The sequence below is a fragment of the Aulonocara stuartgranti genome (genome assembly GCF_965226115.1).
Source record: "Aulonocara stuartgranti genome assembly, chromosome: 15".
In the NCBI taxonomy this organism is placed as follows: Eukaryota; Metazoa; Chordata; class Actinopteri; order Cichliformes; family Cichlidae; genus Aulonocara; species Aulonocara stuartgranti.
This window is the reverse complement of record NC_138951.1, coordinates 17,613,669-17,741,151: the sequence shown is the minus strand read 5'-3', so window position 1 is coordinate 17,741,151 and position 127,483 is coordinate 17,613,669. Positions and strand designations below refer to the sequence as shown.

Genomic DNA, 127,483 nt, shown 5'->3' with positions numbered 1-127,483 from the left:
CTCTGAGGCCTCATTTGAACATAACCTGCACAAGAGGCCTCCAAAAGTCTTATCAGCTCCTCAGCCAGAACCCGGGGCATCCATAACGTGTTAATTCCATTCTTCCAAGAACATGTGGGTACAGGAGCCTCTCAGTCATGACCAATTATTGTCTGCATGCGGATGATGCAGGCCAGATCTCCTTGGACTATGTACAACTCCAAACCTGGAGCCTGTTGAAGTCATCAAACCTGGTCCTTCTGTCTGTCCATGTAGCTCATCCTACTTAGTATATTTTTATTTTATGGCATATTGATTGAAAATAAAAGTTTGTTAAATTTATGTAGATATGATTCACACCCAATAATATGTAGAAAAAATAAACCAAAAAAATCAACACGACTTTGTGAAAGCGTTTAATTATTAATAAAATTGCGTTATTCAATGTTAAGAGTAGAACGAAAATCTTTTGGGGCCCATATTTTGAGTCACAATAGTCCAGTTTGTTGTTGTAAAAACTTTCCACTAACCTTTATTTCAAAGGTAAAAGCTCTCCTTTGGTCTATCCATAGCGTAGTTTATCAGTCAGGGTCAAGCAGGGATTTGGGCTGGGGCCTTTGGGAATGCACTTAGCAAAGGTGGCTGCTGCGTCGATGTTAGTGGGCTCAGGGTGTGGGTCAAGATGACCAGTATCCGTCCACCAAGCAGTCTGGACAATCAACCACTGCCGGCCTTGTTCAGGAGAGGCTCCTAAATCCTCCCACACAAGCCTGGATTTCAAAATAGCCCCATGTGTCAAAAGGGCACTCGATAACGCGGCACAGAAATGTGAACTCTGTGTAACAGAGGTGTGTGGGAAGTTGATGAAATGGCGAGGATGGAAAGAGTGACAGAACTGGAGTTTTCACATTGAGACACATTAAACTTTTTCTTGAGACTTAAATGTCAGATTTAAGCAGTGGGCTTTTAGACCCCACGAATTTGTTGTTTTGGTTTATCACTATCATTGTGTTTCTAGCTGCAGCAGGTAGTTGTTTCATGAAGCAAGTTCAGATAGCAAAATAAGGCTGAGGGAGAAAGGCAGAATGAATATTGATTTCATACCTGCAGGATTTATAAACATGCTATTACATCTTGGAAAAGCTTTAACACCACTTAATGTTAAAATTGTAAAATAAAAAAAGTATTGATTATTTCTTATGAAAACATGAAATAATGCTAAATTATAAGCCAAAATAGTTACATCATCAATTCATCTACATTAAAGCAAGCATTCCAAACTGATCACAATTCAGTTTAATTCTCACTGGATTTGGATGGTAAATTTAATAAGGGATTTTGAGACTGTATTTCAGAAAACCTGTGAGTGTGACTGGGAAAAAGTATTTGTATAAAGTACAAATACTTGGTTACTGTACTTAAGCAGAATTATCAGGTATCTTTTTGACAACGTTATACTTTTAAGCCTTACATTTTTACAGAAATATTTGTACTTTCTACTCCATACATTTTCAAAACATTTGGGTTAAGACATATGAGAGAAGTTATTCTTTCAAGCTATTGTGGGCCTTCAAGCATCAAACCAATTTGAGCCTGAACAGTACACGAAACATGAAAGGCAATCCTAATGGTGTATCAATCACCAGGGTTATTGCATACAAAGAGATGAAAGAGATAAAATCCATACAATTTATGCATAATTTATAACCCAACAGTCAGGGATTAAAGTGGGCATCGTTTTTTATGCACAAATGTCCATAAGCTGTAGTTGTGGTATTTCAGCATCCAGCCAGCTCTACAGAAGAGGAGCAAACATAAAGGGGAGCAACACTTTTTAAGTCAAGTCATTTAAAATGCAATGTTTCTATCAGCTCAACAAATATCAGCAAACACTGTGTGCAGTTTGTCCCACAATGTGTTGCTAGCTAAAACTCCAGCTGCTGTATTTCACAAGGAGAGAAGTGAATGTGAGATAACTTCACTCAGAGATGGAGAAAGATGTAAAAAAAAAAAAAAAAAAAAAAGACAGTACTGCTCAGTGGTATTTAATAAACTGAAAATTTAAAGTTTAGATGTAAGCCCTCTTTTGTTAAATCATATCTTGGATCTGAGGTGTGTATTGACTGACTTTGTGTTCCATGCAAATACTCTGCAGTTTAGTGCAGCATAAACAGGTTAGTCTGCTGTACTGTGAGGGATTTAAAGCAAAGAACAGTTTGTTGGACTGGTGCAAAGTGGCTGTGGTGCTTGTGGTCAGGGTTAGGTTACATTAAGTGTAATAGAGATGGATTTGAAATTAAATTGATGACGCTTAGATTTATTCACAGAATTCCACCTACATACCAACTGTATACTGTCTTGTATAAAGACAGTGTGAACAGTAGACCGTCAGTGTAGAGGGTGGAAATTATCCAGGACAACTCTTACAACTGCTTGCAGTTGGGTAAATCCACTGTATCTGTACTTCTATTAAAGAATGTCTGTATTCTTTCCAGACTTTTTGCACTGGCAGTATTAATTTAATCCATTAATGTGAAAACAAACTGTAACAAATTGCCTTGACTGACAGTGTATTGGCAGTCACTCTGACCATAGCTGATCCCATGAGCACTAACCTAGTAGGTTGCATAAAGAAATCCCCTCTGCAAGAACTGATTCCATTGTAATGGCAAGCTTCATCAATCAGGCTCTTATATTTTTAGAAGAAGCTCTCATTGTCGTGTTGCTTTGTTGCCCGTGTGCCCCAGGATGTGTTTCCCTGTACAAGATCAAGATTCCTTCTATGTCATCGTTCTACCAGAGAATAAGCATCTCACCCACAACAATGCTCTCAGTTGTTGGGGCTCCTGATACTTGTTTTTCTTCCGTGAATACAAACAGACCTGAAATGGCAGTTGGATGAAACATACAGATTTAGTTGAACTCAGCTGGAAGTTATCTGATAGATGAGTTAGGATTCCTTTCCATTCATATATCCTTGGAATCTCCCAAGGCCGACCCCAGCACAAAATAATTACTTTAATCACATGAACTTCTGTATCTTAACATACAGCATATTTTAGTGTTTTATTTAATTTTTCTGCACATTACACATAAATTCTCAATGTTTTATTATCACCTTATTACAAATGTTTTTTTCTGACATAAAATTTCAACTTTTCGTGACTAAAGTTTTTGCCTTTTTCTGTTGAATGTTACATTCTTTGCAAGTCAATGCAGAAGTGCCTTAACCCTGCATTTTTTCCAGGGACCAGCAGGGGGCGACACCTGTGGTAGCAAAAAGAAGTGCTCGTTCATTAGAAGCCATTGGAAAAATGATCCTTTTCCTTCTTTGGGCTATGACCTCAGTAAATATTTGCTGAGTTGTTTGTCTCTGTTTTAAGTCTTTTTTTCTTTTTTTTTAGAAAGAAAACAATGTATGTTCTACAAATTCTGGCTCCAGTTGGAGTCAAATAGGAGGAATAAAACAGGAAATGCTTTAGAGTGGAGCCACTCTCAGATTAACCAATCGTAACAATATGAATATCTCGTGTCCCTCAGTGTCTTAGTCACGCCCACCTCTACTCATTATGGCCATTCAAAACCTTAAGATTCTGACAAAACAACAAAATGCTCAGCTTGTGGCTCCAAGACAGGACTTGTCTAGCTAGTGGATGACGTCATCATTCTTTCATCTTTTATATACAGTCTATATTATATAAAGGCTGTGGTCTAACATTGGATGACTCACTCTGGTCCTATCACATGCCACATCCTGGATTGCAAATATCCCTTTTTTTGTACATTTTACCCCTATTGTAAAATTACCGTTAAATAAAAACAGACTTTTAATTTTCACATTTTTATGAACAATAACCTTTCTAACATTCTCACATAGCAGCGGAGATCTAGGGAAGGTTTATGTTAATACTTTTAATATTTCATTCCTAATGAGATGTTGTATGTCCTCACAGAAGTATAAAAAAAGCAAATCTTTGTACTGGAGGTTCTGTGGTTGCTCAGACTATTGAAGCTTTATACTATGGGACAGCTGCTGTGGCTCCTGTGTTCCCCCGCTGAGAGGGAGCCTATTTTAACAAGCCAGACCTATTGTCTTTTCCTAAGAATGACCAGAGAATGTGGCAACTCCATGGGTCACATAGTCTTTATTTGAGTGTTGATGATTGGGGTGAGGGGCAGGACGTGGCTATGTCTCTGTCATTCTCATCACCATGGGTGCACATGCCATCAGAGCTAATTACCTGCCTGGAAGGATCAATTAGAACGCCCTCTAATGCCCCCTAACAGCAATGCCCCCAACCTCAGCTTTGCAGTAGCGCAGGAAGGCTGTGAGTGGGAAGTGGGGAGAGGCTGATGGTGATAACAACAATGCTTAGTAGTAAACTGTGTAGTGACACAGCTCCCTACCATCAACACACTATCGCAGCAGAAAGCCTGCACATATCCCCTGTTGCAAAAACACCTTTAACCCTTTTGTTCATTCCCGTCAACTGGATATACAAAAGTTACATACAATCCTATTCTTGTTACGGAAATTTGGAAAACAGACCTAAATAAAGTGCTTATGTTCTTCATTTTCATGCATGTTTTATTTCTGGACTAGTTCTCCAGTGTGTCTGACAGATGGCTGCATTTAGATCTAAATACAAATAAACGCTCAATGAACTTTTCCATCATCCAAAACCAATTGTATTACCTCAAACCTTCTGTCTTTCTGATGTCAGTGAAGGACACTGATAGGGTTACTAAGGTGAAATACTGCTCCTAGATCAGAGGATAAATAGATTTGAATGAGGCCACATGAGGCCAAATGTTCCACTTTAGAGAATTAGGCCTTTGGTGCAGTGACAACATGCTACCACCTAATTTCATCCAAAATCACAATGTGACTTTATATTTGTCTCCCAGAAAGAAAAAGTGTTTAATCTCATATACCGTGTATCTCATACAAAGATGTGAAACATGTATGCTTAGGTTCACTTGGACCATCTCCAATCAAGCACAATTTTATTTTCTAATGAATTCTTTATAAATCAGTAAACTTTTGTGCGAAGTGTTGTTTTTATGTCTGTGCTTCAGCAAAAAAACGAACCCTTTAAATTTTGGTATAGATCGCGATCACGTTCTAGAAAACTCTAAGAAGGGGCATCACTTAAAAAGCAGCATCATCCTTGGTGGAGGATTTGCCAAGTGTCTAAATGCCCTTCTAGTTCTCACCTTCATGTGGTAATTACTAATTAATCACCTCCAATCTGTCCAAAACATCACTCCGAGGCTTTTAACTTACTCTCATAAATTCTCTCATATCACATCAGTTTTAAAGTGCCTGCACTGGCTTCCGGTCAGCTTTAGGTATCAATTTAAAATTGTGTTTTTTACTTTTAATGGCTCTCATTTATATTCTTGATCTACCCCACCACTTTTCTTCAAGCTGGATCCTTAGTCCGTAGACCTTTTTGTTATTCTACGTATCTGTCTAAAAACTAAGTGGGACTGTACATTCCAAACCTTAGCGCCAAAATTGTGAAACACTGTAAAACTCTTTTTGGAACTTTGTGGTATTTTTGAAAAACTAGCTTAAAACTCATCTATTCAGACATTTGGATAATGTTTTTGTGTTATTGTACTCATGCTTACGTGTTCTTACGTGTTGATTAAAAAACAAAAAAAAGCTCTGTAAAGCACTTTGTGACTGACTTCTTGTTTTAAAAAGCACTGTACTGTAGCTCTAAGACTTTCATAGTATTGAGATATTGAATCCAGTTAATTTTTGGTTTCTTCTTCTTGAGGAGCACATAGGTTTGTGAATTACATTGGTTATGCCTTACTCTTTAAACAAACATCAGGTTAGTATTTAGTGGCAAAGTTGATGGCTTGGTAACTGGTGAGCATTACAGCAGCAGCATCATATCAATTGTATGCTGCTGGTTGATCTGTTGACTCTAGTCTTCTAATGTGTTTAAGTACAAAGGAAAGCCCACTGATCTGAATTATTTACCTTTCAGGTGGTTTAATAAATGTTCAGTTGCTTTTCACCCGAATTAGTCCGTAACCATTATTTCATTTTGGGGTAACACTGAAATTACAGTGATGAATACCCATGTAAATAATTGTGCAAAGTGGATTATTAGGCACTTTTCAGGAATATCCAACACATAATTATGGACAGTGAAGAAAGGCCATGCTAATAAGATTTAAAACATCAATCAGTCCATCCATTTTCTTAATCAGTTGTCAGTCACATGGGGGCATATCCTGACTGGCACAGGGTGAGCGGTAGGGTACACCGTGAACAGCTTGCCAGTCTGTCACAGGATTTAAAGCAAATTACATAATCATATAAGCAAATAATACATTAAGTCTGGAATCTGTTTTTAACGACTTAATTGCACAGCTAATAAGAAGGTCACATAACTGCAATAAACTGGTAAATACGTTAGAAAGGAAATCTTTTCAAGCAGGAAAGGAAGCAATGACTGAGCCACATTTCTTCTCAGGTATTTGCAAAACAAAAAGAAAACCAAGTGAAATTCAATCACGTAATATAACAAGAGTGACCTTGAGGAAAAACTTTGCTCCTGTTCTCAGTGTTGTATGATAATCTAATGACCGAATGAATCGCTCACACATAATGAAAAATCCTTCGGTTGATCGATTAAAATCAAATTGAGTTGACCCTCAGGAGGTCAGGAGACCCAAATGTTGCTGTCCTCTATTTGGTTTGACAGCAGCTGTTGTTCCTGGGGGAGGAAGGGAGGACTTCATCTCCCCTTGTGGCTCACTCGAGGGTGACGGTTTGGAAACATCCACTTTGACCCTTGATGTCGGGGCTCGGGGAGTAGACTGTCATTGCCCACCCCCATCCGTCTTCTTAGAGGCTCGTCTCTGGCTGTTTGACCTTTCAGATGAACTCCGGACACTGTCCATGTCAGTCATGTCTTGGCTGAGAACAGAGCCAGGATCAGGCAAGATCCTGGCTCTGTTCCACTTTTTAGCAGCCTTTAGCCTAAACTGGATGCTTCATTAAAAAAAAAAATGTAGTCAAATTTTGGTAAGATAGAGTATAGTATGATTTTTTTTTCTCCTTCAAACATGCCTTAAAGCAGCAGTCCCCAACCTTTTTTGCGCCACGGACCGGTTTATGCCCGACATTATTTTCACGGACCGGCCTTAAGGTGTCACGGATAAATACAACAAAATAAAACTAGTATCGGTACCGAAAAAAAGAAGATTTATTCATAACACACCTGAAAAGACCCAGGAAAACAGAGTTAACGATAAAAACGATAACAAAAATAACGCTGAAAACCAATAAAAACCCTGAAAACCATACATTTCACACCTGAGCCTCAACTCTCGCGGCCCGGTACCAAACGACTCACGGACCGGTACCGGTCCGAGGCCCGGGGGTTGGGGACCGCTGCCTTAAAGTATAGGGACACAGTATATAATATAGGTCCATAACCTGCATACTCTATCTACCTACAAACTACATATAACATCTTAAAGGTTTCTTTTATTTCAGGACAAACACTATCATTTGAAATGTGGGACAAAACTTTCTAAATATCTTGATTTTTTTTACTGAACAAAGGCAACAGCTACCAGAGCACCATATATTTCAGACCCATAGTGACCTCCGAAGTCTAACCAAAGTACAGCAGTTGCAGAGGAAGATGCATTTTGATGCCTTATTTGTAGAGCTTTCTTTAGCACATTTAAGCTTGCAGTTCAGCTGTTTTGCAAAAGTCAGTTTTTACCCTATGTCCTTTGCAATGCTTGAGAAATATGTTTAAGAATTAGAAATACTGACCATTTCAAAGACTTATTGAATCATTTGAGGTCATGGAAATTTTAAATTAAGCTTAATGAAGATGGATTATTCTCAGTGGTGTCTACTCACCTGCAATCTAATTTCACATTTTAATTTGTATTATTGATCATAGCACGTGTCACATGTTTCAGCCAATTTAACAGACACCCTGTTTTATTCTTTACTGTGATCCATTTTCAAACAAAGAAAATTGGGTGAAAATGTGGCACAAAATACTCGCACAGCCATTATAATGCAAAGCATGTTTATTTTACAGTTACTGCTGTCTAATAAAAAGGCCTGGAAAGAGAGTATGTGCTTATAATCATTTCAGTATAAAAAAAATGAAGCGATACTGATATTTACATGTGGGAGGTTCAGCAAAAACTTCCAACAGGTGATGGGTAATGTCCACCATCTAGAGGCAACTCTGGGAACTGCACCACACCAATAATAGGGTTTTATGCTTTAAACTACAGTGACCATAATCGTGCAGTCAGTAATGCTGGGTTGTTGTTGTTTTGTTTTTTTTAAAGAGTTGGGATTTCAATGTTTGCAAATCCTTTTGCCTCCCAACATAGCTTTCATTTGAGCCAATTCATCTTTTTATTTTTTTGCCCATATTGGGACATTAAAGTCTGCAGAAACAGAACAGATTTGTACAGTGAGAACTGTTTGTGTGTACAGCAAAAAGCAAAACAGCACATCTTTCAAACACCAGAAGAAACAGACTTTGATTTGTAAAAGAATTTAAGTTTTTAGTTTTTCCCCTCTATACTGTACAACAGAGTTTAATTACAAACAACTAGAATCAAAATGTGATCCTGGACTCATTCCTGGTCTCAACATAATAACACTTCATGAATCTCTCTGACAGTCTTTGTCAGCAGGTTCTTGGCGGGAGTGAACGAAGCCACAATGTCTTCAATCTGTTGAATCCTAGCAATACACAAAAATGTAAAAATTTAATGTTATACTTGAAGATAATATATTATTCCTTTGACACGGTTACCTTCAATAGTAATATGCTCCGTAAAACAACGTAATTTCTGTCAGTATTCATTAAATAAACAATAGGTTTTTTAAATCTAAATTTCTTGATTTATATTAAAATTTTACTTACGTTGTGCTTCCAATTAAGTTTTTAAAGCTCTCTACTTGCAGGACACAGAAGTGGTTGATGAGAGAGATGCCAAAGACTACCTCAAATTTGGAAAATTTCTTCAGAGTGCTGAAGACAATGCGCACTCTGGAAGAATAATTGAATGTTATACACCTCAGTATTGCAAAATGCAAAACTGCATGCAGATGTGAATGATTTTTTTGGATCAAAAAGTGGAATATTTGTTATTTCTGTGAAGCACTGTAGTTCTTACTTGGTGTCCATGCAGCTGATGTCGAGTATATCCAGCCGTAGCCCTCCCCACAGTTTCAGGAGACGCAGTTCCTCTCCCAGAAGACGACAGCGACTCACCACCAGGCTGACATCATGGAGCAGCTGGGAACAACAGCAGGCAAAATACGTTACCACAGACTGTATAAACAATAAACATACATCTTCTGGGTCTCATCACTTAAGCTAAAACAGAGTAATTTAAACTGGCATTTGTTTTAATGGCCACCAGGGGGCGATCACTGCAGATGCAACAAAAGTATGCGAGAAACAGCCCACAGGCCTGATCTAATTAAACACAGGCACTTTTCTCTAGTGCTTTATCACACGCATTCACATTGGGAGCAACTCGGGGTTAAGTATCTGACCTATTTTACATGAGCCTGTTTCTGTCCTTTGTATGCATCTGGTGTTTATTTACACTTACCTTTGGTACTTGTCTTCTTGTTGGGTATTTCTTTACCCAGCAACTTTCACCTTCAATGTACTCGGAGACCAATTTGTGAACAAGGCGTGCATGGCACTGCGACTTCTCATCTGGTAGGAAACATAATTGCTTTCAGTACATATTCTTCATAGTAAGTGCAATTAAAGGTAGCCAAAGGCCATTAATTTAGCATGGCAGGTAGGATGAAAAGAATAACCATCTAATAACCATCCATCACAGAATGCTTCTTGTACTTATTTTCTTACCATCGAGTTCCAGTTTAAAAGTGATGTGTGTTATTTTCTGCTCAGTGTCGGCATCATTACCTTCAAAAGCAGAAAAACAAAGTTATTAGAGTGTGCCTTAAAAAAAAAAAAAACCCAAACCAACAGAATTAAGCAAAATCTAAATTTTAATATTGTTCAAGGTTTGCGCAAACACTACTGACTGAGGTGCAACCATGAGTACAAGATATTCACAACTGTTAGAAACTGCTTTAAACTGTATGAGAAAACATGAAAAAAAGAAATACCATTGGCCTTTTCAAACACCAGCTGCAGATGCATGGTCTCATGGAGGAAAGTGAAGACTCTGCAGTTGTCCCTCATTTCTCTGAGCTTCCATTCATTCATCCTGATGTAAACAATGTACAAAACCAGTTTTGCGTTATCATATTTGTTTACAGGACTGGTCTAAAGCTGTAAAAAATGTTCCTGGTACTGACATATTCAGAAGGCCCATATGAATCTCCAGGTTCCTCGTTTCAGCTCGAAGCCTTTTGACTTTACTTGAATTCTGCTTCTTCTGCATCTCTAGTTCAGATATTTGTCTTTAGCAGGAACAAAGAAAACAAAGAAGAAATAAACGAGACCGCTCAAAACTGGTAATTCTCAACATTCACTGCATAATTCAACGAAGAAGAAGAAAAAAGGATAGTTAATTTTAACCGACCTCTCATTATCAGCCGTCGTCTCAGTGACTCTCTTCATTTCTGTTAAACAAAATGAACCAGTAAAAGCACTTAGGACTTATTCAATTAAACTGACGTAAAATAAAAAACAAATAGATGAAACTGTATTAAGTTACCTTCCTGCAGCGACTTCAGACTTGGTTTGTCTTCAAACCCTTTTTCTTCAACTGCAGCAAATTCTAAATGAAGGAGAATATGTTAGGCTAGAGCAACACATCCAACCTACTTGTGCCCCCAGAGAAAGGTTTGCTAACAGGTCATCATCTTCCATCAAAACTACTGACAACTTTGGAAATGTGCCAGCAACAAAAGCAATCACATAGAGATTTGCGGTGCAGCACCATCTTTGCGATCAATTTCATCTAGCAACAGCCAAACGATAGAGAAATACATATGTTAGTGACTGAAACATTAGTTAATATCTACAAAACGAGCAAACTCTGTGGTATATCACAAACAGGAAAGTCATGTTTTCAAAGTAGCTATACCTGTTTCTAATTCACAAATACAGTCATCCAGAGTTTTTATCATCTCATCTGCTTCCTGAATTCTTCCTCTTAACTTCTGCTGCTCCTCCTGGAAACAAAACCAAAACAAAAAACAAACCCCAAAACAAAACAATGTCAATTTCATTTTGCATTCAAAGAAGTCCCCAATTTTGCATTTTAGTGTTTTTTTCTAAATGTGTGGAAGTTCTTACCAGATTCGCCTGCAAAAGATTTGAGTACAGAACCTCCTTCAGTTCATGTGACTGAACTTTGCTTGTTTTTCTGAAGAAGTTATTTCTCTCCTTTAGTTTAGCACCGAAAGATTTCAGCTGTTGATTCAAACAAACGCCGCATTGGGTGAATTGTGGGAACAGATGCCAAATTCATGTCACACACAAGCGCACAGCAAAGGCCAATAGCTAAATAAAGTTAAATAAAATGCATTGCAATTAAAAAAATATACACTGTAAATTACTTAATGTTCATCCTGCCCAAATAAATGTAAACATATCACATAAAAAAAAACAACTTTGACTAATACCTCTTTATCTGAAGCATATCTCATGTCCTCCCACAAAGATCTATTGACAGTATTAAGAGGTTTGTTTAGATCCTGCATTCGCACCTTCAGCCTAGAAAGAACAAAACAGACATGTTTTTAAACGTCAATTGTAACGTATGAGATTAAACATAAAAAGAATTGTACAATTTCTAATGAGTTATAATTGTGTTTGTAAGCTACACCCAGTTTTTCCTTGTGATTTTGTCAGTTTACAGCGATACAGCGCAATTCATCTAAACCAGTGGTCCCCAACCCCCGGGCCACGGACCGGTACCAGTCCGTGAGTCGTTTAGTACCGGGCTGTGAGTGTTGAGACTCAGGTGTGAATTTTATGGTTTTCAGGGTTTTTAACGTTAATTTTTAAATTGTTTTTATGGTTACACTCAGTTTCTCTGGGTCTTACCCCGTGTGTTATGAATAAATTTTCTTTTTTTGGTACCGGTACTGGTTTTATTTTGTTGTATTTATCCAGGACACCTTAAAGGCCGGTCCGTGAAAATATTGTCAAACATGGTGCAAAAAAGGTTGGGGACCGCTGATCTAAACCACAAGTTTAGATGAATAAATGTATTTAACTACTTAATGTTTTCAGCATATTTCTGTAGGTTTAATCATGTGTACAGTATATGTTATAAAACTTGAAGTGCACATACCCTTCAACCTTTTCGTTGAGGTTAAAGACATCCGTCTCATAAACCATCTGTTTAGGACGACTGATATGTTGGTCTTTCAGTAAATCCATTGGTGAGGCCTCTGTGTCTGACAAAAACTGAAAAAACAACAAAAAGAAGTCACTATAACATAATATTTTTTTTGTGTATATATAATGGGGAAGTAATTTTTAACACAGAAGATTGACCTACTCTGCCAGGAAGGACACTCTCCCGAGGATTATGGATGACAAAGTCAATGCCGAAGAGTTTAAAGAACTCCAAGACCGTTATGGTGCCATCTTTGAGTTTCTGTAATCAAGGCATCGAATGCAGTCAAATATGAGGCAAGTGCACATTTTCAGATTTCAAATAAATCAATTTTTAAAAATAAAACTTCTTACCATCTGCACATCAACAGCACTGTCTTCAAGCTGAGATTCAAACAAGCTGTGTTTAAAAGCTAAAAAACAAAACCAAAAGAAAACAAAGATATTTAATAATAATAGTGTAAAAGGAAACATTATTTCAATCAGGAATACAAGATCTTAATGATGCCCATCAACGTCAAAGATAAGAACTTACTTGACTCAGATGCAGTTTCACATTTGATGCTGGCTGTGTGATTGCTGGAGGAATCTATTGTCTGTGTAGTCGTACGAGCTGTAGTAATATTACTGTCACACTCTATGACCTCTGACTGCAATGCACAAGAAGAAACAAAACACATGGGATAAAAGAAACCATATTAAAGGTAAATTACGTAAAACAGAGAAAGCTGACCTACCACTTCAACAGTCACACAGGATGTTTTCATTCTCTTTTGATCCTCCACATTAGTTTTATCTTCTGGCAGAAGTCTCTTTTGTCCATGAACAGGGCTAATGACATCTTCTTCAAACACAGTGTTCTCTAAAGGCTCGACCATGTTGAACTCTTGACTTTTCTGAGGACTCCTAGTGTCCAGTGCTTCTGACATATCTTCATAACTACCCAGCTCTTCATCATAAATATCACTAACATCATCATCAAAGTTGTTCAGCTCCTTGGCAACGTTGACGGTGATCGTCTTTGTATGGTCTCCTGAAGATTTCACTCTCTTTGACTCATCAGGTTTGCATTTTTGGGGCAGTTTCGGCTTAAAGCCTCCCAGTGAGATTCTTGACATAAGCTGTTTGGTCTTTGAGCTGAAAGGAGTTGTAGTAATAGCATCACTGGGATGCTCTGCTTCTATAAAACACTGAGCTCGTGCATTGTCTTCAGTGTTTACCAATTCCATTTCAGCTTCTGGTTCTGCCATAGTGACAGGTAACGTTTTATCTTTTGAGTTTTTCCCCAGGTCTTGTTCCAAATGATGCAAAGGTGCAGTGCAGTTATCAGTTACGACTGCACTGGGAGCTGCACTTATCATGTGACTCAAACGCCTTACTTTTGACTGAATATCAGCTAAACTGATTCGTCTAGACTTTCGTGAGCACAATGCATCCACATCCTTTCCAGGAACCTTGGGTGAACTTTCCATATCCTGTGATATCAGACAAGCTGTAGTTCTTGGTTCAGGTTCTTCTGTGTTCTCCCTTTCATTTGAGTTAAGAGAATCTGGCACATTCATAATTTCCTGGTCATCAGGATTGGATAACCCCAAATCACCACTCCTCTGTGATGCAATCCCAGTTTGCCGCAAATGGTCTGAATTGGGATCTTGTGTGGAGGACAGGCGCTGAAGGGGGTCATCTGTGCACGTCTGACCCAAAATGCATCCTGTTTGAGCTTCAGTCATATCCATGCTCAAATTGATTTCTGTACAGTCCATCATGGTTGTACTTACTGGCTTCTTTATGAAAGATGAAACCAAACCTGGAGCTTCACTTTCAGTATTCATAGCAGGTTTCTGTGTTTTAAGCTGTATCAGTATGTCCCTTGGGTCAGTAGCTTTTTGAGGGGATGGTATATCATTGTCCTGTGATTTAATATCAGTCCATGGGTCACTTGTGTTTGACAAGTTTTTAAATTCTTGATATAAATCATGTGCTGATGAAGATATGTTTCCACGCAGACCACAGGCTTCACTATTTGATTTCTCTACTTTAAAAGAAAAACCCTGGATTTCCTGGATGGGCAGAACCTTTTGCAATGGTAGAACCAGGTATGGTGCAGAAACACTTGGAATACTTTCAGTGAGGCACTCTGTCATATCCATTGCTCCATCATTTGCATTGAACCTCCCCGTTTTTTCTTCGGAGGTAGGTGGAAAATCCACATTTTGATGTAACTTCTTGTCAAAATCAGTGGCAATCTTTACAGTGTGACTTCGTGTCATATCCATCGCTGCATCATCTGTACTGAACCTCACAGTTTTTTCTACATTGAGAGGTAAACTGTGATCTGACAGCAACTTTACATCGGTGGCAATGTTCACCGTGTGACTTTGTGTCACCTCCATGGCAGCATCATCTGTACCAAACCTCACAGTTTTTTCTCCAAGAGGAGGTAAAAGGTCTGAATTGTGATCTGACTGCAGGTTAAGGTTGGTGGCAATGTTCACCGTGTGACTTCGTGTCACATCCATGGCAGCATCATCTATACCGAACCTCACAGTTTTTTCTCCAAGAGGAGGTAAAAGGTCTGAATTGTGATCTGACTGCAGGTTTAGGTTGGTGGCAATGTTCACCGTGTGACTTCGTGTCACCTCCATGGCAGCATCATCTGTACCAAACCTCACAGTTTTTTCTCCAAGAGGAGGTAAAAGGTCTGAATTGTGATCTGACTGCAGGTTTAGGTTGGTGGCAATGTTCACCGTGTGACTTCGTGTCACATCCATGGCAGCATCATCTGTACCGAACCTCACAGTTTTTTCTCCAAGAGGAGGTAAAAGGTCTGAATTGTGATCTGACTGCAGGTTTAGGTTGGTGGCAATGTTCACCGTGTGACTTCGTGTCACCTCCATGGCAGCATCATCTGTACCAAACCTCACAGTTTTTTCTCCAAGAGGAGGTAAAAGGTCTGAATTGTGATCTGACTGCAGGTTTAGGTTGGTGGCAATGTTCACCGTGTGACTTCGTGTCACCTCCATGGCAGCATCATGTATACTGAACCTCACTGTCTTTTCTCCATTAGCAGGTAAGAGGCCTGTGTCTTGGTGAGACTGCAGTTCTAAATCACTGACAATGTTCATTGTGAGACTTTGTGTAACTTCCATAAGGGCATCATTAACAGGAACCACTGTCTTCTCTTTGCAGTCATTGTCCACATCAAGCTTAACCTGAGAAAGACAGTATAGCAGAGCACATGTGTTCATGAAGATATGTTTCCACACAGACCAGAGGCCTCACTATTTGATTGACTTTTTATGACATCTCAGGTTTGTAGTAAAATTAAAATGTCTTACTGAAACCATATAAACTTGATAAAAATAAAACAAATGCCTTTAATGTAAAGCAAATATTGACCAAAATGACCCTGTCTCTTTAAATTTATTTGATCCTTTGTTAAAACAAAGGCATTATTTGGTGCAGATACCTGAATAAAACTAACCACAAAAAGATCAAGACATGTTTATGCTCACCTGCTGTCTTTGCACCTTTGTGTTTCCAGAAGTCTTCAGGAAGTTTTCTTTACCTTAAGGTGGACATGGTAAAACTGAGTGAGAAACAGCTACCTGACCATAACTTCAATATATAATAATTATTAAAACTTAACTGAGGCACTCTGTACATTTTCTATGTAAAAAAAACAAAACAAACAAAAAAGCCCAATAACTTTGCCGTTTTCATACCTTTACAGCTTGATAATCCAGTTGCTTTACTGTTCTGCCAGTCAGCTTTTCTGACATTACCACTTTGGGCGTGTATGCTTTGCGTGGGAAAATGATCCTGAAGACGGGCATCTGTAGCTGTGCCTGCATCCCCTTCCAAAATGTAGCCAGTTTGAGCTTCAGTCATGTCCATGCTTATGTCTGCTTTGGGACATACTGCATTTCCATTAGAATTCATTTTAGTAATCATAGGATTAATGCTGGAGGAAGCTGTAAGGTTTTTTGACCCTGGATCCAAACTATGTGCTGACAAAGATGTGTTCCTAGGCAGATCACATATTTGACGGTCTTGTTTCTTCTCAGAATTTACTGAATTGGATGCTGAATTACTGGCAGTGTTGGTAGTGAGGCCATAATTCTTATCCATAATACCGTCATCTGGAGTGAATCTTAAAGTTTTCTCTTTAGCAGGTAAAAAGTCAAAATTTTGGTCAGACTGTACTTGCAACTGGTGGATATTTACAGTGTGACTTCGTGTCACATCCATACAGGCATCATCTGCAGAAAATCTCACTGTTTTCTCGCTGTAGTTGTTCTCAATGTCAGGTTTGTTCTGTGGATGGGAAAGGAAATACTTTGAGTATACAGCAAAATATCAACCTTGATTTGGCAATATGTTCTATCTTCCAGACCAGCTAGAACAAGTATTGCGTTGAAAAATAAAAGGGGAAAATATTTAATCTCACCTGATTTTTTAGTGCCTTTGAAGATGAAGCTTCAATGCCTAAATGTGGAAATGGGTAATAAATAAATAGATTAGCTAAAGAAACCAGAACACTGCAAAACTAGTGAAATCATTAATTAACTGGTTGAAAATAAATAAATAAATAAATAAATAAATAAATAAAGGAGAATCTGTTTTGGAAAATAAATTTCAGGAAATTAAATACAAAAGCATTCACATGACCTGAAACGAAGATTTAAAGTTTCTGTCATTTCCTTTTTTTTATTCTTAAGCTCTGGTAGAGTAACTTTGTATGGATTACAGTTCAGTTTTGCTTTCCCCCCCTCTCTTACAATAGGTCTTGGTTCAGCAATTAAATTCATCTACTGTCTGAAATTGTGTTTAAGCTCCTCCTCACTTTAGATTACCCTTTTCCCCCCTCTCAGAAACAACAGGGTTCGAACAGCACCTTACCTTTATGGTTAGATGATTTGAGTGCTTCACTTATCCGCTGTCCTGAAGTACCATCTGCTTTCTTGAGACAGTGGGTGTACATGTCTTGTGGTGGAAAAAGAAACTGAAAAGGATCGTCCTGCACACCTTCCAAAACGTGGCCAGTTTGAGCTTCTGTCATATCCATGCTTAGTTCAGGACAGATGATAACGGCTTTAAAAGGCTCTCTAACATTTTGAGTGGTATTTAGTGGCAAGTTTTCTTTATCAATATCTGCTGATTTTTCCTCTGGAACCAAGGGACCACAGGCGATGTTTACTGTGTGACACCCAGTCATGTCCATAAACTCGTCATCTGCAGCAAACACTACTGTCTTCTCTCTGCATTCGTTTTTCGCATCAGAGCTCACCTGAAGAACAGAACACAAACAATTACTACATGCCAACCAAAACTTTACTTTGAAATAACAATTATTAGCATTCAAAGACAACATTTTAAATCTATACTATGTTACGAGCAACTAAAGACAAAACCTCCCATGCATGACTTGCTTATATGTTCTATTTCATCTAAAAGCAAAGTTTAAAAAAAAGAAATGCCAAACTTACCTTATGTCTTTGATGAGGAGCAGGTACGAGAGGATTTATCAAGGACACTTTATCTGATAATTAAAAGTGAAATGAAATTAAGGCCATTTGAAATTCCATTCAATTAGCATTAAAACTGATGAAGCATAAAATTCATACAATGCATACAGGGATAATTTCCTTGCTCTAGTATTAGACTTTCATAAAGTTGTGAGCCTAGACGACAAGATATTTATGAAAAATGGTCTACATTAAAGGAACCGTGGCAGAACACAAATTTGTCGTCTCTGCTTGGCATCCCATATTTTCTTCTTATCACTTATAAATGCTGAAGAGTTGTCCTTTAATTTGAGTGACAGACATAAATGTGATACCTTTTGGGTTGGTTAATCCTGATGCTTTACTGCTCTGCTGCCGTTTCATCTGTGAGTGGGTGTACATGTCTTGAGTAGGAAAAAGACACTGGAAAGGATTATCGTCATCATCACAGACTCCCAGGATGCGACCTGTCTGGGCTTCAGTCATATCCATGCTCACATCATCTTCTGGACAGAGTGCACTCCTGTAGGAGGATTCTCCAGTTTTCCTGGTGTTATGTGGTGTCTTCTCCATCACAGCAGAAACGGACACTGGAACTTGATTTTCTTTATCCAAATTAGGCCTTTGTGTTTTAATCTGGACCAGGGAGCCTTTTGTTTCTTCAGAGGATGCTTCAGCAGGAAGAGTCATCGTTATGTTTACAGCATTAGTGCTCTGGCCACTTGGTTTAGACAGACTTGCAAGGAAGTTTTCAAATCCAGGATCCAAACATGACAATGATGTGCTTACATCGACATTTCTGCCTGTGGATAGTGGTGGGACTGTGGCTTTATCATTTATCAAGCGATTTTCTCCAAGAACTGGGAAAATGTCATACTTGTGAAGGGGTATATCTTCAGGTATGTCTGCAGCAATATTTATAGTGTGGCTTTGGGTCATGTCCATGGCTGCATCTTCTGTGGAAAACATCATTGTTTTTTCCCCAAAGTCATCTCCAGTGGCCTAATAAAGGTAAACAACCTTTGGTCAGTTAATGGGAACAACAAATGTTAAGTTAAAATACTTCTGCTATTATTAAGCATTATAATAATGTAATAAATGCAAATATCGACTTCAAATTTACCTTATCCTTTTGTTGGGAAACATGTAGAGGAGCATTCAAAAGAGTTTCCATACCTACATTTGGAGACCTGAATTTAGTAACAGCAATCTCTATAACTATCTAACAGATAATGTGGACAGTACATTGAAAACAATGATCCTACCAATTATTTCACTCCCATCTTCAGTGACTCCCTCTTGCACCCTTGTACAAAAAAATCCAAAGCATTTATGTGAGAGATTTATTTGACTCTTTGTGATAAGACTTGAAATTCACATGACAGGCTGGACCTTAATAGCTCATTTCACCTTACCTATTTTGTGTGGTTGTTGCTCCTGCTGTAGAATAACATACAATATAATTATAAAAATTACAAAAAGTTTTAAAAATTACATTCTTATACATAATACTACATTACATACTTGCTGTTATTATTTCTTGCAAAGGGCTTCGGACAGGGGAGGCATTTTTGACATCCCTATAAAGAGAGAAGCGCTGATTAGGTCAACTTGTGGTTAGGTACTTTTTGTAAAAGGAGCATTTCTTCGTGTCTCACTTAGAAAACAGAAGGACGTCATTAGCAGGGGCAAAACTGACTCGTCTTGAATTCCTCTTTTCCACTGGTTTGACACGTTCCACCTAAGAGGAAAAAGGCTAAATTATATCACCACTTTTTAATTTTTAAACCTTAAGGGTGTCTACTGCCACAGGCAGTTGGAAATCTTATATCAGACTCTCTGTTTACCACATTTTCTTGCTGATCTTGGTCAGGGAACCTGGCTGATTTCCGTGGTGCTTTTAAAATCTGAAAATTACAAGGTGCAAACAGTTTAGTTCATTTGTACAGAAATAAATAAAATCACACCTCTGATTAAGATACTTACCGAGGAAAGGCGGCGCCTTGAAAATCCACTGCCTTCACTGTGACACAAAGCATGAACAATAAAACTATTACATAAATATCACAATACATTTGTTAACATAAGGTGTAAAGTAGGAATGCCTCGATATCAATGTCCTTTTTATTTAATACAGTAATTTCGCACTCACTTATTTTTTGGAGGATCCAGAGGCTCCATCGTCAACTGTACGAATATAAAATAATGCTTTATATAGAAATCATTATTTCTGCAGTGTCTTCCTGAAACCCAAAATGTTGCTTAAGAAGCATTTTTAATTTGTCCTGGGTATTTGGGATTAGCAGACATGATAAGTGTAAAAATGAAGCATTATCTTTGGACACAAAAACAATTGTTTCTAAAGTAGTGGCAATGGTTTTATTTGACAATATTTACAATAAATTCACCACTGTTTAACAAAGTTTAAAAGACTTTATTAAGCAGAATGAAATGCTGGGGTAAGACCTTATGAGCTGTACATGAACAAATGCCAACAAACAGTTATTGCTGCTAAGGTGGTTCTGGAAGCTCCTGAATCTCGGTGTGTAGTTGCACAGAGTCCTGTGCAAACTTTCTTTTTCACATGACCGTAAGTTACAACCTTGATTTTAAAAAAAATTTTAAACTTAAAGTTACTACGCCACACCTGTCAGGTGTGCAAAAGTAACGCCACTGTTCTCCAGCAGCCATGAAATGGGAAACCACCACTACACTGTCATTCAATTTACCAAGACCTTATGAACAAATGCAGCTCGATAAATACTGCTAACGTAACTTATTTGAAATAATAAACAAAGCTAGGCAGCGTTCTGCATTTCCCCTTGTAAAAATCATATTTTAAATAGACAAACCGATAACCACTAACTCTGACGTTACTATTAGCTTCCCATTCACGTAATCAAACAAGAAAACAACCGAACACCAAAGAAGCATTACGGCGCTTACCTTGCTATTGTTGATTGTGATGTTGCGGCGTTCTAAGACAAATACGTTTTTTATTATTACTTCTTAACTAACTTGAAACCATTTTCAAGTCGTTTATCTTCAACCACATTGCATACGATACGTAACAATTTTGAAGCTAATGTGAACAAGTCTCGATGCTAACGTCTTGAGTTTTGAATTTAGCCGCCTTCACGCGTGCGCACTGAGGTCCGTCTGTAGCTTAATTTTTATTTAGATAACTGGAGTGTAGTTAACAACAGCCTGTCAATTAAAATGTTAAAACTGATAACTCAGTTTAATTAAAAAAAATCTTTTGAGGAACACAATTACTGAAAATTTATTTTATTTACACAGGAAATAACGTTAAAACCGGAAATGGTCGCAGAGGGCGGGACGTTTTTAAAAATTGTCAACTGGTATTTGTCTGTTGAGAATTCAGCTTGCATACTTAGTGTCCTTAAAGGTAAGCATTGATATTGTGCTAATTACCTAGATCACATTCAGTAAGCGACTATTATTTAAGTACTGCTTTTTTGATTTGTTGAGTATTGAAGAAACTACGACCGATATCTATTTTTCCATAGAGGTCGGTCGTTTTAACAGAGTTTTATGTGTCAAGCTCCCCTAGAGGGATCTCAGTGAGGCTGCGGTGAAGAAATAAATAAACTTAAATAAAACGCATCGATTTTTGAATTATCTGGTCAGTTTGTCAGACTTCTGATTTAAGTAGTTTAACATGACTGATATCCAGATAGTTTAGAGTTTTATATAGTCTTTGCTGTCTCCATCAGGGATTGGGGAACTCCAGGCCTCAAGGACCGGTGTCCTGCAGGTTTTGGATGTGTCCTTGATCCAATACATCTGATTCAAATAGCTAAATTACCTCCTCAATATGACTTGAAGTTTTCCAGAGGCCTGGTAATGAAGTAATCATTTGATTCAGTTTGGTACGGAAGCTGCTCTGCCAGCAGCCGTAAATCACTACAGAGGGTGGTGAAGGCAGCAGAGCAGATCACTGGCATGAGGCTTCCTGCCATTCAGGACATTTATCTCCAGCGATGCCTCCGTAAAGCACACAGCATCATCAAGGACCACAGCCACCCAGCACATCAGCTGTTCTCCTTGTAACCATCTGGCAGACGTTACAGGAGCCTGTCTGCTCGGACTACAAGACTTAAAAACAGTTTTTTACCACCAAGCCATACGACACCTCAACCACAACACTTAAACACACACAACACAGCACTCAGAAGCTACCCTGCAGCTTCACAAGTACTCTGTTAATCTGCACTGGTCACTCCACTTTATTGTTATTGATATTTATATTTAAAAGTGCAACACTGTAATTTTCTGCTGCTCATTCCTCCCGTCATATTTCTTTTCAAGATTTTCTTATTTAATCACTAGTGTACATATATTTATAGATGCATATATATTAAGATAAGATAAGATAAGATAACCTTTATTAGTCCCACACGTGGGAAATTTTTTTTTCTCTTTTACCATGTCTCTCTAATATTTTGCTCCTTACTATTTTTCTATTTTATTTTATTTTATTATATTTTCTCCCACTGTATCATGCTGCTGAGTGACTGCTGCTCATAAAACACATTTCATTGCAATGTTGATCCTGTGCTAACTTGCATATGACAAATAAAACTGAAACTGATTCAGGTGTGTTGACCCAGGGTGATATCAAAAACCTGCAGGACACTGGTCCTTGAGACCTGGAGTTCCCCACTCCTGGTCTACATTCATTGAAAGTTTATTGTTACATACCTCAGTCGCAAGATTTTAGAGTAGCCTGAATGCGAAACAAACCCAACAACAACCTCTTACAGCAGTTAATTTTATTTTACTGTTATACAACATCTTAGTGAAAAAAAGAAATGAAAACACCCAGGATACAAATACGGTCTTACTGTCTTGTGTTGTTTTTCCCATGCAGGTGCCTTTTATTATTGCTGACATTATACTTTTTAGGAACAGTCATGTCTTCAAAAATTCCAAGAGGTGAGGTGAATTTGAACTTTTCTAGTTATTTCAATGGATTACTTTAATTTTGTTAACAACTGTCATTCTTCCAGGTATACACCCATCTACAGAAACAAAGAAAAACAGTCATAAACAAGAATCCAAAGACACAGCAACTGCACCCACAACAAGCACTGCTGCCCAGAGACCAGATGGTGTCCTTAAACCACATAAAGAAAATGCACCAAGGTAACAAATTATGACCAGGTAGAATGGTCACAGTTGTATGAGAACAATAAAGGTTACCAAGTGCATGCATCTCAATGTTTCCCTAGTGATGTTAGGAGTCAACTGTGGTAACAAAACTGTGCCTGATAATTTCCTGGCTTACCTATTCAGCATCATGTAGTGTAAAGACTATCAAACGTTTGCTAGTAAGCCTAAATGTGTATATTCTCTTAGTACATGCCAGACTTTAGATCTGCTGAATTCTAATTTTGTTTCACTTTTTTGTCTTTTAGGAAAAATGTTGCTCCTAAAGTTCAGAAGGCGTGAGTCTTTCATAATCATTAACATGGGTATTGTTTAAGCCTGTTGGTTTTTGCTTTTTTTCCTAACAACTTTGATGCACATTTTCATAGAGTCTTCACTAGATATGGACAACAAGCAGAGCTCAAAGAGCAAAATCAATGTTTGATTGCTGCCAATGAGGAGCTGGCGAAAAACCTCACAGACACACAGGTATAGAAAGTAATCGCTACCACACATGACTGCCCACTGATGTTTGTGGGCTTTTGGTTTATGCACAGCTCTCTTAAGGTTCCACCATACCATTCAAATCAGGTTGAAGTTGAACTTTTGACTGCTTTGAACAATCTTTTCTTTTTTAGCCATTCTGTTGTAGATGCTGTAGATACTGCTATGCTTTGGATTGTTGTCCTGTTGTATGAACCAGTTTATGCTTCTTTTTTTTCTTTTCTTCAAAATTGTGCTGTCATGAGCTTTATCGTTTAAAATATGATTATTTCAGGCCTACAGAATCTAAGGTGTAGCCCTTGTTTTGATTAGGTTTTGTTTTTGGCACTTAACTGAGCACTAAAACTGGTGCTCGGTTAAGTGCATTTATTAGCAGCACCTGGCTGCTACTTACTCTCTTAATTCCTATTCTTTTCTTTATGCATCTGTCCTCTTTAACATTATCTGGTACAAGTTTATAGGAGAAAATGCAAAAGGGCTACTTCATGGATGGATCTGACACAAAAGACACCAAAAACCCAAGCGGAATAAATGCCATGTTTGGTATCAGCCACAGCTGAACAGCCCTTCTGTGTTATCTTTTTACCATATTCTATTTAATTCTGAATTCATTTTCCTATTACAGCAAAGAGTAGCTAAGCTGGAGCTGCAGTGCTGTGACCTTCAAAAAGAGAATGCAGAGGTTCAGAAAAACCTGAAAGACTGCCATGCTCTTCTGATTACTGCCAAAATAGACCCAGGTAGAAAAAATACAAAAATATATTTATCAGTTTCAGTTTCTTCAGTGGTTTCTGTAAGAGACTTAACAGAAATACATCTTTCATTCTTAGTATTGGGCGAAAGAGTTGGAGACACTGCACGGCAGAATGAAAGTCAGAGGAAAGAGGTTATGGTATGTTTATTTGATTTCACTTTACATTATGATATGTTTACACTTGGGTTTTATTCGTTAAACATTTAAGCAAACTTTAAATCATATTCACGCAAATAACCGCAAGCTGGAATATAAAGGAACACCAGAAGCATGCACTTATTAGTTTGTTTCATGCAAAAATAAATGTGCAAATAAAGAACAAATATTATAAATGCACCCAATATACATGTATTGTAGACACCCACAGGATTTATATAATCATTTACAGAAACACCAGGTTAAAATATTTACTCCTTGTATTTCAGAGCATCTCTGCAGACCTGCTGAATGAAATAAAGGCCTTTGGTGATATTGCGTCACAGCAACGTGCTCGACTAGAGGTGAGTAAAACTCTGCTCAGTGAAAGTAACAGGTCACTAAAAGTTACGTTTTATTTATTATTTTTAATTATTTTTACAACCTTTAGGAAATCCAGGAAACGATGAGAGGCCTCAAGGAGGCACGAGAACAAATGGTTCAAGAAAGGGAGAACTTTTCCTCTGAAGCAGCTGAACTGGAAAGAGCTCTCAAAGAAGCGGAAGCTCTTCTACTCTGAACATTTTCATTGATTTCTTAATTTAAATTGTGTCCATTTTAAAGAGTAAACGTGTATATATATTTGCAGATATGTATTTCTATGGCAGTGTGAGTGAAACTGAATAAAGAACCATTTCCACACGTTCCACATTCCTTCTTATGTCAGTGTACAAAATTTAATGTCACCCAATTTGTGTTTTTGTTTTGTTTTTTAAGAGGGACTGGCACTTGTATAGAGGCAGTGTGTCTCTTATTCACCCGTTCACACATCAGAAGCAGCAGTTCAAGGCACTCACCTGCTACCAAGTGCAACCTGAGGTACATCCTTTGCCAGGAGATATGGCCAGTTAGTAGTCATGGCTATTATAGTCTTTAGTACTTGACTAGAGCTATAAAACTATTAACAGTTTAAAATGGCTAAAAGAAGGACAAAAGTTTATTATATTCTATTGATTTTTCTCAAACTATCAAAGTTCATTGCTTCCAAGACAAATTAAGACCTTTAACAGTAAAGCCATTTTCTAACATGTATTTACAATATCAACAAACCTAACTGGGACTCTGTGTGTTATTAACTATTAGAGTGTTTTACAGCAGTTTACACTTAACGGTACGGGTCTTCAGTCTCAGTGTGTCTGTTTCTTCAGCTCAGCCAGGTCGAGTAGGGGTTTGTAAAGCTGCTTAGACTGGTTTTATCAGTGATGTTACTGACGCTGCTTGACTTCTCATCAGAGGCTGGAGGTAACATGCGGGAGGTTTTGTAGTAGTAGACGAACAGGAAAAAACCTGGCAAGCAGAGAGACATGGTCAGTAGTGTATAGAGAAAAGGCAATTTGCATGAAGAATATGAAATATTTTTGTTCTTTCAAATAAATATGCACAGTTTTTAATATTAAAAACTGAATTTAATCAATAAAAACATCAAGTGTTATCCTGTGAGTGTTATTATGCAACACGGTTGACTTAGAATGATTGAAAGGTGCTTGCTGGTTGTCAGTACCTTGGAAAGAATTGAGGATGGTGAAAAGGTAGAGCGCGGGGACCTGGAAGACACCATAGGCAAAGAAAGCAAAGCCCCATGTAATGCCCAGCATGAAACACAGGCCCATGATGCTTAAGATGTTTATGCTACTTTGCTCCCCTTTTGCTTTGGCTCCTTTGACATTCCTGAGACAACAGAGCCAGGACATCATGATGATGAAGGTGGTAAAAGTGAAGAGGAAGACCAAAGCATAGTAGCCTATGTTGATGATTAAGTGGACACTGTTGTCTGTTATCCAACACCTTAGAAGGAAAAGACAAGTCAGCTTTTCTGAAATTTAATATGAAATGTAATGGAATAGTAATGGTACGTGATAGTGTAGCAGGCTCACATCATCACTCTATCTGCAGCGTTTCCAGTGTTTTGGTAGCTGATGACTTGTTCACCATATTTCCCAATGCAGAGCAGGACAATCCCAATAACTGAAGGCAGTACTGGAAAAATAAATGGGGAAAAAAATCAGGTGAAACAGCAAGAAGGAAAGAGTGAAACTTTCAAGAAGTCTATAGATGTTCAATTTTTAATTATAACATAAACTTACTCCAGCTGGTAATGGCGATTTTCAGTATGTAGCGATGGATTGCGATTTTCCCTCCTGTATACAGGCTCAGACACAGGTGGAAGGCCTGCGCAGCAAACCAGGTGAAAGTGGCCAGCATAAAATAGTGCATTAGAGCCGCCATGATCTTACAGCCCACACTGTTGTTCAGGTTCGCCACATAGTTATTGACCAGGAAAGTGAGGTTAAGCAGGAACAAGGCACACACAAGGTTGATGAGGATCTTTGTGGCATTAGTGGCCTTGATCCGCCTGTATGGGGAGATGATTAACAGAGAGGAAACAAAGCGTGAAATAATAATGCCCTGTGGGTCTAAATAATTAGCAATCAAGGTATTTGTTGATTTTGGTAATTATTTCATTTTTAATTAATATAAATTGGGAAAAACTGACAAATTCAATATTCTCACATGTGGAGATTCGCTGAATTTAACAGTTTGTAAAAGACTAAAGCCTGCTTAGTCTTTTACAAACTGTTAAATTCAGTCAAAGAAATGTGAAGGGCAAGTTGCTTCTGAGAGAAACTTGGTTTTGAATATCAGCAACCACAAAAGGTCAAATTTCCATATTGCAAATACAGTAAAATAAACATGGTTATAGACAGTAAAAGTAGGAGAGATGTTACATACAAATAACTGTTTTAAAGGGAAATTATGATAAAAGTGATATAGCCTCAAACAAAAAGTATAGACGATCATTTCAAGTTACAGTTGAACTTCCCTTTTTAAGCCATTTTAATACAAAGTCCCAAGTTTTCAGAAGCTCAAATTTTAGATTGAAAATTGACTGACAATCAGTTTCACTGCCCAATAAAACCCGTTCCCTTGTTATTTCATGACAAGTAAAGCACACATAATACCTGAAGTTGATTCAAACCCTTGGACTTTATAGCTTTTAAATGTTAACATTTTGTATAGGAGGGCCAAAGAGATGTTAGCATAAGAGAGACGTGCCATTTTTTAGCTGAAAAAACACAATAGACCTATGTGGGAGATAGCAAAAAAAGTTAGGAGTTTGCAAATCTAAAATCTGGTGCTTTCTTAAATAGATGCAATACTCTGCCCAGCTCAGGAACATCAAAAGACCGCAGAGGAACACTTCACAAAATCTAACCAAGTAAAGACCACTCTTGAGAAGGTGCGTGGATCACTGTCAAGATCTACAATCCAGAGACATCTTCATGAATGGAAATGGAGACAAGAATCTACACAGCACAACAAGATGCAAACCACTGGTTACATTCAAGAACAAGAAGGCCTGGTCAGCTTTTCCAGAAAGATCCCCAAGAACCTGGTGTGGTGGGATGTGGTTAGCTGCACGAGCAGGGTTCAGGGGACAGTGCCAGGGGAGATTGGCCAACACAGCTGATTTTTATCATCTGTTTAACCTCTTGCAGTAGCTGCTGGGGCCTGGGGAGAAGCAGCATGGACTGAGAACGGACTGCGGAGCAGAGCTGGGCTGAGCAGGAGAGAGCTCCAGAGCAGAACTGAGCGGTCAGCTCTGGACAGTGTGTAAATAAACGTCACCTAAAAGTGCAACTGAGAACTCTGTGTATGCATGTGTGTTGCGCCATGGTCAGCTAAACAGTGTTATATCTGGAATTTACTGGGGAAAAAAAAATCTTCGGCCACACGAAACCAATATTAACTTGTATCAGAATGACGCAAAATGTCACATATTAGTCATGGTGGAGGGGATGCTATGCAACTGGCAAAAAACGCAGGTGGTGCCCGTGTAGGCTAGCCGATGTGTGTCATACATCTACAGAGATGCAGGTAACATGCACCTGCTTTTCTTTAAACAATGCTCATTCATAGAGGGTTGTGTGCTGAGGACTTAGAAATACCCCAGGAAACATGGCAGGTAAGGAAAGTATTATATTTGCATAAGATGTACACTGATACATACTGCTGATATTTCCATTACATAACATCAGGCCCCTGTTGATGAATCTCATTTCCCTGTGGTAAACATTATAACACCTCATCACAGTGTTCCACTGTCCTGGAAAGCAGCCTTATTTACATGAAGCTTCATCACACCAGCTGCCAGAAAAGCACGTCTTTCTAAACAAGATTTTAAAAAAAATTCTGTACAGTGTTTGAGGCTATTGCATCAATAACAATTTTGCTCTATTTTATTCATAAAGATCCCAATCATGTTTTGTTTTTTTCAGGAATATATCACCTAGTTATAGTGAGAGCTGTGAATTAATCTGGTAAAGACTTAGTTGCTTACCCTTAAACAGCAAGACTTTGCTCTTATACCCCTTTGTGCAATAAACATTACATATTAAGGTCCAAATTATTTAAAACCTAAACAATATTTCTATTCACAATTAAGGATTTTGACCTCTGATGATGAATTTTACAGTTTCTCTTTACTGAGTCTCTCTCTTTACAGAGATTTTTAGAGTGATTTTATATCTTCTTCCTGGGATAAGTATTAGAGACCTATACAGCGCAGTACTTATTATATCAGCTAATTTTCAATAGATTTTCTCTGTAAAGCTTATTCTGTTCTTCTGTTGTCATCTGTATTAATGCACACTTTTTCTTTTCTGACTATTATATAGTTAAAATGCTTCAATATTGGGAAAAAAAAGCCCAACTTACTACCTTGAAAGGAAGTGCATGAAGAGGACTATGGCGAGGAAGAACATGGAGAGTCCACAGCCAACTTGGGTGATGATTGTGAGGTTTTTAAAATCAGAATCTGAAATGGTTTCATTAAGAGGAGTCTGCAAAAAGCACAGCAAAGCACATCTCATATGAAAACAGTGCCTCGAACAGAAAGTACAGCCCCAGTAATAGTAGCTAATTAGATAAATGGGCAAAAAATTAAGTCCACAAACTGTGGAAAATGTCTGAATAATATTCCTCAACATAAAATTGTGACCAATTTGATTATCGCCTAAAGAGTCAAATTCAAAATGAGCTCGTATTTCAAAACAGTTTAAAGATTTCTTATGTTTTCTGTGATACATTGTTAATAAAATGTGGGTTTACTAATGATTTATAAATCACGTCATTCTGGTTTTATTTACGGTTTACACAGCATCCCATTTTTTGGAAGTGGGGTTGTACATCATTACAGAAGAAGAAAAACATACCATCAAGATAGCGAAGAATGTCAAATGTGAACACTGACACGTAATGCCATGTTTAGTTACATTTGTCACACAGCCATCACTCGTCCAGTTTGGTTGACTTCCTAAGAGAAATAAAACAAGGAACACAATGACGGCCTAACCATCCATAAGTTCAGTTTGCTCAAGTGTCAGAATTTATCTGCTTGTGTCATTTGTACTGCTGATGAGAAATGGTTTCAAGACTGGTTTAAAATAAAACTTCAACTTCTGTTTCCTGATAAATAATTCCACACATTGAAAGCACCATAAAACTCACACCAAAAACTTTTAGCATGCATCTGTGAGGAAACACACTTTCAAAACCATAAAAGTAATGTGATCAGTTTATGTCCATTTTCTGATTTTTACTTGATACCATGATACAGCTGAATCTTTAAATTGGCCATCAGATACGTGGCCTTTGCAGTGGAAACCATGACCCTGTTGTTGATTTTTACTTTGTTAGTTATTCATGCTATGATGTGGCACTCACCAGAAACTGGGTTTCTGTTTTCATTATCTCTCGCAGTGTTTTCCATGTTAAAACATTTGCATGAGCTTTTTTTTTTTTTAAAGTTCACCACAGCATGTATTATTGTGAATGCAGGCTAAACTGGTCCGATACTGATTCCAGTAAAACCAAAGAAATGTTGAGTTTATTTAGTCATGACAAGTCATGGCAATGTGGTTAGTTTTGTGTTTTTATAACCATCTAACACCAAATCCAGTCTCAGAGAAGTTTGGAAAAAAGAAGACACAACCTCCAGTCTATTAAGTTGTGTTTCTGTACTTAAAGTGTTCTTCTTCTTCTTTCCCAACCTTATTTTGATGTCCCTAAACATGTTTTTTATTAGTTCGGTCTCATCCGGTACTGATTTTTGTTCATTGTCATTCAATTAATATTTTCCACATTTAAAAACTAAAGGTTGGAGTTGTTTCATATTTTTCCATACGATTAATTAATAATACATTGTTAATTAGCATTAAATGCTAACTTGATTAGCTTTAGGATATAAAAACTACTCGGTTAGGGATAGAAAAAAAATCATGCCCTTTTATTCTTGTTTATGCAAATATCTAGTCCCATGGCAGGCATCTAGTGCATTTAAGCATAGAGAGATGACCTGAAACCGAGCATGAGAATGTGGAAGAAAGGTCATTTAAGTGACTTTGAATGTGGCATTGTTGTTGATGTCACGTAGGCCGGTCAGAGTATATATGCAGAAGATCGGCTCTGACAATAAATTCACTTTACTCAAATGGACTCCATAGTCACCAAATCCCAGTCCCATAGGGCACCTTTGGGATGTGGTGAGATGAGATGTGAGATTCACATCATGGATGAACAGCCAAAAAATCGGTAGCAATTGTGTGAAGCCAGTGCGAACCAAAATCTCAGGAGAATGTGTCGAGCGACTCGTGGAATCTATGCCATGAAGAAATAAGACTGCTCAAAGCCAGTATTATCAAGACAAAGCGTAACTAATGACATGGCTGATGAGTGTATGCTTCCTACTGAAATACGAGAGTTACAAAATTGTGTTGATTGTCCTGAAAATATGTGTCTACCAATACAAGCAAATACAGTGTTTTTCTGTACATATTTTGGACTTTTACAGAGAGTGGGCTCAGAATTCACTGGCGTCATCATTGAGCTGATCACTTAAGACCGTAACACTTCTCTCTTAAATAATGTAGAGAAGAAACTTTTTGCTCAGCTTTTCTCAGCAATACATAAATAATATGTAACACACAAAACTGTAAATGCCTTATGTCAATGTGCAAATGAAGCAGAGAAGCTACCTTGACCATTCCATGAATGACAAGACGGTATCCCTCTCTGCAAACAAATCAACAGAAAATTAATGAATTTATGCTCTTAAAATGGAAAACAAAATAGAGAAAAAGACCCAAAAGACCCAAACTTTTCACTTACATATGTCATATTCGTAAAAACAATGTTTATTTTGTCTGTGAGGTTGGCGATAGCAGCTCCCATTTCAATGGCTAAAACTTCATTCCCTAAAACAGTACTGTTCTTCTCATCCTGAAAAATCAACTTATGGTCAATCCATCACTGAACATGAAATTTTACATTTGAATTAGCCTGTAGCCCCTTACCTTAGCCATATTAATAAATCGGAAAAGAGCTGCAAATGGGATACTGACGTTTTGAGCGATAGCTTTATCAAAAGCTTCTTTTGGCAGCATAACGGCTCTTGAAAATGTTTTCAAAGTTTCTGTGTTGTCTATAATCTGCAGGAAAGAACACAGAAAGAGTCAGGCTCAGTGCATATTTACCTGGATCTTACTCAAAATACCACAAAAATCTGCAATGTGATGCCCAAGTAAGCGGTAACTTGAACATACTGTAATAACTACATAATAATCTTAACTGTTGTTTTTAGTTGCTGTAACTGTTTCAATTGCACAAAAAAATCTATAATAAAAAGGAAGTCGTAGGATTGTACATGCAATTATGGACAAAGGCCCCTTCCAGTTTGTAGGTGTCATGATTTCTAGGTAAATCTTAAATCGAAGCAATGACATTTTGGGAACCCGCTACTGCTGGGATTTTAGTGGAGGAAATGCTAGGACAGAACAATAGAACGTGTAAAAGTCAAAATAAATTTAATTCCACCTACATTTATGCTGTCATTTGGAGACTGATAAGCAAATAATACTTCTTCTACTTCGTCTTTATGTGTTTCTTTCACCAAAACTCCTTTGACTCCTTCTCCTACAGATATTTCAGCTGAAGATCCATTTATGTTGGCGGCCAAGTTGCTCATGTCATTCATTAGTTTACTGCAGACAGATGTGAGAACATTTCTATATTATACTATAAATGTAAGATGCTGTACGTAAAACCAGTTTTTAAAAAAACATGTTTTACAGTGGGGGGGGGGGGGTTAAATGTCAAAAACCAAATTAAACTTTTCAGCATTTTCCTTCTGGGGAAAATAATGTAGGAGTTTTTCAAAGCTGCTAGAATGTCTTACACGTAAGTTGTTTTTTGGCAGCAATGTGTGACGCACAGTTTAATTGTATTAGTGAGATATGGAGATCACTTTCAACTCTTCAGTTCAATAGTAAGGTTTACTGATCCTGAGCCCAGTAGGTAGTAGTGCCTAAATCTAAGTAGCAAGTGAAAGCAAAACTAGACAGTGAGTGGAAAATGAGAAAAACCGAGTGGAAAACTCAGATTTAGATCTTCTAGATATAGATCTTCTTAAATAACTCAATAGAAAATAAATGACGAATACATGCAGTATATCATTTGGTAAGTGAGTGTGTCTTACGCGGCATTTGCAGGAATAATTTCTCCTCCCTTTTCAGAAAGTGTTGTATTAAGTACTTTTTTCTCCTCAGGCTTTTTCACTGGATTGTTACAGTTTATACAGTTGGTGGTTGTTGAGTTTATGTCGATTATGTATTCATTCTGGAGATTTGGAGCTGGAAGGTGGAGAATTTAGGTTTAAACTTAAGAACTCAACATTTAACAAAATATAAAGAAAGGTGTTATTTTACTCTCAGCATTTTACTTATATGAATTTTATTTAATCAAATTATGGCGTAATGCAAAGACTCTGTTAGGCAAGATTTGTCCGATTCATTGTGCACTCATCAGGAAAAATGACTATTATGAAAGTGTGATACTTGCCTGCACTTATCTAAACTTACCCATGGTACTGCATTCTTCTTTACCATAGGCAGAGTTTTTACACACCGTGTTTGTATTGATACATCTGATGTGACATAACTCTTCAGCATTATTTTGTCAGATTTTACCACCACAATCAGAGAAAGAAAGGCAGGAGAAAAAAAATTAACATTGCATTCTAATCCTTATTTTCAAGGTTTCAACTTTTAAATGTTTCCTATTAGCTCTGCATTTTATCTTTTCATTGATATGAATTTACCTGTGTCTGTGGTATTGAAGCTACAGTTTTCACCTTGATCTGGATGACAAAAATGTTTGGTTAATTAGATATTTTTTTATTTTATCATTTATCATATTTTATCATTTTTTAATCTTTTTTATTTTAATTTGCTAACAATGCTGAAAAAACAAGAAGTTCAAAAATATAAAATACTGAAGAGTTGTTTTACCTGTAAAGTTCAATTGTGTGTCGTTGCAGAATGTCCCATACAGAACGTACATATGCACACGTTGATCTATATGCCATTTTGAAATGTGAAGTTTCAAAATGTTGCTATTGTTTTTAATTTTTGGCCAAGTGTCCTGAATTTTTCTGGTATAATTTTCTGGTATTAAAAAACAACATACAGATACATTTTTATTTGCTAAAATGCTGATTAGAAAGTCAAATATTGGCAACTAAAACAATATGAAACTAAGCTGGACTCACCCAATTCAATTCCGTTTGTCTCTACAAATACTATGCAATTCACTTTTGCTGTAAAGGCAAAGAACAGTGTGTGTTTTTAATACATTTAAATCTTTTACATGCCTTAACAACTATAAATCAATATCTAGAAAAAAAAACATTTTCAGAATTTTATTGGATTGACATTTTAACAAGGTCTAAATAAAGTGCATTTACAGGGATGAGGCATCTCACACAGGACAAAACATCCATGTAAATGTGTTGCACTTCATGTTTATCTAAACTTGGAGTTTGTCCCAACATGCTTAAGTAACCTGTTCAAGTTACCTGATTATAACACATCAAAAGGCTCCTTTAAATGAATTAATCTCCATAAAGTCTTGTCGAACCAGGTCTCATATTAAAATGTCAAACCGAAATGTTCGTTATATGTTGCATTTCCAATCAAAGTTCCCAGAAATCTCAATCCCAGTCCAATTAATTTCAACAGGTCAAATCTTTGGCTTTTGTTTAACTTCCTCTTTGTTGGACGGTGATTGCAAAAACAGAGAATCTCATTTCATCGCAACTTGTGAAAAATGAGAAGCAGTTGTAACTGAAACGTGTATTTGACTTACTCTTGGTCTTCCATGGACTCATGTGTTCTGGGGGCCTCTGGATGTCTGGAGTTTTGATCTCCTCCATACCCGCTTCACACCCTGGAGGACGGGGCTGTGGCCCCCCCACACTCCCTAGCAGATCATTACATGGAGAAACCTTTGGAATGCAAGCATGCTGATCCACACAGGTATGCACACATGGGTATTCACAGACGCGGACTAAAGCTTTCTTGGCTGCTGCCTCAAAGCACACTGTGCGCTGTCTATCTTGCATGCTGCACAATATCGTTTATTATTTAGTAAATATTGATATCTATGACTAGCTAGTTTATTGTGATGGTGCTTTGTTTTCTCTATTATTATGTTGCTCTTTGTTGTTTGCTGTCTCCTCTGTTTGTTTTTTTTGTTTGTTTGTTTTTTTTTTTCTCCATACAGGTGACCCAGGAGTTCTTTTTTTTTTCTCTCTCTTCCCCCCCCTTCTCACCGTCTCTTCTCCCCTTTGGTTTTCTTTCTTTCTCTCCCCCTCTTTCTCTCATTCATTCCCCCTGTCCTATTTATTTAAAAAAAAAAAAAAAAAAAAAAAGACAAAGGATGAACTGAAGCTCTGCCATCACGTAATGTCGCATACTGCTGTTTCTGATGTCATTTAAAAAACAAAACAAAAAAAACAAAAAAAAAAAATTTCAACAGGTCAAATCTTTGGCTTTTGTTTAACTTCCTCTTTGTTGGACGGTGATTGCAAAAACAGAGAATCTCATTTCATCGCAACTTGTGAAAAATGAGAAGCAGTTGTAACTGAAACGTGTATTTGACTTACTCTGTCCCCAGTAGTTTGTTGCATTGATATTGCCATAGAAACTATCGACAACAACAAAACTTTTTTTCTGCTTGAAACAGTTTCTGATATCCATGAAATTATTTTTATTGGAATTTCCATTTCTTGAACGGTCATGTCCAGAATTGGATGACCCTGAAATAAAAATTGACAAATATTTTTATCGATTTAGTTAACACTGACATTATAGCTACCATAGTTGAACTTGTGATATTCAAAATTTTTGGTCATCTTGTTTCAAAAGTATAATTCATTTAAAGAAAAATGAATTGTGATACACTAGCACTTGCTGAACGTTTAGCTAAGATAACAAATGTCCTGTAAAGATTCAGCAGAATTCATGTACTCACCTGGACCCTGCAAAATGCTCATTAACAAAACCAAAGCAGTCCAACTGAGCCGAGTCATGTTTGGATGGGATGTGATGTGAGTCAGGATGTGTGACTCATTCAGTCCTGCAGTTAACATATACCAAGTATTGTTCAAAAGCCATTTTTAAAAAGGAACTTTCAGCCAAAGATGCCCCAAGCATTTCATTTTTTACCTTTCTCTGGCTGAAGTCAAATCATTAGTCAGCAGAGCACCTGGAGAGGAACTGAACCTCTGGCAATGTGCACTTGTTGTCAAACTTTGGGTAGATACCCACTGCACAAATTTTGTCTTGCAAATTCAGTTTCTGAATATGTCATCAGACTTGAGTGTGCTATGCAAAGCAGGCATAGGAACTGTGATGTCCTTTGATGAGGATCCAGGTCTAATTTTGTGAGCTGCACACTGGCTGTTATCATGTTGTGCATACAGCATCATTTTTCCATTGAAGACGTGTTAAAAGCGTAACCTTTCAGGAGGATTTGTTTCCTAAAACTCTCATAAGTGATCATTTCTCATCATTTCAAGCAGATGAAATATGTTCATATTATTTAACAGCTCAGATGCTATCTGTGTTGCCAAGTTTAATGGAAGCATAAATAATGTTATTCACAAAAAACTACAATGAGCTAAATTAAAACTCGGAGTAAAGACCCGACTATGGCCTTTAACAACAAAGTGGAGGTTATCAGTTTCAGTGTCAATCTATATTTTTGGAAACAAGTCTGCGTCACAAACAACCTCCCACGTTTTCAAAGGTGTGACATTAAAATCAGTATCACAGTGGGTGGAAAATGAAAGATTTGACCTGTTTTGCTCAGTAAACCACATTTATTGACACAACTATATGAATATTGCAATATGTAGTCCAAATTCTTTGGGCTAAATATTTGGCCTCTGGACACCACCACAGAGAACATTTAGGATGTGATCAAAGCCCTGATTTTTGCCCGTAATTATAAAGGTCTGACAAAAGTATTTCATTAACTGTTAATGAATTACAGCCATTTTTATATATTTCCTCTTATTTTCAGTGCGGCTCAAAAGTAATAAGTGGTTTTATGGCCACGCGAGCTCAGTTTCCTTGTCATTTCATTACAAATGAAGCAGTTAAAATATCTGGAGCTAATTTTTAACTATTAAACTTTTTTTTTAAAGACCATCATTAGGCTGAAAAACCACAACAAACCTATCAGAGAGAAAGTCAAAATTTCAGGATTATAATTACTCTAACTATGACGATAAACTATAATCTATAATCTATAAACTATAATCTATAATCTATAGCTAACTATAATCTGCAGACACCTTCATGAATGTACATACTGTGATTTTACAGTGAGGTACAAATCACTGATTAGAAAGCATCTGTCTAGTTTTGAAAAGAAAACGAAGATTAACTCGCCCTAGGATGATAAGAAAAGTATACAGCAGGAAAGTAATAGTCCATGATCCAAAATATACTGCACCTGTATATGTATACATGTATGTATGTATTGCATCATCTTCATTTGTGGTGCATATAAATTTTGCCGTAATGTTACGGTACGGGCATAATGATGATGATGTGACTGCTGACAGAAACAGCTGGATGAATTGTGACGGCTATCTCATAATGACCAAGGGAAAATGTGCTCAGATTTGTAGCATTTTATTGGCCGTGCCATTTAAAAATCAGAAGATCAACTATATTCTTTAACAAAGTGTGGAGATCGTTTGCTGTGGCACCTCAAATTGGGGTTGGCTGCAACTTGTCTTGAAATGTAACAGCTTCCTAATGTGACATCATTAATCAACTACCCATCAGTTATAAAGTCACAGTGTATATAAGATTTCACTCTGTAGACTTCCATGATGAAACTGTGATGGAGGTATAGATCGGGGGAGGGTAGAAAACCACTTCAACAGCATCAGTGGAAGATAGAAGAAATCTGTGCTGTTAATAAGATAAGATAAGATAAGATAAGATAAGATAAGATAAGATAAGATAAGATAAAACTTTATTAATCCCTCGGGTGGGTTCCTCTCGAAAATTCGGTTTCCAAAAGCACAGCACCAACAAAAGTTACAGAGTTACAGAATATTATATATACTGTATATATACACACACACACATATATATATATATATAAATACAGAGACATATATAAATAAAATATATGAAGGGGATAAATAGAATAAATAGGAATAAAAAATAAAAATACAAGTGAATTGCACATTTCAAGTATTGAGGTCTATTGCACCATTGACTATTAACAAAAAGTATTGCACAAAAGGTATTGCACAGTGAGGTGAAGAGGCACTACAGCTTAGTTGTTCCCCCCTCCTTTGTCCTCCTGTCTCCCCTCCCTCTCCCCTCCAGAGAGGAGTTAAACAGTTTGATGGCGTGTGGGACAAAGGAGTTTTTAAGTCTGTTAGTTCTTGTCTTGGGGAGAAGCAACCTGTCACTGAACAGACTCTTCTGGTTGTTAATGGCCGTGTACAGAGGATGCCCAGCATTGTTCATAATGTCCAGCAGCTTTTTTAGTGTCCTTTTCTCTGCCACTGTCACCAGAGTGTCCAGCTTCATGCCGACCACAGAGCTAGCCTTCCTGATCAGTTTCTCCAGCCTGGATGAGTCCTTCTTTGCTGTGCTGCTCCCCCAGCACACCACAGCATAGAAAAGTACTCCAGCAACCACTGACTGGTAAAACATCCTCAGGAGCTTCCTGCAGATGTTAAAAGACCTCAGCCTCCTGAGGAAGTACAGTCGGCTTTGGGCTTTTTTATACAGGTGCTCTGTGTTGCATGACCAGTCCAGTTCATTGTCCACCCACAGCCCGAGGTACTTGTACTTGTTGACCACCTCCACCTCCTCCCCCTCTATCTGAACCGGCAGTGGATGGAGCAATAACGACCCTCAGTGATGTGACTAAGAGCCCAACACTCATGTTATACAGCCTTAGAAGTTAGAAGATGACTCTTGTAAGGCACACATCTGCCAAACAGTATTTAAAGCATCCTGAGAATGAAAGAATTTCTTGGAAAAACATTGTTGGAATTTTGTTGGCTTTCCAAAAAAGGCAGACATTTCATATTTGCACAAATAACCTGAAGGTATTCCATTGAATTTAATTTTGAAACTCTCTTTCTCAACATTTGAAGTTACTGCTGTTATTGTAGTCAGTGTGACTGGGAATTTGACTGTCTGGCAATTCCCACATGCATGCCAGTTATTTCCATTTCTGCTTTCTTCTAAAAAAGGGGCCCATAGGGGCTGCTTGCTGATAAGCTCTTGCTGCTGATGTATTTATAGTACTATCTTATATACACAAAATCATTTACATTTTGTATTTTGTTTTTTCTTGGTAACAATATTTGCATGCTGTTGTGGTTAAGTGGAGTGGTTGAGCTGGAATTAGTTTGCATTTTCTTTGCTTACCAGTTGCCTGTGCTGTCTGAAATAAACATGTTAACTTTTAGATTTATGAGTTTATGTTTCAGTTCCCACGCTCACTAAAAGCCTCAGGGTCTCAGTATTAGTCTGGATGATGAAAACCTCACATTATCTGTGCACTGTCTCCAGTCAGGTTAGTGTAACCTGGTATTAACAGTCCACGGAGTGACTTTTTCCAGTCAAGAAATAGTGTGGCACGCAACTCTTCGTATACCAACAGTGACACATAAACAAATAACAGGCAAAGTATGTACCTGTTGAGCACATAAGCTCTTGGAAGCACACCGAACACTTCCTGTCCAGCACAAAACAGCACACATGTAGTCAATGTTTAGCCAAATCCCCCTCTATGCCACACACAGAGGAGCGTTTATCAGCAGCTACAAAGCAACGCTTTTTCTTGCATTAATAGATAAACATCAAAATGACTGAAAAGAGCAAATATAAGCTAGAAGACTCTTGCAAACACTCACATGGACAGATATGAAAATGTTATTACACTAAATAAAAGACATATTATTCCATGCATGCACAGTAGAATGCGGATGAGCGACGAAGGGAAGATGTATTCTTCTGGTTCCATAGTGTAGCGGTTATCATGTCTGCTTTACACGCAGAAGGTCCTGGGTTCAACCCCCAGTGGAACCACTTACTTTATAGCAGCTGGACAGTGTAGTGGTAAGATACACGCCTGTTCAATTCCCACCATGCTAAAAACGAGCCCTGGAGAGGCGCAGCCTGCCTGCAGTTCAGGACAGAAGCATTTCGCTATATGTTGTACTGTGTAAGTGACAAATAAAAATTTGTATTTGTAACCGCCTCTCTATCAATAATGAGGACCAATAATAAAATGAATACCATGTTTTAATCAGTAAAACTTGACACTAGTATTTGAGCCTATAAGCTTATCAGCAAAGGTGTTTACTCTTATCACAAAGCAAATGAGCCAAAGGCCATTTTCTCTTTAGTCTTTTATAACCACAGGACTCGTCCCCTGTTGGCAATTTTTTTTTTTAAAAAAGCAGTTTTAAGTAAATTTGGATTGATTTTACCTGAAAGCAAGGGCAATTTTTTTTTAATGTGGTCCATGTTTGAGTTCTAAAACTGGCAAGCTTTATTAGCAAACTGCATCCATAGACTGCATGAGTGCATCACACAGGCATACATCTGTTACTGCCAAGTCACATATAAATTCACAAAAACTATAATCACACTCCTTAGACTGGTTGCACACTTTAGTCAGCCTCTAGTAGATGGTGGCAGAAAGTCTAACACTGAATCGAACTGAGCATCAGATTGGGAAACAAAGGTGATTTAAGTGACTTCAAACATGGCATGGCTGTTGGTCCCAGACAGGCTGGTCAGATTATTCCAGAAACTGTTGATCTGCTAGGATTTCTAACAGAGCTCAGTTCAGTTCATTTTTATTTCAAACATATACGTTCACCAACATTTCATAATATAATTCCATGCAGTTGTAGTTGAAAAGTTGTAGGCAGAAGTATATACTTATTTAGCCCTACCCTCTTAGATTTACGTCTTAATCATTTCCTCATAATCTAAATTTGAACAACAAAAACGTATACAATGCCTTCAACTTAGCACATAACGTCACAAAAATATTTTCTCATATACAATTAAAACTATATTTAGATTTACTGATTTGCAGAAGAAAATAAAAATCACTTTGATTTGATAGGAAGGCAGCAGTAACTGAATTAACCACTGGTTGCAGCAGAAGAGCATCTTTGAACATACAACACATCACACCAAAAACAGACAGGCTACAGCAGCCGGTCGTGTAGTGTGTGGGGAACATTTTCTTGGCACACTAAAGGGCCCTTAGTACCAATCAAGCATTCTTTAAACACCACAGCCGACCTTGGGTATTGTTGCTAACCATGTCCGTCTCTTTGTGACCACACTGTAACCATCTTCTAATGACTGCATCCAGCATATTGCAAGGTTTCAGTATTCTCACAATGGTTTCTTGAACATGACTGAGGGTTCACTGTACTCAGATGGCCTCCATAACCACCAGATTTCATTCCAATAGAGCACCTTTAGGATGCAGTGGAACGGGAGAGTCACATCATGGAAAATGATCAGCTGCCAAAAAAGTATTTGCCAAAAGGTGATTGTAGGAATTTAAACTGTTGTTAATGTTGTGACTTTTCCCCCTGTAATCTGTCAAAAAGGGAGAAGGTGCAACAGCCTCATAAATCCAGTTCACTACAGTGCATTTACCAACATAAGCAAAGCTATTAGACATTACAAAAACAAAAGAAATAGAAACATCGGCGTTAGCAAGGATTTGTCCAGTGAGTGTAGTGTCCTAGGTTTTCCTCATGAGGGCAGTATAGGGGTTATTTGAAACAAAGTAAACGAAGAAGTGCATGGCGGAAGGAGTTACAGTAGTCACCCTGATGCGGAGAGCAATAATAAACGGCACTGACACGAGTGAGTAGCAAAAACGCACTGCAGGAGATAAAACGGGGAGGTTTAGTTTCTGTCTGGATTCTTGCGCTTCTCTAATTAATGCATGCATTGATGTTTGTAACCCGCTGGCTCCACAGACAAACTGCTCTGTCTAGGACACTTAATGACAACCAACCCGAAGTGCATTCCTTTTCTCTGTGAACTGTAACACACCAGACACTTGTGTGCTAATTTCACACTCATTAAAAGACATTCACTCTTATATACTTCGCAAATAATCAAGGTTTTCTAGCTACCATCGCATTCCAGTTTGCCAGACTATCCATTGTCCCAGTGTAAAATGCCCAAAGTCAAGCGATGAAACAAAGCTGATGTGTCCCGAATGACAGATGGGACCCCGAAAGTGTTTTTACTCGTAACTTGTGTGGTTTGTTCAGTAACAAGTAAAAGTAAAACAAGCAAAGAAAATTGAATTCGACTATTTTCGAATGGAGGCTGGCTCGATTATGAAAACTGGATAATTAAACTGTTTTTTTCGCTTGAAAGACAATTATTGATGTTTAAATTGTGTTTGATGTTGAGCTTTGTGATATTAGTTCTTAAATTGTGAATGCACTGTCGAATAATCTCATCATTTTTTTCTTAAGGTTTAGGATATGTCTGCAGGCTGTGTAAGATGGGTGCTAAGCCATGCAGTGAGAACGGTGTGTGGTGGGAGTCCCTTGTATACGCCACCAGCCTTAAGATTTACAATATGCAGCAAAAGATGTAATATCATCGCTGCCTCTTGGAGACAGTCTGCTTTCTCCACTGAAGTACACAATACAGAACAAACTCCAGCCACGCCAAAGAAGAAAAAGCAAGATCCCCGAGCAAATGCCTCGATCAGCAGCATCGGCCGTAAGATCCCTGAGCGTCAGATACAGGTGATAAGTGCAGCTGGTGAGAACCTGGGCGTCATGCACCGTGCAGATGTCATCAGAATGATGGATGAGGAGGGTCTCAAGTTAGTGCTACTCAGTGAGCACAAAGACCCACCAGTCTACCAGTTGATGAGCGGCAAACAGATCCACGAGGAGCAACTAAAAATGCGGGAGAAGAAGAAAGCGAAAGCAGGTAGATGGTTACCAGATGCTTTTCTCATTCCTCTCTATCCTACTGCCTTCAACCCAGACATTATGTTGAAGGATATCTCAGTTCCTAAAATGTATATGAAGGACAGAGGACAGGGGAGGTAAGGCAGAGGAGCTATAATTGAGGATGCTCAGGTGTATCCTTTGCAGAAGTGTTTTCACCTTGAACATATTAACGAGGCATGGCACACAGCCAGTTCTCTCTACTTGCATTCCTTCTTTGTCCTCGCTGGGGAAATAAGGCTCCAGGAGAGGATGTGAGGAAAGGAACTGGGGATGTACAAACTGAGAAATGAGAAAAGAGGCATTACCTAGGTCAGTTTAAGGACGGTTCAAGAAATAAAGAGTTACATTACACCAAAGTCATGCTCTTTGCTTGAAATTGTCATAGACTTTAGAAAAGCACTTTTGGGGTGACAGGTTGACAAGCAGCTGTAAGTCCAAAAATAGTTGTTTTTTTGCTCCAGTTCCTGTGCAGGTGAAGGAGCTCAGCTTTTCAGGTGGCATAGCGTCTCATGACCTCACCACAAAGCTGAAGCAGGTGGAGAGCTGGCTGGAAAAGAAACACCATGTGAAGATCACTCTGCGGGCAGTGCGTCGTGAATCTGCAGTTAACCTGGTGAGGAAGAACGCCTATAAACCTGAGCGAATTCCTTGATTATTCTTTTATTCAGTAAGGGTCTGAGTTGTGACTAATATAACATAACAAATGTATATACATATATGGTTGCAGTGGTTAATCCACCACTATGTCAATTTTCAAATTCATTATTTCACAAAAAAGCAGAGAAATGGGCAAAGCACGCTATTATTTTGATTAAGATGCCAAATTACAATTATTCAATTGTATTGATGAACAAAAAAATTAGTTTTAGAGATTAATTGTTTTGCTTGATTAATTTCTGGCTTCTCAGAGAAGTCCCCTGTGTCGTTTCAAATACAGTAAGGAGCTTATTTAGCAATAAGCTAATGTATTTTTTTTAAATCCCTGTTATTGGTTCAGAAATATTTAGATGTAGGTCTTGCTTAATTACTTAAACAAAACTTTGCACAGCAATTTAGGGCTGTTTATAGCAAAAAAAATTAAAGTAAAATATGAGTAAGTAAAATCCTCAGTAAAAACTCAGTATTGCTCATATTTCAGTAAAAATTACTTTCGCATTTAGGTTTTTTTTTTTCTTCCTTAAAAGCTTTTTATGCAGAAACATCTTTGTGTTTTCTTTCCACAGGATGCCACTCTGGAGCAAATCGTGGAACAAATGGAAGTAATGGTGGGATTTGTCTCAAGGCCAAAAGTGATACGTGATGGCCAAGCAGCCGTGTGCATCCTCCGACCGCCTTCAGCAAAGGAACTGTCACAAAAAGGAAAGAACAAGGCTGCAGAAGCACAGCCTGCCAACTCCACTTCAGAGGCCGCTCAGAGTGAAACGTCTCCTGTTGGCAGCACGGACACAACACAAGGGTCCACACAGCACTGATGTGACAGAAATAAAACTTTTTCACAAAAGCAAGTTGGAGTCTGTGCCTAGTGCCACAACTTGTTTCGTCAATCAGACTTTGTAGTTTAAAAGTTTATAACCCAGGGCATGGAGGTCCCACGGGATACAAGACCAGGCTGTCATGTAACCTTTGGCCAAGTAGACACAAACACAAACGCAAAATTGCTTAACAGAGCCACAAAATGACTGTACAGAAAACTGCAAACAACAAAATAACAGTGAAACATAATGAGATACAAACGCACAAAATGTAGACATACACAAAATATTTCATGTAGGCAGCCACCAAAAGGCAAAATGACTAGAAGCACATGTAAAATAAACACAAAAGTGACAAAAAAGACATCAAAAAGAGACACAAAACGATTCAAAACAGATAAAACATAGCTTTAAACACAAGGTAACAACAAGGTAAACACAAGACTTAAAATAGGAGAAAATGTGTATGAATTAAACAATAAAAATGAAAGACCTAATACAGCAAGAAACACTTGCAATAAAAGCAAGATTAAGCAATATGAACAGAGGGCGAAACAAACATAGACAGATAAAAGCAGTGAGAAATGCAGAAATGCAACAGTAAAAGACAATTATACATCTTATTTGTTGGCCTCCATGTGAGGGGGAAGGCTGTTTTCTAATTATGAATAAATGGATTAAGGGCATTTTTGAGAGGCTGAAACGTGCAGGTTTTGACTTAAAGTTATGTGTACACTGCAGCGTTCCAGATACGGGATGAATCTGCATCTGGATTCATTTATAAGATCTTCTTGAGCAAATCAACATGTCTTCAATGTTTTCTTATTGTGAAGCTATGACGGGAACTTGAAATTACTTTTTGTAAATGTCTGAGTTTAAAAGTCATTTTAAATTCGCAAAAACTCACTAAAACCATCAACACGACGTGAAGAAATGACTTCATGTCCAAAATCTATATTGAAGTGAGATCAGCTGAAATCAAACTGAGGTCCAGTTGTACCTGTTTCTACCACACGGTAGTGCAGTAAGTCAACGTTGCTTTTGTTTAACCAAGAAATGGTTATTTTATGTTTGAGAGATGGCAGCGTGCAGACAGTGTTTGTTGTCAGACGAGAATAGTGTTAAAAAATGGGATTATATATATATATATATATATATATATATATATATATATATACATACATACATATGTGTATATATATATATATATATATACACATATGTATGTATGTATATATATATATATATATATATATATAAAACAAAGACCTCCATCATGGCTGCTCCCTGTCAGACATCCTACAAGTCTTCAGTAAAGTCATGAAGAACATAATCCTTTTAAAAGGGAGAAAAAAATATGTGGAAATCGTTGACACAGTGTACATCAGGTTGGTCTCTCAGGATGTAGTGTACAAGTTTTCTAAGATGTTCACAGCTCAGATAGGAACATACTACATGGTAATACCAGACTTATAAACTGATGAATCTGTCATAGAGTAAAAGGTGTACATTTTATTTATGACGTTTTTAATCAAGATAGAACATATTCTTATCAAAAGCTGCTTTAACAAAGAGGAGCACACCAAACCAGCACCAGTGTCTATCTCTCTCAGCTTTATTCAAGATTGTTTTTGGTAAAAAATAAAAGTAAATTTGGCATACAGATACATTCACTCGTCACGGATAAATGTGTTTGCTTGACTGAAATGTCAGTGCAACACTTTCATCAACACTTATCTCTAACCGCAGAGATACTGCCATGGAACTTTTCTCTAACTAGAATCATACATTTCCTATACATTAAAAAAAAAACTGAAATCGTGAAATCAAAAGAGAGAACTTAAAAGCCTCCTTAAGGCCCCAAAAAATAAAATCTTTCCTAGATTGTGTTAGAAAAAAACAAACAAACAAAAAGCAGCTCAACTAGCATGCAAGAGCAACATTTGTCAATAAGCCTCAAGAACTTTGTAGGAGGAGAAAGGTTTAACAAAGTGATAGTCCAGGTTGCCGCAGTGGGGGCACTGCTGGACGTTGCTGTACTCGGAGAAATACTGCATCCCGACTCGAACGTCCACCACCGGTTTCCCGCAGTGCTTACAGTTGAGACGGGCCTGAGGACATACAGGACACAGGTCAGCAAACAAGAGGCTGGAAAGAGGCAAGATATCAGCATGGAGGTTCACTCGTGACTCCCTGGGATCTAAGTGTGACAAAATCATGTTAATTCAAGGGTCCAAGCAGCTTTAAATGGGTCTTTAGATGCAAAAAGTGACGGTGAAACTAGATAACAGACTGGATGCACTTTTACTACTATAATACAATCACTATTTTTAGACTAGCGTAGGTTATCTAGCTATTAGGCTCTTCTTCCATGGAACCAGCTTCCAGTGGATTCAGGAGACAAACACCTTTTTGATAAAGCTTATAGTTAGGACAGGCTCAAACCGGCTGCTAGGGGACTTTCCATGATGCAATGAGCATTTCTCTTCCCCATGTGTTTACATGCCACTATTTCATGACATTAACGTCAGTCTACTCTCTCCTGTAGTTTGTGTTTTGTATTTTGTCATTCACGGTCTCTCTACGCTCCTGTTTTTCACCTTTTTATTTCGCCTCATGCTCCAATAGTTTGCAGCGGATGGCTGTAGCTCCCTGATCTTGGTTCTGCGGCAGGGTTCTTTCTGTTAAAAAGGGAGTTTTTCGTTTCCTATGTTGCCAAGTTCTTGGTTGTAGGAGATCGTCCAACTTTTGGGGTTTAAAATTGCCTTAACATTTCTAGAGCCTTGGGATAGCTGTTGCTATGAATTGGTAACAAATTAAGTAACAAATTAAGCGCTACAATTAGCAAACAAATGCTGTGGTTTTTTTGCTATTTGGTAGATACTTTGTAGATGCAGGTAATGCAATAAAAATATTATACGCCATATTCCAAATTATGCAAACATCCAGTTTGTCGTTTTCAGTTAAACTTGTGGATGGTATTGTGTCTCAGGGCTCTTTGGATCACTGATATGAATCTCAGACAGCTTTCATAATTAGGTTGCCAGGCAAGCTCAATTAAAGGAAAACTAGCTAAAAAAGATGTTCCAAATTATTAAGCATACCACAGGTTCCATGCAACATGGGAAAAAAGGATTTCTCTGCTGCAGAAAAGTGTCAAATAGTAGAATGCCTTGGACAAGGTATGAATACATTCAATACGACACAAAAACTTAAGCGATTATTGTACTGTGAAAAACTTTGTGGCTGATTCACAGCACAGACGGGTTAATGAGGAAGGTTTCTGCCAGAGAAATTCATCAGATTAAGAGAGCAGCTGTTAAAATGCCATCTCCCACAAGCAGAAATACATCAAGATTCATTTTCAAACAGTCTTCCAAACTAATGGATGTCGTGCAACCCTGGGTTAAGGTTAGGAATCATGGGGAGAGAGCTGGTAGCCCCCTTTAGGATGCCCAAAGGTGTGAAAATGACCTCTGCAAAATACTGGTATGTAGAGTTTCTTCCTATCTTCATGCATGACAATGCACCATCTCATCCTGCAACGAATACCTCTGTGGCACTGGCTGCTCTGGGCATAAAAGGAGAGAAATTCATGCTGTGGCCCCCATCCTCCCCTGACCTCAACCCTATTGAGAACCTCTGGACCATCCTCAAGCAAAAGATCTATGAGGGTGGGAGGTAGTTCACATCAAAACAGCAGCTGTGGGAGGCTATTCTGACATCTTGCAAAGAAATTCAAGCAGGAACTCTCCAAAAACTCACAAGTTCAATGGATGCAGGACTTGTGAAGGTTATATCAAAAAAGGACTTTTGTTTTTGATAGAAATAGCTTTTGGTTTTTAGTAAATGTGACCTCCTAATACTGCAAATTCAACAAATGACCATTTTCAGTTCTTTACAACCAATAAAATTTTTTGAAACTCTATTGTGCATAATAGTTTAGAACAGTGTTTTTTAAGGTTTGTTTTATTTCTGCAAAAACATGGTTATCATTGGGAGGTATGTTCAATAAAATTTGAATTTGCAAAGCCAAAAACAATCCATTTCCACTAAAAAGCAGGTAAGCGGAGCTTCTATTGAGATTATTTAACCCCAGAAAGGAAGATTTAATAATCCAATTTCAAGTCAGACAAACAAAACGTGGAGTCAGTAGTTCAGAAAATGAGTTATACGTTGTCTGACTTTTTAAATTGGTATTGAATCATTTAACTTTTGTCAGATCGGTGCTAACAGTTATTTTGGTGTCCATGAGCAAATGTTGGCATCTGCAAGTAACATGGTCACAGCTTTGTAGGAGCTGCAGCTGTTTAATCTCTAGATTTGGTTTAGAGCTTTTTTAATTAACTTTTTGGCTCAAAGTGGCAGAGGAGAAAGCTGTAAACACAACACTGAATTGCTATCACCTCATAAATTGATAACTTTAGCAAACACCTGCTTACACACCCAGCAGAGATAAAGCATCATGTCACTGTACCTATTTGTTGTCAGAAATTACTAATACGGGGAAGGTCTTTGGTTTTTGCTCTTATCGCTTTTGTCTGTCATATTACTCTTCTTCTTCTTTTCTATTTATTTCAGTAGCATGCTCTTCTATGCCCCTCAGTGTTTCTACCTGGCAACACGGTGAAGCAGCCAGTATGTCATAGGTATACATGGTGCCCAGCTGGTGCCAGCTCCCATCCCAGCGTGACTTGCACTTGATGCAGACAATCTTGTGGACGCCCTCTAGACAGTCCACACAGATGGCGTAGAGGTGCATCAGCCGGCCTGTTGAAAGAACCAAAAGGAATAATTAATCATACATAAAAAAATAAAATAAAACAATAAGCCTCCTCAAAAGTCCACTGTCACATCCCTGCAGTATATACAGACCTTTACGTTGCTTCATGAATATTATTCTTTTTCTTGCTCTGGTGTTTTTCCACTCCACTGCATTATACAGAGTCATTTTATTACCGCCGCCAAGGAGGCTTTTTTTTTTTTTGCAGCATTTGTGATATGATGATAGCTCAAAAAGTTTTCAATTAATTAAAAAAAAAAACCTTTGGACTGGTGTAGAGTGGGGTCATGTTAACAATACATTCAAATTTTACTTCCATCCACTGAGGTCTTCAGGGTTAACTTAATGATTTATTGGTGAAAATTTGTCAAAAAATCAGAAGTGTATTGTCAACATATAAAAAAGTACCATAAAAAGAGTTCTAATATAATGTTACATTTGACCTCTGACCTCTTCTTCAAGGTCAGTGGATTGTTCTGAAGGCCAAAGGAATAATAATGCTGCACAAAGCTATTTAAAACAATTTTTTACTTTTATTGTTTGTACTGACGATATAAAGGCATATACTGTAGGGGATGATATATGGGGATTCTAATTATTGTGTTATTTTGGACTTCATAAAATGTCTTGTATCTATACAAGACTATACTTGTAATGGCAAACATTTAGAAAATCATACTGGCATAGATTTTAAATATCACATTATAGTTTTCATCCAAATGTCATGTCACATTTGACCTCTGACCTGACTTTTATGTTTGACATCTTCCTTCCTCTTAAAATGACCCCAAAAATTGTTGCATCTTAAAGTCAGTAAGATAGAAACATAATGTAGAAATATAATATTATATATTGAGCTCAAGTTATTCGCTTAACATTTACAAATCAATATCCATTACCTACTCCTACATAATGTTTGCGTACTCAAAGTAAACACCTGTCACTCTGCCCTTATGTCATTTTTACTGCACTATTCCCTTAAAGGTAAATACAGCCCAGAGAGTGAGCTGTCTTAGCGGAGGCTTGAACTCTCTGAGTGCTTCTTCTTCATGTTTTTGCCACACAGTTCAAGCCTGAGTTATGATTATGTTTTCTGGGGGGTTCTTACTTACTTCTTCTGTTTTTAGCTCAAATATAGAAAAGTATCATGGCTAGTATAATTTAACTGAACTCTTTTTTTTTTCACATCTGTTGGACAGAAATTAAGCTACTCCTTCACCAACATTTAAATTCTGCCTGACAAAAAGCAGCAAAAATGGAATAAATAAGCCTTTCATACTGATGCATATCAAGGACATACATATCAAAGCTTGGAGGCCAGCACATCAAAGAAGCTTCACGCTGATTTACATTCATGTAGGACTGTGCAGAAGCCAGCAGAAAACCTTTCATGTGTATTCACACAGTGAATATTGGGCTTACTGATGGATCAATTTCTCTTTATATAAGGAAAACACAGTTTGAAAACACTTTAAAGGAGCAGGAATGTATAATTGAGCATCATGATGCACTAATAATTTATTTATAACCACTGAGAATATACATTTTTCATGATTAGCGGCAGTCCTGTTGTCGTACTCTGCGGTAGTCTTAACAAGGCGGTGACCCTGAGCTCTCAGTGCGCTGCCAATTAGGAAAACATGCAAATACACAAAAACAAATGAAGAACTTATTCTCATGAGTTTGAAAACGTAGTACACAACAAGATGATTCACAGATCAGTTTCATTTCCTTTAAAGGTTTAAAGATCTTTTTTTACTCTAAATAGTCTGATTGCGTGATGTATTACGACTTTATTACATTTGTTTGCTCACTTTTGAGTTTGACTGCCCAAGTCAGAAGCTTAATCACAATAAGGTCTGTGTAAACTTAAAGGTTTCATTCAATTTGCACCACTAAATAAAAATCTGATAGAAAATGGGTGAGGTTAGAAGCCTCTGTTATACATTTTTCCCTATTCTCCCTGCCCCATGTACAATACACAGGCTGTATATCCTCACCAAATCTGATGTCATTCCCCCCTTTCTCAACTCTCCTGGCGCTATACATTAAAGGCAAAATAAGCTGATGAAACAAATCTTGCGAGGTCCTCTACTTCCGCTATTTTAATCTTCTGTCTATCTTCTAGCCAGGCATTGTAAATACACTTGATTAATTGATGGTTAGCAACCGTGACGACCACTGAAAAAGCAGAAGTTCTGACAGATTGCTGTTCAAAATCAGACCGCTCAATGCTGAGCGAAATTTCAGAAAACTCAAATAATACATCTCAGACTCTTACATGCATGAATATTTACCTCCACAAATTAAGCACAGGCCTCATTCCATGCAGTTAAAACCATGTCTGACCTTGAAGGTGGCACGGCACATCGTACTCAATCTCATCATGGCGTGAAGGGCTGAGGAACAGCGTCCCATCCACCAAAGGAAACTGCTCAAATACAGGCAGCGCCCGGTGGCACAGTGCACAGTTGACCACGTTTCTCTGGCTCGCACTGAGAGCTGACAGGATGAACCTACAGGGTGGCGACACAGTAAGAAGAACCATCATCAAATCACTTGCACTGAAAGTTCAGGCAGTTCTTCTATGTAGGATATCAGCAGAAATGATTGTGGCACTGCATCTCATGACCTAAATCAACAATCATTTCTTTGTTTTAATCAGTGCATGCAGTCAAAATTCTGCTAAAAACAGTGATAAGCCACTCTGTTTACAGGAGGTACAGAATTATAATAGAGGAAGCATGTATGAGGAAAGAAAACCATATCATAGACCCATTTTAAGAAGCTTTTTTTTCTGAATATGAACGATGAACTGTGCAAAAGTCTCTGGCCACCGCTCGTTTCTTTATATTTTGTTAGGAAGATTGGAAATACACACAGTGATTTAGTGAAAGATGTGCAAACATAAATATGTATTTCAACAGTTTGTACAATTCTATCAAGCTGTCGCCAATCAGACACTTTCAGGATGATGGATCCAGATGGTAGATCAAAATCTGATACAACTATTCAGCATTTATATTTCCATCGCTTTTAACAAGATCCTCACCACCACTTGGTTTTTCCAGATGGCTGTAGACACAGTGTTTCACCTTCGTCCTGACGTCTTCAGTGCATACAAATTCAAATTTGTATTCATCACTCTTGTGAAGTACCTCAGCCTTCTCTGTGTTTTCCTTCCCTAAGAATGGCTTCTTGACAGCCACCATTCCTTTGAGATCATTTCAGATATCCACGTTTTTAGGCCTGTCACTTCTTTTTTTGACCTCATCTTGTCCATTTTCCTCAATATTTTTAGGCACACACTTCACACCATGCTGTGATATGCCAGGTTTTCAGCTAATAGCTGTTTGTTGTACAAAAGTAATACTTTATGCCTATCAAGCTGCGCTATCTTAGAATTTTTTTATAGATTCAAATAAATAAATTGGAACAAATCATGCATTTTTGTGACAGTCTGCTAGTAACAAAGATATAATTTAAAAATTTTGTGTTTCTTAAATCGTCTATTGTGTGTAGACACAACTGGGTCACTGGGCTAGATGCCTATTTTAACTTTGAACAAGTCATAGTTCAGTATTAAGCTTAATGAACAAACAAACAAAAGCCTTTCTCTGAAAAAGATTAGGTCTTATCTAAGGATAAGAGGTGGTTTAAGACTTTTGCACAGTACTGCATGTAAATGTATACATGAATGAGTGCTGTGCAAATGCTGTAATTATATTGCAACTTTAACCGCTGTGTGGTTATATGATGTTATAACTGCAAAATGCTGCAGTTACAATATATTAAAACCACATGTGCCACAAGCAGCTGTGAATGTGACGACCTGCTCTGTGTGCAGCCTGCTCGTTCTTTACCTGTACTAAGCACATGAATATAGGACCTGGCCTGTCTGACAGTGAATCACGTGCATTGCATGGGCACATCTGGTAGGTTTAAAAGTTCTGAGTTTTATTTAGCATTTTGATTAAAAAATATGTTTAAAGTTTCAAGATTTGCATGCAAAATAAACATTTCAGATTGATCACTTTCACCATGTGTTCACTGTGTCGCAAGTTTAGTGTTCAAGAAATGTTGCAAGAAATAGATTTGTTATATTATTTCCCAAAAGCCCTACCTGCGCAGCTCCTCTCCCTGGCCTGCCTGGGCATCATCTTCCATGCGGACGTGGTAGGTGTTGAGCTTGTGGCGCGGGATGTGGGTGAGGAGTTCCGAGAGGTCCAGCCTCCTCAGGAACTGCACCGGGTGAGGGTGGCTACCATCACCCACACTGCCAGAGGTGAGCCGGTGATGAAGCGGGAGGGTAAAGGATAGCTGTAGCGGCAGGACAGACCCTGCATCTAAGTGAGGAGCACCAGCTGCACCGCCAGAGGCTCCCAGGGAGCAGCCTCCGCTCCGACCGAGAGATCCCCCAACCAACAGGTGTTTCCTCTGTGCGTCCATGTGGACGGCTGATTTGAAGAACTCTCCCAGCTGACGGGAACCCCGCATACCTGTTCCCCCACCTCCCGATCCGAGAGCAGCAGTGGGGGAGAAGGTGAAGCCAGTAGGAGGAGACTGTCCCGGGGAGTCACATGGAGATTTCTGAGGAGGCCCAAAAGGTAAAGGCCCTCCTATTGCATATCCCCCTCCTCCTGCTGCTCCACCTCTCTCTGTGGAGTTCTGTCGATCAACTGATTGTCTACGAGGCATCTCCTGACTAGAGGCCCTATTAGCTAGTTTGGCTCCTCCTACAGCCCCTCCAAGTGGTTTGCTTTTCTTGGGCTCTTCAAAAAACCCATCCCCGGACCCTGAAGCCCCTCCGCTGGCTCCAGTCCTGCCTGAGCTCCTTTCCGACGATTTCTTCTTACGCTCATCCTGCATGCGTTTCACCTGGTACCAGTCGGTGTCCTTCTTCAGGTGACCCTGGCCACAGCGGCAGGAGCAGAACCTGAAGGCTAGGTCGTAGCCTTTCTTGGTCCACATGTTTTGTCGGCATTGCTTCTCATTCCAGGACCGCGCACGGCCGATGCAGTTGAACTGGACAAGGATGGAGCTCTCCCACTCGTAGAAACACTGTAGATGCATCCAGTTGCCATAAGGGCAGAGCTCGCTGTTGCAAACAACCCTCTGGCAGTCGTCCTTCTCCAGATCAATGGCACGGCTCAGGCTGCAGCCGAGAGGGGTTGCACACTGGGCCTCTGAATGAACAGAGAGAAGAGAGGAGGGAAAAGAATTTATTTATAACTCAAATTCATAAAAAGTTTAAAAGCTGTGTACAATGTAGATGAAACCAGACCGCAATGATTTGTAAATCTCATAAACCCATATCTTATTCACAACAAAGCATACAAAACATATTGAAGGTTTAAATTGAGACAACAAAAGGTGGGGAAAGTACCAAAGAGAAACCCCTGGAGGAACACAACAGGACAGTAACAAGACTGGGTATAAAAAGAGCATCTTTGAGAGTTTCTCAGAAGTAAAAGATGGACAGATGTTCACCACTCTGCAAATAAGTGTGTCTACTGTGTCTGGAACAATTTCAGAATGTTCCTCAACATAAAACTGTGACAAGTGTGAACATCTCATAATGTACAGTACTGAGTATTTTCAAAAGATACAGAGAATTTGTAGAAATCTGTGTGTGGAAGAGACGAGGCTGAAAATCAATATTTGATGACCGTAATCTTTGCTAAAAACAACCATGTTTCTGCATTGGCTCAGGAACTACCCCAGAAATCATTATTCAGGGATACAGTTCATCATGCCATCCACAAATGCAGGTTTAACCTCTATTTTGCAAAGAAAGAAGCCAAATGTGAACATCTTTTTTTGCTCATTTTGAGGGTCACCGTACCGGATCATCTTCCTCCAGCTCCCCTTTTCTCAAGCATCTTCTTCTATCACACCAACCTTCTGCATGTCCTCCTTCGCTACATCAATTAATCCTCCTATTTTTCTCCTACCTGGCAGCTCCACATTCAACATCCTTTGTCCAGTATGCTCACTATCCCTCTTCTGCAAACCATCTCAGGCTCGCCTCTCAAGCCAATCTTCAAATGTTATTTTGAAGATTGATATATGACGACATTGATCTACGCCTATCAGATATTTGACAACAAATGTAACCTAGCCAATCAAAATTAGGGTGACTTTGCTCTTTTCAGTCTACAGCCTATTTTATTTCTTTAACTCTTCTAATAAACCTCAAGTACTGCAAACAATAAATCTGTTAATGTAAAATACATAAAATAAAACTAAAATATGAAGATTGGAAATAGCTAAAGTTAAAGATAAATGAATAAAAGTATTAATAAACATTCTGATTTGCTATTTACTGAATTAATATATGTGTAGGCATTATTTATATTATAGAATGTGACATAGTATTTTTGCTCTTTTAATTTCCTCCTTATTTACCTTCACTTTGACTCTCCAGCTTATTCGGTTTTCCATTTAATTTTTCAAATAATTCAATTGTTTTAGTTTGGCACCTTTTGTCCTCCAGAGAAAATTCTAATTACAAGTTAACCATTAAACTACAGCATTGTTTAATCCAGTGGTAACTTTTACTATTCATTTACTGCACAAGAGCCTAAGAAGAAGTCTTCAAATTAAGTAAACAAAACAACAGCAAACCCTAGAAGCTAATTTTACTTTCATAAACTGCACTTATGACGCTTTCAGCTTCTTAAAAGCTTTTTCGGTGTCTCGAATTTTTAGAAACTGAAGAGAGTTGTGGGGTTTTCTTTCGCACAAACTGAATACACCACTTTGGGATTTTTATTATTATTTTTTATTTTATTTTAATCAACCATTATGTGCAGCTGAAATACTAAAGGCAACAATTTATTCATGTCTTCAGCACAAATGCATTTTGGGTGACATTTTCCCTCCGATTCTCCATCCTAAGCTTCATCGCAAACAGACACAACATGGGGTGAAAATGTTAAACGGGTGCTTTCGGTGTCCTTGCTGCCTCTTCTGCATCTATTTATGAAATTCAAGTAGGCCATCCTGTGAGCAGCTCTATTCACAGGATGCCAATTCTCAAATCTGGATGTGAATCAAACAAAATGTGGCCACACGGTCTCTATGAGAGGAGTAGCTCATGATAATACACTGTGTGTGTGTGTGTGCGTGTGTGTGTGTGTGGGGGGGGTAGTTTCCTCCTTCCTTTTCCGGTACAATTGCAGGGCTTTCTTCTTCTTCTTCTTCTTCTTCACTTTCTAACTCACCACACAGCAGAAAACAATCCACTTTTAGCACCGTGTATCACTCTGGTGTCTACAAGTGTGTTCAGGCTTCAGCATCCGCAGAACAAGAGCTTTGCAGAGATTTTGTAACTTCCAGTTAAAGGCATCTTTCATACCATAAACCTAGTCCTAGACTATAAACTTATTTCAGTGAAGGTCTTCAATGAATTTTCTTTTTTAGTGCAGGAACAGGCTTAATCCACATCTGGGGAAACCTGCTGCAAAAGATAGATGACAGCAAAAAGGTAATTTTTTGTTAAAAGGCCCAAACCCCCTCTTGGAACCGCCTACCTTCTGGTTTTGCAAACATGCACTTTACACTCTGAACTAAAAAAAATAAATAAGTGTAATTACTAACTACCTGTACAGTATATACGTTAAGTTTCTCTGATGAGTTACACGGTAAAAATCCCGATTTGTGCTTTGCTTTCCCTTTTAAAAAAGTTAAAGCAGGGCTTTACTTAGTCTTATAACACCATAAGAACAATCTGTTGTCACTGGATGTGTAATGCTGCACTAGCAATACCTGACAGTTAAGATGAGGTTTGCTGTGAAGTGGTTTCCAGTCTCAAGCTTTGTTTAATCTGTACAGTTTGTATGAATGCACGCACCTCCAGCAGCTCCACGTCCGTGTGGACTGCATTTGAACTTGAGTGCGCACACAAGCGGTGAGCTGTCAGTATTACCCTGGAGGAGGAAGGCCACAACCGAAAAACTGTTGTGGACAAGGTGCCCGTCAGGAAAAGACAGCTGAGGCCTGCGAGAGAGCCCGCGATCACTGACGTGCACGTGCAGACAAAGAAATAAAAGAAGGGTCGCGCTGTGTCGTTAACACCTCTTATGGCCACTTTTGACGGCGCTGCGCGTCACATTCACGGGCGATAATCCCTTATATTCCTAGAGGAGTTCCGAGGAGCCGAACTCCATTCATAAATTTCACGATTTCGTATCTCTCCCATCATCCACCTCTGAAGCCAATAACAAACTACGACCACAATCGACTTAAGAAACACCAACAGCCGCTGTCAAGTTCGCCTTAAATCCGACACATTAAGTAACACCTACTACTTCAGCAATATTTCAACTGCTTTGCCGCCTGCTCGGCATTCGTCCTGTGCCCACACAAACCCCGAATGACCTTTAAAAAATAATAGAAAATCAGTTTCCCAACCACGATTTAAGCGCAGTTGAGCAATAGCTACTCCAACAGCTACAATTATGCAAGGCCTGAAATCGTGCTCGACAAATGTGGCCCATGTTTGCCACTATTCACGGAACCGTAATGCCGCACATTTTAAACGAAGTTTGGGCTTGAGCTGCAAGGAACAAGTGGATGGGGGGGGATCGAGACATTTGCACCGTTGCAGTGAACGTATGTCACAGTCGTGCAGACAGACAGACAGGGCTTCCCCCCTGGCAGGAAGGCAGCATCACCAAACTTCACTACATCTGCGTCCGTTTCCTCTCTTACCACTTGAGCGCTCGCTCCTGGGTGCAGCCGCCGCGGCCGCGCCTCCTGTTACGGCCGCACAGGCTCCATTTTCCTGCTCATCTCCGCTACTGTTCGTGCGTTTGCTTTTCTTTCCCTTGCTGCTCTTCTGGTTGGGCATTTTACAGGATTCGAGTGTCAAGTGTTATTTTCGACCTCTATCAACGGCTCCTGTCAGCGCTGTCTGACATTTCTGTGGACTCCATTTCAGCAGTGGACCCTTGCAGTGCTTTGTTTTTAATGCGGGCTTTTCTCTTTGTGGTGATGCTTTTGGGCCTCTTCTTGCACGGCGGGTTGAATTTAGTGCAGCAGGTCTAAGAAATAAGCTGGTATAACCTTTAGGAGCGAAGGCGTGTCCGTCTCTTGTTTTGATTCCTGCTCTGCTGTTCTCTTCCACCCCCTGACGTCACGGGACCCCGCCCCCTAGTGTTGACCGTCAGCGATTTAGGCTGCGTTTGCGTCCCGTGGGAAAGCTCGGAATTTGCTGCCTCTAAAGGCATGTTTCGGTTTTTAGTCAGGTATCAGATTTATTCCCCATACATAGAAAGTTCACAGAAAGGTCTTAGCAAAACAAAGCCTTAAAAGTTACTTCAACTTCACACCATATGATATTATTATATAATATCTTTCTCTATACTTATTTTACTGTACTGTATTTATTTTTAATTAAAATTTTTTTTAATTTCATTAAGCTATAGTTTTATGTCACATTATATACTATTGCCTTATGTACTCTACCACTTTCTCAAGCCATTTGTTATATACTTGTTATTGTTAATTTAATTTTTTCCCTAATTGTCCTATCATAGCTTACTTAGCCATTATTTATTTTTAAAAACTAAATAAAGAATCTTTTTTTCATATCTTTCTTAAAGGCAAAAGCCTGAATCTGACCATTTCATGGTTATGGTGAATTTCACCAAAATAAGTAAAATAAATAAATAGTTTAAATGTACCATACAGCCCACCTTTCCAGTGTGAAGCCACATGCACAGAAAATAACCCTAAAAACTACAAATTAGCTGCTGTTTCTCAGAATTTGAATGAATTGGTGGGCCAGATTTACATTTGCAAAGAACTATGCTTTAGTTTGACACATGTGGCCGAGTAGTTTAAAAATTAATCAGATTCTTGACTGACTGTGATAGCATTAGTAAATTAATTATGTTATTTCTAAGCTAGGAGAATACGGTAATTTGTTACTTGTCAGTACCTTTGTTATACCTCATTATAAAAGTACTTTTATTTGTCTACAGTGCTGTTATGACAGTGTTCCAGCGTCATCACCCATCCTCAAAATTTCCCCACTTAATGCTTCATTTAAAAAAAATAATTATGCCAATTCGAGATTACAGTTATGGGAAAGTTCATTCTCCAAGTTGCTATTGAAGTGTTCACAACAATAGTAACTATCAGTGCTATCAATAGCATTGTAAATGTATACTTATCTCCATAGATAAGCATAAATGGTGATCATTAAAACACACACACGTTACACAGCCTCTGGTTAACTATTTACATGAAGCGGCAGCCTCAGTTGGCACTAAAGTGAACGATAGAAGAGGATGGGAAGTAATCAGCACCACATACATGTGGGGAAGTATCACTGCCTCATTCAGGATACCTGAATGTGCAGCTTCACAGCAAAACAGTATTCAAGGGTGCAGTAAATGTGTAACTCGCTGAATCTGTATGCCAATATAAGTAATTAAATCAGATAATTTACAACAGGGATGAATGAAAAGATTGATTGAAATGAAGTGAGAATATGTTATCAGCAGGAACCAGACTCCATTCATAAATCAGACAATTTACAGACCTTGCTTGTAGGGTACTGCTCAAAGCTGGTAAAACCTGACTAAAGATGATTTATGAAACAGCAGCCATCATGCTATAATTCAGCTTACAGTCAACACCCCAAGCAACAAATATTTTCATAATGATGCTAATAAGTTTGCCATTACCACAGTATTCTCACACCACACCATAGTGGCCCATAAACCATTACACAATCTTTTATTACAGTGCTTAGATGAGTATCTTCCTCAGTTTAACATCTAGAGTCATAAAACACACAAGGAAACAAACAACAAAGAAGTTTCAAGGCTTCGCATGTAAAGATTTTATTCCTTGGAATGTATTCCACAGTAACACAAACCTCTTGTAGGAATGTGTTATTGCCAATAGAAAACACAGTAATGACACACTTGAACACATCACACAGGCGTCCCACTTGTTCACAGAAATGGCTCGAGGTATTGGCTCGGCAGTGATCATTACGTTCTCCCTCCTGCCAAACGTTCGCTTGTAATTTGCATTTGTGCTTCGAAAGTCACCCGAAAGTCACGCCTGAGCATCAGCAGGATGGCAAGCAGCACGTTTCTGTGATCAGGTTACAGTTTAGTTTCATTCATAATCGAGCTGGATCCATTTGTGCCATTGATACTGAGAAAGAGAGAAATACACATTTCAAGTCAAGCTTAAACAAATACACCTGAATGTAAAATATTTAGCAAGTCTGACACAACAGCAGTGAACGTGACATGGGTCAAAAAAACTAGCAGACCAGGTGTCGTTTCACAAGGCTGATAACCAGCTTCGCATCACGAGAAGCAGAAAAATGTGACTGATAACATGATGGAGGCCTAATTTTAAAACAGAAAAAAAAGGATATGACTTTATTAAAGAGGTGTCAGCTACACGATGTTACACATTCAAACAGCTTCAAGATTTTCCAAATGTATGGAGGTCCAAAGTGCTCAAAACGATATTAATTTACATTAAATGACTTAACTAAGATAAATTGTGTTTAAACTTTGTAAACTAAATTTTAGTTTACAAAGGAATTTATCTGTAAAGATTTGCAAATGTAATTTTTCATGGCTGTGTCTTGTCTGTCCATCGACACCACCAGGAAAGAGTGATGCAGTTGTAAAACAAGAACATTGTGAATAATATTTTCCCAAATTTTCAGTCAGAATAAACTCTCTTATTAGTAGAAAGAAGCGGGCTAGCTTACAACCGGATGTGTCTTGCCTTTGCTCCAAATCAAAATGAATAGGAATTACCATTTGATTAATACTCCATGCTGATTTCAAACATCTGTTTTTTGTTTTAAATCAACCATATCAATAGTTATTCAGGAAATTACTTAACTCACAATTTTCTTTTTCTATTAATTTGAACTGCTTTGGGCCTCCATAGTGGGCCAGGAATGGCTGTTGATGATATTTCAGAAAAACTGATAACAAAAATGGCTAAAACAGAATAAATCACCTATAACTGCTGAATTTTGATATAAGAGTGGTCATGCCTGGTCTGCTAAGTTTTGTTTGACCTACAGTACAAAACAGTGCTAAAATTAAAGAAACTAACAAAACTGCAAATGCACCTTTTGTATCTCTAATTTAAGCCGCAGCACGATAGTTAAACAGATTTTGGTTGCTTTGTTTTGGTCCTGAGTCACCTTTAGCATTTGGCACCAATCACCCTGTAATTATACATTAATAAAAACTGCACAAAAAATACATTCGCCATTGCTCATCAGCTATTTCTATGAAAAGGCAATTTTTGGAGTTTGTTTAGCAGAGAAATTTCACTAATGACTACGTATAAAAAGATGGAATAAAAACGACTTTAGCACATCGCAGTACAAAAAAAAAAGTGGGTTTTTTTGTTGTTTTTTTTTAATGCACTTGAGCTGTCATTTAGTTAGTTTCTATCACGGAGATGTTCTTGAATTTCCAAAAGCCCTGGGCAAATAAGAGGTAGTAGACATGTCTTGTGTAAACAATTACTGGAATGGCCGTTTGGTGGCACAGTTGGAGAGCACACACTACCCTTTGTCTCAGAGCTGGACAAGATTTTAAAGCAGTTACACGCACCAAGTAATGAGGTCGTAACTCCCACTACCAAAGGGAGGATTAGCCTAGTGCAGCTTGGTATCAGTCACAAACAATTAGAGAGAGCAAATGAAAAGTGTACAGTAGTTTGCTAAAGCAGCTAAATCTAGTGAGCATGCTGTCCTGTGGGTCATCTCAGGTTATGATAATAAACTGTAGAGAGGCAAGTGAATGCATTAGCACAAAGTATTATATTCCTGATCTGTGGTCAAAATCACTACTTAATTTGTCACATAGAAAGCAAAAAAAACAAAACAATCCTATGCAGACATGCCAGCTGAGTCTGCCGGTGTACTGTTAGGTCAAATTCGATTGGTTATTGCAGTTCAGTTCAAATACTGAGCCTTGTGAAGGAAAGATCCGCAGCTGCTAGAAGGCTGTCCTATCCCAACACCGGCTTCTCATTCTTGGAGCAGGATGACGTCAACGTTGTCGTGGACGCCCTGCAGAAGCAGCTCCCCCTGGAAATCGATCACCTTCTTCTTCTTGGCGGCCTTCAGGGTGCCCACCAGCGCTTCGAAGATGTTGGCACAACGGTCGTCATTAAACAAGACCCCGAACTTTACGCTACATTTACCGTCAGCGTCTGAAATAAGAGATTTAAACGATCGTTACAGCTTCGGGCAGTCAATTAAAATGACTATAGCGATTTCAATCTCAATTCAATTTCAAAATAAAATGAAACAACCTAATTTTTTACTCCAATTAAAGTACCAAATCATTTCAATTGATCCCCACAATTACAGACATTCATGCCTATTATGTGTATTTGTAAAATAACTAATGGACACACCTGCATTAACTCAGAGTGGTTTGATCCACTGCCGTGTTTATAGAGGCCACCCTCCACAAACGTGGCAGTGCCACCCTGTTTCCAAAAAACCTTGACACACCCCTGCTGCAAATGGCATAACTCTGAGTTTATTTGTTTCCTGCTTTAGAAGTGGTCAGAACCACAAATCAACACTGGATGACTGCATGATTGTTGTTTATTAAAGCTCATGGGATAATATATCAAAGTACTTCAAGGCAAACCATGTCATTCAGCAATATACAATGACAGTTTTGACTTACTTTTACTGCCGAGTCGCTGGATCTCTTGAACCAGCAAATCAATTTCATGGGAGACGTTCATTGTTGCTGCAGGCGAAACAAAATGCAAATAGTTGCATTAGCTTTAAATCTGACGTCACGGTTTTGAGTGCACTAGACATGAAACTAAACAATTAAACCTGTATTGCACAATTCTGACCCAACTTGTCTATTTACTACTGCAGTGCTTTAGATTATTATGGTTGATTTATAACTCTGCTGCCAGGGCGTTTGGCCAGACTACATAAAACTTGGCTGCCTGTCAGCTCCTACATCGATTTTAAAATCTATTTACTTGTTTTTAAAAGCCCCTGATGGTCTTCTTGCTCCAGTATTCATGTCTCACATCCTCAGTGCGTAGGGTGCAGTATGGATGCTACATCCTGTGAGTAGTTCCAAAGTGCACGACAACACAGCTGAGGAGGCAGATTTTTTAACTTTTACACTCTGAGTCACGAAGCAGTCTGCTGTAGAGAAAGAGAGCAGCTGAAGTGTTGAAATCTTTAAACATCTTCAGCCCAGCTTTTGATTGAATATGGTAAACAGACAATTTATTTCTATTTACACTTTCCTCATTTGATCTAATCTGTAGATTTGTTACATTTGATCTACCTTACATTTTTAAATCAATGAGTAGAGCTTATAGATTATTGTGCATTAAAGCACAATGAAGTCTATGCACTGTGATGCATTTTATTTTGTCTAATGTCTTCTATTGTACTTACAGGCCATTTTTTATGTAATTTTAGATCTGTTTTTTTTTCTTTTTACACGTTGAAAGTCTTACCATTACACATTACCGGTACTTAGTTTTTGTCTAATAAACATCCGTGTAGCACTGTAAACAGACATACCTGGTGTCATCTGAACAAAATCTGACTGATTTATTGAGTGATCATCCACCAGTAGAGGAATTTTCTGACTTTGGAAAAACAAGGCTAGATTTAACAGCAAGTGCAGTAATTAAAGTTAAAGAGCTGTATTTCGTCAATAAATATGCGCCAAATTTTCCTTTCTTTTTTTTTTTTACATTTTAGACAAAAGTCTTAACATTTATTCTAATCATGAAATTGGGATTATCAGAAAGGCGTTTTTTCAATTTTGTTCCTTTTGTGAAGGGTGTTTTGGGAGCTGGGGGACTTTCATTAAAAGAAAACAAACTCAAAGTCCAGTAAACCCATAAATAAATGCAATTTAATTATATATATATCAGACACATATAAAGGCACTCGGTATGAGTACAACATATAAAAGGAGGACTGACTGCAGCAATGCAACAAGCTCCAACACGAGCAGGGCGGACTCATCAATGCGGAAGTAAGGGATTAGCGTTCACGGCTAGCCAAACCTGCTAATAAATACTTCTTGCAGTTGATTTATTTCAGAGATGTGCAGACACTCTCAAGTGCTGAATAATATTAGCAGCTCGGCGATGTTTTACGCGACTTCAGGTGCAAAAGAAAAGACTCCTCTGAGTGGCAGATGTGAGCTCGCCGGTATGATTAGCTTCTAACATCCGACAAATCCTCCGCTGAGAGGGGAGCGAGGAGTTATTCAGACCGATGAACGGTTGGAATAAATGATGGAAAACGATGTAACACAAGCGAATATAACACCGACACAAGGATATGAATTTTACCTGATTACTTGGGCTTGTTTTTGCTTGTAATGAGGTGAGGGACGACTTTCTGATGAATCGGCACCGGTGGAAAATGATGCTGCGTTCAGAGTGCGCTCGGAGAACTCCACCCTTTAGAAATGGAACAACAAAGTGGTGTAAAACGAACGGAGTGAATGTGTTTAATATTCAAAAAATAAGAATATTAAACAGAAGCATGAGATCACTAAGTTATCTTAGTAAGAATATGCATGTAAAGATAATGCAGTGTTAGTGTTTATTTATATAGCACATGTGTGAAGCTCTACAATGTCTCCAGGCAATAAAAATAACAGAACAAAAACTTTACAAACACATAAGATAGAAGTTGTCACACCTGTTTTAAGCCTGTTTTTTTAAGTACACACAGCTGTAATTGACCTGTGGGAGCAATTTAAAGATCTGTACCCGATGTCCTGAGATGTCTTTACCTTAGGATCAAAGTATTCTACAACAAAACACAAGACAACAACAACAACAAAAATCCCTTCACAATAGAGCCCAACCAATATTTTGTTTTGGGAGCCAACACTAGTACTTAGGTCGTAAACAAATCCAGTAATGGTTTATATTCTAAATGAGGTAATTATTAACTCTAGTTCAAAAGCTAGTTCCCTTGAGGACACTCCTTGTATGCTGTAAAGTCACGAAATGTATGCTATTCCCCACAAACTGCAGTTTACAATGTGTATAATGTTCCCCCCATAAATCAGAAGTACAGAAGCTCTTGTCCAACAAGCCACAAATTTCAGACATTTCCGCGATTAACTAATAATTACCTACTCGTAGTGGAATGCTGTGAAAATGTGCAACTGTTTTCATTTACTGGCTTAATTTGAGTAGATGTGACAAATTCCCTACAACATATGAAGGCAACACGAGCGCTCATCTGACTTCATCGTGACACGCTGCCGATAGTTTGATGGGCTGTGGCCCATATAAGGTATTGAAGAGGCAGGAGACCGCGTGTTGTCCTACGTTTCGGCCTCTCCAAACTATTTCTTGCGTCTCCAAGAAACACACAGGTGCTCAGCGAACACAAGTCCCATTGCAACACAGAAAGAGCTTGTTAGAATAGTGTGCTGACTCCAAATGCTGTTACTTTTTGTTCTGCACATTGAACTCTATTCTTCTCCACCCCATCCCTATACCTCTTATGCATGCACTGCAAATAACAAAGCAGTGACTCCATCATCATAGTGTTTAGAACAATGGAAAATATTACATATGTGAAGGATTACTAACCGAGCAAAGGCATAAAAACTCAGAGGGCCCCAAAAAGTTGCAGTTATTCAACAAGTTTATTAAAAATATGTATCAAAATGCAGTTTAATTAACATGTTCTTTATTTTATTTTATGTTTAAAGAGCACTATACAGAACTAGTGAGAAGCAGATCTTAAAAAGGGTTTTTTCCCCCCAAGTAGCTGACTGTTGCAAATGTGTCACCAAGACGTCAAGACGGTTCCAACAAGAACCAGAGTGAAATAAATAGAAAACAATTTATTGTTTTGTTACATAGTTCCAAGAAACGACTTTATGTGTGAAAACATTTCAAATGGCCACACAACTAATCATTGGAGTTAAATGTCAGAATATCAGACACAAAAAAACAACAACAATGGGCGACTTATTTGCGGGGGGGGGACATGTACATCTGTATAGCCACTGCAGTATCAAGTCGCGTCTCTATCAATTATAAACCATGATATGAGTGCAGCTTTTATTTTGGAAATTACTCATCCGGGTCCCCGAGCCCAAGCAAGCTCGCGCTAACTCGGACGTCGCGAAGTGTCAAGCTATCTCATGAGAAACCTGAACTGAGACCGGAAGTGTATAGAGTGTGACTTCGCTATAAAAGAAAACTTCTATTCCATTTTTAGAAAATGCTTTGAGTGTTTGACACCAGTGACAGAACTTGACAATTAATTATCTCATTTATGATTCACTAGTTAAATTGAAACATTTAATGGAAAATCTGAACAGATGTCATTACATCAGATTTTTTTCTTGTCTTTCTTTAAAAGGCTCCCACATGATAAGACTTAGGGAAAGACTGCTCAATTTAATTGTTACCGATTGTAAAAGTTAAATTGGGCGTTTTCCTTTATAAATACAAAGATGCCACAAACATGAGGCCTCGGGCTTAATGTGGAGCACAGATTTACACAGAAATATGCCACAACTTCTGTCATCCATTTGTGGTTTTATCCTAAACAAAAATAACTGCACAAAATTGCATGTTTTGTTTTAATCATAAATATTTTTACATTTGTTATCTGATTCTAAATACCTAGGGTCAAATATCTCCAAGTTTTTTGCAATTGTTACACTTACATGTTTCAGATTAATAAACTATTGTTAATGTCGCACAAAGATAACCTGAGTAAAAATAAAATGCAGTTTTAACATAAATATTTCATTTTTTTTCCATTCAAAAAGTAATTGCCCCTTAACTTAATAACTGGTTGTGCCACCCTTGGCAGCAAGAACTGCAATCCAAAGTTCGTCATAACTGGCAATGAGGCTTTCACGCCTCTGTGGAGGAATTTTGATCAACTGTTTTGTGCTTGTGTTATAATTCAGCCACACTGAAGGGTTTTTGAGGATTAATGGCCTTTTTAAGGTCATGCCAAAGAATCCCAATCTCAAGTTTAAGTCTGGGCTTTGAGTAGGGCACACCAAAACCCTCATTTTTTTTAATCCATTCAGAAGCAGACTTGCTCAATTGTTTTGGATCATTATCCTGCTGCATAACCCAAGAACTGAACAAACTGATGGTTGGACAATCTCCTTCAGGATTTTTTGGTAAAGAGCAGAATTCCATCACTTACAGTTTGCAGTGTATATTTACTCCTGTTATATTTGTCTAACAAAATGTGTGTGTTGATGTGAAACATTTAAGTTAAGTGTGACAAGGAAGGAGGCAAATACCTTTTCTCATCAACTGGTTGTAACAGGTTTATAAAGAAATAGAAAATAAAAGGGGACTTCAAAAAAGTTCAATTACAGTGAAAATTGTAAAATCAAAATACAGTTCTTATATTCTTTCAAAGGCCTAAAAATGTTGGTACTTTAATGGCAAAACAATAATTTAACTTAAATCACTATGAAAATATTAAAATAGTTGAACTGCAGGCGAAGTGAATACAAAAGTTGTCAAGTGTATAGTTATATGTAGTTTACTCTTCCAGCACAAAATGATATTTTATAAAAAATAACATAAACAATAATACATGTATACAATCTATAAAACTAGATGCTTCTGAGTGAACGCTATGTTTTTCTTTAATCTGAAGACTCGGACCGGAAGTCTCCTCTTAACTCCGCGTGACTTGACACTGGTGGCAGGAATGGCGGCTATGATCACTGGAGGAAGGAACCAAGAGACCCTGAAACTTTACTTCTGACGGCCCCGCAGAGGAATGTGTTTCTAGTGAAGGGCAGAAACACCCTCCTGTAACGGATTACAGCGAGAAGAAGTGCTGTAACGTGAGATCACGGCGGTAGATGTCCGGGTCGGGGAGGTAGACGCACTTTGCTAGTTAGCCTAACGTTAGTGCCACTGACTTTGATTCAAGGTAGCTGTTAGCCCGCTGCACTACTAGCCAGCTGTTGGCTACTTGGCTTGGCTGGCCCAACAAGTTATTAACTGTGTGAAAGCAACCTTTATTTGAATATTCGAGTTGGGATCGGCTCCTGCTTGGTACACAGTATTAGGGACGTTTACAGAGATTGGGATAAGGCGCGTTGGGAACATCATTACAACAGCTAACCTCAACGTTAGCTCGGCTTAGCTAAGTTGGGATCCTGAAGTCTCGCCCATTTTTTGGATCCTGCCCCAGCCATTGGCTAAGGGCTAATCAACAGCCAACTTGTGTTCTTTTCAGGCTCATTTGGTACTACGATGGAAAGTCTAACGCTGAGTGATGTCGAGCAGAAATATTACTCGGATTTGTTCGTTTACTGTGACACGGACAACACTAAAAAAGTGGCTTCCAACGGGAGAGTTCTTGACCTTTTCCGGGCGGCCCAGCTACCCAGCGAAGTTGTCCTGCAGGTAAGCTAGCGTAACCGTGTTATCATTCAGACTGTGAAGGTGTGCGTGAAACGAAGGGCCATTGGGGGATTTTTGGTAAACTTGGCTGGCAGGCTGACTGTTGGAGCTGTCCTGTCAGCCAGTGTCGTTGTGGTTATTTAGCCCGGGTGCTTAGCAGAGCTGCGCAGCAAGAGAGACACACCTTCTTCTGGCTAATGTTAGCCTTAGCTAAACAGAGTAGGTAGACAACTCACACAATTTATTTCTTTATTGAGTTTTTTTTTCTCTAACTGACATATTATACATGCAATAAAAGCTGGCATGCCCTCTTCAGTTACCTTTCTGTGGGTATGTGTTGAACTGTGTATCTAACGCACTAAATACTTCTCATTGCTCTTGCTGCCCACTCTTTCCTGTCTTCTCCCTCCATCAACATCTGCCTTTTTTGTTCATTACTGGCTAACATGGTGGAAATGCCTGTGCCTGCACGCCTGTGATCCACAGAAGTGGAGACTTTGTTTATTAACCCTCAAATACGGATTGCCTTCTTGGTCAGATTGCAGAGTGTCCCTGCTCTGACAACTGTGAGTCATGAGTAGCCAGTTAAACTGCAGCAGCCCATTCTTGTGACTCCAGATCTCTCAGCATGGCCAATATTTGCAGTTTGTGAGTCAGCATCCTTTTCAAGGTCAAGAGGGGGGGGGGGGGGGGCTGTGTGGTGGGAGAATTAAGGAGCGTTGTAATCCTACCACTTCCAGAATCTACACTGAGCTCTGTGTTGGCCCGTGAGACACATACTGCTACAGTGTCATGTTGTAACAGGCTGAGAAAAGTCACTGCTGCTTTGTATCCAGTCATACTTGGATAAAGTCCCTCATCGGCAAGAAAAGGATCGCTGGTCAGCTGTGGCAGTTTTTTTTTTTTTTGAGTGACTCGCAGCACTTAAGGGCACCCTCTTAAACAGTTATCCTCATGTTATAAAATCTTACCAGTAGTACTAATCCTGAGGTTTCAGTTGTTTCTTTTAACCACTTTATCTTTTGTGTGTAGAAGGCCGTTTCATTGTTTTGTAAAGGACTACAAAACATGATAACCAGACTTTTTACGCATAGAACACACTGGACATCTGCTTGTGAACATGGCAGATGAGACCATTCTTAAGGGAACAGTTCATCGGATAATTTAAACAGACACTAAACGATAGCTGTTGTTTATTCTCCTTTTTATTACTTGGATGCTATGTTTGCTTAGAGGAAAAAGCTGCTCTTTCAGATGAATACAATGTTGTTAACTGTTCTCCCTTGTCCTTGTGTGCGTGGGTTTAGATCACAGAGCTATGTGGAGCCACTCGGCTGGGTCACTTCGGTCGGAGCCAGTTCTACATCGCTCTGAAGCTCATCGCCATCGCCCAGTCAGGGCTGCCTCTGAGGGTGGAGAGCCTCAACTCGGGTGAGTCCATAAATCGAAGTGAGTCATTGTCATTGTTGTGCATTGATTTCTAAACAATACCATTACACAATTGTGGTCTAGGTCCTCTCTGAAGTACTTTTAGACTTTGGTTATATAGAGATATACTGTTGTTCTCAGGCTAGTTAAAATGTTTCAGGTTAGAAATGAGTTTCATGAATTTCAGAGACAGCTGTTCTCTTCATCACCAATCAATTACATTTAATGGCAGAGCTATCATTTGTCAATTAGAGTCTTAAAGGTTTTTTTGATAAGAAAAAGGTATTTATCTCAGAACTGCATGCATGTGGTGCAGTGTATTTTAAGATTTTCATACAAGCATGTTCTCATGTTTTTTTTAAAGCTGTTTCTTTGTATGTTAGCAGGATTATTTAATACTTTTTTATTTTTTATTTTTATTTTTTACCACATTTGAGTCTTGGGCCATTGTATAAGCGAGTAACTTTTGGGATAGATCCAGATATGGTTAATAGAGCTTTTGGAAGGACTCTTTACATTCATAGACACAAATCAGATTCTTCTTCTTATGCCTGATCCCTGCAGGGCTCCCACCCTATTCCTAATGTCCTTTTTTGTCACACCAAAATTCTGCATGTCCTCTTTCACTAAGTCCATGAAAAAACTCCTCTTTGTCTTTTCCTCTTGCTTAGCAGCTCCATAGTTAACATCCTTTGTCGGCTGTATCCACTATCCCTACTCTGCACATGTCCAAACCATCTCAGCCTTACCGCTCTAACTTTGTCCAGACTGCTCAACCTGAGCCGTCCCTCTGATGTACTCATTTCTAATCCTGTCACTCATGAGGAAAAAAGTCTGCCACCTTCATCTCCGTCATAACCGGTCTCACTACCATCCTGTAAACTTTCCAGTTTAACTCTTGGGCCTATCCTTCTGTCACAAATCGCCTCTGACACTCGTCTCTACCCGCTCTGCCCTGACTGCACTCTGTTCTTCACCTCTCTTGTGCGCTGTCTGTCGCTTTAGAGGTTTGACCCCAGGCATTTAAACTCATTCACTCTGTGACTGCCTTTGCTCCTTGCGTCTTCACTATTACGACTGCCTCCCTCTGAAATTAAATGAAAATGGATCAAATTAGAGAATGTATTTATGTAAAGAAAACAAACAATTGCTGTCTGATCCAGAAGAATCCAAAAGGAACTTTTTAGCTTTTGGAGAATCTATTTCATACGCTGGATGTTTGATACATAGGGTGTCTCATAACCCTGTGTTTCTAAAACTGGGAAAATAAACACTGGTACATTAAAAGTAAGCTGTAAAAAGAGAACATTTTAAATGGAAAAATGGCTCATCTTGATTAGTTGATGGGGCAGATGGCATCACATTGCTGATTGGAATAGTATTGGCCATTTATTTGTGTCACCAGATGATTGTAATAGTATGAGCTGTTTCGATGACTTCCCTATTTATCTTAAGTAAACAATGAAGCCATGGTGGGTTTGACTGCAAAATTGCGCTTTTCTATTTGTCCCTGTTGAGTTCTCTCGAGGAAAAAGATAAGGAAAAACGCGGCGCACGATGTCACACTCATCCTCTATGCAACATGATCAGTTTGGCCTGAATATATTGCAAAATCGATTTCATAATTTGACAACAATATGAGGAAGCAAACAAGTCACTTCCTTCTAACAAAAGATTTAGGGATGTTTGAGCTCGGTAAACCTCGCCCTCAACTCTCTCTTTGTAAAGTTGGTGCTTTCTCAGAAGTAGACAGTTAATTACAGGATTTGGAAAAAATGTTTAGTTTACTCAGTGCTTTCAGAAAGCTTGAAGTCACCACAGTTGTTCCAAAATATTAAATAGAAAGTTATTTCTGGAGCGGAGGCTTTTGGGGTAATAATACAGGCGTTCAGAAGCAAAGGCGGTGGTTTGGTTTCTGTGTGCTTACTAAAAGACAGAGCGCTGCACATAATAATCCTGTGGTGAAACAATTCTTTTAACCAGACTTAACTTAGAGATATAAGAGGATATTGTTAGTAGGTTTAAAGGAAATTTCAACCTTTTGTTAAAACTGATTATTTTTCTTAAAAGTAGATTCTCATATTCACAATGCTTGAAGCAGCAAACGACTTGTACTTTTGGTGGAGGAAGAAAAAAATGTATGGCAAAAAAAATCCAGATCACTTTCTTCCCACTAGCTAATCAATTTGTTGCTGAGTCACTGAAACCATAGTGGGGTCATATACAACAGGATTAGCTTATTTGGGTGTCTTGGTCTTGGGTCTGTTTGCTTACCCACTCTCTGAGAAAGCCATAAACACCAGTAGAAAGGGTTAGGGTTAACAATATTAGTACCAGTATCAGTTCAGTATCTGCCAATGAGGCTGCCTAAAAACTACAAACCCTGCTTCATTCAACCATAGTTTTGTGGCACATGTTGAATTTTTGAATCAGTTTTTTTTTTTTTTTTTAAATAACTGTGGAGTTTAGAAAGTCCTGCCTCGCTCGTCTTTACCTCCTTGAGATTGGATTGGTTTGCCTGAGACAGATTTGCATTAGTTTTTTAGCAGAGGTTGACCCAACATAGAAGGGATTAACGTTTGATTTGGTCTGGATCCAGGATTTTTTCAAAGGTGTCTTTAGCATTGTAAGATAGAGCAAACAGAAAAAAATACATTCCCCAAGGGGGAAAAAAAGAAAAACAAAAATGGGCAAGCTACAGTGTGGTAGAAATTTTCAGTCTTAGAGCAGGCATGCTGGCACGGACTGTATTCCTGTGTTTGTTTATCACAGATCTTTGTTTTAAGTCCTCAGCATTAAGAGTTAAGAGACAGCAAACATACACTCGGTGTGGCAGTGTGTTTCATTTTCTATTTGAGGAAACGGCTCTTTCTGAAAGGTATACTGTTGTTCCCATTTTACAGCAGTTACTCTCTTTCCAAACCCTATAAACGTCAGCTGATTGCAGCAGGCACAAGGATTCTGGGAAATCTACGGAGTCAGTAGTCGGTTTTTCTCTCTCGAAAGCCAGAAGCAACTTCTGGACTCTAGTGCACTGAAGTTTTCAGCTGCTGCTGAACAAATATTGAAACTGAATTTAATTTGTGTCTTGACAGTCAAGGATCTACCGTTGCCAAGGTTTGTGGTGGGGAAGAATGAGGCAGAAGCGAGACATGCTGCACTGTACCAAGATCCCGACAGTCAGGGATTGTACCCTGCCCCCGGTACTGCAGTAATACCCAGGCCACCTGGCAGGGGTCACCAGAACAAGAAAGGACATCCCTCATCCACTTCACTTCCTGTCCACGAGGTCATTCAGCCCCTGGCAACTACTATAGAATCACAGGTTGGTAGTAGCAAATGCAAGAATCGATGTTGCAGGGACGATTGTATACAAACTTAATATTTCTTTGAACAACTGAACCCAGTGGTTACTTGGAGATAAGCTGCTGTGTTTCCTGTGTTTTTCCTGTGTATACTTGACAGAGACATTAAAAGGGACACTCAAAGCATCTTGAATTGAAATCTATAGCAGAGCAACAAAGTGGTGGTGGAAATGATAAATTCTTTTCAAAGCCTCCATTTGGGGGAAAAGTCATGAAATTTTTAAGTGATCTTTACCAGATTCGAGTGGTGAATTTCTTTGTCGCTTTTATGTGTCCATGACTCATTGAAATTAAAGTCAATGTTGCTTCAAAGTAACTGCAAATAAGTGTCCAGAGTGGGAAGACTTGCCTCTGGAAGGACTTTGATGTTTGAATACATTCCTTTCTGAAGTTTTCTGCTGCGGACTTAAGTGTGTTGACACGTGTGTCAGTTATTTAGATTTCTTTCGCAAGTTTTAACTTGTATGTGCTGCATAATCATTCACTAGTTCCTTCAGCATCCCTTATCTGTGATGATGCAGATAAGAACTGATTGATGTAGCAGTTATTGGTCTTGGTTTGGATGTGGCGTGTTGAAGATTGACGTCTTGTTGTGTATTAGATGTGATCTAAAGGTTAACGCCCAAAACACTGAACTGTTTTAAAGCAGTAATACTACCACCTTCAAATCATGCTTATTAAAGTTTGCTGATTCCTTATATGTGTACTAAATGTCTTTTTAACTGCTTGTTTATTTCATCGGTTTGTTTTTTTTTCTTTTTTTTAATATGTCACCAGCCTGAACCAACGTCCCCAGTGGTCTCCCCTCACCAGTCTCCCCCAACCTCACCTCATTCCTGGAGGAAGCACAAGCGGCAACACAGTGGAGGAAACGCAGAGCGACAACCTGTGGTGGCAGCAACTGGAGCCGTGTGGACGCAGTTCAGAGAACCACAAACAGGTGACCCACTTCTTAATGATAGTTTCTCAAAAGGAGAACTATTCTGCCTATTTCCAACAACATATTTCTAATCTTAGACTCTGCTTGAGTAGCTTTGCATTTGCATTTATTTCCATTCACAGTTCAAAGCAATCCTTATTATTTATACGGATGCAAATCATCCCTTGACCCATCTTCTGATTGGGTGCCCATCGTAAACAGAAGGTCTGAATGCCAGGCACGTGGGGCTTCTGGACTCATCTTGGAAAATGTTCAAATCTTTTCAGATGTTTTATAGACTAAATAATTATTTAAGATGATGATGAGCAAATTTGTTGATAATGAAAATAAGGACAAAGAGAAAGAAAAGTGGCAACAATTTGAGTTAAAATGGCTTTTTTTCTTTCTTTTTTGCCCTCAATAAAGAAAAAAAAGGTAATGCATGTGACAGGGGTTTCACTTGCAAGCACTCACGAGCAGCAGATGATAACAATAACATCTCTAAGGGCAAACAGAAGTGACAGTGTGGTAAAAGTTGCTTTTAGCTTTGACTCCAGTGATAAATTGTCGTTTGTACCACTTCCTGTTGTTTGCAGCGCCTACATGCTGTTAATGATATTTGCTGACACAGACACTTGCTGCAGTTTGTCATTAGGGGACCAAAGTAATTGTGCCTGCTTTTTTTTTGTTTTTTTCCAGCATAAAAAGTAGTTGAGATATTACAAAGAATGGTATGAAAACAAAACTTCTTAATTAACATTACTTGCAAAAACATACTTTCCTGTCCTTCTCCTTTCAGGTCCAGTGGCTGGCGATGGCATGTGGCTGTCCCACTCACCACCTCTTCCAGGTCAGGAGAGTTGGGTCAGTTTTACAGCGGACACACCGCCTTCCAGCACGCTTCCAGCAATGCATCCATCATCAGTCCAGGTACAGCGCTGTTGGTTCGACTCGCTTCCTATTGCAACAGGCTTCATTATACAAGCAAGCTAGAAAGATGCACATCAGCGTTCCATCTTAAATTACAAGGCGCTAGTTGGATGTTGGATACACTACACTGATTCAGTACTTCAGCAGCAATAATGTGAAGTAATGGGTTGCCGTATGATTTTTGTCAATCTCTCACATCATTGTGGCTGAAACTTGGCCCAATGTTGTTAATATTGCTTCAGTTTGAAGTTCATTTATGGGCGGTTCTCCTAAGGCCCCGCCACAACATTTCAGTCAGGTTGAGATCTCGACTTTGCCTGGGCCAGTGCATCGCCATGATTCTTCTCTTTTTCAGCCATTCTAATGTAGATTTGCTGCTCTGCTTGGGATCATTGTCCTGTTGCGTGACCAAGTTTAGGCTGAGCTTTATCTGTCATTGTTCCAGAAGTCTTGCCGTTTGTTCAGATTTCACAAAACAGCATATAGTCCTGTGAAAATCTTCTTTTTCACAATACAGTGAACACCCACTATTTTAAATAAGGGCTCTGATTACGGAAATGAGTTTTTTCATTTTCACCAGTGAAATCCTTGAACTAAACCAAACAGCTATAAGGTGAATCGTGGCCATATATATAAAAAACAAACAAACAAACATTTGATTTGGGTAAAAAAAACAACCCCTAAAAACATAACTACTCAACACTCTTGTGTTGTGTGCGTATTTGGTAGTGTGTAGCCCACAGTTAGTAACAACAATCACCACTTTTGGAGTTTTTGACATTTTGCACTTACTAAGTGAGCTGAGATAAAATTAAGGTCAATCATTGCCAATATAAAAACACTGAAATGCTCAGAAATATTTTGGATCTATTCTATCTTTACCACCATTAGCCAATCACTATGCAGAGATGGGACGAGAAGACAGCAAAGTGAGGCTATAAATTAAAGGACACATGTACACCCTCACAATACAGACCTAGAGAAGGTGATACAGTTCAATAGAGCATTAATATAGATCAGCAAGTTACAAGATGACCACACAGAGTATTTTAGCTGGAAAATGTGATGCAAATGTCTGCCATCAGAAACTGCAAACATAAAGCACGAGATATCACAGTAACCACAATCGGGCCTTGAATGTCAGCCAGCATCTTGTATCAGTACTTTATCTGCAAACGCTGCTGCTTGACTGAAACATGAGCAGCTTCTGTGACATTTCTCAGGCAAAGGCCTCTGTACCCACTGTCTAATTATAGGTACACATCATGCCCTCTTTTAGTTTCTTCTTGTCGTTCTGAGCTAACAAGCAAAAAGTCAGTTCTACTTTAGGCTGAAAGTTCTGTAACCATTGTTTTGTTTCAGTTTTGAATATTATTCTTTAAAGGTTTGATTTCTTGTAGTGCCAAGTTTGTATGTATGAGTAGGGGGCCAGGGAGACACGCACTGTACATACTAACAGTGAAGAAGCTGGATTTGCATAGGTTAAAGTGTTATTCTTAATACTTAATTATGCTCGTCTTTCTTAAATGTTTCTGTAAATGGGTTCTCGTAGGAAAGCACAACAATACGAACAGTAGCCTCAGCTGCAACGACCAATGAGATCCAGCGACAGTCCAGCACGTACGATGATCCGTGGAAGATCACAGACGAGCAGAGGCAGTATTACATTAACCAGTTTAAAACAATTCAGCCTGACCTCACTGGCTTCATACCTGGTAGGAACAAAAATACACACACGTGCTATCAGGATAAAACATGGGTTATTAATAAACTGTGGTTTCTGCGTGTTTCAGGTTCAGCAGCAAAAGAGTTCTTCACTAAATCAAAGCTACCGATTTTAGAATTGTCACATATTTGGTGAGTCACTGCTCTTCTGCTATTTATGGCCTCTGTGTGTGTTTGTGTATCTAAGGGAAATTAAGGGCACCATAAACACGCGTTCACCACCTGAATGGAGTTGATGGCCACATTTAACAGTTTGACATGCGGATATGCTGTAGGTTAGAGCAGGATGGGCATTGATCTTTGCACCAGTGCTCCTTTGTTCTATTGAAAGATCCCTAATTTCATATTTATAAAACTTAATAGGAAGCTGTAGTAAAAGCTTTATTTACTTTTTAGACAAGTGCAGTGTGTGGCAGTTAATCCTAAAAACACCAAGAAGCTTTTCTTTGCTCTTTATCAGAATGTATCATCACTGATCGGACAGCATGTGCAACCTGGATATGGTTAACTGTTAAACTTCAAGACTAATTTTTACTAAAAAAAAATGCCAAACATCAACAAAGACAAAAGGTTTGACCATATGTAGTTGGTGCAAAGAAAATGTGTTTCACCAGTTCTTTGTTAACTCCAAACCAACCTGGCTTTATTTTGCTGATGAGTAAGACGTTTGTGGCTAATCGAGCTCATCAAAAACAAGTTGTCAGTTCCTGTTTATGGGATTATTTCCAAAGAAGCGTGCAGTGTCAGTTGACACAACTTTGTTTTGACAGGATTCATAATGACTAGTATCACTAGCTCTAAGCAGCAAACGCGGCATGTAAATGGGCAAGTCGGATCAGATTCAATGTCTGCTGTAATGCCGTATATGATATGATATTCTTACTGTCTAATGTGTGTTTAAAGGGAGCTGTCAGACTTTGATAAAGATGGAGCGCTGACCCTGGATGAATTCTGCGCTGCCTTTCACTTAGTTGTGGCCAGGAAGAATGGCTACGACCTCCCCGAGAAGCTTCCTGAAAGCCTGATGCCAAAGCTGATTGACCTCGATGACTCAGCAGGTGCTCAGGCTTGCCTCTCTCTTCCTCTCTCTGCTGCACCCTTTATTCATTTTCTTATCTCACACCTCATTAGACCTAGGGTAACAGCGCTATTGTGCAAAACCCGCATGTTGGAAGTAGTTAACTGATTTTTGGGCTGAGCTGCACTTTTCAGGACACAGTTTTGTGTTCTCCTGCCCTCTTTTAACTTGACATTGACTCAGTTGCTGATAGCCATAACAAACATGTTTATCAAGTGTTATAATTCAGTGTTGACCTTGTTTTTTACATATCAGGAAAACAGCAGAGAAATAGTCTTTCTTATGTGCTTATGCAATACTCAGAAGCAGAAACGATTGCACTTTGAAGTTTCACGATTTTTGCCATTGATGGTTAAATGTAGTTGGCATTTTGACTGCATGAAAAAAATGTTTTATCTCAAGCTCTTCTCTGAAGTTCATCTTTTTGAAGAATCCCAACCAAAAGTAATGTTGTGTGGATTTTTTTAGTTTATTTATGTGTATTTAACTCGTGTCTATTTTTTTTTTTTTCCAGAAGTCCCAGAGCAGACTGCTGATGTTGGATACTCTGCGTCACCAGTAGAGGTGACCCCCAACAAGTCTCCCTCTATGCCTTCGCTCAATCAAGCCTGGCCAGAGATGAACCAGAGCAACGAGGTTCCAACGTGCACGCACCACATGACTATATTTGTCGTTTTTACACATCCTCTAAACTCGAGGCTGTTTGCTTTTGCTCCGTTTGCGTTTGATTCATCTTAATTGCTCAGGGTTAATTAAGTGAGGTTGCTCTCTCTTTATCCATCCATTATAATTCGAGTGCCACGTCATCCTATTCATCATCAAACATATTTTCTGATAATTCAGCACCTCCTCTCTCACTTCTTGAGACTGTGTATGAAAGTCGGCAATGTCCGTTTTGTTTCCACGCCTGCTGATGATGCCGCGTCGGTGTGGCATCACGGCAGAGGCTGAGACTGATGATGTAAATGTGTGATGTCACTGCACTGGCTGACTGACTGACATGTTTTTTCTCACTGTCTGTCTCCTGCAGCAGTGGGAGACGTTTAGCGAGCGCTCCTCCAGCTCACAAACTCTGACCCAATTTGACTCTAACATTGCACCAGCTGACCCTGTAAGTCAATCACTTAGCATGCATGGTTTCACCATTAATGGACAGACATTAACCCTCTCCAGATCTCTCCTTTTTCTCTCTATCTCTCTCAGGTCCTCTCTGTCTCACTGCCTGCATGATGTTCTTTCAAAGTGCAATTAAGTGCATCAGCAATAGAAGTGTGTGTTGTGATTTGGCTTGCTCAGTTTCTATTGGACATCACCTTTTTTTTTTCTTTTTTTTTCTTTAGAGTCACATCCACCAATCACATTTTAAGATTGTAAGAGATGCATTTTTCCTCACATGATTAAGAACTAAAGGTTGTGCACAATTCTGTTGTGCATTTACTTTTGAACAGTCAAAGTTCTTCACGTTTATGTATTTTTAATTTTTAAACCGTAAACAAATAATTGTCCCAAAAATAGCTCTGACTTCAAATACGGTTTTATATTGCAGGAGTGTGCATCTGTTTTTAGACTGCTTTTATGTACTCCCATTCTGAGCTGAAACTCAAGATTAAAAACAAAAACAAAACACTTATCAAGCTTAACCTATAAATCTCCCAAAAATTAGATTTATCAAAGTTTTCCATGTTAGTCTTAATTGACCGTTGAATTTTCTGCAGTCAGTTTGTGTATGAATGTAAGGCTAATACAGTTATTTTTAGCCATTTGAATAATTTAGAATTTAAGTAAATGTAACCCCACTGATGTAGGAGTAAAAAAAGCCCCAAATCTCTCTCTGCTGTGGAAAAATCCTGCACCGACAGCAGGCCCAAACAGCTCCACAAATTCTTTTTTTAATTTGTTTTTTGTGGCTAAATTCTCCGCTGCCATCCATGCACCAAATCTTAATGGGTGCATAGGATCTTTGCTGTCCAACTGTGAAGAACACACTCGGAGCGGAAAATAATTTTTGAAACAATAACAGTCTTTTGTTTGTTTTTAGTTGTCGTTAGGATGGGGGGGGTAATAATTGTATGGGCACGTCTTTTATTTTTATTTATTTTTTTAAAAGCTTATTTAGAAAATATGTTTCCAGGTCTTTCACATCTTCTCATTTAAACATGTTTGATGAGATGCTCAGTGAGCATGTCAGCTAAAAGAGTGCCACACAGGTTTTCATGTTGACCCTTCCTCCTCACAGGACCAGCAGCAAAAAAAAAAAAAAAAAAAAATTACCCATCTTCTTCCTGTCGGTTTGACCCTCTCTGTGTCTCTTTTCCACAGGACACGGCCATCGTTCACCCAGTTCCCATCCGGATGACGCCCAGTAAGATTCACATGCAGGAGATGGAGCTGAAGAGGACTGGCAGTGGTGAGAAACTCTCTGACCTTAAACTGACTGTCCAAATCCTGACTTACAGTTGAATAAATAATAATGATATTGATGCACATGTGCAGCAACAGGCAGACCTCTAAATCTGTTTTTGTGGGCAGCAATGTGAAGGAACTTTAATATGACTGAAACAGAATTATGACCTAATTGCATTAGAAAGCATGCTAGTATGTTCTTTATATACTGAAGAAAAAACATATTGTAACAGGTGGGAAAACATCCAGCTGTGCTAATACAGTCAGCTTACTTTGTGCTTTGCAGAGTGCGCACTATTGGGAAAGTAATAAGAATCCAAAAGGTCACCATTTGAAATGATTCAAAGAGCGCCTCACAGGAGCTTTTATTACTCATATACATGTTTTTGTTTTTCTGCAACTGAGCACGTTTTGTCCAAACTAACAGCCGATTGCTAACATTTAATTTTCCCTGTTGATTGACTGCATTTGCTTCAACACTTTCCCCTGTTTGTGATCTCCCCCTTCCTCCAATATTTAGACCACAATCATCCTACCAGTCCTCTGCTGGCTAAACCTCCAGAACTGTCTGAAGAAGCCAAATTACCCGCCTCCATGAAGTTTGTAGCTGCCAACACTGTAGGTGAGTAAAAGATGAGCTGCTATGGCAGGGAGCTTTACTACGGTGTTCCGAAAACATCATCCGACACATGATGCAGTTATTTATTTGTTTAGCCATTTTAATCCACTTTCTATTTTAAGGACAGACTAGAGCAGGGCGATATGATCAAAAATATTTATCACGATATACATTTGAAAATTTGCGATGACGATATAATTGACACTAGACAAAATACTTTACAACTCCACAACTTTATTAGTGCAAAAAAACCCAGCAATGTATTTTCACTTAAACAAGCAGCTGTTTTTTATGTGGATTAAAGTTATAGAAAACTTTAACAGTGCAAATGCAAATTCCTTGCTGACAGTTTAACCAAAAGGCATTTCCAGTGGAAACTGGCCGACATATCCTCAGCATAACCATGTATAATATCCACAAAACTTAAAAAGAGGTTATACACACACAATACGCGAGCCTCCTGCCTACGATAGTCGTAATGCTTCAACAATCCATCAATCGGTGCGGGTTTGTAGCTTAGCAAAGTCGTACTGAAACATTTGACAGATTGCTGAGCGCCGTGTACGACATAAAATCGTTTCGAGGTCAGTAAACACAACCAGAATTCATACATAAGGCACACAGGATTATAAGGGGCACTGTCGATTTTCAGAAAAATCAAAGGATTGATTTTAAGTGTGCCGTATTTTCCAAAAAACACGGTAATAACGACGGCCCGCTAGCATGCGCTACCAAAAATAGTGCTTTGTTGTGTATCTGACGGACGAAAGCTAAACCAGTTCCACACCACTGAAGTTGCAGCATTTTTTCAAACCAATTCTGGTTCATCCGTTTCATTCAATGATCCACTTTCGCCCTTCTCATTCTCCGCCGTCGCCATGCTTTTTACGCCATGTGTGTATGAAAACAAAGGCACTGCGCATGCGCGTTTTACCCATATTCTATCGCGATATTTCATTTTCTTATCGTTGCCCAACATTATACTGGTATTACCGTGAACGGTATGATATGGCCCAGCCATAGGTTACATCATTAAGAACAAAATTACAGATAGAAATCTGGCAAGCAGTCGATTTAATGACAAAAGAAAACCCTTGATACTTTAAAGTAACATACAAAAATCAAGACTAAAAATAAATAAATAAATAAAAATGGAAGTATTTTTCCCTTATATGTTGGAAGGTGTCTGTGGCTCAGGTGGTAGAGACAGTTGTCTACCAATCCCTGCTCCTCCATACCACATGTCAAAGTACTGAACCCCAAGTTGCCCCAAATGCATCCATTGGCATGTAACTGGGTGAATACAATAGAAAATACTTAAATTTGGTAGAAAGGCACTATCTTAGTACCATTTCACATTTGTCTTTCCTTGGTGGTGCCTTCATAACCTCAGTTCAGCTGCTGATAGTCCAGACTAAGATTCCAATTTTTTGTGGAAGAATTAAAAAAAAAAACAACAAAACTACCATTTTGTTAATTTTCTCATGATTTGTATGCTTGTGGGGTTTTTTTCTTTTCTTTTCATGAAGGTGATGGTTACAGCAGTTCAGACTCTTTCACCTCAGACCAGGAGCCAATCACAAGGCAGAGGTTCGTTCATTTTCTGTCTGTCCTTTCTGACAATTACTGAAAGTGATGCTTTTGGGTTTTTCTACTTCCTCACATTGTTACTCAGTTGGTCATGTTGCAGCTCTGTTCAATGATCAACTCCAGACCTGAACTGTGATGAATCGTGTTGTAAATAAAGCACTGTATCCTGTGTGTAAATCTTTAAACATTAATGTGCTCAGGTCTCAGTCGGGTACGTCCCCAGAGGCTTTGAAGGTGGTAGCCCCGCCTCCCCCTCCACCCCGTCCCCACCCCTCCCACTCTCGCTCCTCATCTCTGGACATGAATCGCACCTTTGCTGCCACGTCTGCCACAGGACAACCCCAACCCTCTACGATAGCTTACCCTCCTGCTGTGCCTCCACGACCGCTTCCCACACAAGTAAGAAAAGTATTTTATGTGTCATTGGCATTATTTGTGATTTTGATACTACGAAAGCTGTCACGACACCCTTTCATCCCTCCCCAGACATCAGTACCACTCACCGGGCATCGCGTAGAGGCGGAGAGTATACCAGGAGGCGCAGCGGTGCTCACCACCACATCCCCACAGCAGATTCCCCAGCAGCCCAACTTTGCAGATTTCAGCCAGTTTCAGGCCTTTGCAGCCTCTGAGCAGCCCTCAAGCCTACCAGAGGTGGACAAACACATCGAGCCAGGACAGGTAGGTCGATCCTGGAGGGTCAGGGTTTGGAAATAGAATGATGCTCCTCTAGACAACATCAGTTCTTCTCAGAGATAGCATTTATAGTCTGGCTTTGTGTATAATATGTTGATGTTAATGTATTGATTCTTTTGATTTTTGAATGTATTTCTTTTGCTCTTTCCCCAAATCCCCAATTGGTTGTTTATTTTAGTTTTCCTTCCCTTTGTTATATAATGTTCTAAACCCACACATTGATTGACAGATTTCATCCATGTTACCGTTTTTTTGTTTTGTTTTTGTTTTTGTTTTTTTTGTCTTCTAGTATTAAATATTAGACTTCTTATGAAATATTATTGTTGCAAACCATCTGCAATCTGCATCTTTTAATTTCTTAACTGTGGCTGTTGTGTTACATTTGAGTAAACACTTTCACTTTCACATGCATTGTTTGTTTATGTCCGCAGGGGGACAAGCCTTCGGAGGGGGCCGGCCCCTTGAGAACAGTTAAGAGTGACGGCCAAGCTGATGAGAGACCCTCAGCTACAGTCAACTCTGTACGTCTTTGAACTTTAAACTCAATAAGACCAGTGGTTTTTAAACTTTTTGTGTTTGTGTGGAACATCAAGAGGCAATCTGAAATTCATAGGCACACTTGTTTATTAGACTGTGTGAAAGTGAGGTAAACTCTTTGTTGTCCCGTCAGGGAGCCAAAGGCTCCTCCGGCCCCCTGGCTCCTCCCCCCAAACCTGTACGTCGAAGGTTGAAGTCTGAAGACGAGCTGAGGCCGGAGGACGAGCAGCACGGTCCACAGAAATCTAACGTCATAGCCGCCGTCCTGGCCACTCAGCCTTCCATTCCCAGGTGGAGAAACTTGCTTTGGTTGGGGACACTTTACAGGGCGTTGTGTTTATCAGCACTTTAGAAAAAGCATATTTCTCTGTTTGCAGGTCAGTTGGAAAGGATAAAAAGGCGATTCAGGCTTCAATCAGAAGGAACAAGGAGACAAACACTGTTTTGGCACGACTTAACAGTGAGCTCCAGCAGCAGCTGAAGGTATGGAAGACATTAGTAGTGTTTTCTAGTTTTAGCAAACAGACTTTGTTCTCCTTTTAACTCCCGCTTTGCTCACACCTGTTTTCTTTTCCCAGGATCTGCTTGAAGAAAGGATATCTCTAGAAGTCCAGCTGGAGCAGCTCAGACCCTTTTCCCATCTTTAACCTACATATGGAGAGCAACTCTACTGTAGTTCATCTGAATCAAGGCTGTGGCCCTCGTTGTGACTCCTCCCTTCCTCCTCTCCTTTTCCTTCCATCAATCTCGGCTTTTCCCGGAGGCTTCAACCTGCCTCAGGGCATTCCGTTAAAAACTGTCACGCTCAATCACACACTGCTCAATCGTAAACCGGACAGACCTGAGGGCACAGTCTTACCAGTGGGAGGGGATCTTAGAAACTGGCACTTTTCACTTTTTGCTAAAGAGAGGCGAAGGTGAGGAGGATGACGGCAAACTGAGAGGCAGAGCGCTCCAGCTCCAAGTTCGCTCTGAAGATAAAACTGCTGGTGTCTTGATTAAATCACTCTCTGAATGACTGAAGGAGAAACGCGGAGTGTATTTGTCATGTTTGTGTGACTGTTTGTGCATTTGTGTTCCTGGTGGCTGGCACCAGTATGCTTGACTCGGCTGCACCAAACTCCTGCAGAAAATTTAAAAAGGGGGCGAAACAGTTTTCTTTTCGTCTTTTGTGTAAGTGAACTGAGACGACCTATAAAGATTTTAGACCTTCTAATATCGTCTGATGTCACAAACTCGACAGGTTGGGTCTTGTTTATTACACCGAAATTGACATGGAAGAGTAAAGACGGGCAAATTGTGCTTTAAGTGAGCATTATATGCTAAAACTTAGAAGTTTCTGGTTTATAAAAAAAGGTTACATTTTTCCTCTTTTCACTTTTTGGTCCGTGCTACTACTGTAGTGCTCTGAAGGCATTTCTTGTTTTTGAATCCTCATGAATGGTCTGTTCTGCTGAACATGTGGCACCCATGGCTGTCCATTATTGTGAAATAATCCAAAGAACACAGATTTTATGGGCTTGCAATGGGACACATGAAGACCGAAGGAAGTCTACAGCACAAATCATCCGTCGGTACATCGGTCAATAAGCAAGTAAGGATAAATTTGTCTTTTTCTAAATGGAGTTTGGTGTAGTCGCCTCTCTATTTGTGAAACATACTGGGCTATCTCCAGACAGGACCTTTTGTGTGTTTGTGTGGGGCTTAATGACTAAACCAACACGGTGAAGGCTTTTTTTTTTTTTTTTTTTTTTTGGTGACGCATCCTGTGACATGAACTCAGTCCACCCTTCCTCTCTTACCGCCCCCTTCAAGTCTACATGTAAACATTTGCGTGGTTGATGGCATGATGCAGTGAGTGAAAGTGCCATGTCTTCTGTTTTTTGTTTTTTTTTTTTGTTTTCTATGTGTTACAGTGTTTTGTTTTTTGGGATCGTGGTGACTGAAGGGTTTCACTTTATGCCAAATGACTGAACTTTCACTCTTCTCTTTCACTTCCGCTCGGGCTGTGTTTGAAGAAAAATGCACCACCTTTTCTTTCCCTGAAGTTTTCTTCATTTACTTTCAAACCTAGCTCTGGCTTGACATTTCAGCTTTCTTTCTAACGCTGTGGGTTTTGTTTCCTTTTTTTTTTTCTTTTTTTTTTTCTCTCCCAAACTTTAACTTCACCTTTATGAGTCAAGAACAGACGTTCATATGAAGGGTTTGAAGATATTCCAGCTGTTTGATTGCAGGAAGCGGCGTTTATGAAGAATACATTTGTTGCTGATTGGGGAGAAGTTTGCCTGTGATTTCTCTTCAGCAAACATGTGCACAGATCCAAACTGATGCAGCAGGTAGTGATTTTTGATGATTTAAAAAAAAAAAAGAGAGAGAGAAAACAACAACAAAACAGCTGTTTTCCAATCGGGCAGTCAGCACTATGCAAGAATGGGCGATACATCCTCACAGACCAACTATACCTAAGTGTTTGTCCGATGATAGTAGCAACCATGTGAACAGTATACTCTGGTTTTTGTATCGTAGCTCTTCCAGAACCTCATCTACTGTATGTTTGTGATGTATTTTTGCCTTTTTGTTGTGTTTTTTTGGGGTGGTACTGATGAGCAGTCCACTTCCCCGGGCTCCTGGCTCCAGAGGGAAGTAAACTCCAGATCAGTGTTGTATCAGGGCAGTTTCACCTGAAATCTGTGGGTGTAGATGAAGCTTAACAGGAGACCAGTCAACAGAGTGGGAGACCTGAATGTCCCAACTGCACTTTGAACTGAATCCCCACCTTCCCCCCCCCCCCTCTTGTTCCCTCACAATTTCTTTTATTTGTTGTCTCTCTTTGCTTACTTTTAATCTGCATGTTGTCTTTCACGTGTATTTAAAAAGATGCTTTAAGATGAAAAAAATGATGAACCACTTGTTTTATTTCTCATGTTTTTGTTTTGTTTTGTTTTTTTGTTTTTTTTGTGCCAGTGTCATAAAATGCCCCGTTTTTGGTCAGTGAATTTTTCTTTTATTAATGATTTATCCTTGTGTTGTTGTTTGGTTTTTTTTTTTTTGGTGAAGCATCAGTCTTCTTCTAAAGCCTTACTTCCCCCGACGGCGTTCAGGTTTCCACAGCGGCTGACTGACCTCTCTTCCTTGTTTTATCAAGGCTCGCCTTCTTTTTTTTTTCTGCTATTGAGGACGATGATGTAATTGGTGTGTGTGTGTGTGTGTGCGTGTGTGTGTGTGTGCGTGCGTGCGTGCGTGCGCATGTTGTTTCCAGACCTGGAACTAGTACCATTTAAAACCCTGTTAGACACCTTCAAGTGGGATTGATTTTATTTTTGCTAGCACAACAGCTCCCTCATCATCCTTTAACCCAAAAGGCAATACAGGCAGGCAGAAACAATCAGTCGGTAATGAAGTCTTTGATGGGATTTTGAATGCTATTCGCTCCCAGATCTGTGTTGTATATTGTATATGATACACACTTTTGGACTCATATGTAAATTTGCATTAATTGCTGACTAACAGCGAAAGAATATTCTATTTAATTCCTTCTCTCTTGGCTGTGGGAACCCTAGATGTTTAACTGCATGGATGTACTGTATCTCTGCAGATTCAACTAGCAGCTGTGTGATTTTTACACAAAAATAAAAAAACGGCACAATATTTTAAAAACTGCTCTCTTTACTCTCTAATTTATCTGGAAATGGTTAAAAGAAAATGCACCCAGTCACCAAACAAGTCGTCTCAAACTCTTTATGACCATGCTGGTAGACTTCCCCAGTTAGCCAGCAGGGATGTACATCTGACAATTCTGTCGAGAGTATGTGACGAAATCATGTCTATGTGGAGTAAGACGCTAATTTACTTGAAATTTATCACCCCATGGTTTAATGGTGTTGGGAAGAAAATGGGTTCCATAGTGTAGCCGTTTTTATATATTTGCCTAACAAGAAATTTTGATTTTGGTCAGCGTCACTTGTTTTAAACTTCCGACGATAAAGTATGATCACAGCAAGACTGTAAGATGGATGATTATCTAACAGGGTTATGGAGAGTGCAGCCCATCCCAGCTGTCACAGAGGGAGAGGAGGGGTACACCAAACCTATCGCAGAAACCATTCACACTCTTACATCCACAGGAACACAATGCTAAGCACTGAAGCATTACGCCACCCCAGTTACTCCAAAAAATATAAAAGCAGACTTTTTGTTAATTATCTGGTTTAGTTCAACTTTGACCTGTGAGGTAGTTTGTTGTAGTCTGTCCACCGGAGCCGTTGATCAATTTCTTATAAGTAAAACACAAACTCAGAATAAGAGTAGACAGGGAAGTGGAATAGGTTAGAGCAGGTTTTATTCAGTTTCTACATATTGCTTCATTTCTAGGTTGTTTTACTGAGCGGCTCAAAGCAATCCTGAACTTCCCAGCTTTGGTCGACGATTTTAATTAAAGCCAATAAATCGCTTTCATCAACTCTATACAGGAAGTATCTGAGCTCTGCAAAAGTAATGATCAAGCCATTAAAGTTACTTCAGTGCTCCAGTTTTCTTCAAATCTTTGCAACCATTCAAAACTTTGTTTTTCCATTAAAGATTGTACCATCTTTTTAATCACGTGTGACTGCGGCTGAATGCAAAAAGAATACATTTCAAATTCCACAAAAATAAAACTGCACAAAAAAACGTCGCCTAGTGCCCCCCCCCATGTTGCCTGTAATACAAGTGCGTTTGTTGGAAGTACTATACACATGAGCGGAGCTGTTATCTACTAAATATCTTCTCTTACAGCAGGACTAATGTAACAATATAAACCTCTGAGGTTAAACTGTGTCGTTTGCAAAGGCAGGACTTGAAGAGGAACATTGGGTTAGCGTCAGGGTTTCAGGTGTGTTTTGATGATGAATCCAGAACATTCTGTGGTCAGAAGACGATGCAGGTTCAGGAGTAAATCCAGCTTATTTGACGACACTGTGGAAGAAGAAACAACAGAGATGGAGATCAGAATCTATCACTGATCTGTGAACTGTTATCCACAAGCTGTTAACTGTCACGGAGGGCATTAAATCAATGTCACAACAAGTCAAAGTAGCAGTGCTGGGTTAGGAAAAAGGAAATGAATAAAATCAATCTTTTTGAATCCTAGTCCTCTTCCTAACATTTTTAAATAATCCTTTAATTGATGATTTTCAGCCTGCTGCAGTCCTCTCTGACACTCACACACTGGTTTCCTTGTAGCGATCCAGAGCTTCCTGAGCTACCACCTCAGAGAACTTGGGGTCGTTCCAGGGGATTTCGCTCGGCACGGTGAAGTTCATGGATGGTGAGTCGAAGAGCTTCACGCTCACTTTGGTTTCTCCAGGCTCCTCCTCCCCATCAACCTTCTTCTCGGAGTCCTTGCACATCACCTGTAGCATAAGGAGGTGGGGGTTTTAGCTTTTCAGGGGGTTTCTGTAAGTTGCAGCTGAAACAAATGATTAAAATGACTGATGATAAAGAGAAAAATCGTTTCTGGATCTTTCAGAAGTTGGATAATTTTGCAGGATTTGGTGTTTTTCTTTGTCTTGTAATAGCTGTGGGCAGATACCGGTACTTAGACACCTAACACAAGTTTTTCAGGTGATTAAAAATAGAAGTGTTGAAAAGCATAACGATATCTAGATAACAAATTACAACCATAATATTGCATATTTTAAATTAAGGTCAAATGAAGCAACAGTGCTTACCGCCTGAACACTGAAGATGCCGTCGCTGGTGTTGTTCGCGAGAGAAGACACCCAGCCAAACTGACGGTTGAACAAATCCAAGATGGAGGAGGTGTTGAGCATCTGCTCTTCGAACCTCTTCAGGAGGGAGTTGTACTGCTGGGTGAAACGCTCGGCCAAGGCCAGAGCCTCCTCCAGCTCTTCCTTCAGGGGGCCCTCCAGAGGTTTCTTCCCAGAGCAGTCTGTGAGGGAAAAACATCATCGTGGAGCTTGAGTAAAGTTGGAAAATCACTTAACTGCTACATCAGGCTTAAATCAATTAGATAAATGCTGACCCCACCCCCTCTTCTTTTTTTTTAAATTCAACCACTAATGCGGTCTCCTAGTTTGGCACATCTGTTTCTACCTACTACTTTCCAAAAAGTCCTTTAAAAGTAAAGTAAACAATGAAATAAAATACTACTCTGCTTGCTGTAATTGAGGAAGAAAGGCAAACTTATCCTCACAAGTACTACACACAAGATGGGGAGTGAGTCATCTCTAAGGCATTAACTCCAAAGCGTTGTCACACATACATGTTTCAATTTCAGAATAGTCTGCAGTTATGCTATAGGCAAGCAGACCCGCTGATATTTAGCAGCTGTGACTATTATATATATGCAAGACTGCACATAATGTGTAGGTATGAATGCACTTGCATGTGCATATGGGCCAGTGGTAGGTCACTGGTAAGTTGGATGAATATTGCTATCATTTATTAGACAGGAAAGAGGGGTAGTTTATGTCTTCCTGCTTCTTTTTGAGCATAAATTTGAGTTACTTATATTCAGACAATAATGCATCGGATTTTTTTTTTTTTTTTTTTTTTTTTGCTGAATGCCCATATATTCTTTATTCTTTTAAATGTTTGAAATACATGTAGCTAATTTTGTCCAAACAATTGAGCTACATGACGTTTCTTACCCTCACTTTTGCAACAGTTACTACCATATTTCAACATAAGGCAAAAAGTTCAACCTGCTGGTTGTGGTAAAACTCCTTAACAGGTCACGGTTATTCATCCTCTGCGATCCTACATCTGTACATTCAAGTTTTGTTGGTCTCAATCTCAGATACGCCACATAGACAAACACCTAAAGGAGCTGCTTGGTCATGGAAATTCATGCTACGAAGCTCCGGGTGCACAGTTTATGTGCTGATATTGATGCCAGAGGAGGATTGGAGCTCTGCCTTATTTGCCTCAGCAATTAGCGACCCTGTTCTATAACTTTGTGGCTGAGTTGCTTTGGTTCCTAAACTCTTCCACTTTCCCCCCAGATTTCCCATGATCAACTGTAGGTGGTAATAATGCAAAGTCATTTCCCGAACTGATTTGTTGCAGTAGTGGCATCCAATAATAGCACCACACTCCATTGAATGAGGTCTTTAGAATGAGCCGTTCATTCACAGACTGCATGACTAACTGTTTTACTTTATACAATGTAGCAATGGGACTGAAAAACACCTGAATTACAAGAATAAGAGACACTGCAGACCGTTACTTCTGTCCAGACCGGAGTATTTTAGTTAGGACAACCGTACATAGAGCCTTGATATTATGCCACTGATTTAAAAATGAAAAACAGGGAAACAAAGAGTTCCAGCTGCTTTTCATTGTTTAAAATTGAAACTATAATTTATAGCTAGTTCAAATCAACTAGCTGATGGATCCCTCTGAGCGCAAAAACAAAACAAAGCTCTTTGTATTTTCCAAGAGTCTATAAATAGATGCTTTTGTGTCAGAGCCCAGTTCTGTCCTGCCGTTTAATGGAAGAGTAACAATAGCATCATCGACACAAAGGAAGAGATCACATGATTAAATTACACTCTCTATAAATATTAATTGTGCTGCTCTAATCAAGACATCCCTGGATCATTATTCAGGTCTCAGAACCTGGCTTCCTGCCAGTCGAATTTGGATGAAAGGCAGTTTGAAGAGGCCCTCATAGCTGTTAAATGGCTTCTTATATAATTTTTTTTTAAAATAATGAAGGATGATGTTTTAATTTATTTTGGTAATATTTCCCATATGCTCCATCTTAACTATTTTTACTCCTGTATCCATGTTAACAGGGGGAATAAAAGGTTTTAGTCAATGAACGAGACACCATCTTACCAATGTGCTGGATTTCTTTGCACTTCTGACACTCGTCGCGGAACTTGAAGCAGCCGGCTGAGTTGCGACGGATCTCTCTGCAGGTCATCCTGCCGTTACCGTAAGGTTTGGTGATGATCACGTCCTCATTTACGTTACCATCTGTGTGAATGACACAAACGCGCGTTATGAACGTTTCATGTGAAAATAAAACCCAACAGTGATGTGCCTCTGCACACGAATTAAATTTTTCTTGTCTGAACGTCACTATTGGTCATGTGACTCCACAGAAACCAGAGGAGATTTGCTTTTTATTTAAGCTAAACCAATTATTACCTAGTAAGTTATTTATCAGCCAATGCAGCAATGCCGTTTACAGCTGCACAGGTTATATATTACATCTAAGTTATAGCCACAAAACCTTAATTATACATTTTCAATTATATCATCATTTTGACAAAAAACGCCTAACAACATGCTAAAATCACAGACCAAACGGTACTCTAATGTCATTAATACAATTTTATGTTTATGGTCTCAAGCTATTACTTGAGACTATAGTCTGATCACGAACCTGTTCACTGAGATCAAAGATCAAGTAAATGGTGGATATATAGTCACTAAAGGCTTCTATATACCCTGACTACCTTTTGCAACCAGATGAGTTGAACCCCCCCTGCTGGTCATTACAAAGAATGCAACTTAAGGGTCCACAAGCGACGTCCACATTTTATAGACAGTCTGTAGTTAGACTTAAAAGCTCTCAGCACACATTACTTTCATTAAAACGAGGGGTTTTTGAGTTTACAGCATGTGTGATTCTGCAGCCGATAGCTCTCTGGATAGTTTCTGAATAAAAACATTGAACCTGACAGAAAAACCGACCCTCATTGGGAACAGTGTCACTGTCCATGTCCATCATGGAGCCCATGGAACTGAAGAAGTTCCGGCTCATTCCCATCATAGGGGAGAACAAGTTCTGGAAGCCGTGGAAAGGATCGTGGAACAGAGAGCGGATGCTTCTGCCGCGGCGAGCGTACGGCGACAGGAAGTTAGGCAAATAGATCACAGGAGGGCTGTAGTGCACATAATCGGCCACCTGAAAACAACAAATACAGAGACCGAGCTGATGCTGGTACTGATGTAGTGAGTGAGTGTGTTTGCTGTATACTTGTTCAAAGAGGAAGTGGTGCTTAAAGATTTATTCTGCACATAAACAAGCAAAGGTAAACTGTACCTTCATGCTATCTGTGAATATGTTGTCCACGCCGTCGGCCATCTCTGTGTATTTTTCCTCCAGGTTCTTGAACTCTCTGTTCTGCCGTTGTCCTTCTTGCTCCAGGATGTCGATCTTCTCTCCATTGATCCAGATGGAGAAAGGAGATGTTCTATTCAGAACCTCCTCCAGCTGCAGACCGAAGGAGCAGGTATCATTTTGAATCAAACTTAAAATGTCTTTCATGGCTTAATATTTCAGGGGAGAGAAGAAGAATGATGAAGGCGAAAGGATGAAATATGCATAGTGTTGTATCTCCTTTAGTGTCTGACCTGACGTCCCACCAGTCCAGATCCGCTGCTGCAGGTTCGAGAGTAGTATTTCACACAGGTGTTCTTCAGACAAGGCTTGCACTCCTCCCACAGAGCCTTCATGGTCTCGTTACAAACCTCCTCCTCCTTCTCCAGCTTGGCCTCCATCTCCTGAGCTGTACGCATCGCTTCCTATACATTAAAACATCCAACTTTATTCTGGCCCCATCTTTGGTAATAATTATCTCGTCCTTTTGTGTTAAATGTGAGAATCGTCAGTTTAGAGTAAATTCTCTCAGGAAATATGTTCTTATCTGCAGCACGGACAGATTTAAGTGAAAAAAAGAGAACACTTTCTCGCTGTTAAACATTTAAAAACAAAGTCTAAACCTCTGGAACATTAAAAAATTACTTTTCTGTGTGTTGTGGCCCAAAAAACCCAAATCACTAGACATCTTTACTTCACTTATTCCCCTAGAGCATCGCCAACAAAGATACTGTTAAAACATATAGTGCTTAATATTAGTGCTACCTCTTTCTTCTGCTCGGTTTTCTCCAGATCATCCAAAAACCTCTTGTGCTCCTCTGAAGATTTCTGCATCACACTCTTCATTTCCTTCACTCCATTGATGGCATTTTCAATTTGTCTGTCCAGATACTTTTCTCCCTGAATGGAAATCTCTGTAAACCACAAACAACACGCAGAAAATGTTAACTTCCATAAAATGGCCTTGAATGTTACTGATATTACATGACGTCTGTTCTGTTTGTTCTGCTCACTGTCAACTTCTGCTCAGGCGATTATTTTATTCTACATATCCTAAGCGGTCCGGTATGTAGAATCACAGCACAAATGTAACACAGACCTGGACATTTATGCATTATCTTTTAATAATGAATTTAGAATTTAGTCATTAAATTAACCTCAGCACCCTGTCTGTCATCCACAGACTCCAGAGTCTGTAGAGTCCCAGCTGCAGAGTATTTTATCACCCTGGAGGAACCAAAAGACATTTGAAGGGCAGACTAACAGACCACAAATGTGCTCATGCAGATAGAATATCAACTACCCTGTGTCTAGACACAACACGGACCTCCATAACAGTAATGCATGCATATTACAAGCTCTTGGCATTGCACAAATCACAGAAATTTGACAGACAAGGAGATCTGCATGAATACTAAATATCCAGGCCTAATTGAGGGGCCTTTTATTGGTTATTGTTAACACCTTTTTTGTTTATATATTTCCTTTAACTATTTTTTTAATCTTTTATGCTGCTCTTTGACTCAACTTTAACAAATATGCTTGAAAAAAATGACATCATCTTCAATATCTTTAGGTTTATAGCACTAATGGAAGATTCCTATTAGTGGAATACCATGAAAAGAAATCTGTTGCCCTATTAAAAGCTATTTATCTAGATAACCCTAACATTACTTCCGTAACTACCAAGTTGTTAACGTCATCAGATCAATCCTTTTGTGTGAACTGGCCCTTTAAACCCTTTTTTCCACACCCTGCAAACTTACGGTTAAGATCTTCTTTTGTCGGAGGAAGGATACAGCTGGCTGAGGCCACCAGAAGAGCCACCAAGGTCAAAGACTCTTTCGAGCCTTTCCTCTTCATCATCATCATCATCATTAGCATCCTCTCTGACTCTTGCAGGGCCAGCAGGTAATGATGTGAATATGATGCCAAAGACCTGGAATGTAAATCAAACACAGTTTCAGTCCAAACTGACTCTGGACTGTGAAAAATGTCATTGCACAGACTCCTTATCTCCACCAGAGGGCGATGGAAGCTGGAGAAAAAGCAGGTGGGGAGCTACGCAGTAAAAAATCATCACGTTTGCTCAGCGGTTTTGTGCCCTTACATGGCAACAGCTAAAAATAACCAATCAATAACACTAAATAATTCAAACTGATGAACATCTTATTCGTCCCCAGTTTCAATCATTAAAGGATGTTTTGAGTTCAGATCAGCGTTCTCCTGCGGCAATGACCAAAGTGCCTTTCAGAGGCATTATATAATAGAACAGCAGGCTCTTTCTCTATTTACCCATTTCTTCTCTGACGTGTGCTTGGTCAGCTGCCCGTTCACCCAACAATGACATATTCAGCAGAGGATGTCTGTGGTGTATGACCCCCCACTCACGCTGACATGAGACGGACAAAGACAGAGAAGTTCACCAGTCAGTTGGACCAGGCTTCTCTCCTCTCTGTGCAGCTTTTCCCCAAGCAGCATAAATAATCTCTCCCATGTGGGAGTCTAATCTCTGCTGATTATTTCTGCAGTCAGCAATAATCCTTATTTTCTCTAAAAACACATGGCCACATGCAGCAGTCTAGCTGAACTTTGCTGATTCATTTTGCTGTTTTTCTGGAGCCTTCTGGAGATTAGTCTTTATCAGGATTAGCTCAGTGTTTAACCATCCATAATAACCAAAATTACACACTTACACACCATTAGATAATGCGCATGCTTACTTGACACAAAACATAACAGAAAGGAAAAAATCTACTTAGAAGACTTTTTTTTAAAGGCTATTTTTGTTTTGTTTGCAGAACTTGGCGCACACAGTGGAAAGGCTGCCCATTTCTATGGTGATTAAACCGGACGTAGCTTTTGCTGTGGATCAGATTTGGCAGAATTACGACTAAGAATTTTTCAAGACTCTTATGAAGCTCTTCACCCTGATTTAGAGTTTTGATTGAGCAAAAGGGTAGCTACACAGATGCTTTCAGGCTTAAAGAGCTAACTGATCACATAAAAAGCAGACATTGTTTAATAGGAAAGTATAGTGAAAACATTTAAAGAGGGATTCGTTGGTTTCCAAAAATCAAGAAAATCACTGATGTAGAGGATTGCCAATGTCTTCCACAAGATTTGTGAATGGGCAAATCTGTCATGTTGAGACAAGATGAACATCTTTTTCTTTCTTCTAAACTGCTGGAATTAAGATTCAGCCAACGACGCATTTACCCCTCTAGTTCTGTTCTTAATGAGTGTGTCTTCATGCAGACACACTGCAAGCACCAGGTACTTCAGGTGAAGCAAAGCGTTTGCACACCCAGTATAAAAGCACAGGTCTTAGGAGCGTCTTGCTCATCTTCTACAGTGTGTTTTTGTTTGCAGTCGCTCGCCCACAATCTCCTCCTGTTTCTATGGAAACAAGCAGAGTACAGTATGCATACAAATCTGCTGCAACATCCCAAAAACCGTCAAGAACTTTTTCATTGTTTGGTAGTTGATGTTTATATTTCCTGTTCCCTTTATTTATTCAACCCTCTCCTACTGAATGTATTCAATCATCCCACTGAAAGAGGGCCATTCATACCCCTGACTCTGCATGGGTTCAGTCAAATAAGAATATTTAAGATGACCTGCAGATCAGCTTACACACTCTTCCCCAGAATCAGTATGAAAGCTCTCTATCTTTGGAAACTTTTTGGGTCTGCTTGCACTATATGATTAAATGCCCACAGCGAATTAATAATTACTAATCAGAAAAGGTTTATGCCATCTTAAAAGAGTTTCAATTTAGATTTTTTGTGTCCATTGTCTGTGTTCTTGTTACAGTACACAGTATAGTCTTAAATCAGCGCTGATGTAACCTTCCTGGATATTTTTTTCAGTCCTTCAAAAACTGCAAAATGTCATCAGATGTTCTAAATCCAGCAGGGCTGGACTGGACGTCCACCTGGGAGCAGATAAAATGTCCCACTTTCTGCTGCTTATATGAACTTTCTGCGTTTTTAAACATACAGCAAACACAGTGAGGTCATCATCCACATAATACTAAACGTCTTGCTTAATTAGAGCATGCCCGGAATTAGAAGGTTTGTAAACACTATTTCCAATCCAGCCTTTTGTAATGAGAGAAAAAACGAATGAGTAAGGCCAGACATTCAGTGAGGGGAAAGAATGAGCAATGCTGACATGAAAAGCACAGAAAAAACAGTGTGAGAGAGAGATGGAGAGAAAGTTAGGCAAATGAAAAGTATTAACAATGCACGGGCCCAGTTGTGTTATTTGCTGAACAACAACTGCAAGTATCCTGGTTACACAACTGAAATACCAACACTCCTCCTCTCCAGATGTTCCTCTAGAAAGTTCAGCATTACCAGTATGACATCAACATCTGCTCAGTCTCCCACATGTCACCTTTATTTTCTGGAAGTATTTATTTACCATTGTAAATATTTTATTTGACACTTAGATTACTATTAAAAGACATTTAGTACTGAGAAATGAGATCTTGGCTGCTGAAGAGTAATTTTGTTCATTTTTAAAGCAAACCTCGGCCACTTTAAGCATCGGGAACACAACAAATGTGTTTGTCTGATGTTGTAGTTTATGTTTATAAAATCAGAAAAATACAAAATGTCTTGCTAATTTTGTTTTTTGCATTTTGTTATTGTAACATTTATCTCATACAAATTACACTTTATACTCTAAAATAGCTTACACTACCATAACTTTGTATTTATGACCTTGTTGCCCTACAGTATACTGCTGCACAACTATTCGCACATTTCACTTAAAATGTTTAATATTGTGCAATGATTTAATTAAATTTCTTTCATTTTATTCTACTATTTCTTTATTAAACTAGTGTTACAGTGACAGTGAAATTACCCAGGTATTTCTAAAATATCTTGCCTGATGGATTTGCTCCTTTTGCTTCTGTCCCCCCATTAATGACTTTCCCGGTGCTTAAATAAGAAGAAAAAAATGGACTAATCTGTCAAAAATGGGACACTGGCCTCATTATTTAAAGTGTTTGGGGACTTCTTCACCCATAGGACTTAACTGTCCTATAGGCATGCAGGAGTCAGGGCTATTTCTATTTATAAACCAGAAAATGTAACAATAATGATAAAGATCCAGCAATGCTTTAATAGTTTAACATTTTAAAACCTGCAAACATGCATGTGATTACAGATTTATAATTTAGTTTCACGTTTTTATTATTATTTACGCACCAAGCACTGCGTAAAATGCTGAAGCGTGTTATTGAAGTAAACCACAGCGGGACGTCATACCCCCTAATCCAGTTGTTTTGATCCAGAGATGGAGGTCACACCCATGAGTAAGCAATTTAAACAGCAATCACCTTCAGTCAGCACGACCGCATGAAAGGGAATAACACGACATGGTTTTAATTAATAAGTTAGAAGTGATTTTTACAGTCTGACGTTTTATCTGCAAAACCTGCAAAAATGCAAACGAGGTCTGTTCTGTTTTGTTTAAATATGTTATAGCTTATATAAAAATGTAACCACCACAGTCTGCACACAAAAACACCGACCTGCAAAAAGCAAAGCTCCTCTGACTCACCTCTGTTTGTTTCCTGAGACTCCAGCTCGTCCGAAGCTGCCCCAGGCTCGCTGCTGCTCTTATTTATACCAGCGGATAACGGGGACGGTGCAGACATGTGATTCACTGACCGAGCATCCTGCTGCCGCCGCATCCAGCTCTCAAAAGTACCGCAATGTGAACACCAACTTCCTGTAATACGCTTCAAAATAAACCTTTAGAAAACAAAACGAAAATATTTTCATGCAAATTGCTCAGTTCCAGTTTAGGAATTGCAGTTCAGTAATTCTACTTACCTCTTGTAAACCTTTAACAACAAATATGGATAGACTTGCCAAACGTGTTTCCTTCTTTTAAAAACTGAATCATCTGAATAAGTCTGAACAGTGCCTGTCAGAAACCTCCAAAACTAGAAGATTAAGATCATGTAACAACACTACAAAATATAAAAGCACAACATTTCAATAGCTGGCACTGACATCTGCTCTGCTGATTAGAAAAAAAGGCAAAAAAGAACAAAATAATAAATAAATTATTGAACAGCAACAATAACAAAAAAGAACAATTAAAACAAACTGATATTTTTAAAATGACGCATTTAGTAAGAAGATAATATTTTTGGGCTGTAACATAAAATTAATAACAAAAACTTTTCACACACACATATATATAGACCTTCATATAATATGTATTTGTATTAAAACTAATACAACAGTAATAACAATATGAGACTCCTACACCTTTAACGTGGTACATCCCAGAATGAACGAGGGCCCTAAAATAAAATAAAAATCAGGCCAATTAATTATGTTGAGTTTTTTTTGTGTAGAATACCTTTTTTGTAAGATGTAACACACATGCTCAAGATAGTCTTCAATTAATATTTTATAACTGATTATATGTTATTGTGTTCACTAACGCGCTATTTAAATTAAATTCAGATTCATTCATAAATTTGATGTACTTTTCCCCCCACATGCTTCTTCCACAAATTACGGAAAGCAGACTTTTATTTTGACATTAAAAAAATGTTTCCTGTCATGGTTGCGTTCAATTGCTTCTGACTTGACATCAGTGAGAAGACTTTTCCAGAAGTTTTTTGTCATTTATTGGCACCTCTCAGAGGTGGTGAGCAGACACAGAAACATTTGACTCATCCTGACAGTGACTCAGTATTTAAAACGTTTCTTTATTGGCATTTTACCAAACCACACTGGAAAAACACTGTTTCATAACAACCAACAATAACTGCCTGTAATAAACTACTGAGGATGTAAGCTTCCTAATGGATATACTATTATATAAGTATAAATATAAAAGTACACAATGTAATATTTGGGCTAAATTAGTTTGCTGTATCATTGTATATACAGTGTTTGTGTTTAGTCATAATCACACGATTCTTCTGCAGTACTTTCTCTGTAACAGATGCAGTTCAAAAGGATTTACACTGTTTAAAGAAACAGGATTCCTGATGTTACTAATAAGAATGAATGAGGAATGAATGAATTCAGAAAAAAATGACGTTTGTGCTGATCTTCTGTAAATATATAATGTGGTTGATTTTGCTAAATGAATTTGGGCTGAGTTGAAAAGACTTGAAAAGCTTTGTTTATTTCTATAAGACAGAAAATACTAGTGTAATGTAAGAATGTTACCGGGGGTTATCGTTCTATTTTTTAAAGCTTCACTTAACACAAAGACCCAACAAGGCTGGAGTAGGCTCCTGTTTTGCTGATGACAGTGAGTTTTCAGATAAATTCAAGGACTAAGTGTTATCTTAAAAATAGATAATTCTAAAAAACAAAAGCTCCCAAAACTGAAAAACAGAGCTGCATGTATTTGCTGATCTACAGCTGATGTTTTGCACTTGCATGTTTGTCCCAGGAGAGCAATGTAATACAAACTCTAGTTAAAAAACTCAGAGGTCACCGAGATTGTTTTGACACTAGTCATTCTGCACCTGCTTTCCATAAGTGTGAGAGTGTGAGAAGTGTGAGATTATGGAAATTTGAAACATATGACCCAGGAATGTAGGAAAGTTAAAACAGAAGAATCTGCTCATGAATGCACGTCAAATACAAATGTAGTTACAGTCCTAGTGTCTTTAAACACAATTAATCCTCCTAACAAACAACTTACAAGGGCTTGTGTCATCTCAGGGCACGGATGTTCCAGTAAATCTCATGGACACGCACAAAGACACACAAACACAGCGGGTAAAACACAAATTCTTTTGTTGTGCGTCAGCTGCAGTCATGTCTCTGCAGAGCTGTGATCGGCAGTGTTAGTTAGATGTTAGTCTTTAAACAGCTCTGCAGCTTAAATTGTGTGGTTTAGATCAGTGTAACGCAAGTACAGACTAACCTGTTCGACACTCCTTAGTAAAGTTGTTCATAGAGGCATCCGTGTCCTCTTAGAGTCACAGCAGTTGAGTGGTTTGATCAAACTGGTGTAAAGCTCTTTGGTCAGGCAGGAGTTGTAGTTGGAAAAATACAACTGTATGTAACTAAAATTCATAGATTAGAAACAGCAATAAACACACAGTATACTAAATTCCCATGCTTTTTTGTGACAAAGTGTAAAAGTAAAGTTGCTACACTAGGTGGCACAAACTCCATTCTTATAAGGTCTCCTCCTCCCAGGACTTAAAGTTTGAAGACTTACAGTGAGGGTACTTGACTGGATTGTTTAATGCTTTCCAAACATCATTAGCACACTCGTGGTTACATTTCCAACTTAAAATATTTTACATCTTGACCTTGAAATAATAGAAAAATTCAGATGACAACACACATTTGGCATTTATTTCTTTTTAACCTGTTTATATTAAATATAAACATGTTAAATAGTCTTATATTTAAGCTATTTAATCTGTGAAGTTACAAGCCAGAGCTGGTTATTACGCAAATAGGCACACAATTCTAATGAGATGAGAATATATTGACAGGAAGAGCAGTTTTGATAAACAGTCTTTAAAAACATGCACTATTTTATCTAAGCTCAAGTTCAACACAATATTGTTGGATTATAATATTATTTTATGCCATGTTATACCCCTAATTAAAGATTGTGAATTATGTAGTTTTAGTTTGCATTATTCTCCTGGATTAGAAGAAGGTGATAACTATTGCATTTGTTAAACTGATTTGCATTACATTAGACTGCTGATTTATTGTGAATGAATGATATTGTTTTATGATGCATTATACTGCTGAGTTATAAGAAATACTGTTCGCAGAAAGTCATCGCCTTATTTGTCTGATTAGAAGAGAACAGAACATACTGGAGTTTTCTGCCCCATCTCAGCAGGAGCAGATAAACAGGGAGCCAAGGTCGTAGCTTAGGCGCTGTGTGAGAGAAAGCATGTGAATGTTTAGGCTTTTATGATAAGGTGGGGGCCACTAGAGGCTATAAGAGTTTGATCAATGCTCCACCATTTTGAGATCTGATGCTGTCTGCGTACGGTGTCCATCTCCCACGCGTGTCATCATTAAAATCATCTTTTGACTCAACCTGGCCGGACCAGTCTTGTTATTGTGGTTTTCCTCTTGTATCCATCTGTTACGTCCCCACTTAAAAGCTAGGCGATGAGGGTGGGGGACAGTAACAGTTAGATCCAGGTGGAATGAAAAGAACGCCAGGCAGAGGTATTTAATATAAAATAGATCTTTATTGTAGGCAAACACCTCAATAATCATATAAATGGCAACAACAAAAGGAGACAGCACCGCTGCTTTAACGAGAAATCAGGGAGGTCAACCCAAAGTGGTAATGACCACTTCAACAAAGAAAGCAACAATAAGGCTTCAACAGAAAGAGACAGCAACGCTGCTAGCAAACAATATCCAGGCAGGCCACACAAACTAGTGAAGGCCGCCGTCACTCATGGGCAATCACTGCTCAGTTAAGCACTACTCACAAAGAGCCACACACCAGAAGGCTGGTCACACACAGCAGGCTGTTCCACACCTAAGCCAGTAGCACACTCTGACCAGCACAGAGGAAATCCACCAGAAACCTCTCCCTCCTCTTCCACACTGCTCTTCTCCAGCTTATATCACCCCTGAGGGTAATTGGTTGTAACGAGAGCAGATGAGCAGCAGGTGTGACCTAAAGGAGAAGGCAGGGGCAGAGAGAGACAAGGGGAGGGGCCAGAACGAAAGAGGAGGAGAGGGAGAAGACAACACCACGCCCACACATTCCCACAGCCTCCCAGAATGTAACACCATCCCCAATATTTGAATCCGTAACAATATCTAATCAACCAATCACATAGCAGCGGCTCAGCATGTACACACGCTGGAGATGACCTACTGAAGTTCAAACTGAGCATTAGAATTGGGTAAAAAGTTAATTTAAGAGTTTTGAAAGTGGCATGGTTCTTGGTGCCAAATGCGCTGGTCTGAGTATTTTAACTCCATCCAACTTGGTACTTGCAAGGTGTAGCGAATGAAGTGTTCTGAACTCTGTTGCAGGTGATGTATTCAGGATAGCACATTCTTCTAGCTGCCTTCTAGGGGTCAACATCGGGGCTCATTGGCCTCCACCTTACTCTCCCAGCGCCATCTTCAAAATTCTTTGTCCAGTATTTCTTCCATCTTTCCTCTACACATGGATAAACCACCTAAGCCTTGTCGCTCTAAATTTGTTGCTCCCGGTCATTCCCCCCAAAGTCTTAGCATCTTCCTCCAGTTCTGCCTCCTGTCTTTTTGTTAGTACCACCATCTCCAAACACTACGTCATCCCTTTACCAGTTCCTCCACTTACTGTCCTTCCTACCCATATTGTGCCCCCAGTGGCTGGTAAGACAAATATAGCAACCAAATTAAACACTGCTGTGCTTAAATTCTTTAAAGAAGTCCTTTGAAAGAACCAAAGCAAAGATCTGGCTCCTCTGAGTGGTGGGCTGACATTAGACAAGGCATGCAGGACATCTGCTGTATGTAACACAACAGTAAGAAAGCAATGACCTCATCCTTCAGAACTCCTGACAATGAGAGGTAACAGAGAGTGAAAGCGAGAGAAATACTATACCAGTGAAACATCATACTCAGGCATTCTGGGAAATGTGTTTTAAATTTACAATTTGTAATTTGTAATAGAAAACCAGGTCAGAAAGGTCGGATGAATTTGTCATCTGCAACTCACATTAAGCCTTTTGGGTTACACATGACCTGCGTGACACTGGTTAATACTTGAACTTTCATTATTTCACCAACTGATTGGTGAACACATCCAGTGAAGCATTTAGCTTCCAGGGAAACATTTTATGGTTTGTGTTGTGTTGCTTGAGCAACCATCTTTGTTTTGGTCAAAAAGTGCCCTGTAATTATTATTGCCACATGAGCTGATGAACACTTGGATAACTACTGAACTGAAACCATCCAGCTCTGGAGCCAACCCTCAGTTGGTGCCATGACTTTGAGTATTTCAGTATATACACATGCAAGCAGAGAGCTTACTCCGCTGATGTCTAACACAAAATATCATTATCAACAGGCTTAATTGGTCCCACTGGCGTGCTGAATGACCGTGGCTAACAGACCATGGAACTTCAAACATTTGGATGATTCTGGTATCAATTTAGGGAAGAATGTGTTTCTGTGTGGATGGATGTGTGAGTGCGCTGGAATGTGCGTCAACGAAGCTGATTAAAAAACCCCAAAACTGCACAGTGTGATCAAAGCCCGGTGGGTTCATACAATAAATAACCTCATGGAATTCAAGCTTTTTAGAAACTGTAGCATCTTTTACCTTTATACTGATGAAAAAGAGCATTTCCCGGGGCTACATTTTAGACAATGACAATTTGGCAGCACTGAAGTATCCAGATAAGAATATTTACCATAGTAATGACTGCAAAGAATGTCCTTTGGGTTGTTACAGATTTCTGTACTGGAAAGTCCAGTCGTCCATTTTCTTAACTGCTTATCCTGGTGGAGCTTATCCCAGTTGCCACAATTTATATGAAAACATCTTCGTATTATTTTTCTTACCTATTCAACATTCCTTTTCATGTCAGCCATATCCAGGAGCTATGAGTGTGAATGGCTTTCTGTCTCTCTCTATTAGCCTTGTGATGTACTGGTGACCTTTCCAGAGTGCAGCCTGTCGCTTAGCCCCAGGCTTCATTAGGCTCCAGGTGTCCAGTGGGTCTAAATGTTTACATCTGGAGACTGTGAAGGTCATCAGAGTACAGTGAACTCATTATCATGTTCAAGAAACTAGTTTGAGATGGTTTGAGCTTTGCGATCAGAAAATGACTACACTGTGGTCATAAAGGGGAGTCCATATCTCCCACACCATTGCACAACCAGCAAATGCCTAAACCCAGGCTTGATGGAGCCATGCTTTCATATCATTTTTAGCAAATTCTGACCCTGCGATCTGAACATCACAGCGGAAATCAAGACTCATCAGACCAGGCAATGTTTTTACAATCTTCTATAGTCCAGTTAGAGAGCTTGTGGTAATCGTTGTCTCAGTTTCCTGTTGAGTTACTGTTGCTTTCCTTTTAACTTGAAGCAGTTTGCCTGTTCCCCTCTGATCTCTGGCATCAACAACAAGATATTTTTACCCAGAGAACTGCTGCTCACTGGATGTTTTTTCTCTCACATGGTTCTCGGCAAACCCTAGAGATGGTTGTGAGAGAAAATGTCAGTAAGCAGCAGTCTCTGAAATACATCTGACACCAATAACCAAGAGCCACTTAAATCACCTTTCTAATGAAGCCAAATGAAGTGGTTCGTGAGTGTATACTTTATCAGTAATAATATCAGCAAGTACACCATAAACAGTTAATAGACCTTCTGTTCTGAACTGCAGCTCAGACTAATTATGTGATGAGACTTTTTCATTTCCTGCCTTTCAAAACTAATACAGTTATCTATTTATTTAACAGTAAACAGCTATATTAAACTGCACAGTGAGTGCAGGAGAGGGAAGACAGAGCGAAAATTGTAAGTCTGACAGACGGCCACTGGAGCTGCCTCGTCAGCTGACTGGCCGGATGTGTGTGTGTGTGTGTGTGTGTGTGTGTTGGTGCAAAATTTACACCTGCTGTTAGTCTAACTCGCTGGTAGTCAAGGTTAAGGGGAGCAAACTGAGAGGCCTGCAAACTGGTGCCAGGTCTGGATTATGGCCTCGACATGTGTGTTGTAGTGTGTGCACTGGTGTGTTTTCAAAGAAACTATTTTCCTGTCTCACAGGCCAAGGCCACAGATATTCAAGGTGCTCACTCCACAGTGTTCTGACATTTGTTAGCAATTAGCCTCGGCCACAAAACTGACATTCAACAAAACACACGGACCCTCCCTGCCTCTCTCTCCCCCTCCCTTTGCCTTTGCATTCTGTCCTTTTCCCTGTCCCGCCCTCGTTTTTTACTTTCTTTGTTTCCCTCCCATCTCTCTCTCTCTCTCTCTCTCTCTCTCTCTCTCTCTCTCTCTCTCTCTCTCTCTGCCTCCCTGCCTTCTTGCTTATATCTCTCTTACCAATCTTGTGCTTTCTCTTCATCCTGCCATGCTCCAGTTGTCCCTCCCTCTATAAAGCTACACATGGTTTCTGTCTAAGGAGGTTTAGCTTTATCAGGCTCTGGATGGGGAAGGGATGATGCCAGAGAGCTGCAGACAAATGTGCAAAAGTTAGATGAGCTTTGATCACCTACCTTCAGCATCGACAATTTTTTCAGAATATTTCCAATAATCCAGATATTGCATAGTTATTTTTTTTCTAAATTTTAACAAAGATTGTTTTATTCTTCACTACACTGGATGTGAATGAACATCTTTTGTGCATGATTTGCTTCTTTTTTTCAAATTTGGAGGTGCTTTTTTTTTCTCACTTTCTCTGGAAATTTGGTCACCACTGGAACGATGCGCATGAATGACCCATTGGTACACTGCTGACTACTTCTGCTTTTCCTTTGCACTTGATTTTGAGAAGAAAAAAAAATAGACCGCAACAAGTTGGCAATACTGCAGACGATATCTGGAGCCAGAAATCATGAAAGGTAAAGAGACTTCACCTACAACATTACATCTTAGCATCTAGAAATGCAACTTTGCCCTGTTTCACCAACTTTTGAACATGCAAAAGATCCATCTGATGAAAACGTAGGTGAATTTCCCAGTGTGGAAAACACTTAGAAATGTAGTGAGAAACATTATGTCTCATGGTGAGATGCAGACAGGCACCTGCGCAGGGCACTAGCAATCACATATGCTTCTCATCATCTCTGAAACCTGGCAGTGCAGATCCTGAGAAAGTGCACGTGTGTTGTTGTTGGATGTGACACTTTGATGAGTCATCTTTAAATCTCTGTAATGCGTACATGCGTGCACCACAGCCTGGTCTCATAAAACTTTAGATACTCTCTAGCCATGCCAATCTACCGCAGATTGAATTAATATTCCGCTTAAGATAGGGCGGGTGAAAATATACGAGTTGAATTTGAGTATTTTTACAACAGTCTATGCAAGGAAAACTGCCAACAGCTGTGAAGAAAGCAGAAGTACTTAGATAGTTTCCAGAGATACAGTATGCACAGCAGTCACGTGGGGGAGTGGATACAGAGGGAATGACTGAGCAGGAGTGAGAGGGAGAAGCCAAACAGAACTAACAGCTTGAAAATATGTGGAGATGTCCTCACATATTCATTATCATAACTGATAATTATTTTTTTTTACTTTGAATGATCTCTTTTAACTTTCAAGTTTTATGTTTACCATATAAGAAGAGTATATTTACTGGAAATATCAATCTCTACCTCTAACTGGTACATCGAGCTTAAATGGGGGAGAAGCTGCACATGAACCACAAGGCGACACAGCAAATTAACTCCAAGAACAGTACTCTTCTCAGCCACACAATGCAGGAGGTCTGTTAGTGGTTTCAGTCCAGCCCAGCCAGAACAAAACATGCTGCCTCATACATTCCTCCCAGAATGGAGAGGAGAGGGAGAGTCCAAAAACAAGGAGGTGCAGGGAAAGGAAAAGCAGGCAGACAGGTGTATGGCTGGCAAAGGAAAAGGAAAGAGTGAGCAAAGTGGAGGCCTGAGTGCAATTTTTGCTGTGGAAGCTTTATATAAATTTACAGTCAACGCATCATGAATTTGAAGTGAAAGGAGAACAAGGACACTGAGTATCTGGAAGCTGTGTTGGCTTCTTGTCACTGTATTCAGAGTGCGTTTCCTCATTTGTTTTTACTAGCTTGGATTCATAATCTAAATGTTTCTCCTGGGCATTTTCATGTTTCCACACTAGAGCTGGCAGCACAAAATGTTGACTGTGATGTTGAATCTGCAACTTGATCTTTAATTAAGACCTTAGCAACATTATAAGTTCCAGCTATAACAGTGGCTGTTTGTTTATTTTTCTTCCCTCTTCTCACCACTTTTATGTGCAAACAGAGCTTAATTCTTTCACTGCATCACAGTTCGGATACTTACATTACCGGACTTCGATGAACCATGTGGACTACATACTAAGTTGTTTATGAAAAACCTTTGACAGGGTCATAGCAACTTGTTGAGCCCCTGACTGCACAAAATACTAGATTCTTCTAGTTGTAGTTGACAGTTTAACTCACACAAACACAAACAATGCCAAAACTAAGGTAACGGCAGTGCCCAAATAGAATTTGATACTGAATTTGTCAGACAGACAGCAAAGCCTCCTGCTACTGACTGAAATGTTGCTCTCTTTCCATGCCACACCCAAAACAAAACCAAAAACTCTTGTTTACCGTTTTAGTGTAATTAATTAATAATAGCATTAATTACCTTTATTTCTACATCTCTCAGTATCTCTCACAATCAGAGTTACATGCTGCTTCCTAGAATTGACAAAAAATAGCATTAAAACATTCCAAAATCCATGAAATGAGCTAAAATAAGAACACAAAAGAACAAATTTAAGATGACATCATTTAAAAAAACCAAATACAAATAGATAGATATAGATTTTTTTAGGTTGTTTAATATTAGCTGAAAAAGTTTGTTCCACAGCATTGGGCTTAAAACTGTGAAAACATGGTCCCCCTTTGTTTTAAGCCTGGGCGGTCGAACCTGTAACAGTAACTACAGTAACAGTAGCTCAGTGCAGTTCAGGTGGTAGCGTCACCTACTAACTGGAAGGTCAGGGGTTCAATCCCAGTCTGCGCGAGTGGGTGTGAATTGGTGAATGAGGCAAGTTGTGGAAAAGTGCTGTATAATAACTGGTCTATTTACCATCTTTTGGGTATGTGGCAGTACATGGTGTTAGACATTTTGAGATGGATAAAATGGAGCCATACCATTAACAGATTTAAAAGTAATCAGAAAATCTTAAATTGTTTCTGTAGGGAATGGGAGGCCAGTGTCTTATACACTATAAATGGGAAACTGCTGGATCATTTAGGCATGTATACAGTGAGTTTCAATGGCAATGGTAGATGAAGATAAAAACATAAAATCCTGTGTGCGTTAACAGCAGCTTAATTGACAATGTCAGTAAAAACAGCAAAATATAATAAAGCAAAAACACGACTAGTAAGTGTAGACCTTTATGAACAACAATGTTTTGAGTCTGTTTTTAAATGTTTGCACAGATGCACAGACATATCTGATCTCAACTCAGTGATCACAGTGGTCGAATCTGGAGGAGATGAGGGTGTGAATAAGCTGTCATATTACATGGACCAACTAGTCTGACCTCAGCCATGTTTCTAATCTGTGCAAACAAGACTGGATAAACACACTAGTTGAAACTAAGATGACGATGAAAAAAACACCCAGGTTCAAGCAGGTTAATTTGAATGGATTCTTAGTTATCCAAGGCAAGTAATGTAGCTAATTTAGCTTATTCTGTTAGCTTTGCAGGTAAGTTTTTGGACTCTGAGGTATACTGGATTAATTTTTATGAGTTTTAGTTGAAATCCTTACAGAGATGTTATTATTTAATAGGATTTTGATCCATTACTGTTTTGTTTCTTATGCTGCTGTTGTTTTTAGTCGAGCCAAACAAAGGCATTCAAGTTTTTGTAGTACTAGTTTCTGTGGTGCGGCCTATTTTGATTTGGTACAGTTGAGCAAACACTGGTGTTAATTAGACTCCAGAACAAAAAGAATAAAAAATGAAAAATGATGTCCAAGCTGTCAACTGTACACTTTGGCTAGAAAACCTTTGGAGTGAAAAGATGAAGAAATGATTATAAAATATGAGGGTGAGTAAATACAGAAAGGCTTAGTTGTTGAAGATTGTACATTTCCTTTGGCCTTGCAGTCTTACTGTATAAAACTAACCAGGCCTTTCTTGCTTCTTTTTTTTACTTTCTCAGCCTGGTTTTCCAAAGCAGTTTAATCTAGAAAAAACATCATCCATTTACTGGATGTTAACTGCAAAGATCTTGTGTTTTACTGCCTAACCACAATAAAAGAGTGCTCTATTGAAATGGCCTTTCTATACATTCTGGTTCACAGTTTGCAGCGACACATACCGACCATTTATATTCTTTTGCAGAAACCACGCATTCCAGTCACAGGGCACCTAAATGGCTGAGATGTCAACAAAGCTTTAGAAAGGGACTCGTTTTACTTTATGAGTTGTGGTCAAGACCTCCACTCTGATCTGGAGGAGGCCCCATCTCCTAACTCTGGTTCCACTTAAGGCTTGGATTTGCAGGAGGAGGAGATTTTACTGGTCAAAACAGCAGAATGAACCAATGAAGGATGGGAACATGAAAAACTATTATGATGTGGAGTAGGCATCTCTATTTGAACAGAAAATTGGATAATGCAGTGAGTGATGTGGGGAGGTCAGAGGGCATACAGAGCCTGTTATTTACAGAGGATAACATTTTGCACAATGCCTGTAGCGAAAGTAAAGTCCAAAGGGAGAAAAAGGGTGGGTATGGGGTTTGGAAAGTCCAGAGCCCCCTGAGATAAAACCTCAGCAAAGGAACCACAAACTGAAGTGGTGCTGCTTTCACGAACACTAAAAGTCAGAGAGTAAAAGATCAGAACGACATCCTGAGATCTGACTGTTAGACTTCACAAAGTTTCTATATATATTTTAACCTTTCTTCTGCACACTTTTCCCTTAGAAGTATATCAGGGACACAGGAAAGGCTGTTCAAAACTGCTAGTGTTGATATTTGTACATCATCTACACACGAGGGCTTTGACAGCAACAGGAGTTACCTGTGGATGCTTGTCTGCATGACTCAGTAGTTTTTGTCTGTGGCTTTCATGGTAAAGCTACAGCATAAAGCAATGCCCTCAAACCAGTCCACCAAGAGGTGGCTTTGGTGTGGAAGTGTAGCTGATCTCTGCTCCATCCAACACCTGTGGGATAAATGGGAATGTAGACTGCGAGACCACTTTGTGTGAACGGGACCAAGAAAAACTTTGCAAGAAGAATGGAGGCTGTTGTAGCAGCAGATGGTTTTTGGCATTTCTGGCTGTGTTTTATAATCTTTATTCCTATTAGTGTTCACACTGAGGACATGAACTATTCATCGCGCACAGAAATACCGAATGTCTCAAATGTCTCACAAAGAATGTCCAAAATATAAATATATTTTGATTGTTTTGTACTTTTATTCTTATTTTTAATCTTGTTGGACACGAAATGTATCTATTTCTATTTCTAGTCCTTGGTTTATGATTGTTTTCTGATTATGATGCATCTTTATGTTGCATATTCTGTCCTTCACATGTTTCCTCTAAAAAAGCAAAGAGTTCAGTGATGTTTGTTTACCTAAACTGTGTAAATCTGTTGTATATAATAAGGTTCACACATTTTTAAACACTTTTTTTAGCTGTTTAACAAAATATACTAACGTCATATAATGAGTATGGGCTTTGCTTTAATTTGAAAGATTGTAAACAAATATTGTATTAACCACCATGCCTTCACAGCCATGGCTCAAAAGACTTATTTTAAATCCTTTGTGAATGAGGTCTTTGAAGTTTGGAATCAGGGGACCACCAAAGAATGGAATTTCTACTATGATGTTTTTCCAGGCCTCTAGTTCTTCTCTCCTAACTCTAACTCCTCATTTTCCATTTCTTTGTTTGTCTTTCTACCTTCAGCTTTCTCTTTTAAGTGAAATCCATTCTTGATCGATTTGAGATCAGTTGATTAACTCCACCGTCGCTGCATATTTCACCTCTTATCTTTCAAAAATTCCTGGCTTGCTTTTGCTGTATTTGTTGGGTCATTACCAATCTGTGCTGTGGAGCACCATCCAGCTGCAGCCAGCTGAATCTTCCTGATCCTTATCTTAGTTTAATCTGTCTAATGAGCGAATGTTCTGAACTATTTTCTATAGTGAAGTATTGTATTACACACTTTTTTTAAAAAATAGAAAATTGACATGGCTTCCTCCTGGATAAGGCTCGACCACCTTGCTTGACCATGGAAAGCATCCTATGATCATCCACGACCTTGGTCCTCTGTGGACCTCAAACTTTTTATGCAAATAGCCACATTCATCAAATAACTGTGACCTGAATATGTTTTATACGCAAATTGTGCTTTCACATGTCCAAAAATATATACACCTAACTGCATGTACATTAACAATGCTGAAAACTGACTACTCTATATCCATGTAAGGTCTGTAACTCTGTTACATAGGTCACAAGCACAGTTACCATATAATCAGGGCCAGCTGCTTTCAAGATAACTTACCTGCCAGGGGGGAAATGCCCAGTTATGTGAAGTATAAATGCACTGGGATCTGAAAGCAATGAGATTTTTATGGGTGTAAAAGTAATCTGCATGTGACCACATCCTCAGGGAGAAAGGTCTAGCCAGAGATCTAACCCCTGACTGCTGCTGAGTATGCCTGGGATGTACTGGAATGAACTGGAGGATGGGGTACCTATGTACAGGTGTCCATTACCACAGCTGTTTAGCAGCATGGATTACCTACATAATACCCTTCAGAAGGTTTTATTGTTTTGGTTGGTTTATTAGATAGAAATCTGTTTTTATTTTCTTCACTTTTATCTTATTACACCTCGCAGCAGTTATCCTAAACCCTGAAGGTGTTATTCTCCCTTAATGATGAAATTTGAACCAGCTGAATCAATGTTGCAAGGGTGCTTTTGAATAATCTGACCTTATCAGTGACAGGAAAACAAAGGGTTGGGTTTTATGTGAGCTGTTTATGCAGATGCTCTGTGTTTGTTTAATTTGGAGGGAAATGCTTTCAGACCATAGGTGGTAGGTTTGTGAAGCACCGCAAATTAATAAGACTGCCTTTCCACTGAACCAAAACATCCTTTTAATATGGCAGGGTTGTGTTGTGCTGCTGTCAGCTCAGCTCAGTTCTGGTCTGTGTGTGTGTTGGACACGACAGCTTCCCCACTAATGAGACAGACATAAGAGGGGTTTTTTTCCACTGAGAGAAGCGAAAACACGACTAAAAAAAGGCGCAAGTCAAAGGAAGCAAAGGAGAGTCATACATGTAGGGTTGTTCGATATTTCTTGTTGAATACAGTTTTAGAATTTGAATTTCAACTTCCAGTAACAGACAGTGTGCTGGCATTCAGACATATTTATACCACAAAAGTCCAAAAGAATTCCAGGAATTCAGTTTTCCACCAAGTATGTGCTTTAGTCAGGGTGGGAAGGTCTCTGAACAGGATTTATACCTCTTTTAGACAGACATGAGGGCTCTTCACTAAAACCCCCATTTAAATGTATTACTACTTTTAATTTCACTGTTACAACATGAAGCCAGTTGCAAGATTTTTGAGCAATCCGTAATTTCGTTATGGTTTGTCAGGAAAATGGGAGATAGAATTGCACAAACTCTGTTTTTACCTTATGTTGTAAAGTTCTGAACACAAAGTTCTGAAAATTGCTTGCTGTTTGCAGGGTTAAATTTAGTGTTTTGGCCAACTTAGGTCAGCAGAAGAGACTTCAGAGTCCCAGTTTAACTAGTAGTGGAAATTACAAATTCAACAAATGAGTCATGGCTGAAAGATATGGAGGGGACAAGCTGTTAGGCAACAGTGCTAACCACCGTGTTACTATGTAATGATTTATTTAATGATGTTTTTATTTAACCCATTCTGGCACTTGTGGCCCTCCATACAGCACAGAAATCATGAAATAATTAATTAATTAAAATGGGAAATAATTAACTGAAATAGGGACATCAATAAATGCATCATTAATTAATTAAAATTACCGATAAATAATTAAATGATTTGAATGACACAAATTTAATTTAATTTAACTGATGACATGTTCAATCAATTATTTATAGTTAATTCACTTTGGCACTTGTGGCCCTCAATACGGGTTTGGTTTTAACTTATAAAGAGCGTTAGAGAAAAAAAAAATACCAGTAAGTGCCAAGTGTTGCAGGTATTTAGTTAAACAAGCACAGGCTGCAGATCACATCGAACACTTCAGTAACAGCTACACATTTGTGAAAGCTAATGAAAAAGATTTTCTGCTGATCAGAGTAGCTGGCCACCAGGTGCAGATTATTATAAAAAGTCTTTCTTGCCACTGTAAGCATGGCCTCAGTCCATATTAACCTGAAGTTCTTTCTCTCACTCTTTCCCCTTTCTACTCCCTCCCCTTTTCTCTGCCTCCACCCATCCTTATGTCAGCCTCAGTGTTTTGTGACTTGTCCACCCAGACCTGACCTCAGCCATTTCAGCACTGACTCACATAAACATTTACCTCATTGCTGCTTTTGCAAGTGTATACTTTCTTCTATCAAAACTTCACTAACATTGTTCTCCAAATAGATCCCATGGTTTAATTTCATTTGACCTAACCTAAAATATATTTTCCCTAATTTCATCCAAGCCTTGAATCCCTGTTTGTTTTCTCATTTGTGCCATGTGGAACCAGAACCCAGTCATCTAAGGGCAACTGTGTGTGTCTGCATTACACAGACATTTCTTTCTTTTTTTTTTCAACAAAAGTTGTACTAAAACCGTTTCTCTAGTTTAAAAAAAATTAATGTCTTACAGTCCACCATTAGTTTAATTCTCCTGCTGTTTTTTGTCCTATTTTTTCTCACTAGCGGAGGCCAGACCTCGCCTGATGTTGAGATGATCTTGTGGCTAACTGCAGAGACTGATCCATAGCAGAAATTCCCCAACATGTTTTTGCAACACAGAAACATTTAAGGCAGTTTTCACTTATATAACAATGCACAAAAGAGACCAAAGTTATGTTGCACAGTGGAAATCTCAGACCAAACAACTCTTACACCTGCTCATTAGCATGTGGCAAACCTTTCACTAAATGCTGCAACCTCTGACTCTTTTTTCCCACAGCTGTATTGTGCAAAGGAGTAGTTCCTTAAAAACACTGTTTTTTTATAGCTCTAAACATTCATTACATAGTCTAAATAAATGTCCATATCTTTGTCAAAATGTCACAAAAGAAATACTAGACATGCTACGTTGCTGCTGAAGGAAACATTCAGGGACTAATAAGTCACCAACAAAACAGTCAAAGTAATCATTTAATGTCACATTCCAAAAACAATCCATAGAGATGTTTTTCACTCTAAGGATTCCACACGAAGACGGTTAGGATGGAGGTGCGACAAACACAGCTATCATTCAAACAGGAGACTCTCGCTGCAGATGGCTGCTCCTCCCTGAGCCTGGTTCTGCCGGAGGTTTCTTCCTGTTAAAAGGGAGTTTTTGCTTCCCACTGTCGCTAAAGTGCTTGCTCATAGGGGATAATATGATTCTTGGGTGTTTCTCTGTATGTATTATTGTAGGGTCTACCTTACAATACAAATCACCTTGAGATGACTGTTGTTGTGATTTCCAGCTCCTCTTCTTCAGAAACAGTTTCCCCTGTGGTCAGCATGAGTGATTGCTAAACTTCCAGCTCCACACCCACAGTGTCCCAGGTGCAGTTGTATGCTGCACATTTAATAACGTGCAATAAAGCCCCAGCACTTACTTACAGCTATGAAAACATGAAGTCAAATGCATCTGGGGATTTTTAAGTAATCTAGCTTCATTTGGTTTGTTAGGCACTCTGTGGTCATATCAAGTCATGCTTACTCCAGCCTTTTCCATGACTGTGTGTGATAACAAATTTCTCAGACTCACAAACAAACACATTTTCTCATGCTTTGCACCACCGTGGGACTGGTTTGTCCTGAGTGAGCAACAATTCAGAGAAAACATCTAAAAAGAACAAAAACATGCATTTTCTGGGACAGCAGCTTCATGCTGTGTGCACTCGGTACAATGCACACTTCAAGGGAAACAGGGAGGCAGCTGGTTTGTGTGATTTATGAGAGGAGTAATAAAACCTCTTTGTGGCTCCAGAGGAGCTGAATTTCACTCAGCTTCATTTTTTAAACGTCTGCTTTTTGTGTCTCTTTGACAGACAACTATGGTGGATATGAGAACCAGCTTTTCAAAGGTAATGATCAAGCTCTTTTGTTGTCCTTGGTGAAGAGCCATGGATGTGAACCAGTTCATTATGCACGACTGTCAATTTGCCCTCACTTGTATTCACATTCTGTAGACACAAATTTAACATTGAACAGATGCAGGTTTAATTTTCTCCTGAGAAATCAAGCTAACTGGTCTCAGAGAAAAGCAAATAAGCCATGTGCTGTATTCATGTTACTTCTTTCTGACTTGTAAAAGCAGTGATACTGACATCCAGATCATAACTACAAGTAGGATTTTTTTAAAGCTCCTGGTAAGAAGCCTCGGAGAAACCTCATTTTTATTGGACAGCATGTATACAAGCTGTCAGAACCCAGTCAGTTAATTTAAGGGTCCCTTGGAATACTGTTTTACCTGCTGGGTTTCTCCACAAATCATGTTGGATATCTTTGGACTAAAAATGGTCTTTCTGCCTATACTGGAGGTTATGTGGCTCTGTTGACATAAACCACATTCACACTGACTGCAAATAGTGGCCTCGAGTAAACTTCTCGGCTGATGTAATTACATCCATAGCCTGTGAGATTTATCATAAGAAACCTATGATTACAGCTCTGTTTAATAACAAGTGTGTGGAAACTAGCCTGTTTAATGGATCAACATTGACTATTCAGATATGAAAACTTTCAACCCTTATGTGCTTCTTTTTAAGCCTTTCTATGACATGGAATGAAGATTTAAAGAATTGAAAATGACATAATGATGAATAAAACTTGTTTTATCTTTTCAACTTCTTTTGTTTGCATTTTCTTTGTTCTTCAGAGGAGGACTTCACTGGAGAGGAGGAGGAAATGCCTTCATTTAGAGGTAAGGGCCACATGAACAAATCTAACAATGAAAAACAGCATCATCTTAGGATGGGCTTTTTTTTTCTTCCCCCAGCAGTGACATATTGTGTACAAATTGTAGGTTTGGTGAGTTTGTTATGTTAAAAAGCTCCAGTCCAGTAATACAGTTTTAAAGTTTGCCTAACGTCAGTCCAATCAATCCATTATTTGTAATTGAAATCGTACCAGTTAAGTTACAATTAACTGAAGCATTTTAGCAAAAATGTTATTCGTAGAGAATAAAATACCAGATGTGAACAATTTTCAAGTTTTATATCAGTTTTAGCTTTGGGACATTATTATTCACTATATACTGACTAAATAGATCAGTTGCATCAGTCGAGTCAATAAATGGCAGAATATTGACAAAAAACCCTCTAAAGTAGCACATTCAGAGATTAAGTGAACATCGTTAGACGATAGAGGCTGAAGAGCACATTTGTTTCTCAGGAGTTGATTGAAAAAAAGAACAAAAAATAATGGAGTTACATTTTCCATGCATATATGAATACAAACACAAATGGAATAGTTGTGTGTCTCTCATATTAACTCTAAGATGATACTGAATAAGTCAGTTTGGTGTTATTCCTGTTGCCCCCAAGCAGGAGAAAATAAATAAAATGAAAAGATTTAAATGTTAAAATCATGTGCTGATGAGCCAAAACATCACGACAGTCCCTGCAGCCGAATCTGATCTGTCCCACTAAGAACTTTGGAGATGATATCTTGGACCAGGGTATTAGCTGTAGATATTTTAAATACTATACATATCAGTTCAACATGTACCTCCAGTATCTGCCAACTAAAGGCTCCGACAAGCCTTACCGTTTTGGAGATGCTTCAGTCTCTGCCTTAGGAACGTGGTTTCTATGTTTTAGCTACTATTGTTTTTGTTTTGTTTAACTAAAGAATCTGGATACTTCTTTTATGAGCGCTTCATTTTACAGTAGCTACAACTAAACGATCAGATCAGAAAATCAATTTTGTTTTTCGTTTGCTAATTTACTCACTTTGTTGACTTTGTTCGTGTGATTTGATCTCCAGGTCGTAGTCGAGGTGGCTGTGTGCGGTGCCAGCAGAGCCATTCTCTTCAACTGGCTGTCAAAATCCTCTATGGATTTGTTGCCTTCCTAATCATAACTGTTGCAGTGCTGGCTTCACTTGGTGAGCTCAACTTGACTTTTGATTTGCTCTAAATGAAAACACAGAGGTCTTCCTCATGCAGAGATTGGTTGGACGCATTCAGCTCTGTGCATTAAAATGAGTGAAAAGCACATCAAATTTCTCTACATACATTTTAGTTGCCTGAATAGTGCACTCCCCAAACTCCCATAGATCAAGTGAATGTGTTCCAGGATTCTGTTGCCCATGTTTTACCTGACAGTTACTCAGCAGCAGCAGGTGCTTTTTACATCAGCATCACTTTTTATTGGGCTTGAAAGCCGTAAATCTTTATGGTTTACAATTGTTCAGGGACATCAGAGGACAGAGTCAGGCAAGAACTGATTCAAAATCCCTCAGCACACAGAAGGCTGCATTCAGATACACATCCTAATAAAGCCCAGTTTTGAATTAGGTGTGCCACAAAATGCGTGTGGGCGTTTTGTGTAATTTTTCATTTGCACGTGTGCTGGAAACCTGGACGGAGTGTGCATGTTCATCATCGGCCATCAGCAAGTGGTTTCAGCAAACATTTGGTTGTTAGGAGAAACCACTTTTTTGACCCCTTTATGCTTAATTTCCTTCTTTTTAGACCATTTCTGCACCTAATAATGTTTTTTTTATTTTGCATGTAAAGAAAAGCACACAAATCAGACACCATTCATTTTCAGTGTAGGATTTAAACCACAGTTAGTTAAGAGTTTTAGCAGAATATCAGATGGAAATATGCCTTTGATTTTTCTTTAGTTTTCTCCCTTTATATTTACAAAAATACTATTTTACTGAAGCAAAACTGTTCCCCCAGAAACTGTTCCAAACTCTAAAAAGAGGAAACCTCAAGTATTTCTCTTGTCTCTAATTCATACAGAGCTACACTGAAAATCAAATGCATATTTTACCATTTGTTTTTTTCTACTATAAAGGACAATTAGCTGACTAATTTGACAGCTGATACTGTTGCAAAAGGTTCTCAAATCGCAAAAAGAATAAAAAATATCACTTTTTCCTTTAAAACCTGATCATCAGCAAGTTTAACCACTTCTATAAGGGCAGTTTTGGAAGTTTACTGCATATCTTAACACAATGTTGCAATTTTCCCAGGACTGAATGTCTAAGCAAATTCACCCAAAGTTTAGAGAAGCAGTATCCTGTGCAATAGCCAGAAAGATTGCAAAAGACCCAAGATCTACATCTCAGACTCTACATCCCTCATTTGGTATGTTACATGTTAAAGTTAATGACAACGCAATTAGAAAAAGACTGAAGACGTATGGCTTGTTTGCAAGAGTTGCCAGGAGTCTTGCTATGAGAAATCCAGTTCTTTTTAAAAAGTGCACCACAGCATGGCTTAGCTTTGCAAAATACATTTGAATAACACACACTGACACTGTGTCAACGTCCAGTACAGCTGTGCAGCACCAAAGTACTAAAACTTTAATACCATTGGAAGAAGTCATGCACTTGGCCGCAAATCCCATCCGTGAATATGCACAAGAAGAGAAACAGTAACCTTTGATATTCAATTCCCTGATGAACATCTGTTTTTTAGCAACAGTTTTTTTTCTGCACAAAATATGGACACAGTTTTACCCCTTTATGGAAAAAATAGTTTGGGGAATGAAATGTGTTTTGTCACACTGAAAGCATTATTTTGAAACATATGCCACCAGATGCACACCCCTGCATACCCATAAAAAAAAGATTTACTCATTCACATTCATACATTTAAAATATATTCTGTTGCTTCAACGAATAGAAGAAGCCACAGGCCATGTTCAACTGCACTGCTAGTATGCGCACATGTGGAAGCATTTATATATGCAAACAAACTACAGAACGGCCTCTAATAATGCCCTGGCTCAAAGCTTAGGATGTTAAAAAGCTAACTGTTGCTAAACTGCTGTTAGTCACTTGGGAAATATGTTGAGGGATTATAACCTGACCAGCTGGATAAACCATCATACATAATTAGTGTTTAGGCCAATGAAAACTTTAGGTGTTTTGTTGTCAGGGCTTAAATGACAACTTCCTGTTTTTACTCCTTTAAATATCTCTTATTTCCTGTTAACACCAAGTTACTGCTGTTAATTATTTCCTCCTTACATGATTAAATCTAATGATTTCATTCCCCATTTACCCCAGAGCACTCGGATCGCTCACTGTTATTGTTCCTTTACTTATATATAAGTTATATATATATAAGTACAACTGTTTAAAAATACTTTGAAATATTTATGTGTAATTCTGTGTACTCAGTGTTCAGGAAGGTGGACAGCCTCTCTGAAGAAGAGTCAGCTTACTACAAAAAGATCACAAAGGTCCAGCAAGGAATAGAGGGTAAAGTAACTTTTTTTAATACTCACTTTGATCCTATAAGAACTATGAGAAAATATCAAGGAATAATTGTTTTTTCACAGATAACAAAGTTTTTGCACATTTGTTGAATTGAACTGTTTTACTTACATTCCTACTAACTTCTGGGATTTTATATATTCCTAAAACAGCTTTAATTGTGTTTCAATTTAAAGCATGACAGGAGTTGGCTGTCTGTGAATATTATCACATGGATCAGCACATTTTAACATATTGGAATTCAGGAAGGTTTACCTTACAAGCTTCAGCTGATCGTTTAAACATTAGTTTTCTTCTTCTATTCACCTGATTACACATTAGGAACTTGGTTGTGTGGTCAGCTGTCAAATACAGTAATTTAGAGCATCCTGCCTCTTTTCCTGTGCCATCTCACGTCCTTTTTAACTTCCCATCCCAGATGTGAGGACCACATCTAACTGTTCAGGCTGCCTGGATGCAACTCTGTACAGTGAGGAGATCAGTAAACTGAAGAAAGAGTTTGAAGACATTCAGAGAATGATACTGGCACAGGAGCAGGTATGGTGGCCTTCAAAAAAAGCTCAAATAATAAAAGGGGACCAGTAGTTTAAAGCCCAAAGAAAATTTACCACCATTTCTTTCTTCTCCAGGTCCTGGACCAAGCCTCCAAGACCCAGTCGACACTAAAGGATACAAGTAACCGGCTGACACGTGACATCCAAAACCACCTTATGTCAATCAAAGTTCTCAATCAGTCACTGGAAAGATACCTGGATCGGGTGGAGGGCTGGAAGGACGTGGTTGAAGAAACTCAGGAGAAGATAAAAACACTGCTGGAGGATTCGTTTGACATCAAAGCTACAGCGCATCAAGTTAATACAACAGTGGCACACAGGTGAATGAAAAGCTGAGAAAGGACAGATGTGACTAGATCATACACTTAATGGAGCATGCTCAGTGTTCAGATTTATGAATGGAGGAAAGCATTTTGCAACACCAGTAACCTTAAACTATACAGCATCCACAGCCTGCCGGATTATTTCAGTTTTTTCTTAACTCTACGTGTATTCACCTTTAAGGGTGATGCTCATTTATAACTCAGTGTTTTTATTCTTGCACTCTACTAGAGTAGCTTTGCGCGATTCAAGGTTCATAATAATCCTGATTTAGGTTATATTGGGCCTTGGTGCAGTTCTCAATATATCCAAAGTTCTTGTTGGTTGCCCTTGATAAACAAATTATTAGAACATCATGTACATGTGTGCATATGTGTCTGAAATAACTCTATCAGGGATATTTGCCCTTATTATCAACACTGCTGCTAACTCCCATCTTCTGTGATCCCTCTACCTGTTAGTACACAGTGGATAGATGCCCTGCAGAGAAAAGCAGATGAGGATACGTATGTCCTCCATAAATTAACCAGTGACTGGCAGAACTACAGCCGGGTTCTGAGTGCTATCAAGTCCAACACCAGCAGCACAATGCAAACCATGCGCTTCCTACAGAACAACATCGTAGCAGATCACCAAAGGATCGCCATATCCACTGAGCTCTACTATGATCTCACTCACCAGGTTAGTGCATTTGTAAGCTTGATTGTTCTTAGATATTCATAAACAGACTGTGTTAAATAAAAAATCATTAATCATTAATAGAAGAGATATGGTTGTTTACATGGCCATAAATCAGTTAGGAGGAACAGTTATCGGGATTTAAATGGATTCTAAGTTAACTTGTCCTTTGGGGAATCAAATGGTCAAGTTGCAGCTGGACAGTCTAATCTCTTGTAAATCAGTAAATCAAGCAATTTGGGGACGTGTGAGGATAGGATCCAGATTGTTTGGGTGTTTTCTGCAGGTGATGAACTTACAGATGCAGCTAGACAACGTGTCGACATTCACGGACGAACATGAGGAGAACATGCATGACCTTCACTACCATTCAAGGTAACATTCAAAACACTCAATGTCCTTACACTGACTTTCTCGTGTTAAGGCTTAATATACTATCAACTTCCTGATTTTTACATTAGTCTGACTTATGTGAAAGTTAAATACTGAAACAAGTGATGTTTACATATCATGAAGTCTATTATATGTGTATATATTTATTTATATACACAGAGAGACATATCATTCCAGCCATCACAAACTTCTGTCCTCTTTAGGTACTATGAGAACCGGACGGGTGAGCGGTTCTCTGCCTTGGATGGTCGCTTGAACTCTATTGAGATGGAAATTGTCTCAATCTCCTCCAGCGTCAATGCTACTGTGAGCCACGTCCAAAGCATGTATAAGTACATCAACACAGAGAGCTCGTCATGCCAGACTCGCCTGGGCAGACACACCGATGAACTGCAGGTTGCAAAAAACACAACAACTATATTGTAGTTTTTGGAGTTATTTCTGGAGACCAAGCGTTTTTCCGAAATGCTGAAACATATTGCAGTTTCCGTCTGGGTCGTACTAGTTGTCCAATACTAACAGCTTTCAGATTTAGAGTCAGCAAGTGAAAATTCTTAAAGTACACACAAAAGACTCCCAGTAGCAAAATGCTTGTTGTAATTTGCATGATCACTTGGGCTAGTGAGTTAGCTTTAAGGTTAGTTAAGCTGATTTTTGATTTGCCACATAAACTTCTAATATTTAGCCCTTCCATTGTTAAATTCCAACTGCTTCTCATTATCTATGCGCCCCCCTCCTCTCTTTTTTTGTGCAGAACTTGAACAACACAGTCTTGCTACTGCTGCACTTAGCTGACACTCTAAGGCAGCAGAACCTGTTGCTGAATGTCCGACTGGACATGGACATCAGGAATTTGTCTATGGTGATGGAGGAGATGAAACTAGTAGATGTTCACCATACACAGCTAATGCAGAACTTCACTATACTTAAAGGTGGATGTTGCTGTGTATAAACAACAAGAATAGCAAAGAATGCTTTGCTTTGATTTGTTTTTTCCTTTTACATTTACAACACCATCTGTTGTCAACAGGCGCTCCTGGACCCCCAGGACCCAAAGGGAACCGTGGTGAAAGTGGCCCAAAAGGACCCATTGGGCTGACTGGCAGCAAAGGTGACCGAGGCCCTACAGGAAATCGTGGACCTGCTGGACCTAAAGGTTCACCTGGTCCCAAAGGAGTACCTGGTGAAAGAGGCCCTAGTGGCAGTAGAGGGGCACAAGGTAGCAAAGGAGATAAGGGGTCCATGGGTCCACCAGGCCCAAAGGGTGAGAGGGGCCAGAAAGGTGATATGGGTCCCCCTGGTAAAGATTGTCTCCCAGGACCTCCAGGGTCTCCAGGGATCGAGGGCCAGGCCGGAATACCTGGCATTAGCGGGCCAATAGGACCCAAAGGAAAACAGGGGCCAGTGGGGCCGCATGGACCACCAGGAGTCTCTGGACCTCCTGGCTTGGCGTGCAGCCATGACCGAATCAACAACCCCACACAAGGGACTGTGGCGCCTGCTGCTGGTTCCAAGAGACAATAGAGAGAAACATGGAGTCCAATGTAATTTGTCTCGTACGAAGAAGTTGAAGGGGTCATGGTCCAATGCCCAATTATCAATTTCTATGAAACTGAGGAGGACAATGAAGAACTTAATGAACAAGTGCATCAAATCAAATTTAACATGGGGGAGTTAAAAAGGGTTTTCCTGATCCTGTGCTGAACTAAAAAGGAAGGCCTAAAACTATGACAGAACTGCTATTACAAACTGAACTGTTGGTGAGAAGTCAAAATGACCAAGCCTATAAGCTGACAGTGTTTGGAAAGACTTTTTGGAAATGGTCTTCACATAACTGATGGGTTCTCTTACAGTGGAAATTATACAACAACAACAAATTAATTTACGGAACAAAATAAAAAACGAAATCTCAAAATCAGTAGGAATATGAAAAAAGAAAAAAAACATCCATTACTAAACATGAAGTCTTGCCTGTTTAATGTAGCAGAAGCAAAGAATGTGTTTGAGGTTGTTGTCAAGCCGCTAAAACCTCTTGGGGCATAATAAATGGAAGGGTTGTTAACCACAGATTTGGACTTAAGTAGTGGGGTTTTCCATCCAGACTAGCCAAAGGTTTACATTGTCATTCACGACTCTATGGAAAAATATCCACTCGTTCTGAGATTATGTACGCATTGCTGACATAACCTTGCCAATGGGGGGCACTGTTATTAAAGTGTCACAATTAAAACCAAAATCAGTTTTCATTGGAGGTTCAGAGCGGGTACTCTGAGAACCTTTTTTCCTTTAGTGGGTTCAAAGGTGATGAATTGTTTTGTTGTGGGTTTATTTTTCATGTGAATGTCTCTTACATGCAGTGATTTTTTTTTTGTGGTAAAGTTGTTAGTTGAAAATAGTAAAAATGAAAGCTAAAACAACTGCTGCTGACATTAGAGATCATAATTGTGATAATTCTTAGTGTAAGATAGGAAGCTTGATATCACTCCTATATCTTACAGCATAGAGCTTAAAGTGGTGATAAATCTAGTTTAGCATAAAGACTGGGGACATAGAGGAAAGCTAGCTCAAGTCTTTCCAAGATACAATATGGAAAAAAACAGATTCAGATGTGCTTTTTGATCTTTGGAGATTAAATTAATGCTATTTTCCACTAGTATCCACTCAGCTTGACTCAACTCTATTCACTATTCTAGTGTCAGTCATTTTGAACACCACCTCAATGTACATGGGGTCGTGATAGCGATGCGGCCGAAAGTCCAGTGACTTGATTTGTATGTGCAACAAGCCCAACACACCAATGGAGGACGCTTAGGTGATGGTTTACCTGCTTCTCTGTCTACGGCTTTTTGTCCTTTCTGTGATGGAGTCACTCTCATGACTTATCAAATCACACCATTGGCCAATCAGTGGCATGCAGTCTGTTGATGTCACATTTTCAGATCGACTTAGCTCATTTGGAACGTTGGCCGAGCAGGTACTTAAAGCACCTAGTACCAGGTACCACCACCTAATGGAAAACCCCGAAAAACCGAGTCAAGTAGAGTTGAGCGGAACTGAGTTGTTACTAGTGCAAAAGAAGCATAAGTGCATCACCTCGTATATGTTGACACTGAGAGAGCTTTATTTTTCTCACATCTAGAAAGAAAGCAAATAAGCTCATTTCACTTTATGCGCTACTAATATTTTAAGACGTATGATGCCTGACAGGTCACAGAATTAAAGAAGTTTATATAAATTTATCAAGTATTAAAAATAAAAACACCAAAATTAGGGATAATTTTTCTTTACACTTTGATGATAGATATATGTTTTTTTAATGGTGTTTGGGTCTTAAGAAACACAAATAATCACTGATATGTCAAAGCGAAAGTTTAACAAAAAGAATATCATAAAATGTCTGTAAATCTGGATGATGTAATGAAATGCGACTGGCTTGCATTGAACTTCAATAAATGCTTATTGTAGAGTTTCTACCGTGTCACTATCCTGTTGAACTTCCAAAGATTATGTAAAGAAGGGAGACTGGTTTCATCCCTGCATCAAAAGACATGTCACAACCCTTCCCCATTAGATTTTTAAGCCCGATTCAATTGTCTGTATATAGCCTGGTATTTTAACATGAGTATGTATTATCTAAAACACAGATAATTTATAAATTTAAAGTCTATAGTGCAATTAGTGCAGTACAAAGCTGTGCACAAATGAGTCAACAACAAAAAATACTTTTGGAATGTTAAATATCACCTATTTTATGCAACCACAAAGCACTGTAAATCAGACTGTTAGATGTGACTACGATCAACAATCTGCACTGATATCTGAGAAAGGCTTGTGCAGCTGTGGACGAAACCAGATGAAAACCTCCCTGCAGAAGACTGTGGCTGCCCTGATCTCCTGCTGAATTATATTTTCACAGCCTTGCCCTCTTTTTCCCTGTGCTGGAACATCACATCCCTTGTGGGATGTTAAAGAAACCTGACCTCCAACAAAAACGTCCTTCAGAAAGCCACCAAAAATCCCTTATTCCTTCAGTCTCTTGAGAAGTTATAAGCATAAAGCGTTTCCTTCCTATAAAGCTGAAGCAAAAGTGTGAATTTCTGTCATTTTTAAATCATTTAGAAATTCTTCACCATAATTCAAACCATTTCTTGTCTTTCTATTTTGTAGTTGGGAAGCCCTAAAACAGACATGTCTAAACTCTTCCCATATGTAGAGCCATAAATCATTAGCAGTGATGCTAAACTGATGGATGGGGAATTTGCAGGGCAGAGTATTAAAGATATCACCACAAACAGCTATTAACAGACATGCAAACAATTGTGCAACTATGCTACATTTTTATTTGTTTTAAATACTTTACATACGCATCCCTCATTGTGCTTTTTTATTTAAACAATTATCATTTAATTATAGCCTACCTTGTTCACAATGTTCCGATCTTACTACCGCCCACCCTTGATGTCAGTTGCAGGATCATCAAGTGCTTGGACACACTCTGTATCCAATGGCAGGAATTATTTGCTAATTTCAGTTTGCACTTTGCACCACACGCTAACTTGGAAGGTATATTTGAGAACCTTAAACCTAAAACTTGCAGAGGTCACTGGAGGGGGGATTTTAATTACAGTTTCTTTACATATTATGAAGGCTCAGCATCTCTAACCCCAGACTCCTGTCAGAATAACACATAGCCAAAAGAGCAACAAATATTCATCATGTTTACCAGTGAAAATACTCTACTGTTGTCTTTTTGGTGCCCAAGTAAAGCTAACTGATTTTTTTGCTACTTATAGTTTATCTAGTAGATGTAGAAAAGTTTTGATTCACTTGAAAGTTGTATATTTCTTTTTTCAGATTACAACACTCAGTGACGCTGTAAAATAAATAAGGAGCTGTCTGCTATGAGAAAATGTTCAAACCAAGGCATGTTGTGCTTACTGACCAGTATAAATCAACCCACCAGATTTGCTTTCACTTCAGAGTGAATTAAACTTCACTTTACAGAGTAAAAGCTCCAACTTCAAAATTTTCCTGAAAATCATTAATGGGGGGATGTAACACTTCTTCCCTCCCTCCACACCACAACTGGCTGGTGATAAAGAAGGTTCAGTAGTCGTAAAAGGCTGTATGTGGGAAACAGTTTATTACCAAAAACCCACAGGACCAATGTGTTCTGCTGATTGTGATGTGATGTCATGCCTGCACATGGCTGAACTGTGTAATGTAGAAAAAAAGCCCTG

The 127,483-nt window shown here is 38.9% G+C and overlaps 9 protein-coding genes across 13 annotated transcripts; 4 read left to right on the top strand and 5 right to left on the bottom strand.

The window, feature by feature from the left end:
* Window positions 1-8,024: 8,024 nt before the first annotated feature.
* On the bottom strand, window positions 8,025-20,967 carry knl1 (kinetochore scaffold 1). The gene is made up of 32 exons (XM_082504874.1): window positions 20,786-20,967; window positions 19,992-20,026; window positions 19,826-19,862; window positions 19,687-19,746; window positions 19,498-19,580; window positions 19,364-19,419; window positions 19,255-19,279; window positions 19,105-19,145; window positions 18,963-19,015; window positions 18,175-18,841; window positions 17,822-17,874; window positions 17,235-17,622; window positions 16,783-16,820; window positions 16,058-16,649; window positions 15,848-15,900; window positions 13,070-15,544; window positions 12,868-12,982; window positions 12,687-12,745; window positions 12,496-12,594; window positions 12,286-12,401; window positions 11,612-11,702; window positions 11,283-11,399; window positions 11,071-11,158; window positions 10,699-10,761; window positions 10,564-10,603; window positions 10,337-10,441; window positions 10,145-10,245; window positions 9,879-9,938; window positions 9,613-9,722; window positions 9,169-9,290; window positions 8,916-9,041; window positions 8,025-8,731 (listed from the first exon to the last, which is right to left on the bottom strand). The coding sequence occupies exons 2-32, from the start codon at window positions 20,018-20,020 to the stop codon at window positions 8,635-8,637; spliced, it is 6,159 nt and encodes a 2,052-aa protein (XP_082361000.1). The 5' UTR covers window positions 20,021-20,026; window positions 20,786-20,967; the 3' UTR covers window positions 8,025-8,634.
* Window positions 20,968-21,152: 185 nt separating this feature from the next.
* knstrn (kinetochore localized astrin (SPAG5) binding protein) lies at window positions 21,153-25,113 on the top strand. The gene is made up of 9 exons (XM_082504877.1): window positions 21,153-21,248; window positions 22,734-22,798; window positions 22,873-23,008; window positions 23,281-23,310; window positions 23,401-23,500; window positions 24,141-24,255; window positions 24,346-24,407; window positions 24,695-24,769; window positions 24,856-25,113. Exons 2-9 carry the CDS (start codon window positions 22,777-22,779, stop codon window positions 24,982-24,984), a joined length of 669 nt encoding a protein of 222 aa, XP_082361003.1. The 5' UTR covers window positions 21,153-21,248; window positions 22,734-22,776; the 3' UTR covers window positions 24,985-25,113.
* A 2-nt stretch (window positions 25,114-25,115) lies between these two features.
* LOC309688853 (adhesion G-protein coupled receptor G2-like) lies at window positions 25,116-36,093 on the bottom strand. 2 transcript variants are annotated; one of them, XM_082504876.1, is made up of 18 exons: window positions 36,026-36,093; window positions 35,832-35,936; window positions 35,464-35,616; window positions 34,069-34,116; window positions 33,809-33,964; window positions 33,619-33,657; window positions 33,380-33,460; window positions 32,998-33,151; window positions 32,341-32,503; window positions 31,817-31,951; window positions 31,632-31,742; window positions 31,499-31,535; window positions 29,678-29,778; window positions 29,184-29,305; window positions 26,549-26,817; window positions 26,339-26,441; window positions 25,966-26,249; window positions 25,116-25,751 (listed from the first exon to the last, which is right to left on the bottom strand). In XM_082504876.1, the coding sequence occupies exons 2-18, from the start codon at window positions 35,887-35,889 to the stop codon at window positions 25,609-25,611; spliced, it is 2,157 nt and encodes a 718-aa protein (XP_082361002.1). In that variant the 5' UTR covers window positions 35,890-35,936; window positions 36,026-36,093; the 3' UTR covers window positions 25,116-25,608. The 2 variants fall into 2 exon arrangements, with proteins under 2 accessions (XP_082361002.1, XP_082361001.1); XM_082504875.1 differs by lacking the exons at window positions 35,464-35,616; window positions 35,832-35,936; window positions 36,026-36,093 and adding an exon at window positions 34,665-35,269.
* A 5,548-nt stretch (window positions 36,094-41,641) lies between these two features.
* mtif3 (mitochondrial translational initiation factor 3) lies at window positions 41,642-44,369 on the top strand. The gene is made up of 4 exons (XM_082506913.1): window positions 41,642-41,746; window positions 42,373-42,841; window positions 43,326-43,477; window positions 44,088-44,369. The coding sequence occupies exons 2-4, from the start codon at window positions 42,382-42,384 to the stop codon at window positions 44,334-44,336; spliced, it is 861 nt and encodes a 286-aa protein (XP_082363039.1). The 5' UTR covers window positions 41,642-41,746; window positions 42,373-42,381; the 3' UTR covers window positions 44,337-44,369.
* Window positions 44,370-45,930: 1,561 nt separating this feature from the next.
* heca (hdc homolog, cell cycle regulator) lies at window positions 45,931-58,286 on the bottom strand. Its single transcript, XM_082505073.1, has 5 exons — window positions 57,835-58,286; window positions 53,243-54,305; window positions 51,469-51,635; window positions 48,952-49,106; window positions 45,931-46,447 (listed from the first exon to the last, which is right to left on the bottom strand). The coding sequence occupies exons 1-5, from the start codon at window positions 57,971-57,973 to the stop codon at window positions 46,283-46,285; spliced, it is 1,689 nt and encodes a 562-aa protein (XP_082361199.1). The 5' UTR covers window positions 57,974-58,286; the 3' UTR covers window positions 45,931-46,282.
* Window positions 58,287-59,950: 1,664 nt separating this feature from the next.
* Window positions 59,951-64,596, bottom strand: abracl (ABRA C-terminal like). Its single transcript, XM_082504723.1, has 3 exons — window positions 64,486-64,596; window positions 62,829-62,894; window positions 59,951-62,340 (listed from the first exon to the last, which is right to left on the bottom strand). The coding sequence occupies exons 2-3, from the start codon at window positions 62,887-62,889 to the stop codon at window positions 62,156-62,158; spliced, it is 246 nt and encodes an 81-aa protein (XP_082360849.1). The 5' UTR covers window positions 62,890-62,894; window positions 64,486-64,596; the 3' UTR covers window positions 59,951-62,155.
* Window positions 64,597-67,817: 3,221 nt separating this feature from the next.
* On the top strand, window positions 67,818-87,506 carry reps1 (RALBP1 associated Eps domain containing 1). 3 transcript variants are annotated; one of them, XM_082504656.1, is made up of 20 exons: window positions 67,818-68,008; window positions 68,393-68,562; window positions 69,867-69,990; window positions 73,083-73,312; window positions 74,130-74,292; window positions 75,071-75,201; window positions 76,754-76,916; window positions 76,995-77,058; window positions 77,830-77,984; window positions 78,519-78,640; window positions 79,035-79,115; window positions 80,324-80,411; window positions 80,928-81,029; window positions 82,556-82,616; window positions 82,817-83,015; window positions 83,103-83,297; window positions 83,744-83,833; window positions 83,983-84,140; window positions 84,227-84,332; window positions 84,428-87,506. In XM_082504656.1, exons 2-20 carry the CDS (start codon window positions 68,410-68,412, stop codon window positions 84,494-84,496), a joined length of 2,454 nt encoding a protein of 817 aa, XP_082360782.1. In that variant the 5' UTR covers window positions 67,818-68,008; window positions 68,393-68,409; the 3' UTR covers window positions 84,497-87,506. The 3 variants fall into 3 exon arrangements, with proteins under 3 accessions (XP_082360782.1, XP_082360781.1, XP_082360783.1); XM_082504655.1 differs by having other exon boundaries at window positions 67,818-68,029; XM_082504657.1 differs by lacking the exon at window positions 79,035-79,115 and having other exon boundaries at window positions 67,818-68,029.
* Window positions 87,507-88,171: 665 nt separating this feature from the next.
* Window positions 88,172-98,670, bottom strand: clu (clusterin). Its single transcript, XM_082504658.1, has 10 exons — window positions 98,542-98,670; window positions 94,731-94,903; window positions 93,730-93,878; window positions 93,219-93,389; window positions 92,908-93,078; window positions 92,556-92,769; window positions 91,692-91,832; window positions 89,558-89,778; window positions 89,052-89,239; window positions 88,172-88,802 (listed from the first exon to the last, which is right to left on the bottom strand). Exons 2-10 carry the CDS (start codon window positions 94,846-94,848, stop codon window positions 88,790-88,792), a joined length of 1,386 nt encoding a protein of 461 aa, XP_082360784.1. The 5' UTR covers window positions 94,849-94,903; window positions 98,542-98,670; the 3' UTR covers window positions 88,172-88,789.
* Window positions 98,671-105,984: 7,314 nt separating this feature from the next.
* Window positions 105,985-125,714, top strand: scara3 (scavenger receptor class A, member 3). Of its 2 annotated transcripts, none has more exons than XM_082506321.1 (12): window positions 105,985-106,531; window positions 115,890-115,925; window positions 116,720-116,764; window positions 117,829-117,948; window positions 120,202-120,282; window positions 120,716-120,834; window positions 120,927-121,171; window positions 121,634-121,853; window positions 122,137-122,225; window positions 122,447-122,639; window positions 122,998-123,175; window positions 123,274-125,714. In XM_082506321.1, exons 1-12 carry the CDS (start codon window positions 106,525-106,527, stop codon window positions 123,765-123,767), a joined length of 1,827 nt encoding a protein of 608 aa, XP_082362447.1. In that variant the 5' UTR covers window positions 105,985-106,524; the 3' UTR covers window positions 123,768-125,714. The 2 variants fall into 2 exon arrangements, with proteins under 2 accessions (XP_082362447.1, XP_082362448.1); XM_082506322.1 differs by lacking the exon at window positions 105,985-106,531 and adding an exon at window positions 113,618-113,625 and having other exon boundaries at window positions 115,889-115,925.
* Window positions 125,715-127,483: the final 1,769 nt, after the last annotated feature.

Bases quoted from the DNA above. Each gene is read 5' to 3' on its own strand.
- knl1 (XM_082504874.1), bottom strand. From the start codon at position 20,020: ATGGAGCCTCTGGATCCTCCAAAAAATAA. The intron at 19,280-19,363 runs GTATGTAATGTA...GTTATTCTACAG, and splicing joins GCAAGAAATAATAACAGCAA to CAGGAGCAACAACCACACAA. The intron at 9,723-9,878 runs GTAAGAAAATAA...GTTTCCTACCAG, and splicing joins TTTTAAACTGGAACTCGATG to ATGAGAAGTCGCAGTGCCAT.
- knstrn (XM_082504877.1), top strand. From the start codon at position 22,777: ATGTCTTCAAAAATTCCAAGAG. The intron at 23,009-23,280 runs GTAACAAATTAT...TTTGTCTTTTAG, and splicing joins CATAAAGAAAATGCACCAAG to GAAAAATGTTGCTCCTAAAG. The intron at 24,256-24,345 runs GTAGAAAAAATA...TTTCATTCTTAG, and splicing joins TACTGCCAAAATAGACCCAG to TATTGGGCGAAAGAGTTGGA.
- LOC309688853 (XM_082504875.1), bottom strand. From the start codon at position 34,920: ATGCAAGATAGACAGCGCACAGTGTGCTTTGAGGCAGCAGCCAAGAAA. The intron at 33,461-33,618 runs GTAAATTCATAT...ATAATGCTGAAG, and splicing joins CTTCAATACCACAGACACAG to AGTTATGTCACATCAGATGT. The intron at 31,536-31,631 runs GTAAGTGAAAAG...ATTTGTTTGCAG, and splicing joins TTTTTACGAATATGACATAT to AGAGGGATACCGTCTTGTCA.
- mtif3 (XM_082506913.1), top strand. From the start codon at position 42,382: ATGTCTGCAGGCTGTGTAAGATGGGTGCTAAGCCATGCAGTGAGAACG. The intron at 42,842-43,325 runs GTAGATGGTTAC...TTTTTGCTCCAG, and splicing joins GAAGAAGAAAGCGAAAGCAG to TTCCTGTGCAGGTGAAGGAG. The intron at 43,478-44,087 runs GTGAGGAAGAAC...TTCTTTCCACAG, and splicing joins GTGAATCTGCAGTTAACCTG to GATGCCACTCTGGAGCAAAT.
- heca (XM_082505073.1), bottom strand. From the start codon at position 57,973: ATGCCCAACCAGAAGAGCAGCAAGGGAAAGAAAAGCAAACGCACGAAC. The intron at 54,306-57,834 runs GTAAGAGAGGAA...CTGTTCATTCAG, and splicing joins CAGGAGCGAGCGCTCAAGTG to AGGCCCAGTGTGCAACCCCT. The intron at 46,448-48,951 runs GTAGAAACACTG...GTATGTCCTCAG, and splicing joins CTGCTTCACCGTGTTGCCAG to GCCCGTCTCAACTGTAAGCA.
- abracl (XM_082504723.1), bottom strand. From the start codon at position 62,889: ATGAACGTCTCCCATGAAATTGATTTGCTGGTTCAAGAGATCCAGCGA. The intron at 62,341-62,828 runs GTAAGTCAAAAC...CTCTTATTTCAG, and splicing joins CCAGCGACTCGGCAGTAAAA to ACGCTGACGGTAAATGTAGC.
- reps1 (XM_082504656.1), top strand. From the start codon at position 68,410: ATGGAAAGTCTAACGCTGAGTGATGTCGAGCAGAAATATTACTCGGAT. The intron at 77,985-78,518 runs GTGCTCAGGCTT...TTTTTTTTCCAG, and splicing joins TGACCTCGATGACTCAGCAG to AAGTCCCAGAGCAGACTGCT. The intron at 83,834-83,982 runs GTACGTCTTTGA...TTGTCCCGTCAG, and splicing joins CCTCAGCTACAGTCAACTCT to GGAGCCAAAGGCTCCTCCGG.
- clu (XM_082504658.1), bottom strand. From the start codon at position 94,848: ATGCTAATGATGATGATGATGATGAAGAGGAAAGGCTCGAAAGAGTCT. The intron at 93,390-93,729 runs GTAGCACTAATA...TTTAATGTATAG, and splicing joins AAACCGAGCAGAAGAAAGAG to GAAGCGATGCGTACAGCTCA. The intron at 89,779-91,691 runs GTAAGATGGTGT...TTTCCCTCACAG, and splicing joins CAAAGAAATCCAGCACATTG to ACTGCTCTGGGAAGAAACCT.
- scara3 (XM_082506321.1), top strand. The intron at 117,949-120,201 runs GTGAGCTCAACT...CTGTGTACTCAG, and splicing joins TGCAGTGCTGGCTTCACTTG to TGTTCAGGAAGGTGGACAGC. The intron at 122,640-122,997 runs GTTGCAAAAAAC...TTTTTTGTGCAG, and splicing joins GACACACCGATGAACTGCAG to AACTTGAACAACACAGTCTT.